At 39.4% G+C, this 144,179-nt stretch overlaps 1 protein-coding gene across 2 annotated transcripts; it reads left to right on the top strand.

Moving 5' to 3' along the window:
- The first annotated feature begins 56,468 nt into the window (after positions 1-56,468).
- RNF180 (ring finger protein 180) lies at positions 56,469-142,862 on the top strand. 2 transcript variants are annotated; one of them, XM_075136180.1, is made up of 6 exons: positions 56,469-56,598; positions 58,868-58,960; positions 62,543-63,493; positions 116,041-116,266; positions 121,523-121,648; positions 139,618-142,862. In XM_075136180.1, exons 1-6 carry the CDS (start codon positions 56,497-56,499, stop codon positions 139,815-139,817), a joined length of 1,698 nt encoding a protein of 565 aa, XP_074992281.1. In that variant the 5' UTR covers positions 56,469-56,496; the 3' UTR covers positions 139,818-142,862. The 2 variants fall into 2 exon arrangements, with proteins under 2 accessions (XP_074992281.1, XP_074992280.1); XM_075136179.1 differs by having other exon boundaries at positions 139,615-142,862.
- The last annotated feature ends 1,317 nt before the right edge of the window (positions 142,863-144,179 follow it).

Genomic DNA, 144,179 nt, shown 5'->3' with positions numbered 1-144,179 from the left:
TTTATCATCTGTTGGAACAGATTCTTTTTTATTTTCCCAGAATATCAAAATCCCCAATTCAAAAACACTTAATAAAAACTAATATTAATGACTAACATTACCAGCAAATAACACATTTGTCTAAATCTAAAAGAAGAGACCCAGTAGTCACTCTAATTCAAATAATAATGCTTCTATTAATGTATTGTTGATACCAGCTGATTGTTCATTTCATAAATGGTAGACAGATAGCAAGGGAAAGAATAGAGTCAGTATTTGCTCTCTAATTCTCTCGTGATTAAAACTATCCTACTTTCTTTAAATAAATAAATAAATAAATATCCATTAGTACATAGGGAGAATGATTCAGTGGCTTGGTGCATATAGCCATAAAGTGGTTTCAGATCCCTATCCCTATGACAAATTAATTGTTTATACAAAGTGGCACAGCTCTAACAAGTTGCTGAATATCTCCACCACGAGATGAAAAGTGCCTTACTTCAGCACAGTCAATAGCCTTACAGCCAGGATGCCTTCTGAGCATGAAAAAGAGCTAAGCTCAAGTCTCTCCCAACAGAGTTTGCAGGACTTCAGTCCACATGTTCAAGACCTTAGGGATGTATCCTAATGATCCAGCTGTCAATTTTGATAAGATGTTTCTCAGTTTCAGGCCTTTCCTAAGGAAAAGTAATTTCATCTAAGTATTACTGTCCTTCCTACAGATATTAGCCCTAAATTTGTACATCTATCCTGGAAGAAAATTATTCTTGGTTTCAATATATTTTCCTCCAATGTCACATTCTTTAGGCTTGGTGTCTGGGAGAGTTTACTGAAGACTAGACTTAGGCTGTCATGGAAATCCAACTCCTTTATATTCTAACCCTAACAAGTTCTAGCCTAACAGCAAAGCAGGTAGAGATGTAACATTTTTCAAGCTGAAAAAAATCAGTAGTTATCACAGATAACTGCTATCCATGGTAGCCATGGAATGACTGTTTTCTCAATAGCCACAGATCGCCCACATGTTCATGGCAGTTTATTTGACTATCAAGCAGAATAACATCTTTCAAGGCCAGACTGTTAGTTGCTGAATTGAGATTGGAGGTCTCTTTTCAGGCTCTGGATTAATCAGTCAATTGCATTTTTGCGCCAGGAGGGAGTTTTCCCAAAAAGCTAGAATAATCCAGGCTAGACAGGTATTTCCTTCCTGGCAGCCTCAGCTTTGGTTGCATATTTGGTAATTCAACATCTCTCTCTGAATTTGTCACAGTAACAGCCTGGTTGCAAAGGCCAAGGACAAGCACTTGTTTCCACGTTCATGATTTTAGACTGGCAAACTAGGAATTGTGTGAAAGACCAGAAGCTTTGGATACCTGCAGGCTGGATCTTCTTCTTCCACAATAGGATTCTTAATTGGACCAAATGGCTAATACTCCCTAAGGTAGGTGTGTGGTCATGACACTTTATCTGTGCACTGGATACTAACTGTACTTGGATGTATATTTTTCAAAAAATTGAGCTGCAGCCCACACTTTGTCCTATAAATTCTCAGTCCCAAAAATTAATTCCTAGGAGCACAGTCTCTGTCAGGCTTTTAGAGGCTTTTAGCCATAAGTAGTCCAACAGTGACTAGTTATTTGCTTCTTTCCCGTGCACCAGATTTACTCCAGTGTAATTCAATGCACTTTCTCATAGATTACTACAAGGTGATGAAAACGAAGCTCACAGCATGCTGCAGAGATCTAAGACATTTCTATACATGATTCAGCTGTTGCAAACCTGCAGCTAAGATAGTGTTTGCATTTGTATTAAGCCCCCACTTTTCCAATTACAAATGGCAGGACAATGATCTGATACTGGAAAAAATCAGAAATAATTCAATTAGAACCACATTGGTTTAAAATTGAAATAAGTAAAAGCAAAATCAGCTGTATGATCATCTGCATACTACTCTGCCATCCATCTAGGATTCTGTCTTAGAGCAGTCATCTCCAAACCTTTTTGATGGCGCACCTCCAGTACATGTATATTTATTCATTTATTTATAAATTATATACATGTACTACTGTACTAACATATTATGCACATTATAAAATGCACATAAAAATAGAAATTAGAAAAGGATAAGATAAAGATGAAATAAAGACATTTTAAAATCTTATTTTATTTTATTTATTAAAGGTACAAAAAATATTTTCTTCCCACACCCCAACAGATTGTTTTGTGCACACACTCCACTTTGAAGACCACTGTCCTAGTTCTGTCATTGCTGTTCCTTTTCCTAAGCAAAGACTGTCCCCGTTCAATTTACTATCAATGACAATGGTTTTTTTCTGCATTGATGGTTTAACTGGCAGGAAGCATTCAACAGCTTAAAATGTACAACAATAATGTAGCAAGCCTGCCAGCTCTGCCGTCATAGTTTCTACAGCTAAGATTAAATGTCTTATTTGTTGCCCAGGACCACAACGTTGAGTTATTTTTTCTGCAAAGACATCATATATCAAACAATTACTAACACACAATTGCATATGAAAATGTAGATGCCACTCTTTTGAGCACTTGACATGAACTATCTCTCTGGAAAAGTCAGAGAAAGGAAACAAAAAAGGACTTAGAAGCATGAAAAGAAAAGAAATCTCATAGATAAGAGTATGAAACTTGTGAATAAAATCCTGGTTCCACCAAAATTCTGAGTCCGGCAAATAGCATCTTATAAACTTCCTATAGAGCTTGCTGGCTCTTAGTTGTCATTCCAGTTCACGTTAGCAATCCTAAAATTAAACCAGATCTCAGCTGCTGCCTGGGCTGCAGTGAGGTATAAAGAATTGCCAGAAATGCTGCCAATGCCCTCATGTGCACCTGAAAACCCTGAAAGGGGTTGAAAGTTATGTGGGAAATTTCACACACTGCTTCAGTTTTAACAGAAGTTATCCAAGCTATGCAGTACCTATGAAATACATTGCAATAGATCTAAACATTAAATTAGCTCAGTTTATATCATATTCTCCAGGAACCTTTTGCTTTTTGGGGGCTTGGGGGGGATTTATTTGGTGATGAAGTAACAAATATATTTGGAAATAATGCATATGGGACCAGGGGAATATAGCTTAGTAAATATTTAAAGAGGAACCTAATGAATTGATTACAGACCTCAGGAAGTCAATTGTGCAAAGACAATAGAAAGAACAAGTACAGTTTTCACATTATAGAAGAAACAACTCATTAGCACTTGAATGAAACAAGTCTGTGTCCTGGCTGACTAGAGCTGCTAAAAGTCATCATTTAGCTGGGAACCTGCCAAATGTTCCTTATGTACACAGGGCGGAAATGTTGAAAAAACTGAATGAACAAATACAAGTTATTATGATTGAATCTCTTATGCAAAGAAGTCTTTGTAGCATAACAGAATGAAGTTGGGAAGAACTTTGTCACCAAATTATTGGTAGCTCAACTTTTAATACCTTGGTCAAGGTTTTATGTTATGTGCTCTAGCTATATATAAATATAGCTAGAGTTGAAAGAAGTAAAATAAAAATTATTGGCTGCAGTGAATATAATCCACCATCAAAGAAAGTGGTAGTTTAGAGAACAATCTTTCCTTTGAAAGGAAAATCATGGAATGACTATCTAGGTTATAGTGGTCATACGATATATATGCAAGTATGGGAGCTTGTGAGGAAAAAGGAAACAAACCATAGCCATTTAGCAATCTCTCCTCCAGAAACTCTTTCTGCTCACACTTAGTACATTTCTCATTCCCGTAGGCACAGAGGTCAAATACTGTAGTCTGGCTATGTGGAGGGACCAGGGGACAGCAAGCTCACATGTATGTGTACTCTCCAGGATCATCTTCCCTCAGCAAGCGAGACTGGTTTTGATAAATGGCCAGAAATTGGACAAAAATATTTCTGATCAATTTTTAGCTACACATATCCACTATTTATCACTCTGAGATATGGCGTCACACTTGATACAAAGCAAAACACGCATTTTTGTAGATGCTGCATATTTGTGGGCTGAGAATTTCATGGACATCAGGGGAAAAAAATTAGGCTAACACTGAGTACATTTGAAAATGGTTCCCTAATGAAAAGAAAGTAGTAACAGAACAAGTAGGCATTTTAGTATATTTAATTACTGCTTCAGTTATCATTTTCTATTAATAATTTAAACAGTTTGAGGAGCATCAGCCATTGACAGCACCCAGTTCTGCAACCACATACAGTAAAGACCAAGGCAGGCAGCTCACACTGTCTGTTCTAGTCAATTAAATGGGAATGTGCTTGGGCACTGAAGTGAAATGCGTGAAAAGGCCCACAGCTATGCTAATAAACTCTCTTAGCATGCAGAAGATGGTAGTTGCATGCAATATGCCTTTTAGTAACGGTCCCAGAGAAGGCACAGGAATTGACTGCAAGTGGCAGATGACCAGAGTTTAAGGCATCAGAGGGAAAGCTCACACAGTACAAGGGGAGATATTATGGTGCATGGGCACATTTGGGCTACGCTTAGCATTTTGGGAAGCTAGTGGTAGATGTAGTCACAGAATTCAGGTGTATTGTCACCCCTATAATTTGTTGTCTGATGCCCCCGCCCCACGTATGTGCAAATCTGAACAGTCACAACCGCACGTTTCAAGAATCTTCTGTGATAAACTGCACAAACTCTAGAAAAGGAAAGACTGCTCCTTTATCTAAACAATACAAATTTCCTATCATTCTAAGTTTTGTTAATCTACTTCACTTCCACACCCAGATTTTCCTCTGTTCATTTAGTTTGACTTTGGCACCGAACGAGGCTGCAGTTACTAGCCTTTGGCATAAGATTGCTGAAATGGGATATTGCTGAAATGGAATATTGCTGAAATTCATAAAATGAGAAAACGTGCAACAGATGGTTATGCAGGATCCTGAGCTAGTGAAAGGGCAGGTTTGGCAGTAGTAAAGAAAGGATTTTTCCACAGATTGGTAAAATGAAGTCCCCAAGGAATTTCAGATCATTTAGCCTGGTCTTCTATATGGCAGAGGCCATTTTATTTCTGCCAATTACCCCTATACTTATCCAAATAATTTATTATCCAATTTTGATCTGAAGGCATTCGGTTATAAAAAAAAAAGGTTTTGATTGTTTGTTTCAGTATTTTACTCCTTCATTGTTAAAGCCCATGCTTAACATCCAGTTTGAATTAGCCTCATTCCAGTTTCCAGTTCTAATTTATAGCAATTACACTTCTTAATAATTTTTTTTCTTCACAGTTAGAGAAGAGAGTTTTTAGTGTAGGATATTTCAAAGAAAAAAAAAAGAAGGGATTGTAGTAACTTTCAGAGTAATCATCTCTCCCAGTTTGGAAAAACTCTTCAAAAGTTTGTCATACATTTTTTCACTGTACTTCTCCATTTAAGAGTCATATTCACCACCAGTTTTGGAGGTATTTCTACATCTTCATAAGTACTCAGCTCCTTCCCCTGATTCATTGCTTGAACACTAACACACTCAACTCATTTTGAAAACAAAAATATTCAAAATCACTTTTTCTTTTCAAGGAAAATTGAGACCTAGTGTATTTTCAACCTTAACAAAGCCTTTTCCAGTCTGTGATGCTATCATCACTTGTAAATGATATTCACACTGGCTGGGTGTGATAAATGCATATTGAATACACAGCACTTCTCCAAATAATTTTTAAAAAATCTGTAATGTTCAGTAATTCAGTTATGCTGAATCCACTGCAAAGCAGAGGCTTTTGGGTCATCTGCAGAGTACTGGCCATTTGAGGCAATTCGAGAACTGGTAGGCTCAGGGCAAAGCCAAGGATTTGGCTGCAGTCAGACTCAGTAGTATGTTACACTGCCCGTTTCTTTTTTCTTTCCATGGTGATTTTAGCTGTCATATAGGGTTTTACCCCCTCTTCCCAGATGAAACCTTTTTGTTTTGTCCAGAAGACCTTTTTAGTTTTATCATGGATGATGTTCTATGGACATTTCCCTATGTTAAAAAGCTAACCTAAGTAACTCCTGTCTGACTACTTATTCCTATCTCATGCTACAAGGCATCATTCCTCAGCTGTTTTTGCACAGCTCAGTGGTGTCCCACTGGAAACTGAATCAATGAATCATTGAATCAGTGAGAAGGCCTGACCTAAAAAAGAATAAACAAACAACAACATTTTGGGGGAAACTTCCTTCCCATGGCCCCCCCCATGCAGCACAGCTCATGCATTCTGGCACTGCCAAAAGTGAGGTGCCAACAAACTACAGTGTAGAAATAAGAACATGCATTCACAAGCAAAGCAGTGGGAAATGTTTTATATCAGCTGGGATATACTTGGGAAAATAACTGCAACTATGCCATCAGTCCGTAGTTCCTTGATACACTGAGTCTGGCTTTAGGGCTCCCAGTACCAGATCAAAATCACTACCATCACATGATACAAAAACACTGATCCAGCACAAATTCATTGCAGCTTGAGATGTTTTCACACATGTTTTGATGGACTGACTTTGTACCATGAGACAAGTATCATCTGACCTCCTGTATCTGGCTTTTGGCATAAAACCAGTCATAAATTTCACAATGTGCTCCAGCTAAAGCAACATAAACACAGCCATAAACTGCATGGTTGATTTGGATCAATTTCTTATAAATGAGTGCTTCAATAATGTGTTAATTTGATATTGATGACTGTGAAACTATGGCCTCGCTCTGGAGTGAGACAGTTTAAAACAACGGCCATTAAAGAGGTGTCAGTGGTACAATTATCTCGCTATTTTTCTAACTCTGATATCTGATGTGAATTTCCAGCAAAAGCTGTAAAAAGCTCCCATTATATGGAGTTTAGGACTGCAGGGTCGTGGTCGAGTCAAATATCACCTCTTCTCCTATATGTATGTGTATACAAACATATACTTCCAATATCCACTCCTTTGTCTCCCCAAGTAAAGATTGGGTGTAATAAACTGGAACCTTTCTTTGAGTTAGGGATTGTGTAAGCAGGACAATGTTCTGCTCCACTCTTTTACCCTCTCTTAGCACCAATTTAAATAACAGATTCTTTGTTTCCTGCGATAAAGAATTCTGTAATCTTTTTCTGATAACTATTGTTCACATTACTCATGAAAGAGGAGTGTCGCGCAGTGGTTGAAGGAAGGTTTCCATCCAAACAGGTTTCCTGGTCTCAAATGACCCTCTTCACAGCCCTCACAGGAAGACCAGACCAAGGATTCTACTAATCTAATGACTTACAATAAAGAAAGTACATAAGGTTCCACCAGTATCTTGTCCCTTCAGCCCAGAAAACAAACGAAAAGAAAAAAAATTGGAAATATTAAACGGATATTCCCATCCCCATTTATCATAAAAAAAATCTCTGGAGTCACACCTCATGAAACACCACTGCAAACTGTACTCCTCCATTTCACAGCACACAGCAGATGGTCAGACCTGCCTGAGTCTCCACTGATGGATTTCGAAAAAACTAATGCAGCTCCACTGGGGGAGCACAAAAGGAGTCAACAGCCTGCAATACCAAACACAGCTGGGGAGAAGTTCACAGTCCATTTCAGGATTCCCTTCCACAGAGAAAAACCACAAAGGAAAAACAGATACCAGGAATATCTTGTTTTGCTGTGAGGAAATTATTCCCCATGTGTATAAACTGGTGTTGCCAATTTAGACAGCCTGATGATGTGTTTATGGATCTTCTCCCTAGCGTTAACAATATAGCCTGTTGTGTACAATATGACATTGGCTGTTCTTTTAAATTTGCTTTTTCACTGTAGTTCTGTCATAATGGACTCTATCAGTTCTGTTCACCTCCCATCATGTTCCATTAGTATCTCCCTTCAGAGTAGCCAATTCTGTGAATTTTCTCCATGTATCTTATATGTGATTATGCTTGATTGCTTGTTCCTAAATGTTCATCACAGTTTATTTCATCTATCTGGCCTGGTTTGTTTCTCTGGGTTAAGTAAAAATAGCTTCTAATTGCACCATTGCTCAATGAATTATGAAAATCTTACTCATGTATTCCTCAGAAAATATGTACACTTCCTCTGTCATTTTTTGGGTTTTGGTGCAGTGAATTTCAGGGTCACTCAATTCTGTGAAGATCAGTGAATGCTTATTAGGATCTTTTCCCCTAGTGTCTATACTCTCCTGCTATGAATTTAAAGAAAAAGCTAACCTTTAAAAATAGAATATATACAAATAAAGGGAATAAGATTTGCATTTGTTTTATGGATGTGATTCACAAAAGGAATGCTCTTTTGAGCTTGGATTCTTTATTATAATAAGAACACTCTGAATTCCAGTCCTCCTGACTTTCCTCCAAAGTATTTAAAACCCGCTGTAGTCCAGTAATGTCTACAGACTTTCTCAATATGTTCTTTATTTCACCATCCAGGCCATTAGTGAAATTCTTGAACAGAAGCATGCCCTAAACAGACTTATGCAGTACTCCTGAAATGACTTCCCAGATTGAGAGCACACTGTTGAGAATCACATTGTGTTTCCCCACGGGATGACTACTTCATTTCATCTGGACCGTTATTTCCTTAGTTTGCAAATGAGAATGTCATGCAGGACAGTGACAAAAGTCTTACTGAAGCCAGTATATCATATAACCTGCTTCTCCCTCATTTACTAGACTGGTTCTCCTACCAGAAGAGGAAATTACATTGGCTTCCATTATTTGACCTTGACAAATCTACATTGGATACTTTAATCGGCATTGTTATCCCACAGATGCTCATAAAATTGATTGTTCTGGCACTTTAACCAATACTGACATTAGGTTGACACACTTATAATTCTCCAAGTCCTTCCCTGCTCCTTTTCAAGGTGTCATATTTGCCTTATCTTTTCCAGATTCAAAGTGATAATCTCTACTCATTCTAAGATTGCTCAGGATTTCTTCAACAAACCAAACTAAGTTTCACCAGCCCTTGCAACCTGTAGTCATACAGCATATACATACACTTTATTTTCCTTTGTGTTATGGTCTGTTTACCCTTGTAAAGAAAAGTTCATTAACCAAGTGGTAATAAATGGCTCTTTGAGATAATGTTTCATCCTTTTCTGCACCCATGATTATTTAACCACGGCTCCCTTTACAGAATAGGCGTACCTGTTCCTTTCTCTTATAGAAGAATGTCTGTTTCTTGATTTTTTTTGTGTCATTTACTCTCAAGTTTAGTCTTTTTAATTTTGTCCTTAGATACCTGTGCTTGCTTGTCCATTAAAGAATAGCAGATGCAGCCATATTTCTCCCTTTTTGTGTTACCCAAACTTTTTCTCCACAGCAAGTCAGTTTGCCATTCTGATTTCAATAAATTTTCTTTCATTAATTACTTTTTCTTGCATATTCCTTGAAATGATCACTGTAAGATCCCACTGACCAGTTCTTTGCATTCATTCAGGTCTCCTTTCAGGAACATAAGAACATCTGAATTCTGTTCTATATTAAAGTACTCCCAATTTCCAAAGTAACAGAGGCTTTTTTACACCTGCCTTTGTACTCTTACTTCTGCATGCATGGTTATGACTACTAAATATGCAAATCTAAACAGTTTCTACTTGCTATTTAGAAATTTCTGTTCCCTAAGGAATTTTCATTTGCTGCAATGGTATTGTTATTCCCATTAGTTCTCTGATACAACATATTAGCAAACATCTCCTACTAGTTTTTTTTTTAATTATCTATTGGTTCCTCTTAGATAAGACTCCAGCCACCAATTCAGAATAGTATCAGATTCATTCAGGATCGTGTGTTGGAAGAAAATAAATTAAGTAAGAGAAGAAATTATATTATCCCTATTGCAAGCAATCACAGCTGATTCCAGACAAAAGGTAATAGATCCGTAGTCTTAGTTTCTTACGCATTATGCTAGAAATTAGGTGAACAATCACATGATTGATAGGTAAGATGCTCTGTTGTGGTGTCTGACATAGGCAATATTTCTCGTGTCCATCTGCTTGCATTTGTGTGAAGTGAGGCTTAATTTGGTAGGCTGAGTGAAAACTGAGCTGATTCATGAGTGATCAGGTGGGTTTGCTTCAGAGGCAGCAATGCTATCAAGGAGGTAGGCAGCACGGTTAGGGCAGTAAGCTTTCTGGTTTTGCTCTGACAACATATATCTCACAATGCTCAACTGTGGTAGCTTGCTCAGGACTACTACACATTTCAGCTATATGGAGCCATTAGATTAGGACTTTGGTTAGCAGTGGATTTGCTGAAAAATCTATCTATCTATATATATGTATATGTATGTATATCTTCTGCAAGACTAGTTTGAACATTAGCAGCACCCAAAATTTACCTCAACTCCAAGATAGGCCAGTTGGTGAAAGCTTAAAACACTACTTACCTCTCTCTAGGGACTTATGGGTTCTGCTAATGCTAAAAGGATGAACACAATTTTTTATACCTTTATGTTTTGTCTTTATGCTATGTAAATCATACATGCCCAGTGTAACAGGGAAGAATGTGCAGACTTGTGCTCAAGTATTACAAAGTTAAACATACAATCTTAACCACCTCATACACATAAGTCTGTACTATTCAGAGCCTGTTTCTCTTCTTGTGGATGATTTCCTCCTTTATTACCTATAAAATTCTCTACTTTACAATAATACATAGCAAATGCTAAAATGCTGCCAAGATAAGATGACAGTATTGTATGTTCCTTTTGCTTTGATGCATACCACATCATGCAGGATAATAGAGAATTACTGTTTTAAGGAACTCCAAAATGTAACAATAAAGAAGAAGATTCTATTTCACCATTTCTTAAATGTGAATAGAAAAATGACACTCAGAGTTTGTAATTTCTGTCTGCCTAAAGGCTGTCAATCACTCCTGCTACGCAACACCTAAAGGCTGTCAGCAACATCTTTTAGAGGCGTCTAATCTTTTAGAAGTCTCACTGCAGTATTTACTGATTATAAAAATAATATACAGATGCATGCCATGCATCACATGGCAGGGAGTGTGTATTCTTTAAAACAGATTTATTCAGCCATTGTGCAATAGTCTCTGCAATGGAAATCATGTTCAGTGACAAATCACTTTCTACTGGAACCATCTGTATCTGCATGAAATCATGAAAATAATGAGTCAAGATTGAAACGTAAGGCAAATAAACCTATTAGATACAATACCAAAGAATTATTTGTCTCATTGTTTCTCCATATTTTTCGACTCAACAGGACACCAGAAAGAATAAGGCAGGTACAGCTTCTCACAACTATAATAGACTTTGTACAGCAAGAGACGCAGTAAACTCACAGCCAGACACACATCGCAAAAACAAAACTCTCTTTCCATTAGTGATCTTCAAGCTTGTTAGAAATCAGTTCCTTTAATAGCGGAGAAGAAACCCCTTACACTGCTCCTCTTTTCTTCTCAGTTGATACGTACCATATGCAGTGTGTTGTCCTCCAAAACAGGGCAGCCATTCTGTTTCTATAGGCAGGATCCCAAAGACGATGCTGATGCCACAGGTAGATTGTAGTTCCTTCGGGAGTGTTGGGCCCAAAGGTTTGGCAGGACTCATTCATTCATTCATTCACAGGTCTCCACTTGTGTTATTAGCATTTTCCCAAGGTCTATTCCCATGTGCCCTAGATAATCCAAATAGCAGCACAGTGAGTTGGCAGTAGCTTTGGCCTGTGGGAGGAATCCTTCCCCTAGTCATTAATATTTGTCAGGTGTAAATTCAGAAGGAGTCTGCTAACGCCAGCATATCTTTACAAGACAGTCTGAGTATGAATCTTACAGGTCATACCCACTCCTGTTGAACAGCTATTTTTTCCTTCCAGTACCCAAGAGCATCCCCCAAGGAGATTTTACGTGGGTTATGTTAACTTCCTTTAGATGCCATCTTGTGTGTCTTCTCCTTAGCATCTGTTCTGAGGAGCAGACACATGTGGCATGGCCCTTTCAGAAAAAATCCTGTCATCACAGGTGCTAATTCCAGGTTTAATCAAGCCAGTTCAAACTAAATTTTTTAATCTGCGGGAAGATGCTTGCCCTCTCTCCCCTTCCCACTCCTGGACCACTATGTTCTTTCAGTCTTCTCCCTGTGTCCTTGATTTTGACATTCACCACAGTTATATAGTCAACTTTATACAATTATAACTCAAGAAATGTAACTCACTTTGAAAGCCCAAACATACTTGTCAGTTTTCTCACTCACAATGACCTACACAAGCATATTTGTGGCATACTCTTCTAGGAACAAAACTTTCGGTATTATTTGTGATCTGAGAAGCAAGTTAATGCCTGCATGCTAATGCATTTCATCTACTCTTCCTGTGAGAACTTCAGAGTCTGTTTTTTCTTCAGTCAAGACACCTCCCTCTCAATGTTTGCCACTGAACTAGATAGATTCTGTAACATCAGCAAATGCTAACAAGTAAATTTTTATGCCACTAGTACATAAGAGAGCAAGGGTCTGGCATGAAGAAGGATGGAGATCTCAGTGAAATATATACAGGAAATATTTTCCCAAAGCCTGAAAGAGCAGACAGAAAACACAGTAAACTGCACTGAAACTTGGACAGTTAAGCATAGGTAAAATTAGAGAACAAAACATAAAAAGGACATTAAAAAAACGAACAGTTGCATTTTCTCTGTACACAGTTCTTAGAAGTGAAAATAATTAACTATTTTCTGCTTAAAATAGGACTTGCCTATAGTCCTAGCAATTAAAATATTGTGTATTTTCACACTTTTATCTGTATCCAAATTTTATTCTCTTCAGATCACAGCTGAGTAAGCTTTCCCATCATTACAGAATTCTCATATGCATTATCAGGAATGTGATTCTGCACATTTTTCTTTTATTTGATTGAAATTCATGGCTAACATATGTTGATGTTTTCTTCACCTCTATTTTATCCAACCTGATCTCTTCTACGCTGTTCACTGGCAGAGAATCATAAAATTACAGAGCAAGATTGGGTTGTCCTTTGAAAACCGAACTTTCTTTTGATTTCCCTCTGCTTTGCTACTACAACTGTTGAAGCTTTTCCCCAGTGTTTCTGTTTTAAACATTTATCACAGTTTTGTTACCTTCAAAATCCAGTCACCTTTAGACAACCACAATTCGATAAATCTAAATCAACTTATTCCCCCAAAGGTATTGGTCCATTTTCTTGCTCATAAAGTCCCATAACAAACATACCGTAGCACAGTTCTATATGAAGAGAGTTTTCTGCATATCTATAACCTGACTATCTAGACAATTATAAAATAAGGGTCCACGATGTCTCAAAAAAATTTATATATTTTCTGTTTTGGCTTAAGGAAAAGAGAAAAAAATCTGGACCTTGGCATTAAGCCTGGTTAAAGTTGCACAGTCTTCTAGATCCAACAAATTCTTATATCTTGTAATAAAAACAGTTTTTCAATATTCAGGCGTCTGTTATGATTCATGATGCCAGGAATTACTTAGAATAGTAAGCTCCCTGGGAAAGTCCTACGGAATGCAAAAGTGAAGAAATCAAGGAACAAATTAGGAAATCAGATTACAGAAATTACTCAAACAAGCTATGATTTGTGCTCAAGAAAGACATCCCTCCAAAAGGATTTTATTCAAATAATTGTACACGCTTGGATGATTATTAAAAACCTCTATGGCCCACTCATTTTTCCATCAAGTTCTGTTAATATTTCCCCCATAAATGTTACTTCTGAAAAAGTGAATAGAATCTGACATTTGGGTAAGTGAACTTGATATAAACTTGATATATTCCCTTTAAAAAAAAAAGAAGTAGGAGGAGTTTAAAAGCACCTGGACAGTTGAATACATCACAAATTCTAGCAGAAAGGTCACTGTGTTCCATAACACCAGGAAATAAAAAAATTCTATTATTGCAAGATTTTATTCTTTTTTTTAAACTCAGGTTTCACATGTACTAGAAAACAGGTTCTCAGTTTGCGACTTGTGAGCAGATTGAGGGATACTGAGAACATCTTTTTCTTAATAGCTAGATGAAGACGTTGAAATTCAGGGGCCAAGTATACTTGAGAGCAAATCACATAATAGTGTGAGAATAACAGCACTAACATATTTTCCTTGGCCAAACTGTCAGAAATTTTATATTTCTATTTTATTCTATTTAAATATTTCCTTTTCACTTTTTCATCCTGAAAAGTCTCACTGACAATCTATTGCTCAAGATACTTAACTGTTTTAAAAGAAAACATATCTACCAAGGGCAGATCTATCTCTCAAAAAAACTGAATCTGGAAAAAGTGTTTTACAGAAGACCTCCAGAGAGATGCTAACTTTTACTGGAAGCACCAAAGCTCTATTTACTAACCGACCAATTTTCCTAGTGGTTACTGCTTATAATGATGTAAAAAACTATTGTAACATGAGGGCAGCACCAGGATGCCATTTTCGATAATTTCACCTCCAAGAGGAGCTGGGAATAAGTCAGGAAAAGCAGACACAGTCTTTCTAGGAGCTTTTGTACTCACTATAGCAGTGATTCCTTTGAGAATCAGCACACGGTGTTTATATTGGACAACTAGATCAACCACATCTGGCAAGGCTGAATCATCTGTGTCATATTCCATAATTTTGTAAAAAAGTAATAGAAACGACACAGACCCAGTGCTGGAAAAACCAGAGAACAGAAAGGGGAAGCTGAAGAGGGAATAGCCAAAGAGAAAATCTCTTCCTTTTATGGACAAATCCACTTTTGTCACATTATATAATGTTCATATGATTGGCAGACTCTGGTGGCATGTCTCATGCTATGACTACCACACACTAAAGCTTTGGGCTGGTCCTACTTGTTGTTAAGCAGGTCCCAAAATGCCAAGAAAGGCTGAAACATCAATGAAACAGCAAATTCAATGTAATTATTTTTAAGTGCTAAACATAGCATTACTGTACAGCTCTTGCATGTAGCATCAAAAAAAAAAAAAAAAGAATATGCTCAATTAATCATAAAAATAACGTAGTCTCTTTTTCTGAGGAGAAATAAAGTCTGGCAAATTTTTTCATAAAAGCTTATAATCAACAACCCACCTCCTGCTCGGATCTTGTTAGTGTAGCGAATGGACAGGGGCTGCCTCTGAGCGTAGGATCTGATGTAATTGCACGAGTTACACCTGCCTAAAGCTGGTTTTAGACTTAGGTAGTGGGGAACAAGCCTCAAACCACTATGGTGAATTAAGTTTTAATTAAGCTGTGCCTGATTAAAGCACAGATTTACCAGGAAGACAAGAAAGGTATAAATTCTCTTTTCTGTAACCACCCAAAGTTGCCTAATACAGTAAAATCTGATCTTGAGGGTAATGCAGTAACTGATACTCGGTAGAATACAAATTCCATCAGCAGCCTTTGAATGAGTGTGTACGTTTGAACAACTTCATTTTCTGTATTTCAGATTTTCCTGCCTATGGAATAAAGGAAATTATTACCTTTCCAACACTGATAGATTTCAATACTTTTTTTTCCCTTCAAATAAATAAAAGTTGCTGTGGAAAAATCATTAATAATTATTATCAAAATCTGATCTCAAATTCATCATGAAATGCAAAGAATTCCTTCTTTTGCCTGTTGTGCTAAAGGTTATGCAGAACTGAACAAACCCTTCAGATATCATGATGTAGAAATTCTAACTGGATTTTTTCTGAAGCTACGTAGAAGGTGTGCTTCAAATGACTATTAGCATTTGTTCACAAGGAAACCTAAAATTCAGAAGAATAAATATTTTTCAGCACTGCTACACTTAAAATTTGTCTCTGTCTATGACAAATGAAGTCTTTAAAAATTGTTATGTGTAGCCAGGTACAGCATTTTCAGTATTTCTTACTGCTTATTCTCATAGCCTGGTTTTCTTTCCTGAGTATCTTTCAATCTCAGCAACTGCAATGCAGTTGTTATCATTCTGTGAAAACTTTGCTATGACTGGATATAATGCAGATGGATTAAGACATTATCATTTTAGATCTACTGAACAATCTTCAAAGTATTATAAGATAAGGTGTAACTAGGATCATTTCTAAAAAATTGTCAGTGGAACCAGATGTCAGTCATTGCTGGCTAAGACTATTGCTGGGTACATTTAGAATGTGGTTTCATATTACTTTAATCCCAGCATAAATGCAGGTTGCTACTGAAGGAGGTGATTTACATCATCCACATAACCCTCATCAGCACATTCACAGCACACATGAACATTTGTTTGGTCACTTGATGAATCAGAACAGGAAACTGATTCAGCTGAAAATTAATCTTTTAAGCTATTTGTTTATTTTGCTGTTTCCAGCTGGATCACTTCCCAGGCCCAGCTCACTCACCTCAACACTAAGATCTGCACAAGAAAGGGACTAGGAACAAGTGGCTGCAGGTAGAGAAAAGGGCATTTAGATCCAATTAAAGGAACCATGAAACAACCACCTCAGAGCACAACAGTCAGTGGCTGCGCTTCTTTATTTGGGTGCTGTCTAACACTTCTGAAATCTGTCACTTTTTAACAGCAAATCAGAATCACAGAATCATAGAATAGTTCGGGTTGGAAAGGACCTTTAAAGGTCATCTAGTCCAACCCACCTGCAATGCGGAGGGACATCTTCAACTAGATCAGGTTGCTCAGAGCCCCATCCAGCCTGACCTTGAATGTTTCCAGGGATGAGGCATCTACCACCTCTCTGGGCAACCTCTGCCAGTGTTTCGCCACTCTCATTGTAAAAAATTTCTTCCTTTATCTTGTCTAAATCCATCTTCTTTTCATTTAAAACCATTCCCCCTTGTCCTATCACAACAGGCCCTGCTAAAAGGTTTGTCCCCATCTTTCTTATAAGCCCCCTTTAAGTATTGAAAGGCTGCAATAAGGTCTCTCCGAAGCCTTCTCTTCTCTAGGCTGAATAACCCCAGCTCTCTCAGCCTTTCTTCATAGGAGAGGCCTATTATATTCTACCATATTCGATTTTGTCAAAAGGAACTCTGGACGAATCCAATTCTTGAGATAAGAGTTTATGCTGACTACCTAATATATTCAAAACATAATATGTCTGTGCTAGATCTTTAAAATGCTATTTTAAAGATATTAATTAATGTGTATAAAAAATCCCAGTTTTACCTGGAGGTAGAGGTACACAGAGAAGAGAACCAATATAAAAATACCCTGTGATCCTATTCTATCAAAGACCGTTACAATAATAAAATAGTTTGCAGGTGTTTCAGATGAATCACACAGAACTTCATTGGTAATCTGTAAGTATCAAGACAAGCTATGATTTATACGGTTTATCAGAGTGCAGCCTATGATATCAGCACAAGGGAATCTTAATTTTATTAACTATGAATGTTAAACATAACCATGTAATCTTTAGGTACCAGATTGCAAAATAACAAGGACAACATTTTTCATTGGAAAATATTTCACTCCTGTGTACTACTGCCAAGTAGCCCAAACAAAATTGCATTTCTAAAGCCAAAGTAAAAATCACATTTACTGGCCTCCTGTTTTCTGAGCCTCTGAAGATGAGCATTTTCAGATTTTCCCCTACTGCTCACCAAACTATAAAAAGGCCCTTATTGCAGAAACACTTAAATTAGTTGAACTCCTGTTTATGTTTATTTTGCCCAGGTAATTTATTGACTCAAGTTAATTCAGTTAAACAATAATTAAAATAGATCAAGCATATTTTGTTAGGCCTTTGAAGTGCTCTATGTAAGCTTCTTCGATTTACTCTACTGCAACATTTTACATATGTGGGCAACTCAAAGGGTTTGTAAAGGCTCCCTCCTGTTCAACACACAAGGACAAAATGGGGGACTTTTGTAACTGGAAGAATCAAGGTTGCTGCAGTTTGAGCTAAGGAATCATGACTCAATGGTTTGAAGGTATAGGCACAAAGAGGAAATGGAAATACATATGCAAGCATATAGACAAGACTATGCAACGTTGTATAAGCAAATTGGCTGGAAAAGTCAATATTTTTATAGGCAAATCGTAGAGGTTATAATTTTCAGGAGACAGCTTTTTGTATGTCATGTCCACTGATACACCCAGCCAGGCAAATCTATCGCTAAATGCTCTCCCATATGTGGAAAATCCCCTGTTCATAGAATTAAGAAATAGTCTCAACTGCAGAACTTTGGATGCTGGCTATCTCTCTTGGGCACCTTTTGCATCATCTTGAAGAGAATTCTGTGAAGACAGAATGATCCATTTCAGTAACAGAGGAAATTCTATCAGAATCTGTTCTAATAAATTTTATTGAGTAGAACAGGTTGATACATCAAAAAGAGGAAAATCGCTCAAAAATATTTGTAAAGAGTGGAAACTTGAATAGATGACATGACAATCCTCTCATATAATTTCATAGTCATTTTAGCGGAAGAGAAAAATTCAGCAATTTTTATTTTGCTCATACATCTTGCCGAAGAGACAAGTGATGTAAATATTCATCATAATTTCCAATATTCAGTAAAGATCCCCACAAAAGCTCTCTTCAACAGTTTTCTTCATGCAGATAGCTCAGTCTCATTGTAGCCTGGCCCCATCTCTGTTGGGAAAAATTCTCTTCTTTTAATTTGGGTATTTCTTTATGGCTGTTAATGAAGTGTGGCTTAAGCACAGGACTGTTAAAATAGCAACCTGTGAGCTTAAAACATGTTACTACTTTTTAAAAGTAAAAAAAATAGATTATTTAAAAATTAACATTATATATTGTCACAAATGAGTGGAATTCCATGTAGAAGCAGGATGATTATGTTCTAACGTGTTCTTTAGTTCAGGTGACATATATGCACTGTAAAACTTTTTTTTCTGTTTCTTAGTCCTGAAATCAGTTTGGTTTTTGTTTTTTGTTTTTGTTTTTTTACAACTATGGGGATTAAAGAAAACATATCCATGCAGCCTAGTATACCCTCTACACAGCACTGACACCACTTTTGGATTTAGAACCAATCCTCAATACCTTAAACAGGGTCCATGCAAGGGCCCTGGTGGAGCATGATACCAACACAACTGAAATCTCCAAAAGCAAAGTCTTCTTTCAAGGCAGCTTTGCAGAAAGATGCTGGAAGAAAACTACTGTAATGGACTACAGACTGAGGTCTTTTACCATTTCATATTGTTTCAATACTGATAAAAGAACATAGCTCCTTCAGTGTCTGATGTGTACAATTCACCAATTTTATTAGTCTGAGATTTAAATTCTGCCCTCATTGTATAGCATCATGTTCACTAAAGTGCAAGAAAATCTGACATAAAGAAAAGGCTAGTAAGTCTTTCCTGTGTCTATCAGAGCAACAGATCTGCTCAGCTATAGAGGAGAAAGAAGGATTTAACTCTTTATCAGTCAAATGTGATCTATGCAGAACTACATCTTTACTGAATACTGGAAGAAAAGAATACACTTTTATTTTCTGATCCCAGTTGTGTCTGCACATAAAGATGGGGGGGGGGAAGTAAAATAAACAGATTTGGTACAGAAATAACTATGGTATTTTTATAGACATTTCCCTGATTAAGAACTCACTGTGATGTTTGAAATAACAATGCATTGAACACAGTGGACGCTGCCAAGAAAAATAATATATTTCACAATTGCTATCAGATTTTTGTATGGCATTGTGAATTTTTGCAAAGCAGACTGAAAAAATATGCAATTATCTGCACACTTGAACTGGCATGCACAGGCTGTCTAAGTCAAAAAAATACTCCAGCCAGTGGAGGTTTTGTCGAATTATGATATCGAGCAGGTCTCTCATAAAACATATTTGAGGACTCCAGAGCATCTTAAATGAGATTTTTGTTTATTTTTATTATTCTGAGTTCAATCACATTGTTGCAAAGAAAATTCTAGAGAAAGAGAAAATAATCACAGATTATTTATTTTTATTGTGAGAAGTGCAAATTTTGTTCTGTAATTTTTTGAAAAGGGAAAGATCGTTTGTAGTAACTCACACTGAAATCAATAGAAAGCAGATTTATCAATGTTGCCAAAAATCCCACAAATAAATGTCTTCTCCAAAAACTTGCATTCCTCTAATTAAAACTGTCATAAGAAAACAATTTTCAGAAAACAGCAAAGATGAAAAATATTTATTTGTATGACATGCCTTCATGATCCTAAGCATGTGATTGCTTACAGTGACAAGGGGACTGTTCAGCCTGGAGAGGAGAAGGCGCGGGGGGGATCTTATCAATGTATATATCTGTAGGGAGGGTGCAAAGAGGACGGAGCCAGGCTCTTTCCAGTGGTGCCCAGTGACAGGGCAAGAGACAATGGGCACAAACAGAAAAACAGGAGGCTCCCTCTGAACACCAGGAAACACTTTTTTACTGTGAGGGTGACTGAGCACTTGCACAGGTTGCCCAGAGAGGTTGTGGAGTCTCCCTCCTTGCAGATACTGAGACCACACCTCGAATACTGTGTACAGTTTTGGGCCCCTCACTCCAACAGAGACATTGAGGTGCTGGAGCACATCCAAAGAAGAGCAACAAAGCCATTTTTGCCAGTTACATCATCTATAGATTGTTCTTCAAATGATTTTTTTCATTCTACAATACTTTTCTATGTCTTTCACAGTTACTTTGTCAGAAATTAGCTACACTGATGGAACATTTGGAAAATATGAACTCTGGTCCTCACAGATAATCTCTTAAATGGAGTAACAAAAAGGGCATTTCAATGACAACACACTAGACTGCAAGCAAACTGGTGAGAAGGGGTTTCTTTTTTACCTGTGACTTCATTAGTACACCTGACCTTCAAAGGAGTTGTTAGATAAGACAGATAGTTCCAAGTCAAGGCTGTAATACAAAATCTGGTTTATTGTTATTCCAAAGATTGTCCTCATAAGAATGTTTTGCCTGTATCTCTGTTGCTCAGCTTGTTTTGTGGCCATAATGCACTGCCTTGATTTAACTGCCCAAAAGATCTGCTCTGGAAATCAGAAATAAAAAAATAAAAAAAATCAGAATTCATGTATAAAGTCACAGCTCAACTCCAACAGAGTCACCAAAATACTGTTGTTAAAAGCCTCCTCTTGTTGCTACTCTGTATGAGAGTGGAATATACAATTACTAAGATTCTGCTAAGCTAGTGTTTCCTCATTTAAAAAACAAGGAGGGATGTTTGCTTTGTTTTTATTAGACTTCATAGACCATATATACAGCCTGACTTCCATGAATGTCAGCAACAAAAAAGCCATAATGATCAAGAGTTCAGTGAAAATCAGCAGTGAGACAAACTTGCTAGCCTTCTTATTATAATTCATAATCCATACAGCCATATACAGAAATTAGCATTTGTGACTACATGCTGCATTCCCTTTCCTCATCCACTGTCTTTTCTGTATGTTCAGACTGAAAGTTCTTAATTTGGGGATTCTCACTTTCTTACTAATGCTTTGAACCTGTGGTGATCAGTCAGCTTCCTGTGCATCTCTCCAGAGTTATACAGCACACTTTACATGAGGAGAAGGAGCAACGGATCTCCCCGTATGCTCCAAATCTCAAAAGTCTTTTCTATCTGTGATGCCAACTGCTTTTGCTCATAGCTTCTATTCAGCCTAGGAATGATGGAAAGATATAACTGAGAAAAGATTGCAAGAGCAATTGAGGAAAAAACAAGGCTGTTTGTTTAACAAAACTGGCTGTACACTTTTCCTGAGGAGTTCATTATATTTTGTGGAATATATGACTTGCAGTCAGAAGAATCACAGCATTTTTGCCTCCCCTTCTGTCAAATCCACAAGCAATTAATTGCATTGCACAGCTGTTTTTAATATCTCATTCCTGTGCAATTTTAGCATGACTTTAGTTACAAGGTGCTTGAAGGAAATATGTGCAGCTTTAAAAATAATAAGCAGCTTAAAAGCTAACACAGACATTGTCAATGGACAGACACTACACTAAAATGCAATGTCCATTCAAGATTTATTTATACCTTATATTAATGACCTTTAGAGGGAAGGAAAAAGAACTTTGAAACTGAAATCTTCAAACAGATAATCCTTGACATTACTGAAGTCTTCAAAACTGTTTTCCAGACAAGAGTAAGAAATGCTGTTCAGAAATACTTCCAGATCTTCGCACATTTGTGGCAATAAACTTGCAGCTGTTGATTCTGTACCTTCATTATTTGGCTCTTTGATTCTTTCAGCTGGAATCTGCAGCACCACAGTCTTAGTATGTGACAAGCAGAATACCGTGTTATCCAGGAAGAAGAATGAGACTGCTCCAGAATGTAGGAAGACATCAGAATAATGGATAAAGGATGCCTTAACAATCAGAAATTATGATACAAAACTCAAGACTTCTGTCAGTGCTTCAGTGCCATTTAGGATTTGAGGCAAAATAGATTTCAATTGGTCTTAAAGAGAGAATTCCATTTCCATCACTAGTGAGGACATGACATGTTTGACTACTTATCTCAGATTTCTATTAGAGAATCTATTTAACTTAGACAGGTGTGATTAACAATTAAATCTCTTGCCTTCTATGTGTTCAAGAGTTTCTTTGATATGTTTGTATTTAAACAAGTAGGAAATTGCCTTTGAGAATATGAGTTAATTATTTTCATTCAGCTACATCACTGTATTAGCAATTGTTTTCAAGCAAAGCTAAATTATCTTCTCAGAGTACCTTAAGTTAGAGTAGTTTGCACTTTTAGCATCTGTACAAGTTGGCCTAAACTGGATGGGTACACACAGAGCAGGCACCTGTCTTAGAATGACATTCAGAAACATAGCTCGTACTCTGCCTGTTTTATGTCTTTGGGATTTCTCTCTTATCTCATAACACCTAACGAAGTTTCCTGCAATACTGTATATTGTCTGCAATTTTTAGTGTGCATTTGCACTTTTAGCTTGTTTTTTATTGCCTAGTTAGAGTGAGAAAATGCTCTCACAGATGCATTTTAAGAAGCAGGATCAATGCTTTCGCACTAGTAAATCCTGTGACTGAGATCTGGCAGCACTTTCTGAGCATTAGCATGCGAAGATTTTGTTACAGTGAGCATCATCACTTCTGGCTGAGATTTGAGGGAAGGAAGTAAGCAGATTCGTCTATCAGCTGGTCTTAGGATGCTCAGCCGGCTGTCAAGGAGCCAAGGTCATTCTGGATGGCTACTCTGAAAGGGGGAATAAGTGAACCTTACAAAGTGAGATTGTTACTAAGCCTTCATTATGCCAGTGAACAAAATGTAGTCTTTCTTGTGTCACTTGATATACCATAAATATAGTTAAGTGTGCCTGCGTACCAGTTGCTGATGCCAACCAGGAAAGAACAGCTCACTTCCACACAATTAAATTATCTTAGCCTCTAAAGCAGCATGGGCACATACAAACTGCCTAGTGGAAATGATCCGTAGCATATCACAAACTGGGCCTGGACATTTTTTGGAACAGCGCAAGCTCGCAGGGGCCAAAATTATACTAGGAACCACAATAAAAATTTCACAACATGTACAATTGAATTTCAGTGCTCAGGAGCATTCCCTTGCACTGTTCAATTTATTAGTAGGTTTCAAAAAGACAACTGATGATAACAGTGAGGTTCTTTTGCCCCTTAGAACTGTTTGAGGTAGTTTGCTGGATTAAGCAATGCTATAATCTAGACAGTGATGCAACTGTCTGTGTACATGAAGTGTAATGGCTACATCTACTTCCTGTAGAATAAGAATCATTAAGACAAGGCATGAGTTAGGTAGTCATCAGACTGAAAGAAAAAAGGAATTGCTCATTGTTTTTTTCTGCAAGAACGTAATATATATAATTTCAGCCCTTGCATGAGCAATTCCCCACCACCTCTGTGCAAAAATAGTAATAGCTACATGGTAAATAGTATCAAGACGTTTTTTTCCAACATTCCTATTCACACCTGTCAAGAGTTCCAGAGAGCCAGCCAGTCCCTGATGGAGCAAAAGTTCTTCAGTTTCCTCAAAATTTGCAGAAGACAGAAGAAGAAAAAAATCCTAATCTGAAGGATCCTGAATTCTCAAAGAAATTCTGACCAAAAGAAAATGGCTGATACTAGAGAAGGCTAACTGACTTACGTATGTCTTTATGATCCATGCCCTTGCTGCTTATCTAAACATTAAAAGCATTTGGGGCATTACTGCTAAAGCTGCATTTTAAAGAAAAGTATCTTAGAGATGAAAAGGATGTACTCAGAATGGATAATTTTTAATCCCATCCACCTTCCAGAGTCTCCTAGTTTCATATGAGCCTGAGAATTCTCAAAGAAGGAAAAAGTAGAACAAATGAGCTTTCTAGCAGAAACCTTCAAGGAAGCAGAAGAACAAATAAAATTCTGTCTTACTTAAGATGCTTTTAGTTTGGAAGTGTACAAGACTTCTCAACCAATGAGAAAACTCTAAGAAAGATAAGCATAAAATGTTATGGAAATCCAGTTCAACCAAACAGATTAATAGTCTATCTGTGCATTTTTAATATCTCTTAAAATTTTACCTAGTACCTAAACCTCCTCTCTTTCTCTTTTCCATTTTGTTTTGGTTTTTTGTTTTCTTACTGAAGGTGAACAAATTTCCCTATGCTTTCTGAGTTTCAAAGATTTCTATCACAACTTGCTTAAATTTTGCGTGCTTAGCAGTTTTGCAGATCAGGCCTTTCAGATTCTACTTCCTCCATCGGCAGCTGTGTCTCTGTGCTTGAAACCTATGTGCGATCCAAATGAGAATGCAGATCAGTGGAACAAGAGTTCAGAGAAAAGAGTTGAAGTGCCTCATTTATGTATGAGGTCTTAACTCTGGAGTCAAATGTAGACATTTGAAATACCAATACTGACAATTATGTTATATTCAGAGGTCAAAAATTAATCTGAAAGGGCATTGCAGGGGGACGACAAAGCATTAGGGCTTGAGGATGTTATGCCTCACTAAGAGCACAATTGCCAGTTCCAGAATTCAAGGCAGGGTAGATGTTACACCATTGTACTTGCTCACCACTGGGGACCCCTGTCCTCCAGTTAATTGATCACAGTTAGCAGAGGGTAGAAACAAAAGAACTAAACTTTGGAGATACTGATTCAGTTTCCTTCTACGAAAACTGAGATTATTCCACGTTTCCAGTAGTCCAGCAAATGCATTGGCGTGGAGCAGGCTTCCATGAAAGGCAAGCAAATCACTGCCACTTCTGAAGGGGTGGAAAATAGCTTCCCTCCAGTCTTGCTCTACTGCATGAAAGTCCAGCTCAAAAGTAAGGACTTGTAACTGAAGTTTTGGAAAGTACAAAGCACTGGATTGACCTTTTTTTGCACCGAGGTAAATCTTACTTATATGTAGAAGGAACTAAGTTATGTTGGTGGATAACACCTGGGCCCCACTGTGCAGACATCCCAGTAGCAAGAAATAGCAATGGCAAGGTGAAGTATTAGCTAAAGAAGTCAGTGGTATGCTTGCATTCTGTTGCCTTTCTAAATTGTAAATGTGGGTTTATAGCTGATTTGCCTTATTAGTAGAAACTTTTGTCCCTTCCTTGCACCACGCTTTGAGAAATCATTAGCTGTTACAATGACTCTTGAATAACACCTTTGTTTGCAGGAGGGGAGATTGTTTTCTAGAACTAACACATTAGACTTCTTCCACACACTGAGGAGGTTCACAAGGTCAAGCATAGGTACGAGGCAAATTTCAGCCCAGCTAATTTTATTACTAGACAGTGGAAAAATCCCTTTCACCGTGGACTAACTATAACTAATCTATCTGTTTTTCATCTAGTAAGCAAAAAGAGAGTCTGTAGATCTCAGAGCAGATGGTAGATTTATGCTACAGTCTGTGTTCTTTTCATGGAATTTATTACCATATGTACTGCTTCTATTTTACCATTCTTCTGTTTTGATTACTGATACAACTCTATTCGAATGCAAGAAGGATTAGGGCTCAATGTAATGAATCCAAGTCACATTCCAAAAGAGCAATAAACAGTGCACTCATTCTTAATGTAAAGATGGTACTAGATCAAAAGTTAAAATCATATGAAAGAAATTATGAAATTGATTTAGTTATCTAGTTTTTTATATACTGTACCCTGGGATTTGAATTCACCAAAGGAAGGGGTTAAAGGCCACCAAAACCTTTAAGAACATTAATGTTAAATTAGCAATAATTAGCATTAGTATTAGCATTTAGCTATACGCTCAAATCCATAAGGCAGCTGGCAACTTCAGGAAGCCTTCTTGGGTGGACTGCTAGACAGGCCTCTCCTCTATATCTCTTCATTCCAAGCTGCAGTACTATTATTCCTATTCTTCTTCCATCCCCTCATCCCCTTCTTGTCTGTCTCTTTCTTCATTTCAGGTAGTTGAATTCAACAAATGGCAGAGGAGCAGCCGAAAGGTAAAAACACTCAGCCAAAGATGAAGTCAAATGTACCTTTATTTCCCTGAAAAAGTAGGGGCCTGTTACTAGATTGCAGAATAAGAAAGAGAATTAGTATATCTCACTAAAAGTCAGAAATATTTTTGCAATAAAAGCAGCCCAGAAGAGATCTGTGATTTCAGTATCAATCCTAGAAGTTCGAGAAGAGGCTTTGTTTGACATCCTATGGCTCAGTGTTCTCCTGCGTACCTTTATAATGAGGAAAAGAATGGCCAGCATATAGCCCTTAAAAACCAGCTATGGTCGTGGTGCTGCCTGCGTTGAGCTATAAAGTGCCCTAGGCTGACCCATAAAAATCATCATCTTTCCTGGTTTTCATTTGGTTTAGTTTGTTTGAGGAAAAGGGGAATCCACCTTTTCAAGGATCTGGTTTGGATTTTTTCCCCCATAATATTCTGGAATGAAAGAAGTTCATTGCATATTATTCATATCTCACCATGGTCTTTTTCTATTCAGGGAAAAATCTGTGACTTCTGGACAGCCTAGGACAGCTAACAATCACAGAGTTGTGTATTTATTTGTCCTATTTGTTTAGCGTGATATAAATACTAAAGTTATGGCAGACATGCTGGAGAGGGCAACCACTCAAATCTGTATATACTTTACACATGAAACCTGGCAGAGCCAATAAGAGTCAGTAAATCCCCACTCAGAGCATCCATTACTGACACACACATTACAGTCTGTATTTAAAATAGAGACACACTAGATACCAAGAGGTGCCAAAAGAAGGATTATTCTTCAAGTTTCTTATATTTTTTGAAGTATTACACCTGAAAGCACTTGCCATGCCTCAGGGTACATTCTGACAAAAATCAGTCAGAAACACAAGGCCTCACCTCAAGGTCAGTTATAAATAAAGGTAACTTTTAAACAAATTACAATAACAGAAATGGAACCACATTTCACAGTGAAAGCCTACTGCAAAGATGCTTGAGAAACCCTCGAGTATACATGCCTGCTCATACTCAGCACCACTCAGCACCAGTACTAGCAATCATCATGCTAACTTTAAAGAAGCTAGCTCGAGAACCTTTGACAGTCTAGCCCCAGTCACATAGCTCAGCAGAAGCTAAATTTAGCCTGGTAAATACCGGTTCTTAACTCAATACTTCTTTGAGTGGACAGCTCTTGATTCTCAGTCCGGGTTTGGTACACCTCTATAGTTTAGAGCAAGTCATAATCTTTAATAGCCTGTAGAAAAGCATCCCGGTATGACCTGGAGAGTATACTAAGTGAAAGATCCTGCCTGATCTATGAGAGGGTACAAATGACTTTCTGAACCAGTTGTGAAAAAGAAAAACCTGAGTGCCAACCCTTACCACATCTTTGCATTGGAATGTAAGATTTTTAATTAACTGATATCTGTGTGTGCAAATGTTTATTAAGCACATATTCATACATTCATTATTTGTCTTAAATATTGGACCTTACTTTCTTAAACATTGCTCCCTTAGTGCTTTTAGAAACTGCACAATTATTGTACTTAAGCAAACACATTGCTGCCACATGACACTCCTACTAACAGTAGGCTCCTAGGCGATAAATAAAATTTGTAAGTTGACGTACAAGTCAACATACAAAACAAGCAGTAACATCCACCTCCATCTTTTTAAGCTACTACAAGTTCTTTTCAAGGTAAATACTACTGTATTATATTGTAGCCGACAGCTAATTATACCAAATATAAAATGGTGACTATAGAAACAATAACAATGAATGCACCAAAGATACTTTAGGTGAACGTCTAGAACAATGCATGCCAGAACAAGGAAGGTTCTTTGGGGAGGAGTAATGGGGAAATAACACCTCTGCTGAAGGAAAATACCTATTTTCGCTAGTAGTAGTTGCTTTTGGGAAGATCTAATTTTAAATATATGTTTCCCCATTTCTTTCAGTAGGTTCCAATCTCTTTTGAAGCCTGCCAAAAGCATCAACCAAATAATAAGTTACTAATTCCCAGAAAAAATCAGAGAAAAAAAAAAAGTGCTAGTCATTTTGACTGTTCTGTTATCGCAAACCTGATGTCTTTTCAAAAACACAAAAAAAGTTGAATATATGCTTTTTAGTCAACTTGCATTAGTGGTCTCTTCCATCATGCATTATTTTCCTTGGAAAAAATATCTTCAGAATACAACTCTGTATTTTGGAGGATATTTTGGAGACAGTTTGATGGTGAGACAATGGTGGGAGTTAAAATACATGATTAAAGTGTCATTGATATATCTCACATTAAAAAAGAGATTTCATCAGACAATCATCTAAAAGTTAATTAACCTTGGGGTGGCACTTGCAGAAGATGCTTTGCGATGCCCAAAAATCAGTGAAAATTTTCATCATTGATGAAAATACCCCTGTGGGTGAAGATGAAGTAAGTAAGTATAGCAACATATTTGAATAAAGTCTCTGTCTCGGTCTTGTTCTCGCAAATACTTCAGGCATTTATCATGATATTGCGATGTTGTCTGCAGTCTGATGATGTCTCTTTTTAAAGAAAGTCAGCCTTCTGAAATACTGTTTGATTTACTTCTGATCCCATCAGTCAGTCTACGATAAGCTATTAACCCTCCCTAGAAACCTGTTCCAAATAGGTTTTTTCTTCCAAATAGAAGAAACTGTCTCAACTTTTAAAAAAATCCTAAAAATTATATTTGCTGGCAAAACACTTCCAAACACTCAGCCTGTCAGAAATACTCTTTCATATATTTAATATCATATTATGTCTTTCAAACCTTGTATCTATATGAACAATTCACAAGCATTAGCTTCCTTAATGCTGTATCAAAATAATCACAGCAGCTAGAGCCAAAAACAGCTAGTGGGTCGCCCACCAATCATCCCCCTGCCAATATTTAAGTTTGCTCTTGTGGTTGTTACATGTTGACCAGACTCAATGATGTCATGTAGAAATCTTGATGTTAATCTTCGTGTTCTTTTGAGGGTGCCAGTGCCCATAGCCTTTGCCATCCCTTAATACTTCAGTTTTAATGTTTTTCACTGCTAACAACTTCAATCTCCTTTATCTTTTGAAATTTTAATTTTCTGTCAGGATCTGAATTACATGTATTCTAGTCAAGAAAAGAAATTAGGATCAAAACATGACCTACTATCACCTCCCTTTTTGTGAAGAATACAAATTTGGCTGATGTTATCAAACTGCTAATCCTGAGCCATATTTTCAGACTGCAACAGACTGTTAAAATAAGAGCCACAGGTGTCCATCACTTGATTTAATGCTTCCGTTTTATTAGATGACAATACCTGTAGGATTTTTCTCATTGATGGTTCCCAGCTTGAGGTGGGATTTTTAGGAGAAGCATTCTGTCTCAATATGGTATCAAGCACAATAGGCCTCCCTCCCTCAGCTGCGGCTACCGTGAAATTACTATAATATTTTGCAGTTAATTATGGTGAGCAAGATATTTGTATATTCTCCCTTTGAATGTTATTACTAGATATCCTTAAAGTAGCTCCTAATGACCAAAGCCATGCCAAGTTCTATTCTGGCAGGTGCTGAACAAATAGTAAGTAATTAAGCAATGTTGATAATTTTCAGATGGATTTGCAGGGCAGTTCCATCTCCTTTGTATTGAATTCTAGAAGTATTTCCATGTATTATATGAGTCATTTATGTCCACAGTTTATAATATGGTTTTGATATATTGAGAAAATGCTATCAAAACGAAGTAACCACCTCTCACAAAGAAAAATATCCTTTCACTACCCATACCAATGACAATAGTCTAGGTAAATATTACTTTGGCATTTGGCATGACCTAAAGATCAACAACAGTAAGCCTCCTTACTTCACCCAAGTTTCAACCAATCTGTACATATTACAGATTGGATTACTTACCCAGAACTCCACTGGGTGTGTTTTACTTTGTGATTTAGTATTGTCTATTGTTAATAAACTTTGTTACAGTATGCTTTCTGAAAACTACACACTATTCTGTAATTTCCTTTTATCTTGTGCTTTGATCTAAAATGGCATCCTAGAACATTGCCAATCCATAAATTAAAATGTTATTTCAATCATTAAGAAGGCAAATTGAATGATACTGTTCCTCATAGTGACTTTTTGTTGAATCCTGACACTTACCTCTCTACAATTAGTTTCACTAATTATTCTTTAGGTCATAATAACCAATCCCATTAATTTTGTTCTAATCTAGAGGCACAAGAGGACTATTGCCCAGCAGCCTTATTTTTAATAGAACTAAAAATTAATTTCAGTAAGTTATGGAAGGAAGGGGGGATACCAAACATAATCGCAAGCTGTTTTGGGTCAGTTTAATTGCTGGGCTCTTATTCAGGTCAGTCCACTTTGCCTGCACCTCATCTCTATTCACGCTTCTCTCTTTCCAGTAAAAACTGAGAGAAACCAATAGCTAAATACTTCAGCACAGTCCACACCTTTCTTAGAGGTCATTACACCTAGAGATCAATGACTGCTTGCAAAATGCTGACGGCTCATGGATAAGTCAACCTGCCTTTCCCATTCATTCCCAGGAATTGTACTTCAAGAAAATCTTTAGAATCATTAAGAACAAACATTCTGCAAAAACATCTAGAGATTTTTACCTTGTTACTTGCTCAGAACATACTGGTCAAAATGAGATTCATAATGTTCCAGGCACTACCAGTGAATGAATTACTCATTACATAGGTCAGCTTTTATGTGTTGTTTGTTTTTATCATTTGTTTACATTATTTCCATAGTTGATGGTGAAATTTTTGTTAACTAATAAGCATTTCAGCAAGATGATGTATCATTTCAGTTTACACTCTAATGAACTGATATGAAAAATTACATGTTCCAGTAATGAAATAAATTTCCCTATTAAAGATTTAATCTCACTTCATCAATACTTGATTTGTAGCAATTGTGAAGATAAGTATCACCACCATTAATTAAAATTATTTCCTCAGTAATGTCTCACACTTCTAGTCAGCTAACCATTATTTCTGTATTCTTACCTCCTAAATTCCTCAAACTTTTTAACAGTTAAATACGAATTGCAGCCATTTCAAGATAGTGCTTTCTGTTTAGGTAGTTTACATATTTTCCTTTAGCTATCTCTTTTTGTTACACATCTCACAAACTTCATGCTTGTGCCTCTGCTGGCACTCTGATGCTCGCTCTTTGGGGCTGGAGTCAGGGCATCCCTAATAGAGGGGTATTGACTGTGGAAATCTCTCCCTCTGCTGGTCATTCGAACCTCTTGCTTTTACAGTTTACAATCTCAACCCAGCATTTACCAGACGGATCTAATCTACGGTTTTATCTTTTCCTATCTGTTTGGTGGCCCACTGTCTGGAAGCACAGTCAGTACTTTTGCTTACATAAATCTTATACGTATTTTTATAGTGAGCAAGAGATACTGTCTGTATGTTTCTGTTGAGGTCAGAAAATTAAGAGAGATTGATTTAATGGAAAGAGGAGATGGTACTTGGTAAACAAATAAAAGAAGAAAAGCAGTGCCAGATAAAGAAATATACTGAACGCAAATAAGAAAAGGGTAGATAAAAAACAGAACACAAGAATATTAGTACCTTGACAACATAAGAGATACAAAAGATTGCAAAGGGGACAAAGAAAATGTTTTAAAACTGTTACCACAGAAAAAATACACAGGCTAAGCAGGTATCAAAAAGTGCATAAAAATGCAGCTAAGAGAAACATAGAAAACACAAAAAAAAAAAAACCACAAAGGCAGATACCTAGAGTTGGATTCTGTGGCTACCCCAAGCATGCGCTTTCTACAAGGCAGTGTGAGAAATGTAGTGTAGGATTGTGACTCTGCAGGACCACCAGTTTAGACCAGGGCAGTACTGCTCCTGATCATTGACAATTCACCCTCTTGGAAGATTATGGATAGCTAAAAATACAATTTTCCTGACATTTCTACTTTATTTTAAAAATGTTACATTAAAAAGATGCCAAAACACACAACTGATTTCTCAGGTTAGAAGATATGTGAACATGGTTACGGGCACAAGTCTGCTAATGACACCTAGTTGTTCCTTCCCTCAGATGCAGAAATAGTATCTTTAGCTCTTTCAGTCAGTGATGTGACACTTTAATGCTGCACCACAGGTGGGTTGCTTCAGGAGATGCCTCAGGATCATTCAGAAGCATCCAGAGCAGGGACAGATGTGCTGCCTACACACAGTGACTAATCAGGAACAGAAAACTGAAGGGCAAGTGTGTGCCTAGGAGGGAGAACTCCAGTCCACAAATCTCTCCAGCTGTTCTCCTGGAGCTCTCCAAGCACTAGCTCAAGTGGGCTTTTACTGCCAACCTGACACAGGCAGTACTCCAGGTGGGCAATGTGCTTCTTTGACCCATCACTTAGCTTCTCCTTGGCACATTGCCTGGCTGTGAGAACAGGCAGAGCACAAAGGACTTTCTGACATTATTTAGATTCTTTTGGCCATCTGTTTACATGCTTTAAAGACGTATTTTTTCCCAATGTTTTAAATGAATTCCTTGTTTCCAATATAATACAAAAACATTGTTATTCTCCTTTTTATAATGCATAATTACACTTTTAAGAATTCATCTTTAAAGGACAGTAAAATGTTACTGTGTGCATTTCTATAGCCCCATTAACTGGACAGAGACTGTTGCAGCAAACTAAATTTGCTTGCAAAGTACTAGCAGCTCTTATCACTTGACCTCACCCTATAATGGGTAAGAAGAATTAAATTTTTTTTACTACTCATTATTAAAATTAAAGAACAGCTTCTTATGATCCTTATTATTTACATTGCATGTTAATTTACGATGATTTTGCTGTGCTGCATTTAGCATCAGGAACCACAGGCTCCCTTGTAAAGTACAACACTGTTAATATAGAGATCAACAAATATTGTTTCTCATATGTCATTAATATTAATAATCTAACCAAATGGAAAAAAAGTGCATCAAAACAAAAACCTGAAACATACACAATCACAGATCTTAGATTCCTGCAGCAGAGAAAAAAGAGGTGCTGTAGCAAGTATTTGGCACATTCTGAAACAGTGGTATCATTGACCAAAGGACAAAGCATTGACTGAAGAGTGCCATTTAATATAAAATTATGATTACATGCCAAGTGTATATTGCATTGCCACTGTTATACAGTAGCATCATTTAAGAATTCCAGTCACAGATCCAGTCTCTGTCATGCTCATCCCTGAAGATACACCAAAAAAAAATCACTGCATCTGCCCTGAGGATTTTCAGTTTGAGTAATGTGAGTGGACCATCTGAGTGGATGTGGGAAGTGGGAGTTGCATGTACTATTATGTTACAAAGAGTGTACAGATAATGTTGATTGTAAAGATTACGTTGTGAAGATTTTGTGTTTTGTGTTATTTTTGCTATGTCTTGACTGACTGGACATCTACTGTGACAAAAGAAATTCTTCTATCATTTTTAGTTTGGTTAAAATAAGACAACTCGACAGCAAATTTATTAAGAGGGAAAAACTATGGGAACAATTGAAAGGAAGAAAAACTGCTTTTAATTAACTGGCTAACTTCCAATGCTTTATATGTGAATGAACAATTCTTCTTTTAAGCTTGATAATTTTAATAAATTAAAATTCTTAATGAAAAAAAGACTCAGTTTCCCACATTTTAATTGTACCTGGTATTTATGAACTCAAATATTTCTGAAGGCATTTAATCTGTCTAAGATCATGGAATCATAGAATCATAGAATGGTTTGGGTTGGAAGGGACCTTTAAAGGTCATCCAGTCCAACCCCCCTGCCATGGGCAGGGACGTCTTCAACTAGATCAGGTTGCTCAGAGCCCCGTCCAACCTGACCTTGAATGTTTCTAGAGATGGGGCATCTACCACCTCTCTGGGCAACCTGTGCCAGTGTTTCACCACCCTCATTGTAAAAAATTACTTCCTTATATCTAGTCTGAATCTCCTCTCTTTTAGTTTAAAACCATTACCCCTTGTCATATCATAACAGGCCCTACCAAAAAGTTTGTCCTCATCTTTCTTATAAGCCCCCTTTAAGTATTGAAAGGCTGCAATAAGGTCTCCGCAAAGCCTTCTCTTCTCCAGGCTGAACAACCCCAACTCTCTCAGCTTTTCCTCGTAGGAGAGGTGTTCCATCCCCCTGATCATTTTTGTGGCCCTCCTCTGGACCCGCTCCAACAGGTCCATGTCTTTCCTGTGCTGAGGGCTCCAGAGCTGGACGCAGTACTCCAGGTGGGGTCTCACCAGAGCGGAGTAGAGGGGCAGAATCACCTCCCTCGACCTGCTGGCCACCCTTCTTTTGATGCAGCCCAGGATACAGTTGGCCTTCTGGGCTGCGAGCACACATTGTCGGCTCATGTCCAGCTTTTCATCCACCTGTACCCCCAAGTCCTTCTCGGCAGGGCTGCTCTCAAGCCCTTCCTCCCCCAGCCTGTATTGATCCCGGGGGTTGCCCTGACCCAGGTGCAGGACCTTGCACTTGCCCTTGTTGAACTTCATGAGGTTCACATGGGCCCACTTCTCGAGCTTGTCCAAGTCCCTCTGGATGGCATCCCATCCCTCAGGTGTGTTGACTGCACCACTCAGCTTGGTGTCATCTGCAAACTTGCTGAGGGTGCACTCGATCCCACTGTCTATGTCATTGATGAAGGTATTCAACAGTACTTGTCCCAATACGGAACCCTGAGGGATACCACTTGTCACTGATCTTCATCCAGACATTGAGCCGTTCACCATTACCCTCAAGCCAATTCCTCATCCACCCAACAGTCCATCCATCAAATCCATATCTCTCCAATTTAGAGAGAAAGATGTTGTGGGGGACCATGTCAAAGGCCTTACAGAAATCCAGATGGATGACGACATCTGTAGCTCTTCCCTTGTCCACTGATGTAGTCACTCCATCATAGAAGACCACTAGGTTGGCCAGGCAGGACTTGCCCTTAGTGTAGCCATACTGGCTGTCTCAAATGGCCTCCCTGTCCTCCATGTGCCTTAGCATAGCTTCTAGGAGGATCTGTTCCATGATCTTCCCACGCACAGAGATGAGGCTGACAGGTCAGTAGTTCCCAGGGTCCTCCTTTCTACCCTTTTTAAAAATGGGTGCAATGTTTCCCCTTTTCCAGTCACTGGGGACTTCACCTGACTGCCATGACTTTTCAAATGTCATGGAGAGTGGCTTGGCAACTACATCAGTCAGTTCCCTCAGGACTCTGGGATGCATCTCGTCAGGTCCCATAGACTCGTGTATGTTCAGGTTCCTCAGGTGGTCATGAACCTTATGTTCTTTTACAGTGGGAGGGAGATTGCTCCCCCAGTCCTGGACTTGAGGTCCATCCACTTGAGAGGTGTGGGAACAGAGGTTGCCAGTGAAGACTGAGGCAAAAGTCTTGTTGAGTACCTTAGCCTTCTCCTTGTCCGTTGTTACCAGATGTGCTAACCCATGTTTCCCTCATGGATTTGTTTTCCCATGGTAGAATTCAGTAAGGTCTTTGGCTGATTATTGTGAAAATATTTTTAAATAATGAGTATGTCTTTGTTATTAAGGCTTGAGAAATACAGTAATTTGTTAGGGAAGCTAGAGTGCCTGGATGTTTGTTTTGTACCAAAGTTCATCTCTCTGTAGCAGTTTCCATATTTCAAAGTTCAAAAAATAGTTCTTTGTCCCCATACAAAACACATACAAAAACATTTTATATGCCAGAATGTGAGAATATGCCTTGCTACTACATACAGAGATTGCAGGAATTGTTCTCTTTTTCCTTTTTCCTTTTTCTTTCCCCTCCTCCTTCTCCCTTTCCTCTGCCCTCTCCTTTTCCTTCTTTCCCTTTCCTTCCTCCTTTCCACTTGTAAAATTTATTTATTCTATGGTAATCACGATAATTACCTCAAGTTTCATACAGAATAGGGAAAGACAGGAAAGGTTTCTTGAAATTCAGTCTGCAATAGGTTTTCTACCTCATATCTTTTAAAGGTTCTGCTGTCAAATATTGATCACCTGATCAGCTCACTGTAAATCCTGACATTTTTTTCATATTTGAAAAGTCTTGTGTTTAAACTGACTGACTGACTACTATCTATTTTGGGCTCATTCAACAGTACCTGTGTCCTGAGAGACTGACAGGAAAGCACATTTATCACAGTGTGGAACATAAATTATGCATATGAGCAGTCAACTCTACTGGGCTAATGAAAACTGTTTAACATCAGGATGCTGAGTACATTTTAAGTCTGGGTTTGGCAACCCAACCAGCAGTTGGGGGAGTGAAGGCAGATGGAAATAAAACTTAACTGCAGAAAACTGTAACCTTACAGAAGAACAGTGTGCTGCATGACCACATTCTTATTATCTTCTATGGAATTATTTTTATCTGCAGATTTTTTCCCCACTATTAACAGCAGTTATTTTTTCAGTGTCTTGTTACTCATTAGAAATTTTGACACTAAGCAAAGTTCATAGCCTCAGCATAATTTAAGTTTCATGATTCAATTCATGGGCCTATTTTTTATTATATACACAAAAGAGGGAAGTTATGTATGATATCAAACTGCATTATAAGTTCTGCATCACCTTTGCAGCTGCTGGAAGTTGTCTCTGGGTATACGAATCCCAAGAAAGAGTTCACATTATTCCCGACTACATCCTGACATACTTGGCCACTTAACAACTTAGGTTTCAAAATAGCAGTTCTTACTGATTTATTGATCTAAAGGTGAATTTTTGACACCTTCTTCCAGAAATGATGTAATAGTCGATAGCTCTGAAGTGGGGAGGACAGTGTCCCTGTGCTCTCACTCCTGACGAGAAGGCAGGCAGGGGAGACATCAGGCCATTGGGGGATGGACAGACCAGACAATAGTACAATTCAACTTCCATTGCTTATGTGAACTGTGCAGTTTTCTGCTGCCAGGTCAGAACAAGCCCCCAAGCATGTAATTTCTGACTGCAGGCATAAGTTTTGAAAACCAAGATGGAAACAGCAGATCTCTCCCCAGAAAAGGCCACACACTTGCAAAGACTGGGGAGATGAGAAGACAGTGCGAACTGATTGCAGTTGCTGTGGGTTCCCATGTGTTCAGAAGCTATTGTCAAGTCCCTGGCTAGCAATGCTCTTTCTTCATGCACTGCAAAGTGTATCCACACCAGGGCTCCACACAGACCTCCCCAAACTGTTTGTAACGCACCCAGATCACACCAGGAAGATGATTCCCGTGAAGAACAGCTTTGCTAAAGCCAGAGCATCCCTGAGGAAGAGTTTGGTTCAAGGCATTCCCACCTTCTGCCAGGGAGATCCAAGCAGAGGGGATTGAGCCTCTGCTCCTCCCAGGACCTGAGCCCCACCCTGTCTCCTGTCCACATGCCCAGGAGCATGCTCCTGCATCCCAACCCTTGAGACTCGTAGCCCCGGAACAGCACTCGGCCATTGCCAGCAGCAGGGCACAGGCTCTGCATGGAGCGCACGAAGCCTACCAGCTGAGGCTGCTCAGGCTTGCTCTGCCAGGATGTGGCTAACCAGCCTGGAGCTGGGCTTTCACCAGGCTGAGCTGCCACAGCACTTTCCCTGCTGAGCAGGCGGCCACGGTGCCTTCATTGCACTCTTGCACACCTCGGTAGGGTACAACCATGGTTTTACACAGACCAGCTCCAAGATGTGTCTCTGCGCAGAAGGAGATATTGGGTACAACTATATCAAGGTCATGGCAAGCAGCGAAGGCTGGCAGGAGAGCAGAGCCTCAAGACGTCAGGGCAGAGAGTGAGGCACAGAGGAGGCCAGGATTGGGCTAGTGAGCGATGGGGCACAGGTTGGACCTGGAGACCTCCCCACCCTGGCAAAGGTGGGCTGTACCCTCTCCCACCAGACGGGCCCCATCAACCTCACGTTGCAGCAGACACAAGGGGGAAGGTGTGCACAGCACCAGGAGGAGGAGTAGAAAGCATCATGGGTGGGGATAGCAATATCAGCTGCACTGTTTGTAATTTCTTAGACTTTTTCTGCAGTTTTCATAGTTTTATTTTCTTCTTTTATAATTAGATTACTAACAAGTGCCTCCAAGTCCCACTGTGGGCCAGCGCATGCCCCAGCTGCTGGCCTGGCCCTGGTTTCACTGGCTTCTGGGGCACCCTAGTGTTGTCAGAGACATGGCCTCTTGTGGGCTGAAGAGGCCTGGGAGCCGCTGGCCTTCCTTTTTGGGGGGCACTGGGGCCACTCAGGTGAGCTGTCCATGCCCTGGCCAGCAGCAGAGGGATCTGCCACCGCCTGCCCCAGCTCCTGGTGTGGCTCCTCCTGCTCCCTGGAGGTGGGGGCAGGAGTCCCCCCCCAGGAGGCGGCAGGACCAGGGGTGGCCACAGGGCTCTCCTCCTTCTCCTCAGCAGCATAGGAGTACAGGAGGTCCAGCTGCTGGAGGATCTCGCTGCACCGGTCTCCAGCGACGTTGATGAGCTGGCACACAAATGTCACCGTCTGCTTTTGCAGGGAGGGCTGCAGCTCCCAGACCAAGGCCTCCTCATCCAGCCCATAGCGGCACAGATTTACTATGACGGTGCCCTGTGCCGCAGCCACCTCCCACCAGTGGGTCCCTTACAGCACCTGGTTCATCCAGGGCAGCCGGGGCTCGAGGATCTCCCAGCAGTCCCAGAAAAGGCTGGAAGCCAGCCACGTAAGTCCTGGGCACTGGTCCCACAGCCCCCTGCTCGTCCTGGTAGCCAGCAACCAATGGAACAACCATCTCCAAAACATCGTCCTCTGACCGCATGGAGTAAATGATGGTGTTGACAGCCTGCCTGCAAAGGGGTCACTCCCATTTCCTCTTTGCCCACCGCACAATGCATCCCAGGCAGAACTGGTGGACACAGAGGGTCACATAAGCAACACCACCTTGAGCATTGCGGCAGATGGGGCAGCTCCACTCTGTCTCCAAGGCCATGTTTGCTTATTGCAGCAGGCTGGGGAGAGCTGAGGACAAGGAGCTGCTCGCCCTCATTGGCGCCACAATGCCAGGTGTCACACGCTGCAAAATGGAGAGAGGCCATGGTCATTCACTGTCCCAGGGAGAGGAGGGGAGGAAGAAATGCCCAGGTGTCTCTGGAAAGACACCCTCCCGCAGCTCAGGAGTTTCCCAGGGACTCCCCACCCAGCAGGGCCAGACTCTGTCTGTGAGGGCCGTGTGCTCACAGTCCATCACTCGGTGATGTCACCATCCACCGCTTGGTGATGTCACAGTGGGCCGTCTGCTCCTTTGGTGCTTGCATGGGTAGCATTCTAACTGGCACTGGCACTCGTGCCTCTGCACATCTGGGGCTACTGCAATACCACTTTCCACTCCCTCCCCTCACTTTGCCATCTTGTCCCCTCCGCTCACCTTGTCTTCTGCTTGCCATCGGTGTTTCATGCCAGTCAGCAAGGCCTCGGCTGTGTCCTCCCAGAGTCCCATCAGGTCGCTCTGGCCATGGCACTCATCTCTGGCAGAGCTGAGTCAGAAGGTTATTTAAAAGGTCTCACTAACCTGAACAGCCCCGCAGCAACTATATCCCACAACATACAAAAGATGGCTTCTTTTTTATCCATTGCCCCTGAAATGTGGGGGTCCTAATATTCTATTGAAGTGTATCTGAGATGCCCAAAAAGTAGCTGTTCTTATGAAAATGAAAGAATTTAAAAGGTTTGTTTCTAGTTGAAGTTTTTTGTTCACACTTGGTGTGTTAAACAAAGACTTGGCAGAAGGAAAGCTTTGGCATGACCAATGAAAAGGCACTAATAGCACCACCAACCCCTTACTCAGCAGGGCACTGGTGAAAACACTAGGAGAAATCCCAGTGTGAGAGAACCACTTTCAAAAGCACTCTTTTTGAGCAGTGCACCTGGCACCTCACTCCCTGTTCAGAACTGCACCTACAGTTGGCTATGCATTTTAATCAGCAAGGATGTTCTAAGTTATACTGACCTAAGCAGATAAAGTTTTCAAAGGGATAAAACTTCATGATAAGTCTCAAGCCAATCCCTTGCAGAAAACCTGATGAAGCATGAAGACACTTTAATTTCTGGTTGTTCTTATGCCTTCAGGCCCTGCCTGGAGCTATACTCTGCAGGAATATGGGACTTTCTCACTGTGATGGGCAAGACAATCACAACCTTTTTTTACACCAACTACAGAAAGGTCGAGAATTCTAAGGTAGCTTAATTACAGTGAGGTATTTCCTCATAATGTGTAAGGGTAAGACCAGTCCTCGTATAGGAAATCTCAAAATAACTATTTCACAATTTTTTCATTTTCAAAAAGTGAAGAATAAAGTGGACTTTCTTGAAGGAATACTCTTTGTATTAAGGAAAACCTAAAATACTAGGTTTATGTCTGGCTTCGCACTACGTACCTAGTGAGATCCTACAGAACTACTGAGAAGTGGCTGTCAGAGAGTGCCGAGTGTTACCGTATTTTTCAATTCATGCATAAGGCTAGCCAACAAACACCATAAGGTATATGGAGGCTGGTGAAAAATGTAATCATTCCCATATTCCTTGAACTTAGGAACTAGCCACTCCTCTATGGCTTGAACATGTTTGATTGTAAGCAGAAGTTGTCTAGAGATAACATAGATGAGGCATGACAGATGAGAAGAATTTTTACTGCCTAAGAAGCCATGTTAGGAAGCTCAAAAGGCACAGTTTGCACAGAAAATGCCCTGGATACGGCAGAAGCACAAATCTCATTTTCAGAGATTTGTAGAGAGCTGTTCACTACAGGAAACTGATACCCAAAAAGGTTTTCTCTGACTTTCTTTTCCTACTTATCATCCTTAAAAACTGAAATACTTGGGAAAATAAGAACAGTTACTTTTGGGGCATCTTAGATACACTTCAATGGAATATCAGACCTCCATTCAGCTGCCAGTAAATAAGCTCCTAGAGCCATCTGAGATGCCTTGAGGTACTGAACCTGGCCTCCATCTGCTGCTCCAGAGGGCCATGTCATATCTGCCAGTATCATAAATACGTGAGCATTTTAAGTAGCACTGAAGACATGTGTGTGGGTATCTCAATCAAGCTTTGTATCAAAATCATAAAAAAGACTCAGAATACCAGCTTTCCATGGCCAAGCAGCTCTTAAAGTGCTTGCAGTTTATAATGTCCACATTATGAACAACAAAATTTTCTAAATATTTAAGCCTAGTGTCTTGCTTAGAAACTGTGGGCACATAGCTTTGTCCTGAATTCTGCTGTGGCTTAAGCCTGAAGCGGGGATTTGACTAAACCATGTCAAAGGCCATAAAAGCAACGGCTCTGTTAGTTTGTAGCATCAGTGCTTCTACATAAAGAGAGTTCAGTGTCATGATTACATGGGTGTATGTTCTTACTCACCAGCTCTGGTGGCATCCTGCTCAGTGCTGGAACAGAGAATCACCCTTTCAGGAATCTCACTCCTCACTGACTCTGTCAGGCACATAGCTGCCCCGAATCACCTCAGCAAAGCAGGCAGTTTCCTTTCAGCCCATCAGTACTTAGTTTTGGCAACCAAAATGGTCACTTTAACAGGTCCCTTTGTTGGGATAAACCAAAGTTTACATTTAAGGATTACAGAAGGGCTTCCATGGCAAAAGTAGTGCAGTAACACTCAATTCATATAGAATGTGGTAACAGATTAATAACTAAAATGAAAACATTGTTTACTGTAGCATCTTACAGTATTACAGAATATTACATATTCTAGATGACTATATGACAAGAAGAGAATTTTGGATCTCTGTGAGATCTGGCAGGAGAATTCATAGCCATCATATTTTAGTGACAGCAAAAATATTATGCATAATGAGGCATGAGTGTAGGAGGTTCTTTTGACTACAACAAAAGAGTATTTGAACACAGTATTGTGTTAGAAAAATAAAGCTTTGAAGTCGTCTCTTTTGCTTTTGTTATGCCACCAGATTGCAAATACCAATCACAACATAGCATTTGTCAGCCCACAATTCTCAACTTAGAAACTGTGAAATATAAATAATTAACATAATTTTCCAAAAAGTAAAGCTAGAAATTACCTCAGAATTACTATGTCCTCAACTGAAATTGATATCTGAATGAAGATATCATCCTCTAAGAGTAAGACAAGTAAGTTTCCCATAACTGAACATTTTAATTACGTAAATTAAACTGGAACATGTACGTAAACAAGCTAACTCCGAAGTAATTTAGAGATTAATTTATTGCCCATTGATTTATTATATACCAAGTTTTTTAGTTGATAAATTCCAGCAATTTAACAGGCTAAAAAGAGTTCAGAATGTCATTAATAGAAAATAAAAAAGAATTTAATACAACTGCAAAATCTGTGTAAATCATTATTTATGCAAAAATTCCTTGTTCACAGTATATGACCACTTAAACAGTTCTTATAACATTAATATTTTGATCTTTTCTCAAAGAGAATGAGATACCTTAACCTAGGGTGTCTTCTAAAATGAAAACCAGATTACACTGTTTTCTTCAGCAGTCAGACAAGTTCCCTCTACTTCCTCTCTATTTAATATTTATAAGACATAAGATTAAATATATCAGGCATACATTTATATAAAAGGAAAACACTGCTTAAAAGCTAAACTGATTTGATGATCCTATACACTAAAAACAATTTTCAGTTTAACGAGATAATTAATTTATTTGTATCTCAGCCTGAGAACAAGCCTGTTAGATGCAGGCATTAGCACTAATGAGTGAAAGAAATTTCACTGCGTTCTACCAATTCCTGCTGAAAAAGTGAAATTGATAATTCTAGAAAGGGAATTAATTTCAGGCTGCACTCATAAACTATATAAGACTGGCATAAAAAAATATTTGCAAAGATTTAATTTAGACAATGGTAAAACTGCAGATGATGCTGGAGTCTTATGAAAGCTAAAACTTCACCAAATAGAAATTATGTGCAGAGCTGTTCAGAATGTTTGAGTGACAACAGCATTGAAAAAAATCCCTTCTGAAGGATATAAAATATATTTTTACACTTCTTAGGAAATTTTGTTTTTCTATACATATTAAGTACTAACAAAGCAGGGCCTCTCATGGGACAGGAAAATCGGGACTAAGCACACAGAGCCACACTCAGTCACAAGGTAGCAAATTACCAAGGATAACCTCCTTTTCCCAGAAAGTGTAAGATTAATAAAAAAAGACCCAGCTGGGATTGTAGTCAGAGACAACTGGAAAGAATCTTCTAGATCTTCAAGTCCCATCACCAACTGTTGTAAGCTTCATATCATACAGCTCTACTTCATCTTCAAGCTAGTTGGTGGTTTTCTCCAATACTTTTCTTAGGAACCTCTTCCAGTAATCTCCCTGGTGGAGCAATTACAACTTTTCAATTTCCACCCTAAATTTCTTAATGGCCAAGTCACACCTACTTTTTTTTACGTACATCTCCTAGGCTATATAAGGCTGTCATAATCTTCTATTTCCTCACTCATGAACTATCAAGAAAAACTTTTATCAGCATTTGTTTTGCTGAACTGAGTAAGCAAAGGTCTTTCTGTCTTCCCATAAGGCAGGCTCTATCCATTTTGATCATCTTAGTATTACTTCTTTGTGCCTCTCTAGCAGCAATTTCTTTCTTGAAAAATGGATCATTACAACTATCTGTATTATTTCAGATAAAGAATTACCAGGGCATTGATATCCCCCTGTACATATTGGAAATACACCCACAGTCCAGGTCATGGTTTGCCTTTTCAGAGCTATATGACACTGCCAATGCATAGACATCCTGTGACCAATTAGCATACTCCAATACTTCTCGTCTTTATTGCTTCCATTTGATGAGTTCTCAGCTGACAGCAGAAATTCTCGTCAGCAGTCTCCAAGTGCACAACCTTGCACATTATTCAGCTGAATCGCATTTGTTTTCCACTTCTTTAACAGCCAAGGTTGTAAAGTTATTTCTTGATATTCTTTACAAGTTCTAATCCAACTTCGATTTAAACAGTTTTTATTCCTGCTCTACATTCTAAGTATTAACTTTATTTGCTTATCAATATTTTTTAATTCCTTTCTGTTCTTTTCTATTCCTTGTAGGTGTTCACGTATTTCTAAAATCCTTCTTTAAGTAACTATCCATTTAGGTCTGGCATTATTTCTGAAAGTCTTTTTCTTGCTTGAATATAAATTCTTGGACTTTTAAATAAATTTAACGTCAATTTCAGATATCCTCTCCATTCAAATTCCTGAGCAGTTCAGACTGTCTGAGTTATCACTGCAGTTTCTTTAGCTTATCTAAGCTTGCTCTTCAAGTCAAGCACTTTACTTGAAGACATACTTTTGTTTGTCTTTCCATTTAATCTAAACTGAACCAACCTAATCAAAAGCCCTGATCAAAATTTACAATGACTGGCTTAACTGTAATGTCCTTATTATTTACCCAAACTAAATATAAAATAGTACAAAACCCTCTTCAAAGGCTTGTTAATATATTTTTACATGTCTGCTTAGTGTAAAACACTTAAGTTAGTCCTTGAAGATCCCTGAAATTCCCTTTCCCGTGTGAGTTCTACAATTCTTTGGGCACAGGCATGTAATCTTCCACCCCTTACAATCCCATAGATCATAAATTATTTGAAGCTTTGCCACCATGGACAAAAGAAAATGTGCTTTTATCTTTGGCTGGGTAACTAGTATGTTCTCCCAAGTTATGGGAAATGTGGGATAAATAAGCAAGTTGTAGAGAGAAGTGACCTTAGGTCTCTTTTCTGTATGAGTACTTTCACTTCTAGGAACTAGTTCCCAACAGATGATAAACAGAACACATCTAATAAACTTCACTGACCTGACTCATTTTCACATCCCACCTTCAAGAGAGGGAGAAGTGGCTCAGATTCACAAATCCCCTCAGTGTGGATTAAGGCGAAACGATCACTCAAGGTCTATGCACAAACATCAACTTTAATGGAACAAATATTCTGCAAACGTTATTCCTCTCCTCTAGACAGGGAGAAAAGGAGAGGGAAGGAGGGAGGGAGGGGAGGAGAGAGAGAGAAAAGTACTCCCGCAATTTCCTCCCTTGCATCTGCTGGGCTACCAAGATCTCTACGTGCCCTATTTCAGCGAGATGTAAAATTAAATACTCTGGAGGGACACATGAAGGGGAAGCCAATAGAACACTGCAGTCCGGCCATTTCATACATATTTACCTGTGAATATAATTTTCCATTAGAACACGCCCATACCACTGCTTGTGGGGCTGAATACCTTGCGGTAGAGCAAGTAGCTGATTTCCCTTTCTCCCCTCATGGGAGATAGAAATGCACTGTTATAGTTCCCTAGTCGGATACACAAGCTTTCACTCCGTTGTCGGAAACCATATATTGGATAACCCCAACAAGTACACACATCCCAGATGAGTGCTCTCAATTCTGAAATATACCAAGTTTCAAGTAGGTCACTTGCTCCCATAGAGCAGTTTATAATTTGGGTACAATTAAATAATGGGGATTTGGTCTCATTTTTAATCTTTGCCTTATCCAGATCATCAGGGTCCCCCGTTTTCAGATTTAAGCAGTTCCTCCAAGACCAGGCCCAATGGTGATTACTATGATTTCGTGCAGTTGAATTACCTTCCTAGTTCAGAATGCCGATACACCATTTTGGTCCCACCGTACATCATATTCATATTCAAAATAACTACTTTCAAGGGGGGCATCCCCCCACTTCACATGAGTACAAGAGACGTTCTTACTATAAATGCTGTTTACAATTTGGACACAAGTTTGGTTCCACAAATTTTCCCAACCAAAATTGTTCGGGAGTTGACACTTGGTTCCTGAGCTATCAGCTAATGTGTTGTTTTCACCAATATCTCCTTCCAATAATTTTGTAAGATTTAGAAATTTAAATCCCTCTGCTGCCAAACCAGGGAGGGCAACACATATCCTCTGGTCCATTTGGTTCCAAATATGCATAAAACTTTGTATCAACTCCCAGGCTAAATTAGGAGATTCACGCCATGACCCCATTATCCCAACAGTGATGGAGAAGAAATATGTTTTCCAACCCATCTTTCCTTAGTACAATTCAAAAATATTCCTACCAAGATCAAACAGACAATACAAATAACAATCTACTCTGCGATTGTGAACATAGGTCCCACGGTGGTTTGTCCACAACCTGCAATACACATACATATAAAGCAGAAGGTGGTTAAAAAGATGGAACAATCCACCGAGCATGGATTTAATGGTCCTTTCTGTGGGCATCTGTAGCCACCCAGGCATATGCATTGATGGGTGTCTTCAGGGTCAGGGGCACCTTTCCCACGGTAGGTAAGTCCACTAAAACGGACTGTCCCGTTAATGGAGCAGAGTCGCAAGGTCCTTAGCCTCCTTTTCTTTTTCCACGCCTGAATGAGCTTTTCTAAGGTCACAGTAGGCATACCACCCATTAAATCCCAGGGAATCCCCTTTTCGATTCCCTCAGCCCACAATAGGTTTCTCTTTGCCTCCTCACAGCAGGGAGGTTGATTTTCCCGCTGCTCCACTCTGCACAGCGGCTTTTGATTTAGTAGCTCCCCCCTTGATCCCCATTCTCCTACCATAATTTATTAATTCTTGGGCTACTTCTCCCCAAGTCATGGCGTTCCCTCTGCGTCGGACCCCCATACCCGGAGCTATCGCATCTCGCAAACAATCTTGCAATTGTATGGCATACAATTTCAATGAATCAGGTAAACCTCTGATTAAGGGGGGGTCATTCTATCTGGGTTGGCATTTAACAACATCGGAGAGGCTTGTTGGGGAACTAGGCACCAATCTTGCATTAATTGTAGACATGCAGCCTTTTGGATGTTCTCTGTTAAGTAGTTTATGGTAGGTGTCTCAATGCATGTCACGTCTCCTCTTTTCAGGGCGTCCAAACCTCCTGCCCAATAAGCAGTCCGCTGGGTCAGCGACCGTGGTACTCTCTGCTCATCAGTAGTGAGGAAAACCCCAGGGCCCCAGTATCCTAATGCCTCCTCTTCTGACAACAAAATTCAATCCCCTCCCATCAATGACAATCTCCAAACATACTCCGTCTCAGCCTGAATCTTTGCCATCTCGTGGGCTTGAGTAGTGAATGGTCCAGGTGGTAACCTGTGGGTTCCCTCTACCCTGCCTGTCATCAGTAGTTTCAGTTTTGATAAGCGGTCTCATGGCAGCCTCTACTTTCTCTGGGTAAAATATTTCTTGGATGGTTTCTAACTCGCGAGTCGGGTTTTGTGACTGCCTTTCTGGTAGTTGGGCTAGGCTCAAGAATCCCAGCTCTGTGTCTGGCGTCGAGTCCAACTCAGGACCAGTTGACCATAAATCTGGGTGTTTTCCCTCGAGTTCAGACTGCAAAATCTTTTCCGTATCTAATGCATCGGACAGAGCCACACAGAGTTGCTGAGTGTGATTACGTTCAGCGATTAGTTGGTTCTGCAGGGTTTCTGTTTGTTCTTGCAAGGTTTTAACCATTTCGTCATTAGTTTGCTTCATCAGGTGTTCCTCTTTCTGCTCCTCGTCACCACTTTTGTTCCTTCATAAGTGTTGTAATTCTATCTGCTACAGCTTTCGGGTCGTGCCAATTACCATGGGCCCATGCCACTCCTGGTGGGGAAGGGCACGCCTTATGTTCCTTCAACTTTTCAATAACAGGGGAGCAGTCAAGCACCGGCATATCCCAGGCAGCCATGGCTTGCCATTGCTCAAACCTCTCCCAGCTTATCGCTGAGAGGTCACTTCCCGACTCTCCCCACCCGCACTCACCCGGTAGTGGAGAATCAGTATCCCTTGGATCTTCCAGCCCTGAGGGATTCCTGTCCATGACGCCAGTTTGGATGTCACATCCCACCTTCAAGAGGGGGAGAAGTGACTCAGATTCACAAATTCTCTCAATGTGGATTAAGGCGAAACGATCACTCAAGGTCTATGCACAAACATCAACTTTAATGGAACAAATATTCTGCAAATGTTATTTCTCTAGCAACTATATCTACCTAAGCTATGCGGCTTTATGACGAACAAAGGAGGGCTTTAAGAGAAGCTTTAAGAGAAGGGCGGGGGGGGCAGGGAGAGTGACGGGGAGAGAGAGGAGGAGATCACCAATCCTGGATCCAGCGTCAGACCTGCCAACATGGGGTTCGGTAGAGAGAGCACCCCAGAGGCTCATTCGTGCCCCTATTTCTTGCCCAGTTCCTGGGCTTCTGGAACCTTCTCTCACTCCAATTTCAGGAGTGCTTGAGACACCAGTCAATCAAGGGGTGTGACACCAGGCCCCTCCCTGTGATTTCTGGAACCTTCTCTCAGGGCTCTGCTTCCAGGAAGGGTTGTTTAAGCTTATAGTGCAGTTACTTGGGCCTCGTCCCTTACACTCATTTGCAGAACGTGTCTTCTTTATGGCGTTTTCTTTATCATACCTCAAGATAGCAGGATTCTTTGATCACCAGGATTCTGAAGTACAGAGAAGATCCCTGCGTTTAACACAGTTCTGGATTCCATTCCAGGGAACAAGCGACCACAGGCTAAGAAGATGGTGTTAAGAATTACTTTATTAGATCTAGTCCTAAGTGGCTTAAAAAATGTTTTCCCTAGCTCTAATACAGCCTATGACCATACACAGCAATTTTAGACTGATCTGATTGTTTTTCAAAAAGAAGCAAAAGAAAAGCAAATGACTCATTAACTGATGGATATTCTGTATAGGCTTTAGATTTCTTATAGGAGTATGACGAACTTTACAAATCAGATTTGGACCCTTAACTGCAAATATAAACCATTATCTTCAAGGGAAAGGGGAAGAAATGTCATTTTCTTACAATTTACTTTGTAATAGTGTCCTGGTTTCGGCTGGGATGGAGTTAATTTCTTCCTAGTAGCTGGTATAGTGCTGTGTTTTGGATTTAGGATGAGAATAATGTTGATAACACACTGATGTTTTAGTTGTTGCTAGGCAGTGCTTACAAAGTCAAGGACTTTTCAGCTTCCCGTGCTCTGCCAGGTGCCCAAGAAGCTGGGAGGGGACACAGCTAGGACAGCTGACCCAAACTAGCCAAAGGGGTATTCCATACCATAAGACGTCATACTGAACAAAAAAACTGGGGGAAGTTGGCCGGGGAGGCGTGGCTGCTGTTTGAGAACTGGCTGGGCATTGGTCAGTGGGTGGTGAACAATTGCATTGTGCTTCACTTGTTTTGTACATTCTTTTATCATTAGTTTCCCTTCCTTTTCTGTCATATTAAATTGTCTTTAGCTCAAGCCATGAATTTTACCTTTTTTGCGATTCTCTCCCCCACCCCACTGTGGGGGAGTGAGCGAATGGCTGTGTGGTGTTTAGCTGCCTGCCGGGTTAAACCACAACAAATAGGAAAAGCTCTTCAATGATAAGTTAAATTGAAAACCGTTTTTGAAAGGACAATAAATGATGCTGCTCTCTGCTCTCTGTTGCCCACAGTCTTCAAAGCAGTATGCCTGCCTTCTCTCCCATGCAGCCCTGCATGATATGCAGCAATTCCCTACAGAGGTTCACAAGTTTACTCCATCCCTCCCCTTCCCCACCCCTCCCACCCCCCTCCCATATTTCATTTAAAGCTTCCTCTTTGCTCTTGCTGCCTATTAAAATAGTCAGGGGCTACTGATGACACCCTGCCCAGTGTGCGATGGCTTGCTGGCGCCTGTCGGTCCCTCTGACGTCCCCGGCCCCGCTCTTTGACTGTAAGCTCTCTGGGTCTGGGCTTGTTCCTTGGGCCCGGATGAATGTATTTTTTTGTCCCAATGTCTATTGAAAAGTTTTCATTCAGTTCTCCGTAATTCAGTCCCGCGCCTCTTCACCCTTGTCACAGCTTGCGGCCGGGGCTGACCCCACCCCGGCTCCATCTCTGCCAGTCAGGAGGCGAGAGGACGTGCCACCCTCAGGCCTCGCCAGGGCGCAGACTGGCGCGGCCGCTGCCCTCTTCCCCGGCGACAGCAGGGCTGGCCCCGCAGCCGGCGATGGGCCTGGACTCCCGCGGGGACGAGGGACGCAGCAGCCGCCTGAGAGGACTGGCCTGCCCCAGGGTGACTTCCACGGCCGGCCGGGCCGGGCAGGCGCCGCGCTAGCGGAGCGCTTTCCGCCGCCGTTTGTCTCCCGTCTCTTCCCGTTCGTAGGAGCAGCTGCTGCTGCGCAACCCCTTCCCCGCCCGCCGCTCGCCCCAGCGGCGTCGCGTCCTCCCCTCAGCCTCGCACGGCGCGGCCCGGTAAGCTGAGCGGGGCCGGGGGGCGCGGAGGGAGGCGCCGCCGCCGCCCGTTGGGCCGAACCGGGCCGTGGGCGGGGGGGCCGCCGGGCAGCGGGGCGTTGGGGGCGCGGGGTGAGCGCTGAGGTGCGGACACCTGCCTGGAGCTTGGGGGGCGGCGGGGCTGCCCGTCCCAGGGCGAACCCAGCGCCTGCCTGAGGGGGCGCCGAAGCGAGGCGGCGACAGCCCCGACTTCTCCTCAGAGTTAACTTAGAGGTGCCGCCGCCGCCGGCTGTCAGCACCCGAAACGCCCCACCGGCGTGCGCGGCAGCGCGGGGCTGCCAGCCCAGCCCTCCCTGCGCCGCTCTGGGGGCGGCTGCCAGGCCCGCTGCGGTCCCCTTCCGCTCAGCCGAAGGCGCGGCCAGGAGGCAGTCGGTGCTCGGCCGCCGAGCGGGCTTGCACCGGCGCCGGAGGTGTCCAGACACCGGCGGGGGCGGCCGGGGACAGCTGTTGCGGCTGTGCTGCCTGCTGACTTGCGGTCAGGAGCTCGTGTTGCGCTGGGACGTGGACACCGTATTCCTGCTTGTTTAGTCCTTTATTTTGTGCAAAAGCTGATGTTCGTACATGCAAGAGCATGAAACAGGCGGTACTGGTCTGCGGGATCTTATGCAAGAAAGAGATTACGCGCAGTCCGTGGTTTTCCATTGACCTGTTAGGTCTGTTCCCTGTCAAAGCGATTTAAACACTCCACGTTCTCTTGCTGGTATCTATCTGGTAGACCTGTTGACTTCAGCAGCATGCAGTAGGATTTTTTAGCAAGTAAAGTAATACGTTACAAGTAACATTCTTTTCCATTTTTATGTTAACTGCCTTTTAATTACGTGGGCTACTCTTGCTACAAGAGAAAGAGTATCACATGCTGGCCACCCTCTCTCATCGGCTGGTGGTCCGTGATATGGAAGCTGATCACACAACAATAGCTGAACTGGTAGAACAGTTCATAATCAAGCAGGAGCTGGCACAGGCGCAGATGGCACACCTCTTGATGCATCTTGCTGCTTTGCTTCTCTGGCAGCACGGAGGCAGTTCTTTAAACTTTCTTTTCTGTCTTCCCATCTAAGTGCTACTTTATTGAGAAACACTGGTTAAGTATGCTTTTAAAAGTGTCTCTTTAAGCAGAAATACCTTGGAAATCAGAAGCTAGCAGCAAGTTTTTATAAGTACCTGAATGCCTTCCATGATTATTTCTTTGTCCAGTGAAGTATCAGTTCCTCCCTTTCTGGGAGCAGGAACTTCTGGTATGGACACTTGTTGGCTAGGACAGCTCATCTAGCTTCTCTCTGTCATCCTCCTTCAAAGCTGCCACTCATCTAATATTTTTTCAAGACTCCTGGTAACTAATGCTCAAGTTTCTGTGCCCTAATTTCTCGCTGCAACCTAATTATTGTTGTAATCTTCAAAGCTGCAGTGTTCTGAAGGGATCGCAGGTGACTTTTGAACAAAAAAGCATTGAGAACTACGTGTCCTGCTGTACTCATTTTCTTATTTTTATGCATTTGGGGATGAGGGGAAAGCTAATTGAAAATAAATTCTAGACCAGGTTTTCAGCAGAAATTTAGATTTTTGTCTTTAGTTCTTCACTTTGAGAATTTCAGAATTTTTTCTTGGGGTTTTACTTCATGTTTTCTAGCAATGTTTTTGAAGAAGAAATGGCCAAAGCTTAATACATTATACAATTCAGATTGTGTAAGAAACTTCGATATAAATGTCAACAGGGACTTCCTACTAGTGAGAGGATGCCAGAAGGGAAAGTGTCCCATTCAAGGAGTGATGAATAAACAGGAAGCAGATCAGCTCTGTACAGTTTCTCTGGCTGCTATGTCTGCTGCTTGATCCTTTACTTATTTTTTGTTGTTTTCTTTGTGAATAGTTCTACTAGCTTTCTGTGGTGTTGCTCATAGGTTTTCCAGACAGAGTGGGAGGAGAGGAAAAATACGATTGCTGTTTCCTCTTCTCCTAACATATTGATGAGCATGTATGAATCCAAAAATCTTAGGGATCTCATGCTGAAATTACTTAAAAATTGTTTGCTGCCGGGGAGTTGTTATTTAATCTTCCAGTGTTTCCTGCCCTTACAAATGTAAGAAACAACATTTTCAAATGGATTTAGTGAATTTTGTGTTAGTTTCCACCCTCGTAGGGCATTCTCCGTTCTTTTTTTACCTTGAAAATTTATATAATCTGTCTAGTCTACTCAGTTCTAGTAAAACTTCATTTTGAGTTCTGTACCCAGATTTGAACACTGCTGTGCAAGAATAGCTGACCCATTTGGAAGAGTTCACAAAATAGCAGCAACAGTTGGAGATCAAGAAAGCATGATCTGTGAGAAAAGACAGAAAGAACTGGATTTATTTAGCCCAAAGACAAGTTTGAAGGGGAGCTTTGTATAATAAATGTTTAAAGTTGTAAAATGTTCCTGCACAGAAGAAGAGGGGCCATTTTGTTCTCTGTATTCACAGCGAATAAGGGAAATTGCAGGAAAATTCAAGTTAGATGTTAGGGGAAAAGTTAAAATAATAGAAGATCAGGTAATTAAATAGTTTGGGAAGGCTGTGAAATCTCTGTCAAAGGACTGTAAGAGAAGGTTAGGCAAATGGTTTTCAAGAAAGGGAACTGAGACTGTGACTTGGGAAGGAAGTCTTAGGACCCTCTGCTCCTGGCTTTTGTGGGACTGATCATAGAAAAACATTAGAAGGATGTAAAACAAGAGCCATGGAGGAGCATAGGCTTTTTAACACTCAGATATATCTACATGATATTTTGGAGGCAAACATGAGCTCACACAAAGCAACTGATCTGAAAGCAGTACAGCCACAACAAACATGGCCCAGTGCCAAGCTGAAAAGGCCCAGTGCCAAGCTGAGAGTGACACTATCTAATTTCTGAGTGCCAAACAGGAATCTTCTAGCTTTATGTTGGCATTTTTTGCTGAAAGACAAAGCAAGGTGAAAACAAGATGCCTTTTAATAGTTTTAGATGCAAAACAAGACAAATAAAAACTTAGGAAAATATATCCAGAATGGTTAAACTGCGTTTAGCTGTAAAAACACTTCAAAATCCTGTGTTTGTATGCTTTTATTTGAGTTCTGCTTGAAGTTATGTGCAAATCAAAATAAAAATGAATACTTATGTGACAAATTAGAAACATGTCATTTGCTGTTTTCTGGCATGATACATGTAGAAACCTCTCCAATGTGTTAGTGTGCATTTGTAGCGTTTCTTCTGTCCTCTGTAAGAACTACAAAAGGCACATACATGCGGAATCTTAATAGACTGACAGGAATTTTCCTTTTTAAGTTCTGCTAGGCCAGAACAACACTTCAGCCTACTGTAATATAGTCTTAAAAAGTATTTGCACTTTGAGGTGTTTTTTTGCAGCTAGTTTACTATCAGCATTCTTGGTTACACAAAATACAACCTGTGTTGTGGAGATCATTACACATATGTTATACACTAATTCTCTTATGAAAGTGTATTTTTAAATGAAAGGTATATGCAGAAGTAAGAAGAAACTTTTAAAGTGTGTAAATCAAAAAAAAGAGCTTTTATTTTGCAGTAAAACGGTGCTTGCTTGCTAGATACTGTTCAGGTGAGGGGGATGTTTACATCACTTAAAATGCCAGTGATCCTTAGACAGCATTTGTTTGCATGACTTGAACCTTGTCTTTTAAATATAGCAAGTGCATTTATCCATCAGTCCTTTATCTGTTGGTTCAGAAGTCTATCACCAATTGTTTTATACCCCGCTCCAGTAAGCATCATCAGCCTCAAATGAAGCAGCTGTTCAACAGATAGCAAAACAGCTTTTTCTATAACAATTAGCATAAGGGGAACAGAATGCATACAGAGACTTAAACATATACCATTTGAATACACAGATACAGCATATAAGGTATGCAAGATGTATATCACTAGCTGTAGTATGGTTCAAGAATGTATTTTAGTAGATGAGTATATGGCTGTACCTGCAAAGCATGTCTGAGCTAGCCTTATGCAAAAAGTGTTTCAGTCCTTCCTGGTTGGTCTTAGATTTGAGGTTCTCACTGAGCTGTTGTAAGATTAAATTCATTCTAGAAATGTGTTATGAAATTGTGAAGAATAAATTAATTAGAATAGCTTTAAGGTGTTTGAGTGATACAAACAAATTCGTAACTGGTAATCTTTCTTTCAATACCCTGTGACAGTCTAATGCTGCATTTATCACAGCGAAGTGATATACGCTGCTTGTAAAAATCTTTCAGAGCTTGAATTTTTTTTAAGAAAGAAAAAGTCATTCATAGAGAGATCCAGCATTTTTATACATTCCACTTTTGAAATATGTCTGGTACAGAAAGTAGCAGCACTGACATTGCAAAGTTAATAAAAACTTGAGAGAGATTCTGCTTAAAGTCAAGGCATTTAAATCATCACATTTTTGTCATGAACAAGACAGGTTTCCAGTGTAAATTCTGCCTTTTCTGTAAGTGTCTCTTCCATGATCTTTTGCTTGGTCATCTTAACTTACGTTAAAATACATTAATGGAATCTTAACAAAAAAACATTTTAATTTATTGTGGTATTGCAAGAAAAGATTTAATGTTTGCCTTAATTTAACTTTCTAAGTTTAGTGTGGGTCTGGTTGTTAAAAGCTGCATCTACACTTGAGCTAGGAGTCTAATGTGGGCCCACGTTGTTTCTGTTCTTCCTTGTCAAACTGTATTTCAGACTCTTTACATATATAGAAAAAGTGGGAAATCTGCTGAAAGAAGACCTCAGATATAAATGAAAAATAATGAATAACCTCTGTATGTGTGTTTCATAGTCTTTGATTAATTCAGAAAACAAGGCAGAAAAGAGAAAGGTAGAAATGGGGAAAATGAGGAAAATGCAAAAGTCTGTATGGTTCAATAAGGCAAACTGCTCTTCAGACAGCTTATACTGAGGAGCTCAGAGTTTCTTTAGTTAGTGAAGACTAAATAAAATTAAATTGTTGAAATAATTGCAAGATCAGATGCTTGGACTGTGGAAGAACACAGATTCTTTTAATACTGGTTTTAAGTTTTATGCGCCAGCTTCCCTATCAGTAAGCGCTGTGCGCTTTAGCACTGTAAGTAGGCATAACCCTAGCATAGTGCTCTAGTTGAGTGTGTAGATGTAGAAGATTTTCTTTTTTTTTTCATGTAACTAGCGCAAGGGGGTAAAAACAGAAGCAGGTAGAAAGAAGAGTTGAAGGACCTTTGGAGAAAGCATGGCGAAAAGGGAAGGCTTTGGAAACAGATTAGAGAAGACCAGAGAGACATCAGAACACAGCAAGGCACGAAGAGAGAAAAATATTTGTCTTGTCCTTCTGGTTGTCTTAATTTAGATCTCTCTTTTACAAGGAGGTCAGTTCAGGTCTGTGAAAAGCTCTGTGGCACCAGTAGTATTGATCCTCCTACACAAAATAATTTAAGGGAGCAAGCTCCAGGGGCACATTAAGATAAGGGCAAGTCTTTGTCTTCTGTGGTTTTATGTCAGTATTAATTTTTGTAATGTGGCATCACATATATGTGTGTGTGTGCATTTAATGTGTAAGATAGCAATGACTTATTTCTATGGACATATTCTGGGAAAACTGGAATTCTCTTGTGTAAACATTGAGGAAGTTGGTTTATTTTTTTAATTTGTTGCTTGCTAGTTCTGTATGCAACCTGGAAATAAAAACAACTGTTTTGCTTTGCTATTTAAAATGTCTAGGTGGTATGCTATACAAAATCAGAGAATGTTTGTAAATAAAATATTAGTCTCCTCTGTAGTGAAGAGACTACTGACAGGCTTCTGGGTCGCAAGAGGAAAGCATGCGTGATTTCAACAGGTGACTGAATTGTATGTTTTGTGGTCTTTACAGATAGACATACAGAGTTGAAAAATCACAAGTTGAAATGAGTGATCAAGAGGCTGATGTTCTACGTTGCTGGAGATGCAGAAAATACATAGCAAATTCTGTTTGCCTTGCAAAATGTCATGGAAAAGAACCATCCAAAGTAAGTATAGCATGTGGAGGGAATTTGTAACTTTTTCCAGTGCCATTGGTTTTAATTAAAGGAGAAGTATTAGACTTGCCCTCACTTAGTAATTAACCTCCTGTGGAGATAAGTATTAAAATATGGACAATTCCATAGAGAGCAATGTAAGCAGGAATTTTAGTGAAGCTGAATAGGCAGTGGTGACCTTCATGTTCTGTGATATGAAGGCTGGTATTCATGATACTAGCTTGTGTATAGTGTTACCATTTTTTGTATAAAAATGTTTTTGACAGTTTTAATGCAGTCATTTTTTGTTTCAATATCTCTTAAGAGAGAACTCTTTGTTTCTAAGGTGTGTTTTAAATACTGATACTAATTTCCACTGCAATAGTTAACTGTGTGTCAAATATTCCTACATCAGAAACTTTTGCTGTTCATTTTGAAAAAGTGGGGGGTAGTCTGTACACAAAAATAGTTCAGAAGATTAGCCTGCCCTGAGCCAGGGGGGATGCCCTGCCAGGCTAAAATACCACTTAGTAATTCACATCATCTTTGTTAAAATAAACAGAAAAATAATCATACAGAATAAAACAATGACAGAGTATTTCCTGCTGCTTTATAATGGCAGTTAGTAATCATAAAGAGCTAGAGTCTTTCCAAATATGCCAAGAAAACTGCATTTACATCCTATGATCTTGAATCAAAGTGAAAAAGCAAGTAGAAGGGAAGGTGTTGATCTTTTTTATTAACGCACTAGAAATGCAACAACATTCTTTTTGGCACAGGAGAAGGGTATAACCAATAGAGGGAGAAACAAAGTTATTATTTTTTAAGATCCTGATATAATCATTATTATTAATAAACCCCATTTTAATCACGCCACTTACAGAGTTGGAGGTTCTGGAATATTTTTCGTGCTTTATACTTGAGGAGTTTTTATTTTGTGCGTGGTTTCAAGCGTTTTTTTGGGGGAGCGTGGGGAAATTTCAATTCCTTTAATGGAAAAAATGTAGTGAAAAGAAGGAGGTATCTTCGTCCGTGCCCCATGGCGGAGCTTTTAATTGCTAGTGGAGATCTACCATCATTGTGCACAAGACTGAAGTAGCTCCTTCTGTGATTATGTAGATAGCAGATAAAAAAAGGTAATTTAACGCTACTTCCCAAGACATTGGGAAGCAAAGATTGCACTACGATGAGAAGAGTAATGTTTTCAGTACGTCAGCTTTCCCTGATGAATTTTAGACCTTCAGTCAAAGACATAGCTGAAATATGCGTAAAAGAGAGAAATCTTAGAACAAATCTTAAAACCAAATGTTGAAGTTACAAATGCAGTATAAACAGTTTAAATCAGAATTATGTCCAAGTTGAAGTACAGGTACTCTCCACAGATAGGAGGAAGATGATAGCATAGACATGGTAAACGGATCTATCTGTCTGCTGTCAATACTTGGAGAATTTCTAAAAGCTTCTGTCTTCTGTGTATAGCCCCACTTTCAATTTTCAGTGTAATGAAACTTTTATTCCCGTGAATTGCATAACATAGGAGGCAGTGATTTTCCATATTCATAAACTTTAACAACTGATTTTAAGACTTTAACACTCACCAGAGTTTCATTGTATTTTTAGCCATATTTATAACTTTACTGACATTCTAAACCATATTAAAAGATCAAATTACACTTGTATGACTTCTGTGCTAAAAAGTAGTTAGGTAATTGTTTTTATTTTAGTATCAGCTAGTGAAATGCCACTGGGTTTTAGATTTTGGTTTCTCTTCAGTTGGTCACATCATTGCAGTAAAAACTCAAAAGTTGCTGAGCGTCCCTCGTTTCTCTGCTAGTTATTCTAACAAGCATTAGAAAATTAATGTAAAACTATTTGTGGCATAGTTGTACAGTACTGACCACAATCTTCATATAAACTAGAACTTAAATCTTCCTGTCTTTATTGGAAAATTGTGCCAGCTGATAGCGCTTCTGAAATCAATTTCCCAATATACTTTGAAGATCAGCAATTGCATACTTTCTGTTCTTGTAAACAAGACAAACCACCTTCAAACGCCTCCATCTCCACAGTAGAGTCTATCCAATGTCCTTAGATTCAGAAATAGAGAATTATTGACAGCATCTACCCAATTTTTGGCTTAAAGAATGCACCAACATCTTTGAGTTTTATCATTTGTTAATAAAATATTTACTGAATTTGGGAAGCTGACTTCTGGCTATATTCAAACAAAAAAAGCTTACATGAATGTTGAATATCAATACAATAATTCTTTTTTTAACAGACATCACAACCTTCCGCTGCTCAGGTGTCTTGCAACGTATGGCATGTGAACTTAGAAGCCATTCCAGAGTGGGTGAAATGTGTCATTGAAAAGGTAGATCTTTTTTTGCTTGCATCTTTATAATTCAAAATGTGAAATAAGTAAGGGGAACAAATTCCAAGGGCACTTTTCTGCCAAGGTCCACATATATTACAGAGACCACCTAACTGAGGGAATTTTTCTCAGTAACTTCTATGATTACAATTTACAGAGGCTTTTTTCCCTCTTAAATGTTTTTACTATGTATGCACAAAACCTACAAGTGATAAATTCTGTTCCTACTCATTTATAGATGAATGTATTTATGTTTGTCCAAATAACTGTCATGGGCACCTCTGCATATTTTGTCAATGCTTAAAATTATGCTAATTATCTAGGCTTTGGGGTTTGGTTTGTCTTGATCATCGTATCTTGCAGTACTAACACATATGTTGACAGTGACAGTAAGAAGCATGTTTCTCCATAAAACTGGACTGGAGGTTTGTTAAGAGATCAGTTGTTGGAATATGATGTGATGTCTTTTATATTTAATGTGCTATTATGTCATATGAATAGAGAGTAGTCACCTTCCTGCAAATTCAAAGGTCTGATGACAAGCCAGTGTCACTGCTTTTGAGTTTTAACTGCCCATTTGAAATTACAAACCATCTCATAACTTCCCTGTTGTACTGATTGCTTCAGCTGAGTATTTTCTTTAAGGTCTAGAAGTTAATGTTGTTGCGTAAATACAATAAGCAGAAACAGTGCTTTCCTTTTGCCCGACAGTTTTTCTTTGATGAGTCTTTGATTTTGAGAGGGAAATGATATCTGCACTCTTTTCTGCTTAGACTTCAGTGTCTAAGTTTTACTATATTGCAAGTAACTTCTGATCTAAGCAAATCCACCCTGAAAATGATACACAAAGAAAAAAATTGTTATGACTGTAAAACTAAGCATTCAAAAATTAAGAAAATTTGTTTCATCTTCCTTCATTGTTTTGCTCTATGTTTTATTTTGTTAAACATTAATTAAACTCTTTTTAAAATTAATGATCTCTTATACTTCAGTAGTGCATGACAGAATAATGTATCTGTTTCAGAAACATTAATCTTGGGGGAGGGGGTGAAAATTAGGGGTGATGAGGTATTTCCCCACTTTACAGAATCGTCTAATCCTGAATGCCTGATCATAAGGATGCGGTTTTTTAAAGTACTTAATTGGATTCAATATTGATACTAATATCATTCTTTTCACCTTTAGCTGTAAATGGCCAGCCTTCTACATTTGAAAGCCTAGAGGGTCAAGTTGGAGACCTGGGAAATACAAAACCCATAGACTGCTCAGAAAAGGCTTAACATATTTGCTCAAGATTGCAGAGGAGCGATGTTCCTCTGGTGGCAGAGGCAGAGAATGCAGTTCTCTATGAATACCTGCGATATCTTGGTGTTCATTTTGTCCTTTAATATCCTGGGAACTCTTGCCTCATTCATTTCTGGAAAGATCCTGTGGGTTTATGGATAAATGTGTGGGTTTTTAAAATAATTTTGACTTACCTCCAGATCCTCCTGGGTTCTGAATAATTTTGTGATCATGTGTTATTTTCTCCTGTATGACTCCTGAGTCAAAGGCTAAATCATTTCACATAAGCACAAAGTCTATTTGCAGGCTGTAAAAACCCACTGCTTCCCAGCCAGTTCTTTTTTGCCATCTGTCCCTGTTCTTAACCAATCTCATTGGGTTTCATGCACGCATTAGTGTATAGATAATCTTCAATAATTACTAATATCTAGCTAGTGCTGTTAGTAACCTTTATTGACCTGCATTTTCTTTTCCCCATCACTCATCACTTGTTTTAGCTTCTTTGGCTAACCCTTCCCAGTTTTCCCTCTTTTTGCAGTCCATCATTAAATCTGTGTACCCTCAACTCGTTTTCAGGTCTTGCTGATTTTTCCCCTACCACTTCCTTTACTAGTAGGCTGTTACTTCTATTACTGAGTCAATGCTTCCACAGTCCGTTGCCAAACTCATGCTAAATCAGTTCCAGAACCCCTTGTACTGCACCTCATCTCCCAGTCTCTGTGCACGTAAGACATAGAGATGTCCTTTTTCTTTCCTACCGTCTTTTGCATTCCCATTTTTGCCAGGCTTCTACCCATCTCTAACTTTCATGAATTACTCCTCCTCTCCATTTGGAGATCCAGGTTACTATTCCGTAGTGCCTGAGTGCCAGAAAGACTCACTAAAGGCACTAGAAAGTGCGTTTGCCTGAATTTTAGTGCCTAGCCCACGGCATCTGGGAAATGGAGTGTGGGAGATAGTAAAACTCTGAACCAGCTTAATTCTTCTTTGGGAATGGCATATGCACACGTTGGTCAACCTTACAAACTGAGAGAGGCTGTGCATGTTCAGGGAATTTTCAGGGATTTGAAAGCCTTTGGGCATATGTAAACTGAGATTTTTTTTTTCTCTAAGTTAAAAACATGTCCAGATTTAAAAAGATTCTCGCAGGTGCAATGAAAAGCACATTTTTGATACTTTGTGAAATTTTGAGGTTTTAACCCACAAGGCAGGAGTAAGTTTCTCAAAGAAGTGTTTCCAGAACTACTTCTATCATGGCATGTGAAAAATAACCTTTTTTCTGCACAAATTTTTTTCCTGAAACTTTTTTCCTGAAACAAAATTGGTTTTATTGAAACTTTCTGAAGCCTTCAATCAGACAAGTATCAGTCATGGAATCATCTTCCCAAACTACCTTGAAAGACATTTGCAACTGAAAGCAATGCTTTAACTAGAAATGTTGGGCAGCTTCTGTATTCACGGCTCAACTCCACTTTAGGCACACTAGTGAGTAGTGTGTGACTGGAGTTCATAATGTTGTTTCTCATCTGGGCTTTAATCCTACGAACACTTGCATAACTTTAATCCTTAAAAATGTTTCTGCTGACAGATTAATATATTTACTGAAAATACTGACAGTTGTGCAAATATGTAGGAGTTTATAGATCTTTGGTATGTATTTTCTTTTGAAAAAGTGCCTTTAGGATTGAAATGAAATTCACAGAATTACAAGTAATGAAAAAAACTGTCTCCTTATAGAGAGAGTATTAAGGATTTGTCATGTTATCTGCACACAGATTATGTTGTAATACTACATACACCAAAATACAAGTACCATTTCAAGATTTCGTGGGGTAAGCAAAGTAAAAAGCTGTACACTTTTTGTAAGAAATCTGGTTCCACTGTACTTAGTATGCAAGAAATGTATCAGCACTCAGAAGACTCAGCTGAGAAATTGTGCTTGCCAATTCCAGACTGGCAATGGTAAATTGATTTCATTGCTTTAAAGGATCTAATGTTGTCATTATATTGCAGCATTATTCTATCTATGGACAAATGTTAAACATATCTCAAAGCCCCTACATTTTGAAATGTGTGTTCTAGATTTCTCAGAATTAGTTATCACTGGAGCAAGCTGAGTTTTGACCAGAACATTATTTATGGTTGCATTTTCTTTCTGCTGTGAGGTCTTTTTTATTGTGTTTGAAAAACAAAAAGTAAACTCTTTTATTAAAGGAGAAAAGTAACTCTAGTAATGATTTCTTAATTATTTATTTACAGTGAATGTGTTGGGTGTTTTTTTTCTGTTCTTGTCAATAGGCACAGTGGACAATTGGAAAACTGCACTGTCCATTCTGTGAGACCTGCTTAGGGGGCTTTAACTTTGTTTGCAACACAAAATGTTCCTGTGGACAGTTAGTAAATATACATTTCTGCAAAAGTCGGACTGACTATCAGCCAGCTTTCTCTGTTAAATTGGCAAAATCATCAGGAAAACACTTACCTCTCCTCAAAATTCAGTCTGGTTTTAGCAAGGATACCTGCCATGAAGTGGTAACTGCAACTTTGGAAATAAAAAATCAAGGGCTTTCATACAGGGCTAGAAATAATAATGGTACTGGAAGATTAACAGAAGCACTTTGTCTGGAAGTAAGAGCTCCCAGATTTGAGATGAAAAGTAAAAAACTTCCCTTAAAGGTATTAAATCAAAAAAGGAATCTTTCTGCTTCCTATCCTATGAATGATACATGCACTGTAAAACCTTTTCACAGAAGATCGCGTAGTTTGGATTTAAATATCAGAGAGAGACTTGTTTTGTCACCTGCGTTACATGAAACTTGCAGTATGGGAACAATTTACCATGGCCAAAATGAAAATCCACCTGTTTACACACAAAGTGGCTTGCAATTAGAGTCCGATCGGAAAGATGGTAGTTCTTTTCAGGACCTATATAGTTCCAGTGCTGACAAACTACAAAAAAGGTTTCGAATTACTTCCCTTACCACATTACTACATAGAGAAACAGAAAGTGAGTGTGATTTTGAAGATACTGGACAATCTTCTGGGAGTGCCGTTGCTGATGGATCACCTTTTGTGATGAACCTTTCTTCACCTACAAGTGCTGTAGAAGAGGAACGATACATCACACCTGTTGGTCTTGTGCAGTCTACGAGTATTTCCTTCAACCAAAAGCTGAATAAGAGAGAAAGAAACAAGCTGAAAAGCTTGAGGAGAAAACAAAGAAGGCAAGAACGATGGCTACAGAAGCAAGTAGGTGTTTAAAATTAATTATGCTATTTCTTTTGTAAAGTTTTGTTTGCTTTTATAAATCATTGTGACTTGTTTTGATGCTGTCTCTTAATACTGGTTTAGCATGGTACTGGCTAGAGTGTCAGGTATTCTGCAAACAAGGATTAATGACCTCTTCCTACATAGAGTTTTTCTAATTCAACCCAATCAGTTTTTTTCTGTGTAAAATCAAACCTTGGTGGGTATATATAACTAGTTTCTGTTGGCCTTCTTATTGTTTTGTGATATAATAATAAATCTGAAGTGGGAAAAAATACAGTAAAATTTAATCAGTGTGATTAAAGGAAAACTAAACGTTCAAATCTTCTACATGAGAAACCCTAGCATTTCAGGATTTCCCAACTTCTAAGTAATGGCGTTTTGAGTTAACTTTACAGTGAAGAAAAATTTATGTTTTAAAAGATGTTTGCATTTATTATTTGTTGTAACACAGATATTTTTTCTTTGAGTAAAGAATTGATTGTTGTTATTTAAAATAATTAGTCTTTAGTAGATAAATATTTTGTCTAGAAATCTAACAGAAATGTTACGTATTCTTATCAATTATACAACAATGGTTTCCTTCTTCAAACCATCTAAAGCAGAACAGAATTAAAGACCATAGATGGTCATGCAATTTTTGATGGGGGGGCAGGAGAAAGGCCAGGAATGTGTCTTAAAATGAATAACACAGTTTTTGTTTGCTCTGAAATTCAGTAGAAACGCTAATGATATGTATGCTTTCAAAAGAAAATTCCTCATCATAAAATTCCTGCTATAAAATACTGTGTGCCAGCAAGAGCAAACATACTAACTCTCATCATAGTATCTAACTATAGAAAGTATATAACTCTCATCTTGAGTATCTACTCAAAAAATCATTCCCACTTTGGGTAGATGTGTCATTGTGATAATCTTAGGATATTCCACAGATGAAGTGTAGTGACATGTAAAGCTCATGTAAACCTTATTTTACAGGTGGTTTTTTTAATGTGATTGCTTTACATTTTATAGTAGTCAAGTCTAATTTAATATTTATGCCTTATTTGAATGGACTATGCTTAGGTTAGATATTAAATTGTTTTCATTGGTTTGCATTTAATGCAATAATATATATAGGACCAATAGTTCATGTATGGATCGTTTGTTCGTCCTTTATACCTAAATGATTTTCACCCTTAATATTCTGCTGTCTCTATACAGTTCCACTCCACTTAGGCACCAAGTGCCTTCAAGCTCTTTCCTAAATACAGTCGACAGACCCTTTAGAATATAGTACAGATTTGAAGCAGAGCAGTGAATTGAGGATCGAGAGAGAAATACATAGAGGCTGTCTCTCTCAATTAAATGTAAGAACCAGCTTGAAAATGCGATGAGTCTGGGACATATTATGAGACCTTTCAGTATGGCATACATATCTTCTTTTGACCATGGGAAGGTTTTTTGTTTTGTTTAAAGAAAGATTTAAATTGCCATTGTGATATTTTGAGAACTTGTTCTTATTTTGTAAAATGCTTCTCTGAAAATGAGAGTAAAGAACCTTTCAAGATCTGGATGTCTTAATATTGAATACTTGTTTTCTAATAAGTCTAAAGATTCTTAGGTGTCAGAGTCCCTAAAATCGCTTTAAAAATTCTAGGCCTCATTGTTTCTGTTAAATGAAATGATGATGCAAAAACAGTGTATATGAGCATTTGCACAGTTGTGTCATCTGCAGTCTCTCCAGCCACTTTAATCTGTTAGATGTTACTTTCAAGAATAAAATGTTATACAAATTTTCCAGATTTGTGATAGCGAAGGAAGAAAAATACCTTTTCATGATCTTAGCAGATCTTTTTCATGTTAAACCATGCTTAACTAATTCCTACATTATTTTTAAGTTTCATATAGCAAATTATATACTGTTGTTAAGGCTGGTGTGTCTAATCAGTAAGCATACGGTTTACAAAGTACAAAAAGTTAAAAAATAAGTATGTAAAATAAATAATCTGGTTTCGAATAGTAGTTTTGAGGGGAAGATATTTTGTTTTTGCATTGATTTCTTTAACCTTGGTGCGAGTCTGGGATCATGGCATGGAATATTTAAACGGGCCTACTTCGCAGACTCTGTGTCAAGCAGCAAATGAGGCTAGTGCAGCTGTGTTTCCCGTCGCTGTAGTATCTTCCCAGGAAAATGTGGATCTAGAAAATCTCATCCTCTGTACAGTTTGACATGTTGCAAAAGGGAATGTTCCTCTGCCACACACTCTTTTTCGTGGCTGCTCCCCTCTTATGTGGCAGTCTAGGTATCCTCCCTTTTCTTGCAAGTTCTACTTGCTGTCCTTTTTCTTCAGCGTTCTGACACTCCTCCTTGTAAAAACGTGCATTTTGTTACAGTGGTACTTGCAATAGGAAGCTGATCTGTGGTACTTTGTAACCGTAATTTCCAGCGTCCTTACCATGTATGCTTAAGTAATCAGATAGTAAAACTTCACAAAGAGAAAAAAGCATAAACCTCTGAGTGAATGGAGTGAAAGAGTTTTGATAAATGACAATGGGAAGTATTTCATTTCAGTGCTCTTCTAAGAAGTACTTCAGTGCAGGGTGTGAGGTGAATCTCTTCTATGCTCTCTTTGTTAAAGATACTGTGCGTCTCATTTTTATCTTTAATTAAAGCTTTTCTGGAGAGGAGTCCAAGAGAACAGACCTGGTCAGACTTTGGAATTTCTTTGTAAATGCATAGGCTGCTTCTCTAAGTTTATTTTGTAATGCGATAACTTTATCTGTCAAACGTTTTTTCAGCCTTGCAGTAAGCCAAAACGTTGTGTGGTGGCAGAATGCACTCCATTATTAAGTTGAGCTGTATACACCTTGGATTGTAAATAGGAGAGATTCCGTGAGCTCCTGACCTGCCCTGGCCCACGGAGGCCTGCACTGATGCAGGCTGTCTGGTGTAGGTGCGGGACTGAGCTAGCCTGCTAACAGCAGAGGGACCCAAGCTTCCCCTGTCTGCTCTACAAGGGAAAGCTCTTAATGCCTGTGCGGGGGATACTTGCATTCTGTGTGTGTGTGTGTGCGCACGTTTGTGTTCATGGGGGACTTTTAGGTTTCTCGTATATTGTTAGAGTATGATAATAACTACTTAAGTCTAGGAATTGCCAATATTAATAATGGTTCTTGTTATTGTTGCTATAACTAAGAAGATGAAGTATTTCTGTTACAAATTCCCTTTTGTGTTTGTAATAATTTTCTGAAAGATCTCAGACAGAAATACCATTTGTGGCTCCTCAGGTTTTATTTCATTTCTCTTCACAATCATTTTACATAGAGGAAGACTCTGTAGCCAGCTTCATTTCTGCGGTATCCTCTTGGAAATGATCCTGATCCATCGGAAAAAGTATTATTGGCTTTTTTGCTTCATTCTATAACTTGACACATCACCAGTTCTTTTGTAGCTTTTTTAAAAAATGAAAGTTTTGTCTTATAAAGGTGACTAGTGGTCAGTTTCCATGAAATGAGTTTGCTTTCATGCTCCCAGTTTATCCTGAATTCAGGATAAAAGACAGAATAATACTACCATTGAGACTGTTACACACACTCACTTGTTCCTCCCCGGTTCCTGCAGTTTTGCCCATGGCGCTGCGCCTCGGGGTCTGCGGGCTGGCAGCAGACCTTGGGGTCTGGTGGTGGGAGGTGTTACTGTGGCTTGCCAGCATCTGGAGTCCTTCGCTGGGAGCAATACGATGTTCATGTTGATGGTTTCTTTTTTTTTACTCCAGAATTTGCTTGAGGTCATTTTTGTGTGTTTGGTAACACACTTTTATACCTTTGCTCTTTGTTCACTACTCTGCAGCTTCATGCTACATCCAAATTACCTTATGTGGTGCCTTTTATGTATGTAAGATACAGTTTCTTTGTTCTCTTTGTTACCCTTAAAACCAATTCTGCCCAGGCCCACGTCTGCATTTCTTTTAACAGATCCCTGGGAAGTTGCTCATAGCTGTTGTGGTCTCCAGTGCCAACGCAGCGCCCCATCTCATGTGATCCCATGCCTGTACTCCTTCGTGTTGCATCCTGGGTCTCCATTTCTCAAGGCCTCTGCTATCTTCAGCAGGCCTGTATTTCTTTACACTACATCATTATATTAGAGTTATAAATATCTCATTCTACATGGAATAATCACTGTCAGTGGTTGTACCATACAAAGATAACAAAAGTGAAACAAATTAGCCGCAGACATCTGGTCAGTTAGAGAAATTGTTGTCACAGGTAAACCAAGTAAAACCAAGCAGCAGGCAGGGCAAGGGCAGTTCAGCTACAGCCTCAGCCCTGAGGCCTTGCAAGTTCAGTACTTGCACAAAGCTTGTGGCTGTTCAGCAGCGGCAATACTGCATTACGGGGCTGCATGGTTAGAAGTAAGAAGCAGTATCTTTTTTAACTAGCTGATACAAGGAGGGGAAAAATTTCGGGCATGAGGAGCTTCTGAGCTAAAGCTTGTCTATCTTTGTTTTTGCTTTGGTTGTAACTATTGTTACTACATGGTGACTGTTGTAATTAGGAGATTAATTCTGTCACTGATTATAAACTGGATTAACAAGAAGGTATTAAGAATGATGGATTCATACCCAAATGCATGACTTACCTTTGTTAAATTGCCATTGTGGTTTCTGTGGGAAATAGCATGCAAAACTGGTTTCTGAGGTGTATCTGGAGCTCCTGTTGCAAACATTTAAACCTCAACATTTTAGAGTTTAATTACTTTTAAATTACTTTAATTACTGATTACTTTTAGCTGAAATCTTTTCATGCTGTTATCTGTGATTACAGCTTTTGAAGGCGTTGTCTGATCTGATCTCTTCTACTGTTTGATATGTCTTTTACACAATTTGGTGTTAATAATAACCAGTGGGATAAACAGCCTTGCAAATTTGCCAGGGCTTTGTCAGGAAGAAACTCTGCTTGCCTTCTGCCATGGATTGTATTGTAAACTACTTAACGCTTCACTCATATGTTGGAAAGGAGGGAAAATTACTCAGGGAGCTACTGGATAAATACAATGTATCAGGATTGTCTCCGTGTATCTGTATATACTCTTAACATTTTTTAAGATCATCTTGAAGCTAGAATATATAGACTAGAATATAGTGTGGCTACACTGTCATAATATAGCTTTACTGAAGGCCAAAATAGCTGGCTGTACTGTGAATATATTCCTTCATTTAAGTGAAATAGATATGAATAAGCTGTTTGTCTATAAGACACTTTCAGAATGTACAGATACTATAGAATAATCTCAGCATAGCAGAAGTCCATGAGCTGTTGTGCATTAAATGCCCAACTTGCAAAACGGGATCATCTGCTCTTTCATGTATCAGGCCATCTTTGGTGGTTAGTATGCGAAGAAGAGGCAGTGGTTTTCACTGACCTTCTTGTGCTGTTCCAACATCCTTGTTAATGTGTAGTTTTTCTGAAGAGAGACACACAGTCTCCAAATGCAGCCACCTCTACCTGAAATAGTAATGTTGTACTGGTAGCACTACAACGCTAAGGATCAACAGCTGGGGTAATGTGCCATACCACGGATAAGATCCTGATCCATCCTCACAGACATTGTATCTTGCTGGACAAAAGCAACACAGGAAAGAAACTTAGCCCAGTGAAGTGAGTTACGTATTTTATTGTTGACTGTCTGCCAAAAAAAGTGGGGTTTTTTAATAAATAACATACGGATCATTGCTGCTGTTCCAAGGTTATATTGATTGCTATTCCAAGAAAATATTGATGAACAGCCTAGAACTATAGAAATACTGTATGCCTTTTTCTTGTATAAAGTGTAAGTATTAGAAACTATTATTTTAGTTTTTCTAGAAGCCCACAGACAACTTAGATCATAACAATTTATGAGACTTACTGTCCCTCAGCTAAGAAAGACAATAACCCGTTCACGGAGGTGGGTTGCAATGGTGTGCATTTAGGTACATCCCATAATTTCAGCATGGATTCTTATTACACAGATAGAGTGAAGAGCAGACTAAATTGCAGTTATATAAGATGACTCGTGGCAGATAAAAATCCAGGTTCAACAACGGTATGAAGAAGAATACAGGAGTACTTTCATATTTATGAGATTTACTGTGTATTACCAGAAGGACCGCATCAAATACACAGTAAGGAGAGAGTTTAAGATGAGACTTTACATAAGAAAAGAATGTATTGTTATAAATTCTATAGAATTTTGTGCCCCAGGCCTGTAGTCCTTCACTTCTACAAATTGTTACTGACTCAGTGACTAAGAATTTGAGTAAGTTTTATATTTCTAATTGGTTTTCATGGTACTAAACTCTCTGAATATGTATAAACTGAGGTAAATTAAATGCTACTTGCATGGAGGTTTAAGTAGAGTGCAGACCTTGGTTCTTCAAATTCAAAAATAAATTTTTTTTCAGGAAAAAAGAAATTCCTAGGATCTGGGAGAATTAAAGCTCCCCACCTTTTTTTTAAAGAAGTATTTCTTCGTGCTTTGTAGTGGTCAATGTAGCTATGAATGTTTCTCATCCATGACCCCCCTTTAAATTTTATGGTATCCAACTTCGAAGCATTTTTTTTCGTCATGTCTGCATTTGGGAGAAAATAATGCTATCTGAAAAGAATTTTTTTTTTCTTTACATTTCTTCAGCCATTTTAGGTAAAACTATAGGCATTCACTGAGAAGTAGAAGTCACTGTACGCATCAAAAAGATTTCACACAAACAGAATAGAACAGAGTAGGTTTCATACAAATTTACTATTTCTGAAGTTGATAAGCAATCAGTGTTACTAGTAGGAAATGGAAAAATTAAAGTAGCAAATTAGTGAAATGAATTATTATATATAGTACTGCAAAATACTGAAGACGTTGTATGGTAGCTACAATTCAGAATTAAATATAAGGAAAGATAGCATCTGCTGTTACAGTTGAAGAAGTTGGCAGTCTTTTGGCCATATGAACATCTTTTTCACATGCAAAGTACAGCTTATACCAATAAGTTAAATAAAACAAAAGTTTCCTGTGTTATGATCTAACACCTTTATGGCTGTAAAGCTGTGAAAACATGTATTTTTTAAGGCTAGCTATTGCCAATATTTTATTTAGTACAGTGCTTTTTCTGATATTATGTGCTTCCCTAATACTTTATATTAACACCTAAATTAAAATGATTACACATCAGAAGGGGAAGGTTTCCTTTGTAGATCACTTAGCTAAAAACATGCATCACGTTTAAGACAATTTAGAATTATGGGGGATGGAATGTGTGTGGTTTTTTCCTTTTTTAATTTTCTTTCAAGAGTATATCTGCTTTTTGTGAAGATGCTAGAAATCTGTCGGTTCCCATTATTAGTAATTTGCAATCAAGTTTCTAATAAAAATTATTTCACCTTTCATATGAGCATCAGAAGATTTGATGTGTTGTTTCTAAAGACTGGAGATCGGAGTATGAACAAGAAAACGTTTGGACATAGTGAACATAAAGAAAAGAAACATTCTGATTCAGTAATGATCTCGCATTTTTTAAAATGCCATCAGTTAGAAAGAAACATATTAATCTTCATTAACTAAGACTTCCTCCCCATAGTCTTTATGAAAGAAATCCAACAGTTTGACAAAAGGTTAATCAAATCTTAATCTTTTGTAGCTCAAAAAGTTGAAAAATTTTAAGTAATCTTATTTCCATATTTTGTGTATCTTATTTTCTTCTATGTACAGAGTGAGGAGAGCTTGCAGTACTTCTACGAATCAATTTTGTATGATTAGTAAAAGTATGTAGAATCAAATAAATATTTGACGTTATGAACACTTACTCAAAGAAATAAGTCATTTGATGCTTCTCCTAACTTCTAATGGCTTTATCTATTTCATTTATATTTTGTTCAATAGCTTTTAAAAGCCATTTTCAGTTTTGATTGTGATTTAGACTTTTTGCTAAAGTGCACTGCCAATACAGATTCTGAAGCAAATTGCAAGTAATTAGCTAAATGTGATCGTAGCTAAGGGAGACTGAGAGGAAGCAACTGGTGAAGAAAGGTGATTCTCTAATTCTTCCATAAACGCAAAAATTTTCATTCATGGTTTGGTGAAAGCTGTATAGAAAATGAAGAAATGTCTAGCAAAAAAATAGGGGTAAGAAAAAAATTTTTTAAAAGTAAAATGAGAAGATCCAAATAGATCTAATTTAGAATATCTCAGCTTCCATTTGCAGATGAAACTTAGCATGTCTCGGGAAGAGGAGAGCTAGAATTACCATGCAACTCTGAAATGCACTTTACCGGAAAAACAGAACTCCAACTGTGTGCTTACTCCACTATTATTCTTGTGATACTAGTTTTCATGCAAAGCAATCCACGGATTAAGAAAATAAGTCATAGAAAGCTATTTAATTCATAAGAAACAGAGCAAAGAACATTCATTAAAACATGAAAAAGGGCTTGACTGCAGACATCGTGAGGGAAGAAAAAACATTAAGTAGTGAAAGAAACCATACAATGTGGAGTGTTACATTCCGTGGGCGTCCTGAATTGGAAAGAGTAGATGATTTTGGAGCATTCTGACTGTTTTCCAATTGGATATAGCAGAAGGTTTGTTGTTAGGAAAAAAAAAGCGTGTATGATTAGAACAAAACATTACACCTGAGATTCTGGAGAAATGTAACAACTGGGTGCCAGTCATTCATATGGAAACAAACATACATTCTTCCTTTTTGTGTGTTTCCTCAATATTTTTTACCCTCTTTGTTCATTTCAGCCACAATTTATGGTGTGGTAGGTTTTATCTTCAGATAACTGCTCATATTTAGGAAATTTTAGGAAGGTAGGTAAACATGGGAGACTCTTAAGTGCTCTACTGTGGGAAGTGCTATACATGAACTTTGCAAAAGGAAAAAATACCAGTCATAAACCGAAAAGCTGTAGTAACCAAGCCCCATGGTAGCAGTCCTGCCAGCACTGGCACATCCAGAAGCAGCATGTCCTAGATAGGACCTGCTGTTCTTCAGTAAGATTAATTTGCTTATAGTCCTCAACTCTGATGCATACCAAATATACTTAACTTATCATACCTGTTAAGATCACAGAGACTTAGTCTTGCACCTTACAGAAGCAGATACTATTAGGTATATTCTTCCCTATTAGCAGCAGTTTTGTCAGATTTTCTATGGTTTAGAGAACTACTTGTTTGTTTTATTGACAACATTGGAAAAGTAGGATTCTACAATAGCAAAAAGAAAAATGCAGTGTTGCATATGTACAATTTGTATGGTTTTTATTATTTGCGTGTCTTCCAGATGTTAAGTGGGTTCGGTGCTCAATCTCACTTGCTACAAAACAAGCAAGGTTGTATGAAACGGTATGTAAAGAGACTGCTTGAAGATTAGATACAGGCAGACCTGGTAGTTTCTCTTGGCTGTATAATGAAACAGCTTGTACTGTTATGTAGTACTCCCCTTGAGGTGGGTCCAAAATCCAGACTGAAATGAGAATGTTAATTATGGTACAGTAAAGAGGAATACTGATTTTGGTGTACTAGCAAACTGAATTTTGGTTTAATACATTAGAAAAAATGCTGAACAGCAACAGATCTCTTCTGGGTGATTAAATCTCTTCTACAGGGAACTACTAAACTGAAAAGCAGAACACCGTTTTTGTAGTTGCTGTGGCAATATGTTGTTGTTTCCCTTGTAGCACAGCACAATAAACCAATCTGGTTTCTAAAAGGAAGCTGGTTTAGGACAATATAAATAATGCATTAGAATTACTACTAGATTAATCTTTCTGGATTGAAATCTGTTAATCTATGGAATATATCCGTATTTAGAATGGTATTAACTACTCTGTGGATCTCTGGTTTTGAATTTCTTTTGTTCTAAAAGTATCCCAATTCCCTTTAGCTTAAGTATAAACGTAGCATTGACTAGTGCACTGAAACTATTTTTATACAAATATGTGAGCAGTACTGAGTTTTAGAGACATGTGCTGAAAAGTACACTATGTGACTCACCGCAGTGGGGACAGAATGTGATGAGGATCTCCTGGGATTAACTTGATCCACTACTAGTAAAATATAATCTCACTTCTTAATGGAGAGCTGCAGCACGAGGTGGTTGCTCAGCTAGAGTGCTGAGATGGGCTCCCAGTTGTTCTCTGCATGTTCTCTACATGTAACTTCTGTAAAACTTGTCTTGGGCAATAGCAGTGCAAGATCTTGCTGATCTCTAGCAGCATGTTATATGAATTTTCTGTTTCACTTTATCTATACCACTGTTTCATCACCTTCAGCTACAAAGATATGTTCTTCTCTTGCTTCTAACAGAGATTTTGTTCAGCATTTTGAATCTCAACAAATCCAGTGATCTGGTTAGATGAGATTCAGAATATCTCTTTATCTGTCCTAAGTTTCACTACTTCACCTTCTCCCTGTGCTCTTGGCAGCAGTTTGTCTCTTTTCGCCCTTCCATGTGCTACACGTGGTACCATATCAAAAGGCTTTGGACAACTGCAGTTGCTTTTTTGAAGTCTCATGTGCGTTTTCTCATCATCTTATCTTCAATTTCTTATTTGCGCTTTAAGACAATTTTTTTTCCTACTTGCCTTCCATCAGTCTCCTCTCATTATTCACATATGGGTGTGCATGTTTTGTGGGAACAGACTGAACAGACTCATTTTATCATCATTTATTGCAGGTAGGTTTCAATTGTTCAAGTAATTCTTCAGGAAAAGCAGGCAGAGTGTGTGATTTTGAGCACAGTGGAAGGAAACAATTCTTACACCTTAAAATGGATACTGTAAAAAATGTTTGTCAGTATTTTCCTAGCTATATAGATGATGTATGGAATGAAACCTTTGCAGCAAGTCTCCTCAACTAGTAAACTGTGGCCCAGATGTAGCCCGCATGTCACCTTCTGCCCTCCTTTGTATCCCAGATACTAGTTTGTAAAGGGTCCTTTGTGTGTGGAGGGGGAAGAGACCTGGCACAGACAGAGCTACCTGGAAGTTCGCTGACAAACTGTGAATCTTCAGTCAAAGAGTGAGGCCGCTTAGCCCAAGAAAGTAGAGGAAATACAGGGTTTTTTGTTCATCTGTCTCTTGTCATGCTCCTGCTGTGTTGGATAGGACTGCAGCTGGAGGTGGAAGAAGAAGAACAAAAAGTAGTGGAGCTGGAGTGCAAATGCATGTACCTTCCCTGCTTCTACTGTGTTTTGGATTTAGTATGAGAAGAATGTTGATAACACACTGATGTTTTCAGTTGTTGCTAAGTATCTTGTCAAGGACAACTACCCTCCAGGAAGCTACCAAGCTAAACTGGGAGGAGGGAACACAGCCAGGACAGCTAGCCCACCAACAGGGTATTCCATATGACGTCATGATCAGTATATGAATGGTAGGCGTGATCCAGGAAGTACCGATCACTACTTGGTCAGTGCAGGTGGTGAGCAATTGCATTGTGCATCACTCATTTTGTATATTTTATTATTATTATTATTTTCTCTTTTCTGTCCTATTAAACTATCTTTATCGCAACCCACGAGTTTTTTCTCACTCTCACCCTTCTGGTTCTCTCCCTGCCCCGCTGAGGCGGGGGGGAGTGAGCGAGCAGCTGCATGGTATTTGGCTGCCTGCCAGGTTAAACCACAACAGTTCCTTTTTGGCACCCAGCGTGGGGCTCGAAGGGTTGAGATAATGATAGATCTGACCAAAGCGTGTTAAGGAAAAATTGTTATAAGCATTCATTATATTGATTGGTCACAATGTTGATTTATTGGCAGTCAAAGTTGTGGGGCTGGCTCTCAATGTTGCAATATGTAATACCTTGCTTGCAGTATATGTTCCCGGTATCGCTATTCAGAACTGGGCCAAGTTTATAATTTTGCTGCTGTTTTATGATGTGATAAAATCATTGGTTGTAAGTCTAATCTGGTATCTGTACTCAGCACTGCTGTCACCTCTGTACCTCGGGAACCACCTCTTAGAAACTATTAGTAATTACTCTTTTTTCTCTTTGGAAAATGAATCTAAGGGGGAGACAGGATGGGACACTTTCTCCGACTTGTTCATCTTCCCTTCCATATCTTCAGAAAGTCCTTTTTCTTCTATCCTCTTCATGAATACGTCCACAATATTCCCTGAGAATTTTGAATATCCTTGGAATGTTCAAACATGCATGATCATATTGCTATGTCTCCTGAATGTGGTTCATGTCTTGTTTAGGGTAAAACAACTATTTAGGAATACACTCCAGAGATCAACCCCAGCAACAGACACGGTGGCTACTCGAACCCCAATGACAGGCACTGCAGCTACTTCAACCCCCACGACAACCACTGTGGCTACTCAAACCCCCAAGACAACCACTGTGGCTACTCAGACCCCGGCAACAGTCACCGCAGTTACTCCAACCCCTGCAACAGGCACTGTGGCTACTCAAACCCCAGCAACAGACACCGCGGGTACTCCAACCCCTGCAACAGGCACTGCAGCCACTCAAACCCCGGCAACAGTCACTACAGTTATTCCAGCCCCCGCGACAGGCACTGCAGCTACCCAAACCCCAGCAACAGGTACTACAGCTGAACCAGAGGACCAACCCTTGCTGGTATCCGTCACCCCTGTACAGAAGAGGAAATCTTGGAAGCGGAGATCAGGTCGTTTAGAAAGGGATGATGGAAGACCAGGGCCATCACGAGGAGAGGAGGAGGAAGAGGAAGAACTCATAAACGAGACAGAAACCACCCGATCCCTATCCCTGAGTGAGCTGCGAGATATGCGGAAAGATTTCAGCCGTCATCCAGGCGAGCATATTGTTACCTGGCTGCTCCGATGCTGGGATAATGGGGCCAATAGCCTGGAATTAGAGGGGAAGGAAGCCAAACAGCTGGGATCCCTTGCTAGGAAAGGAGGCATTGACAAAGCAATTGGAAAAGGGACACAGGTCCTCAGGCTCTGGAGGCGACTCCTGTCAGGCGTGAAGGAAAGGTATCCCTTCAAGGAGGATGTTATATATCGCCTAGGCAAATGGACCGCTATGGAGAGAGGTATCCTGAGAGAATTAGGCATGCTAGAGGAGGTTTATAGTGACCTGAACAACAACCAAACGCCCAAGGATCCAGATGACGTCCAATGCACGCGGCCCATGTGGTGGAAGTTGGTACGGAGCGCACCAGCGTCGTATGCCAGCTTGTTGGCAGTAGTGTCCTGGGCAGAGGAAGAAGCACCAACGCTGGATGACGTGGTTAGCAGACTCCAGGAATATGAAGAAACTGTCTCCTCCTCCCTTGTCTCGGCTGTGGAGAAGCTGTCCCGGAAGGTCCAGCAACTCGAAGAGGGTGTGTCCTATTCCCCACCTGTACGGACCAGTATCTCAGCCATTAGGAGTCAGCGTTCTTCTGCTCAAGAGAGAGGATATAGAAGGTACACACCACGGGGCACCCTGTGGTTTTCCCTGCGCGACCACGGAGAGGACATGAGGCAGTGGGATGGAAAACCTATTTTGACCCTAGAGGCACGTGTACGTGACTTGCAAGGAAAAACAATCACACAAGGGGGTTCTCTCAGGAAAAATGCTGCTCCAGTTTTCAGGAAGAACCTGTCTCACGATGGTCCAGTTTCCAGTGAACAGTTCCCCAGACAGAGTAGAAGGGCTGATCTTACTTTGGATTGTAACGAAGAAATTCTTGACTCATGTTTGCAAGAAGTGAGAAACAGGTACTATGACCAGAACTAGAGGGGCCCTGCCTCTGGCCAGGTGGAGGAAAGGGACAACCGGGTTTACTGGACTGTGTGGATTCGATGGCCTGGCACATCAGACCCACAGAGTATAAGGCTCTCGTAGACACCGGTGCACAGTGTACCCTGATGCCATCAAACTATAAAGGGGCAGAAGCCATTTGTATTTCTGCAGTGACAAGGGGATGCCAAGAGCTAACTGTATTGGAGGCCAAAGTGAGCCTAACTGGGAATGAGTGGCAGAAGCACCCCATTGTGACTGGCCCAGAGGCTCCGTGCATCCTTTGCATAGGCTACCTCAGGAGAGGGTATTTCAAGGACCCAAAAGGGTACCCGTGGGCTTTTGGTATAGCTGCCCTGGAGATGGAGGAAATTAAACAGCTGTCCACCTTGCCCGGCCTGTCGGAGGACTCTTCTGTTGTGGGGTTGCTGAGGGTTGAAGAACAGCAGGTACCAATCGCTACCACAACAGTGCACCCGCGACAATATCGCACCAACCGAGATTCCCTGATTCCCATCCATGAGCTGATTCGTCGACTGGAGAGCCAAGGAGTGATCAGCAAGACTCGCTCACCCTTCAACAGTCCTGTATGGCCAGTGCGAAAGTCTAATGGAGAGTGGAGACTAACAGTAGACTACCGTGGCCTGAACGAAGTCACACCACCACTGAGTCTTGCCGTGCCGGACATGCTAGAGCTTCAATACGAACTGGAGTCAAAGGTAGCCAAGGGATACGCCACCATTGATATCGCTAATGCCGCCTTCTCAATCCCTTTGGCGGCAGAGTGCAGGCCACAGTTTGCTTTCACTTGCAGGGGCATCCTGGAACCAACTGCCCCAGGGGTGGAAACACAGCCCTACCATTTGCCATGGACTGATCCACACCGCACTGGAACAGGGTGAGGCTCCAGAACACCTGCAATACATTGATGTCATCATCGTATGGGGCAGCACAGCAGAGGAAGTTTTTGAGAAAGGGGAGAGAATAGTCCAAATCCTTCTGAAGGCTGGCTTTGCCATAAAACGAAGTAAGGTCAAGGGACCTGCACAGGAGATCCAGTTTTTAGGAATAAAATGGCAAGATGGACGTCGTCAGATCCCAGCAGATGTGATCAACAAAATAACAGCCATGTCCCCACCAGCTAGCAAAAAGGAAACACAAGCTTTCTTAGGCGTTGTGGGTTTTTGGAGAATGCATATTCCAAATTACAGTCAGATCGTAAGCCCTTTCTATCACGTGACCAGGAAGAAGAATGACTTCAAATGGGGCCCTGAGCAACGACAAGCCTTTGAACAAATTAAACAGGAGATAGTTCATGCAGTAGCCCTTGGGCTAGTCCGGGCAGGACAAGATGTGAAGAATGTGCTCTACACCACAGCCGGAGAGAATGGCCCTACCTGGAGCCTCTGGCAGAAAGCACCAGGGGAGACTCGAGGTCGACCCTTACGGTTCTGGGGTCGGGGATAGAGAGGATCCGAGGCCCGCTACACTCCAACTGAGAAGGAGATATTGGCAGCATATGAAGGGGTTCGAGCTGCTTCGGAAGTGGTTGGTACCGAAGCACAGCTCCTCCTGGCACCCCGACTGCCGGTGCTGGGCTGGATGTTCAAAGGGAGGGTCCCCTCTACACATCATGCAACCGATGCTACGTGGAGTAAGTGGGTCGCACTGATCACACAATGGGCCCGAATAGGAAACCCCAGTCGCCCAGGAATCTTGGAGGTGATCACGAGCTGGCCAGAAGGCAAAGATTTTGGAATATCCCCAGAGGAGGAGGTGACGCGTGCTGAAGAAGCCCCACTGTATAATAAACTACCAGAAAATGAGAAGCAATATGCCCTGTTCACTGATGGGTCCTGTCACCTTGTGGGGAAGCATCGGAGGTGGAAAGCTGCTGTATGGAGTTCTATATGCCAAGTTGCAGAAACTGCTGAAGGACAAGGTGAGTTGAGCCAGTTTGCAGAGGTGAAAGCCATCCAGCTGGCATCTTTCATTCACTTGGCTCTATGTTTCTACTTTTAAGAAAGCGGTAACTTAAGACATATTAGTAAAAAGGAAATTGCGGCCATTTCCATGGTTTATCCAAGAACATCCTCTATATTTTCCTGTGATCTTATGAATTTCTCTAAGGAAACTCCCCTAGTTTTGTGTGGAGCAATAATGTTGAACGTTTTTGTGTTTATGAAATATTTGTGTTTAGTGTCAGATTTATTCAGAAACACCCAGTGCTTTGTCAAAGTTCTGTTTCAACAAAAATTTGTGCTGAAGTGCAAACTTCTTATCAATGCCAATAGCTCACCTTTCCTGATTCAGAGCCTGTTGGTGCAAGATGCATCTTCTATGGGACATTCTTGTGGAAGCTCACTAGGAGTTCAAGGTACCTGCTACTTTAGAGAATTGTGTTTTGTTTTTGCCAAGCATGAGCAGCAAAGAAGATGTATGACTCACCATGTCAATGATATGCTATTGCAACATAGTTTTATGAACTGCTTTCTGGGCAATTTGCACAGTTCTTTGTTCAAAATACCAACATAGTTGGAACCACGTGGCAGTGCCGAAATACACCAGTATCTAATTATCTTTTTAGTTTAAATGATAGTGTGAGTAGGCAATGTAGGCAGTGGTTTCATGTTACAGTGGGTGAAAAAGAATCCCCATACAATTCTGGCGACAACTGTCTACTTCTCTCGTCTTAATCTGAGTCCACAGTGTGCCAATTCAGAGACCAAAAAAAGGCAAAAACTAAATAGTTCTCTATTGATTTTTCTGCCACATCAGCTCAGCTGGGTTCAGTAGGTTGCTGCAGCCAGCATAAGAGTATAGTTGGAACTGTGTGGTTGGAGGCAAAGAAATGTTAGCTGATAGATCAGCCGGGCTATAACATGAAGGCATGGTTTTATACTTACTATTTTTGCTAACTATTCATTTGTTTCATATTCTAACAATCCTGCTAGAAAATGTGCTGATGTTAGAATTTTGGTCGTTTGCAGTCATACTGTTTCCTATCAGCAAATCATCTTCACTTGTTGGATGTTTCTTATGATGGCTATAACAATGTAATTATTCTCAGTAGGAATGTATGAGACATTATCCAGAACTGATTTGCTGCGAATGGAATTAAATTGAGGGCTAGTGCATAATCACAGTGTGTTGATACCCTGACTCTGTAATGTGAATATAAAAACTGATCCATCTTTTATCTTCATAAATTTTTAAGATGAACTTTTGTATTTCATTTTTGGAGCTTTTGTTGCCTTACATATTTAATGTATTTAATCCATACTTAAATCATGAATTATTCTAACCTAGCATGTCTACTGATACATTGCTTTACAGTATAGTCAGGGAGTTTGTATTTTGGCTTATAGCATTTTTATATTGCTATAGAAATTACTGGGTTTAGGGTTTTTTTTGAGAAGGACTACTTTTTCAGCAGCAGAATCTGAAACATTATTCAAAAAATTAAGAACTCTGAAAGTAAATGTTCTCCTATGTCATATATAAAATCTTAAAATATTTGGGAGGGCTAGGATGGGGAGAACGAGTACCATGGAAAGAAGCATGTATTGATTCTTATTTAATTAAGATCAGCTTCAGTAACTATGCAGTACTATTCATGTGCGGGAATTTTTAAGAGATATTAATACAAATATTTATTTGTTTAATTCTGAATAGGCAAATCTGAGACCTCAGTTCCAGCTCTCTCTTCCAATTCTGTAATGAAAAGTAATTGACAGCAATCATTTTACAGAGCACCTCTGAGGCACTAAGAACAGCCTGCTCATCTAGTTATGTACAACCATCTTTCCACAAAGCACTGGGGATATTCCTGGGTTAAAAAATGGGCATGATAACAAATAGCAGAAGTACAATGCAAACTACGTATCTGGTGGTTCCAGTGTTTCCTAAGAAACTAAGATATCTAATTCTGTGGAGTACATTTTAATTTCCACCCAGTAATGCTAGAACAATGAATAGGACATCCTTCCTAGTAATTGTGCCTGGGTGACCTGCATGCTGATAACATTGGATAACCAAAGTCTGAAGATGTACGCTGAGGTCAACCTTAGTCCTCAGTTGATTCTAGGAAAGACAGATTTTCACTCTCATGTTTGGCTCCTTACTTTTGTGCTAGATGTAGCCTGAGTGGACATGGCAGTACATTATAAACATAGTTACAATTAACTAGTCTCTACAAGTATTTTCAAACTAATCTGAAATTACAGAAGTTATTATATTTTTATCATTTGATAGCAGAAAAAATGTACAGCCATGTTTTAGAGAACTTCAGTCAGTGGCATTTTAATTTTATCTCTGTAGAAAATTTTTAATGCCATGTCAGAATTTCTGAAAATGAAAAATGCGCTCTGAAAAAGATAATGTGTTCTGGGAATACTAGCATAGCTTTAGCTATTGCACTGCCTCATTAATAACAATTATATTACATAGAAGCATGGTGTACTCTTGTATTCTATCAAGCAATGAGAGTGTTTTTCCTGCTGTTGTTTTCTTCTTAGGAATAAACAATTTCCAAAACATGGTCCATTGCAGTAAGGGCATTGATGAATTAGCAAAAGGTATACAGCAAACTTATTTCGATGCTGCAGAGTTGCCATAGAATATTGCTCTAACAATAATGCCAAACTATAATGATGCCAAATATGCGGATACCAACAACTACACGATTGAAAGTAAAAGGTTTGCCAGTATATTAAAGCTAATTCTTGTGCTTGATTAATTCTCTCCATAAGGAGGACTTGATTTAGCTTAGCTTCATCATACTGCATCAGACATTCCTTCTGAAGCCTATAAATTTATTTCATATTCTTTTTCTGATAGTGTTGTTTTAGAAAAGACTGCTCTATATCTAAACAATAGCCATCATCACAGATGATTTGTAGCCCACAAATTGTATTACTTCTTGAGGTACATAAGCTTGCTTATGCTAGTCACAAGTTGGAAGAAAGGACATCGCATTCTGGAAGGACAGAAATTAAGTTAAAGGTAGAAATGTGCAGTCACACTAAATGCACAGTGATGGTGCCTAAAAGCATAAGAAATGCAAGAGCTCCCCATAAAAACTGCTATACCGTTTGTTTTTACATATTGCTAAATTCCTACTAAACCATTTGGTTTGTAAGCAACATTTTGTTTAGTGTGTAGCTTTTTTGTAGAAGTGATTTGCAGCATTTTCAATGAAGGCTTTAGGAGGCAGAGTATCCTAGCATCTTTATTTGTTTCAGAGAACTTCAGAAGTGTTAGATGCTTTTCAGTGTAGGTAGACTGAATAATACCTGCCTCAAGGGCATGCAGTTTACTTTCAGTAATGATTCAGTGGAAAAGAACAGCCAACTATAAGGATGAGGATCAGCTGAAGAAAAGAATAAAAATTGGAGAAATAAAATTAAATGCTCAACAACGCCTTGCATATGAAGAAGCACATGACCAACTGAATTTAGTTAACAAAATCAAAAATAAATAGTGTATTCTTTACTCACTGTGGCTGAAATAGGTGCTATGGAGACTAATGGTTAGACAGTTCAGGGAGGTTACAGCGGGAGAAAAAGTTTTTAGAGACTTGTGGGAGAAAAAATGACATGCTATGGTGAGGCTAGAAACACTGACAGACCAGGGGCTGTGAGATAAGATAGATTAGGTATGTTAATCCAAATTTCAATTTGATCTGATGCAAAACTAAGCATGTCATGTTTTCCAGGCAGAGGTTTTTCTTTGAGAATACTGAGCATAGCATAGGTACTTCATCTGGAGCACTAGGAATCCTGGGATATTCCAACGGATGGAAATGATGAAAAACCCAAGTAAAATGGTTCTCCAACCATGCTGAAAAGACACTTTGATTGTTGCACGTATAATCACTCTGGATCTGGCCTGGCCAGTGCTGAACTTGTGTCCAATAAACCTGTCTCGGGGAGCAAGCAGAATTCTGCAGATGTTCTGGAGTTCCTTTGCTCTCCTCTCCAGCATCACAGGACAAGTAGCATGAATGCACTTAGGGCTACATACAAGTTGATTCCATGGTTTGCACCCTCACGACAGAGCATGATGCAGAACCATCTGAGAGCTTCTGTGTGAATCAGCCTGAATCTAGGCAGGATCACTCAGGTGTCTTCACCGTGCATTCCCATTTCTGGGTTCATCATGCGGAAGTATTTGAGCTAACATTGCACAGAAGTGTCTCTGATGTGCTACATTTATTTCTTCACACCATATGAAATGGCTAGACTGCTCATTTATCTAACTAGCACTGAAAGCTTAAGATCAGCTTTCATGTGATTCTGGATCTGTCCTATAAGACCGGTTAGATATCAATGACTGTGCAAAGAGCCAGTTTTCTTTGCATTGATGACAGTTAATCGCAACCCGAACAAATGTCCCAGAAACAGATAGTTGTCCGTACAGAATGCAGGATTAGTCCATATCAGAATGGCAGCAGACACTGGCTAGTGATTTTTCACAAGATATTTCCAGTGTTACAGTGTTAACAAAAGGTTAAATTTCAAGAAGCAATGGTATCTTTGCTTTGCAAGGCATTTGGGTTGTTCTTGTTTTCTTACATGACCATCTTACCCAATTGCAAGAATTTTCTTTTATATATATGTATGTATATATGTAAGTGTATGGTGCAAACCACAAATCATCTCTGATTTGAAAGATCATAATCTTACGAAGTATTTTTCTCAGTTGGGTTAAAAGCTGCTGCATTGATTGTGGTATTATGGAGCAGTCTGAATTATTAATTTAGTTTCAATTGGCAGGTAAAATAGTTTTTAATTGATTATGTTATAAAAGATGATACATGCTTTCACAGAGCTGTTATCTGCATTTTAAAGATATTAATGAATATTTAATGTTGAGTATGCATAAATTAGTGTGCTCAAAAACAAAGCATAATCTGAAACTAAAAATACATACTTGACAAAAGGACAGTTCTGTGAAAACAGTATTTTTTAAAAATCAGAAGTACTTAAGAGGCTCTAGTTCAGGTAATAGATTTCAAGTTTTAAGAGATGAGTTGTTTGCTGGTTAACTGTTGCAAATTGCTTTGGAATAAGTAGTTTTGTTTGAAGCTTTATTGGCTTTTAATTGGCAAAAAACCTTTGTCAAGGTGGGTAAAAGGGATTCACACTTTACAGTAGCTGTCTAGAAACACAGTTTCTATTGGTAACATACAATTGTCTTGCCTTGTACTGAAAACTGAGGTTGAAACAGATATGCTCAAACCTGGGAGAGTGGGGGTAATTATTGTGTTCTCTAAAGACTTTTCCTGGATTTTTGACAAGAATATCTTGATACCTTGTAAAAATTGTTCCAATTTTTAACTGAAATAAGTTAGGTTATAGTTGTTTTAAGAATAATGTTAGCCTTTGGATTCTGAAAAGAATTCCAGCTCTATTACAAGGAACTATATTAGATTGCCATATGGCAATTATAATGTATACAGCTACACATATTGTGAGATCAATAGCTGAGGGTTTTTTCCATTATAAAGTTCAGGTTCTTGACCTGTAATCTCATTTGATACAAGTGAAGAGCTAAATGGTGGTATCTGTTCTGCAAATAAGTGTAAGGAGAAAAATGAGACACCGGCATCTGTTTCAAGTTAGTGTGTGTACCTTTTAAACTTCTGGAAGATTGTCCTTTTGAAATACAGACCTAGAAAAGTGTATGATTCAGATCGTCAGATTCTGTGCTTTTTTTGTAAACACAGAAAATTAAATGTTCTTCTTGTGAAAAATAAAAGTCATATTTGTCCTGGTTTTGGCTCAGTCGGTAGAGCATGAGACTTAGGCATGACGTAAATGGTATAGAATAAGGGGTGGATACTATCCTGGTTTCAGATGGGATAGAGTTAAATTTCTTCCTAGTGCTGTGTTTCGGATTTAGTAGGAGAAGAATGTTGATAACACACTGATGTTTTCAGTTGTTGCTAAGTACCCTGCTAGTCAAGGACATTCAGTTCAAGAAAAACAAAACAAAACAAAACAAGCATTGGGAGGGAGCACAGCCAGGACAGCTAGTATTCCATACCATGTGACGTCATGCTCAGTATATGAATGGTAGGCATGTTCCAGAAAGTACCAATCGCTACTTGGTTATCGGTCAGTGCGGGTGGTGAGCAATTGCATTGTGCATCACTCATTTTGTATATTCTATCATTATTATTATTATTTTCCCTTTTCTGTTCTATTAAACTGTCTTTATCTCAACCCACGAGTTTTTCTCACTCTCACCTTCCAAGTCTCTCTCTGTCCCACCGGGGAGGGGGAGTGAGTGAGCGGCTGCGTGGTATTTGGCTGCCTGCCAGATTAAACCACGACAATATTCTAAAGAAACTTTTTGTCAAAGACAATGTATGAGGTCCTTCTTTTCAAAGTATCATTTCTACCATGGCAGAGGTAGGAAAGATTTATTTTTTATACCATTGGATTTGACTTTTTGTTTGTACCATGCTTAGGCACTTAGAAAGTCACAAAGCACTGGAAATCTGCCACACCTAGAGATGAGGTAGGCAGAATGTTTTGGCCTTAATTTCTCAGATACTGGGTTGATGGGTCATCTTTGCACTCTCAGGAGTAACCTAATGACTAGATTTGGTGCCAGGAAGAAATTTTTCACACCAGTTCACAGGTTGAACTGGTGAAAGCAGATATATAGTACAGACCTCTGGACAAGTTCATAGTTTCCTTCCCAATACTGTCTTACTAGGAGTAAGATCTAACTGGTTTTTATTACATTTTAGTCTTGGTTTGGGGTTCTTACAAGATCTTCTTAAAAATAAAAAAATATTTTTATAATATTTAATACGAAGTGGTCTCTTCTGGCATTTAAAAAATAGCTGTTGAAACTCAGAGTTTACATACAGTAATGTAAGGAGCAGTGTGAATGCACTGTGACTGCAGGCTGAAGAACTATTAAAAACTTGTGTACATCATTTACTTTAGTACACAGAGTAAAATTTATAATGCTTTCTTATATTCTTTAATCGTGTAATTATCCTCCATAGTTATGCAGCAGGTGACTTGGTTTTTGTTTTTGTTTTTTTTCTTCTTTTTTAAAGAAAATTATTTTGTGATCTGTATGCCTCTTTACTCCTGACAAGATACAGTCTTTGGAAGAATAATTAAACACTAATTTAGTAATATCTGCTCAGTACCTTCAGGGCTGTGGTGGGCTGACCCCAGCCAGCAGCCAAACACCCACCGAGCCTCTCGCTCACTCTTCTCTCTCTCAGGGTTTGGAGGAGATAGAAGGAAGACAAGAAGACTTATGGATTGAGATAGTGACAGTTTAATAGGGAAAGTAAAAGCTGTGTGCGCAAGCAAAGCAAAAAGAGGAATTATTCACTCCTTCCTATCAGCAGGCAGATGTCCAGTCGCTTCCTGGGAAGCAGGGCCTCAGCACACGTAGTGTTTGCTTGCACAGAGAAATGTCATAACCACAGACGTCCCACCTTCCTTCTCATCTCCCTGAGGATTTATTGCTGAGTGTGACATCCTGTGGTATGGGTCAGTTGTCTTGGCTATCTCCACTCCCAACCTCAATCCCACCCCCAGCCTACTTGCAGTGGCGGGGAGAAGGAAGCAGTGACACTGTGCAAGCACTGTTCAGCAATAGCCAAAACACTGCTGTGTAATCACTGCTGTTTTCGCCACAAATACAAAGTACAGCCACATACGGACTGCTATGAAGAAATTTTCTTGTTCCTCTCTCTCACTGGTAGTTGGTTTTTGACACACCTTCGTGCTTTTCTCTGCATTTTCTTCCCAGCAGCATCTCCAGTTCCCAGCTGAGTCTGTTTCATTGCCATTTCATACCCTGTGTATTCACTAAATGATCTGTGGTTAAGTGACTGAAGTTGACAGTGATGGACTTCAGAGCTAAGACTGCATTCAGGCTTAAGAAGGGCAGAGTTCGCATCACTGAGTTTTTCTTTCAGGTTGTCTCCACCAGTTAAATTTTATTACTTTTGAAGGTTTATCTGCAGAATGAGGGCTAAGAATTTCTTTTTAGTAACAAAATGTTGGATGCTAGAGGATTTGAATTTGTCATGTGCATTCTTAAGTATTTGTGCTGGTCGTACCCTTCACAAAGGCTTTATGTTGCATCTTCTGCTTGAGGGCTTTAGCCCTCAAGTACATCCTTTAAGACCCAAAATAAAGTCCTAGCTTCCCATTGAATGCACGGTGAAAGCCATAAAATGAAAAGTATGTAGGCTAACATGTTTTATTCTTTTTAAGATAGGCAGGTTTTTGAACAATATAAAAGTAAGCTTTGTTGCTCCAAACACGCCCTGCTTTTGCCTGAAGAACTGACATAAATAATATATCTAAAAGTGATCACAGTTTATCAGCTACAAACTTACATTAAGGAGGCAACTAACTCAGCACAATCAAACTAAATGGCAGTGGTTCACTTTGTGTGCTTCACCGTATTGGGTCTTGTGTCTTTACCTGTTATATTCCCTCATTAGAAAAGACTTTTTCTGTTCTGCTAGACGAAGACATAGGATGCTGCCCACATTAAGGAAATTAAAATTAGTAGCTAACATCAGAATGTTTCCAAGACCTATCTTGAGAGTCCTGAATTATGCGGGATGCTTTTGTCTGCATGAAGAAGTCTAGTACGATTATTCTGACAGTTTCTCCTTTTTTTCCCCCACTGTTTTACTAGATGCAAAGTAGGAAGTAGTGTCCTTTCTTACTGTCAGTATAGATAATTAAAAGTAAAACCATCTTTAACTAACATGTTAATAGCAGTGGGCAGTATTAGAAATCTATTGAATTTTTTAAAAAGGGGTTATATATTCTAATATCAAGCTAGAATACAGTGCTTTGCCACGAAAATAATTTGTAGTTCATTTTGCATCATTTAGAGCAATGAGTCTGAAATAACCCTTTCTGATGTTCCTTTTTTCCTTGTGTATATTTTGAACTGTTCTTCACATGAAAACATTGTAAGCTGTGTGTTCCAGTTTTGTTCATATTTCTACAATTTTCCAAACTCTTTTATACCTTCTTAGTGTCAGCCTTGCAAAGACTTTCAGGCTGTCAGCAGTGAAATTTTTGAGATGCTTTGTCTGCTGATGATGAATTGTTTTGTGTGTTGGCTGCCATAGTCAGATCTAAGTATTCATTTTGTCATATATCTAAGTTGGGTCAAATGCGTGAAGTATATAGGGCAGTGTATTCACTTCTGTAAATCCAAGTATCTTGAGACTTTTAATGACTGTATACGATGGTTTTGCTGCATTTAAGCAGTTAAGCTTTTTAAATAAGGTGTACCAGTGCTAAGATAAATTCAAAAGCTTGAGATCCATTTTAGATAGGAGAAGATAATCATGTTTCAGGGGTGTTTTTTTGGACTACTTTTTGAAAAATTTTAACCCTTAAACAAGAATCTTGCCTGCATCTAAGGATCACAAGTAATATTTTATGGTAATGTTGCTTCTGTTGAAAGATAAATAACTGCTAAGACTTACTCTGTGCCTCCATTTATATCATAAAATTAATAGCTACAACCTGTACATTTATAAATATAATTTTTTTGTGTAGTAGTTCTAAATGAATGCATGTTATACTGCTGTAATAAACTTCTACTAACCTGCTTAGTCTTCTTATCTAATGCTGCAGAACAAAATCCTAGACCTGTCCAGGTGACTTTAATGGGACATCAGTTTCACCCTATTGTTTACCAAAATGCCAAAAGTACTGTGGCTTTACAGTGCGTTGTTACTATTACAGAAGATTTTGTGCATTGTATTAATTTATACTTGCTGTTTGGTGGAGTTAAATTGCTTTGTTTCCTGTAGTCTCATCCTATATTGTTGTCGTGGTTTAACCTGGCAGGCAGCCAAACCCCACGCAGCCACTCGCTCACTCTCCCTCCCCGTGGGACAGAGACTCGGAAGGGTGAGAGTGAGAAAAACTCGTGGGCTGAGATAAAGACAGTTTAACAGAACAGAAAAGAGAAAATAATAATTATAATGATAGAATATACAAAATGAGTGATGCACAATGCAATTGCTCACCACCCGCACTGACTGATAAGCAAGTAGCGATCGCTACTTCCTGGATCACGCCTACCATTCATATACTGAGCATGGCGTCACATGGTATGGAATACCCCTTTGGCCAGCTGGGCTGGCTGTCCTGATTATGTTCCCTCCCATCTTGTGTACCTAGCTCAGTCAGTAGGCACGGGAGCTGTCCTTGGATTAGGAGAGTACGAGTATTTAGCAACAACTGAAAACATCAGTGTGTTATCAACATTCTTCTCCTACTAAATCCGAAACACAGCACTAGGAAGAAATTTAACTCTATCCCAGCCGAAACCAGGACAATTGTATTTCAGTTTTTCAATAACAGAAATTAATTCTGTCTTATTAACTTCTTTTTTTCATATCCTCTTGGGTCTTGAAGGATAGGGCCCAGCAAGCTTTTGGAATTAGTGAGGAATCCCACTGGACCTTGTCTCTGCTTCTTAGCTATGAAAATGTTCATATGTAACATGGCTATGAAGTGGATTCTTCCTAGAAGAGGTTGTCCTAACATCTCAGTATGATTTTTTTGATTGACCCTAAAAAGTGCTGTTTTACTGAAGCAGTATATTCCCAGTAAATTCAGTAGCAAAAAAAAACGTGTGAAGCTTATTCCATTATTCCAAGTATGTTTTTTTTCTTAACTTAGTCTTTATTTGGCTGCTGGTTCTGTTTGACTGGTGAATTCTCCAGATACTGCCTAATTGGTTAATTGAATATCAAAATTATTTGCTTTGATTATCTGTCTCTATGTGCTCTGTGTTGCAGCCAGAAGTATAAGCATTGTTTTCAAATTCTATTTATTATTATTTTGTATCAGCTGTATTTTCCTGGAGTACTAAAATTATGTTTGAGCATTTCCTTCTTACTCTTTTTTTAGCAGTTTCAGATATCCAGACACTAGAGCTGTGCTTGACAATTTGTTGCTTTTTTTATTCTTAATAAGAAAATTATGTTTCCTGTATATTCTAGTTGACAGTAATTTTCTGTAACTCTTAGGGAGGTCAGTAAGTGAAATGGGATCCCCTGAACACCCTTGTAAAGGACCTTCGAGAAGAATGACCTAACCGATCTGAATGATAGCCTCAGCAAAAGCTGGTGAAGATTTCTATGGTAATTTAATTAGCTATAGGAGTATCACATTTTAGGACTGAATTTGTCCATTGAGATTTTTCTGACATTTTTATAGGTGATCTTTTATTACTCACTGTCATTTACCAAAGTATTTTTGTTCTTTTTGTAAGGAAGCTTTATCATTTTAATTATTTGTGCATGTAAGCAAAATGGAAAGGAAGAAAGTTAGTTGGAGCTCTATTTGGAGACGAACATAGATGAAATGTATTAGCCACATAAAATTACCAAGAAATTGGAATTCTTCAATTATAACAGAATGTGTTGGAGTAGCTTCAGTTTCTCGAGACGATGTGATTAAAATACTGTAATAAGTTTCTGTTACATTGTAATCACAAGGTTTAAAACATATTTTCTTCTTACAAAGACATTTTATCAAAAGAATAATTTGTAGGTGAAAACAGAACGCAAAGAGTGTTTCTGTACAGATCCCTTCATTAATTAAATATATTGCTGTTTTATATTTCGCTAATAATGGAAAGATAAATACCAGGTTACTGTGTGGTGTGAATGTAAATGTTACAAGAAAGAAACAAAATACACCTGAATGAAAGAACATACGTGGTAGGAGAATCATAACTTACTGCTAGGCAGATGTTGTGGTTTAACCCCACATTTTCCACCCCTTATTCCATACCATTTATGTCACGCTCAGGTCCCACACTATCCAATTGTTGTGGTTTAACCCAGCAGGCGGCCAAACACCGCACAGCCGCTCGCTCACTCCACCCCGCGCCCAGTGAGATGGGGGAGAGAATCGGGAAGAAAAAAGTAAAATTCATGGATTGAGATAAAGACAGTTTAATAGAACAGAAAAGGAAGGGGAAATACTAATAATCCTAATAATAATAATAATAATGATAATAACAACAACAACAACAACAATAATAATGGTAGAATATACAAAATGACTGATGCTCAATGCAATTGCTCACCACCCGCTGACCAATGCTGAGCCTGTACCCCTCCCTCACCAACCCCCAGTTTATGTACTAAGCATGACGTCATATGGTATGGAATACCCCATTGGTCAGTTGGGTTAGCTGTCCTGACTATGCTCCCTCCCAGCTTCTTCTGCACCTGGCAGAGCATGGGAAGCTGAAAAGTCCTTGAGTAGTGTAAACATTACTTAGCAACAACTAAAACATCAGTGTGTTATCAACATTCTTCTCATACTAAATCCGAAACACAGCACTATACCAGCTACTAGGACAAAAATTAACTCTATCCCAGCTGAAACCAGGACACTAATACATCCGCATTAATCACCATCCCCCTGCCCATCCTCTGATATAATACACAGATATCATTCCCTTAGTCTGTGGTCCACCACTGTGAAATGTCTGTAAAATGTCCATAAATGTCCACAAAATGTTCACTGAGTTCACTTAGTCCATGTCTTTGGGCTCCATCTGTTATGGTGGTCACTCAGGACAGGAGAGGTGATGTGTTATGTGGAGTTACTGGGCACCAACGCTGGCTCAGGTCGGGTCACTGCTGCACTTGCGCTGCTTCTTGTAAGGCTTGTCCTCCATTGGTTTAGGTGGTTCCTGCTATAGTCATTCCTATAACATGCAACTCAATTTAAAGGTATTTCCATTACAATCATCTCCACCCCTGGTCCCTTTGGACCAGACTATAGGGTTTAACATTGCAATGAACTCCTCCCCTTGTCCCTGCTCTGGCTTGGACTTATCCACAGACTGCTGTCTCTTCGGGTTGTACCTGATCCAAATGGAGCCTTATCTATGAGCCACAGTCTCTCCACCCGCTGTGGCATAGACTTATCTACAGCCACAGTCACGTTGAGGTGCACTTGTTCCAGCATGGTCTTCTCCATGGGCCACAATGCCTTCAGAGATAGACCTGCTCCAGTGTGGCCTTACCCACAGCCACAGTCCGTTCAGAAGTGAACCTGCTCCAAAATGGCCTTACCCATGGCTGCAGTCCCTCCAGGGGTGTACCTGCTCTGTTGTAGGCTTATCCGTGGCCAGCATGACCTCATGCACAGCCACTGCTGCTTCAAGGTGTGCCTGCTGCAGCATGGACTTATCCACAGCCACAGATACTGCGAGGTGTACCTTCTCCAGCATGAACTTATCCTTGGGCCACAATCCTTTCAGAGGTATACCTGCTGCGGCACAGACATAATCACAGCCACAGATGCTTTGAGATGTACTTGCTCTGGTGTGGACTTTTTCATGGCCACAGATGCTTCGGAGTATCCTGCTTCCTTCGACTCAAGTTCGCACTGGAGTTCCAGCCTGTCCAGCACAGCAGCACAGAGAGAGCAGCGATGCCCTGGCCATCTGCCAGCCCAGGCACATCCCCACTGCTGTTATCAGAATGTTCCTGGCACAGCACGGTAAGGTGATCAGCAGTGCAGCAGTCCAGCAAGCAGTGAAAGCACAAAGCAGCCACTAACGAGCACAAGACTCTAATATACAGTGAGGCAAGCAAGCCCCATGGCAAGCACAGGAGCCTGCCGATTAATAGCTAAACAGCAGTAACAGCTATAAATTCGATCTAGCACATTGCAATCAAATCTGTTGTTATCTCGAACCCTTCAAGCCCCACGCTGGGCACCAAAAGGGACCGTCGTGGTTTAACCCCAGCCAGCAACTAAGCCCCACACGGCCCCTCACTCACTCCCGCCAGTGTGTTGGGGGAGAGAATTGGAAGGGTAAAGTGAGAAAACTCATGAGTTGAGATAAAGACAGTTTAATAGGGAAAGCAAAACCTGCGCACGCAAGCAAAGCAAAACAAGGAATTCATTCTCTACTTCCCATCGGCAGGCAGGTGTTCAGCCACCTCCAGGAAAGCAGGGCTCCATCACGCGTAACGGTTACTTGGAAAGACAAATGCCATCACTCCAAACGTCCCCCCCTTCCTTCTTCTTCCCCAGCTTTATATACTGAGCATGACGTCATATGGTATGGAATATCCCTTTGGTCAGTTGGGGTCAGCTGTCCCAGCTGTGTCCCTTGCCAACTTCTTGTGCACCCCCAGCCTGCTCGCTGGTAAGGTGGGGTGAGGAGCAGAAAAGGCCTTGACTCTGTGTAAGCAGAGTTACTGCTCAGCAGTAACGAAAATATCTCTGCATTATCAACACTGTTTTCAGCACAAATCCAAAACACAGCTCCATATTAGCTACTATGAAGAAAATTAACCCTATCCCAGCCAAAACCAGCACAGTATATTTTCTAGAAGATAGAGAAGCATTTGTTTCCACTGTCCTACACAGCTAATCAGAATGTGGATTAATTTCATTAGAGCAAGAAGACCAATTCAGCTCCACCGTCCCACCAAAAAAGTAATCTTTTTTTGTTGAGCATTGCAACAGCGGTGCTCCATGGTGGCCCATCCCCTGAATTGTCTTTGCATATCACATCCCCTCTGAAGAGAGAGGCATGGGAGCCTGTCTAGAGGCAGGTCCCTAGTCCCATACCCTCTGAGTCACAGAAGACAAATTTTTTCAGTTGACATCAGCTTGTATCAATGGATCTCATCAAGACTGAAACTGTAATGTTACAAACAATGGATCACAGTTTAGTAATTGTCAGTGAGGCTTCCTATCGTGGTTTAATCTGGCAGGCAGCCAAATACCACGCAGCCGCTCACTCACTCCCCCCGCCCCCGCAGTGGGACGGGGAGAGAATCGGAAGCGTAAGAGTGAGAAAAACTCGTGGGTTGAGATAAAGACAGTTTAATAGAACAGAAAAGGGAAAATAATGATAATAAATAATGATAGAATATACAAAATGGGTGATGCACAATGCAGTTGCTCACCACCCGCGCTGACTGATAACCAAATAGCGATCGGTACTTCCTGGGTCACGCCTACCGTTCATATACTGAGCATGGCGTCACATGGTATGGAATACCCCATTGGCCAGCTGGGCTGGCTGTCCTGATTATGTTCCCTCCCATCTTGTGTACCTAGCTCAGTCAGTAGGCACGGGAGCTGTCCTTGGACTAGGAGGGCACTTAGCAACAACTGAAAACATCAGTGTGTTATCAACATTCTCCTCATACTGAATCCAAAACACAGCACTAGGAAGAAATTTAACCCTATCTCAGCCGAAACCGGGACAGTATCCACCCCTTATTCCATACCATTTACGTTATGCTTAGGTCTCACATTTTTCAATACATTTCAATTAATCACCACTATCTTTTTTATATTATACATATATAATACATATACATACATATATACATATAATACATATACATACATATATATACATAAATATATACAAATGTCCATTAAGTTCATTTAGTCCACAACTTTGGGCTCCATCTGTCATAACAGTCTTTAAGGGCCAGAAAGATGGTGTGTGGTGTTGGGCTGTTGCATCCTGAAGCTAGTTCTCATTTCGGTACTGCTGCACTCGTTCAGTTCTATCATCACTTTGCTCGGTTTCATCAGAGTTAGTTCACTCTTCGTTAATCTGGGTGATTTTCACTGCTTTACCATTGATAGCAACCATAGAAATAATGATATACAATATCATATAACAATTAACATCATAAAATTCAGTTCATTGGCTATTTTCACCCAAAATCAAATCCCCTTGAGGTACACACCGGACTTGCCCATTCTTTCGCATCACCCACCAAGTGCACCCAGGTCCTTGAGCAAAAGCAATCCCACGGATGGGTTTTCCCTTGCCAGAGGCAGGAGTAACCCAGACTGTCTTCCCCAGCATATTTCTTATGGTCATGACAGGGACTTCATCTCCATCTACAGTACGTAAGGGTTTGGATTGGGCAGGGCCAGCTCGAGTGACAGATCCCCTAGTGTTGACTAACCAGGTGGCTTTTGCTAAATGTGTGTCCCAATGCTTGAATGTCCCACCACCCATTGCCCTCAGTGTTGTCTTTAGCAGCCCGTTGTATCGTTCGATTTTCCCGGAGGCTGGTGCATGGTAGGGATGTGACATACCCACTCAATGCCGTGCTCTTTGGCCCAGGTGTCTATGAGGGCGTTTCGGAAATGAGTCCCGTTGTCTGACTCAATTCTTTCTGGGGTGCCATGTCGCCATAGGACTTGCTTTTTAAGGCCCAGAATGGTGTTCCAGGCAGTGGCATGGGGCACAGGGTATGTTTCTAGCCAGCCGGTGGTTGCTTCCACCATGGTGAGCACATAGCGCTTACCGTGTCGGGTTTGTGGGAGTGTGATATAATCAATCTGCCAGGCCTCCCCATATTTGTATTTCAACCATCGTCCTCCATACCAAAGAGGCTTTACTCGCTTGGCTTGTTTGATTGCAGCGCATGTTTCACATTCATGGATAACCTGTGCAATAGCATCCGTGGTTAAGTCCACCCCTCGATCACGAGCCCATCTATATGTTGCATCTCTTCCCTGATGGCCTGAGGTGTCATGGGCCCACCGAGCTATAAATAATTCACCCTTATGTTGCCCAGTCCAGATCCACCTGAGCCACTTCAATCTTGGCAGCCTGATCCACCTGCTGGTTGTTTTGATGTTCTTCAGTGGCCCAACTCTTGGGTACGTGAGCATCTACGTGACGTACTTTTACAACCAGGTTCTCTGCTCGGGCAGCAATATCTTGCCACAACGTGGCAGCCCAGATGGGTTTACCTCTGCGCTGCCAGTTGTTCTGCTTCCACTGCTGCAGCCACTCCCACAGGGCATTTGCCACCATCCATGTGTCAGTATAGAGATAAAGTACTGGCCATTTTTCTTGTTCAGCAATGTCCAAGGCCAGCTGGATGGCTTTCACCTCTGCAAACTGGCTCGATTCACCACCTTCTTCAGCAGTTTCTGCAACTTGGCATATAGAACTCCATACAGCAGCTTTCCACCTCCGATGCTTTCCCACAAGGCAACAGGACCCATCAGTGAACAGGGCATATTGCTTCTCATTTTCTGGTAGTTTATTCTACAGTGGGGCTTCTTCAGCACGCGTCACCTCCTCCTCTGGGGATATTCCAAAATCTTTGCCTTCTGGCCAGCTCGTGATCACTTCCAAGATTCCAGGGTGACTGGGGTTTCCTATTTGGGCCCGTTGTGTGATCAGTGCGACCCACTTACTCCACGTAGCATCGGTTGCGTGATGTGTAGAGGGGACGCTCCCTTTGAACATCCAGCCCAGCACCGGCAGTCGGGGTGCCAGGAGGACCTGTGCTTCAGTACCAACCACTTCCGAAGCAGCTTGAACCCCTTCATATGCTGCCAATATCTCCTTCTCAGTTGGAGTGTAGCGGGCCTCCGATCCTCTGTATCCCCGACTCCAGAACCCTAAGGGTCGACCTCAAGTCTCCCCTGGTGCTTTCTGCCAGAGGCTCCAGGTAGGGCCATTCTCCCCGGCTGCGGTGTAGAGCACATTCCTTACATCTTGTCCTGCCCGGACTGGCCCAAGGGCTACTGCATGAACTATCTCCTGTTTAATTTGTTCAAAGGCTTGCTGCTACTCAGGGCCCCATTTGAAATCGTTCTTCTTCCGAGTCACTTGATAGAGGGGGCTTACAATCAGGCTGTTGTCTGGAATATGCATTCTCCAAAAGCCCACAACACCTAAGAAAGCTTGTGTTTCCCTTTTGCTAATTGGTGGGGACATGGCTGTTATTTTGTTGATCACATCCATTGGGATCTGATGACGTCCATCTTGCCGTTTTATTCCTAAAAACTGGATCTCCTGTGCAGGTCCCTTGACCTTACTTCGTTTTATGGCAAAGCTGGCCTTCAGAACGATTTGAATTATTCTCTCCCCTTTCTCAAAAACTTCTTCTGCTGTGTTGCCCCATACAATGATGTCATCAATGTATTGCAGGTGTTCTGGAGCCTCACCCTGTTCCAGTGCGGTGTGGATCAGTCCATGGCAAATGGTAGGGCTGTGTTTCCACCCTTGGGGCAGTCGGTTCCAGGTGTACTGGACGCCTCTCCAAGTGAAAGCAAACTGTGGCCTGCACTCTGCCACCAAAGGGATGGAGAAGAAGGCATTAGCAATGTCAATTGTGGCGTACCACTTGGCTGCCTTTGACTCCAGTTCGTATTGGAGTTCCAGCATGTCCGGCACGGCAGCACTCAGTGGCGGCGTGACTTCGTTCAGGCCACGATAGTCTACTGTTAGTCTCCACTCTCCATTGGACTTTCGCACTGGCCATACGGGACTGTTAAAGGGTGAGCGAGTCTTGCTGATCACTCCTTGGCTCTCCAGTCGACGAATCAGCTCATGGATAGGGATCAGGGAATCTCGGTTGGTCCGATATTGTCGCGGGTGCACTGTTGTGGTAGCGATTGGTACCTGTTGTTCTTCAACCCTCAACAACCCCACAACAGAAAAGTCCTCTGAGAGACTGGGCAAGGTGGACAGCTGTTTAATTTCCTCTGTCTCCAAGGCAGCTATACCAAAAGCCCACGGGTACCCTTTTGGGTCCTTGAAATACCCTCTCCTGAGGTAGCCTATGCAAAGGATGCACAGAGCCTCTGGGCCAGTCACAATGGGGTGCTTCTGCCACTCATTCCCAGTTAGGCTCACTTTGGCCTCCAATACAGTTAGCTCTTGGCATCCCCTTGTCACTGCAGAAATACAAATGGCTTCTGCCCCTTTATAGTTTGATGGCATCAGGGTACACTGTGCACCGGTGTCTACGAGAGCCTTATACTCTGTGGGTCTGATGTGCCAGGCCATCGAATCCACACAGTCCAATAAACCCGGTTGTCCCTTTCCTCCACCTGGCCAGAGGCAGGGCCCCTCTAGTTCTGGTCATAGTATCTGCTTCTCACTTCTTGCAAACGTGAGTCAAGAATTCCTTCATTACAATCCAAAGTAAGATCAGCCCTTCTACTCTGTCTGGGGAACTGTTCACTGGAAACTGGACCATCGTGAGACAGGTTTTTCCTGAAAACTGGAGCAGCATTTTTCCTGAGAGAACCCCCTTGTGTGATTGTTTTTCCTTGCAAGTCACGTACACGTGCCTCTAGGGTCAAAATAGGTTTTCCATCCCACTGCCTCATGTCCTCTCCGTGGTCACGCAGGGAAAACCACAGGTTGCCCCGTGGTGTGTACCTTCTATATCCTCTCTCTTGAGCAGAAGAACGCTGACTCCTAATGGCTGAGATACTGGTCCGTACAGGTGGGGAATAGGACACACCCTCTTCGAGTTGCTGGACCTTCCGGGACAGCTTCTCCACAGCCGAGACAAGGGAGGAGGAGATAGTTTCTTCGAAATCCCGAAGTCTGCTAACTAAGACACCCACTGTTGGTGCTTCTTCCTCTGCCCAGCACAGTACTGCCAACTAACTGGCATACGATGCTGGTGCGCTCTGTACCAACTTCCGCCACATGGGTCGCGTGCACTGGACGTCATCTGGATCTTTGGGCGTTTGGTTGTTGTCCAGGTCACTATAAACCACCTCCAGCACGCCTAGTTCTCTCAGGTACTGGATACCTCTCTCCATAGTGGTCCATTTGCCTAGGCGATATATAACATCCTCCTTGAAGGGATACCTTTCCTTCACGCCTGACAGCAGTCGCCTCCAGAGCCTGAGGGCCTGTGTCCCTTTTCCAATTGCTTTGTCAATGCCCCCTTCCCTAGCAAGGGATCCCAGCTGTTTGGCTTCCTTCCCCTCTAATTCCAGGCTACTGGCCCCTTTGTCCCAGCATCGGAGCAGCCAGGTAACAATATGCTCGCCTGGATGACGGCTGAAATCTTTCCGCATATCTCGCAGCTCACTCAGGGATAGGGATCGGGTGGTTTCCGTCTCATTTATGAGTTCTTCCTCTTCCTCCTCCTCTCCTCATGATGGCCCTGGTCTTCCATCATCCCTTTCTAAACGACCTGATCTCCGCTTCCAAGATTTCCTCTTCTGTACAGGGGCAATGGATACCAGCAAGGATTGGTCCTCTGGTTCAGCCGTAGTGCCTGTTGCTGGGGTTTGGGTAGCTGCAGTGCTTGTCATGGGGGTTGGAGTAACTGTAGTGCCTGTTGCCGGGGTTTGAGTGGCTGCAGTGCCTGTTGCAGGGGTTGATCTCCCACTGCCCACCGCCCCTGAGACTCGCTGCTCCGCCCGCCCCGACGAGGCAACGCCGTTTGCCCTCCCTCTTTTCTTGTTCCTGAGGGTTGATCTCTGGACAGTATTCCTGAATAGTTGTTTAACCCTAAACAAGGCCTGAACAACATTCAGGATACATAGCAATATGAACACGCTTGTTTGAACATCCCAAGGATATTCAAAATTCTCAGGGAATATTGTAGACATCTTCGTGAAGAGGATAGAAGAAAAAGGAGTTTCTGACAATATGGAAGGGAAGACGAACAAGTGGGAGAAAGTGTCCCATCCTGTCTCCCCCTGAAATTCATTCTCCGAGGAGAAAAAAGTGCAATTACTAATAATTTCTAAGAGGTGGTTCCCGATGTACAGAAATGACGGCAGTATCGAGTATAGATACCAGGTTAGACTTACGACCAATTATCTTATCACCTCATAAAACAGCAGCAAAATTATAATCTTGGCCCAGTTCCGACTGATGATAAACAGCACAAAAGGGAACACATACTGCAAGCAAGGTATTACATGACCCAACTTTGAAAGCCAGCCCCACAACTTTGACAGCCAATACATCAACATTGTGACCAATCAATATAACGAATGCTTATAACAATTTTTCCTTAACACACTTTGGTCAGATCTATCGTTATCTCAACCCTTTGAGCCCCACGTTGGGCGCCAAAAGGCACTGTTGTGGTTTAACCTGGCAGGCAGCCAAATACCACGCAGCCGCTCACTCACTCCCCCTGCCCCCGCAGTGGGACGGGGAGAGAATCGGAAGCGTAAGAGTGAGAAAAACTCGTGGGTTGAGATAAAGACAGTTTAATAGAACAGAAAAGGGAAAATAATGATAATAAATAATGATAGAATATACAAAATGAGTGATGCACAATGCAATTGCTCACCACCCGCGCTGACTGATAAGCAAGTAGCGATCGGGTACTTCCTGGATCACGCCTACCGTTCATATACTGAGCATGACGTCACATGGTATGGAATACCCCATTAGCCAGCTGGGCTGGCTGTCCTGATTATGTTCCCTCCCATCTTGTGTACCTAGCTCAGTCAGTAGGCACGGGAGCTGTCCTTGGACTAGGAGGGCACTTAGCAACAACTAAAACATCAGTGTGTTATCAACATTCTCCTCATACTAAATCCAAAACACAGCACTAGGAAGAAATTTAACCCTATCCTAGCTGAAACCGGGACACTTCCTCTGGAAGATTGTTGTCCAAGATGTTCTAAGCAAGGAGAAGTCTAATTCTACCTCCTAAATATTGCCTGTGTCAGAGTACCCTGAAATGCTGAGTAGAAAACAGGTTCTGTTATTTTCTTATCCAGCTCATTCTTTGCAAAACTTTTTCTGCCACTTCTATGTCATCTACAGGGCTATATTCCTGTTACACAAAGACAAGAGAAATTTTGAATTAAATTCCTGTGCAAATGTTGTCAAGTGCTTTTTTCCCTTGCTAATAAAATTTCATCAGCAATGCAAATAGAAAAGAAAATCTTAGAGCATTGCTGTTCTTCTGATTTTTTTTGTCCAAAAGTCTAGTCTCATAGCAACGTGTTGTTTAAACAGAAACTTACGGCATCATAATTAGCAGAGTAGCATGCGTATCATGAATAAAACTGCTTATAACAACTTTATGCCACTTAAAGAGGTGTCACATATCATGCCTACCCCACTGCTAACAGGTGAAGAGATTTCTGTACAAGAGAAGGGGACAGCTGGCAGGGCTTGTCAAAACATCTTACCATCAGTCTGCTGCTTAAAATTCAGAAAGCTTCAATTTGTGGACTGTCTAGACCCTTTGTAAGGTTTATGTTTTAAACAAGTTATTGCAAAGGAAATGGTGTTTGAGAAGTAATGGTCAAGGGTAAATGGTCTGGGCTTTCTTTTATCCATATGCTCTCTCTCACACAGTTACCAATTATTTTGAGGTTGCTTTCTTTTTGCTACTAATCCTATTTATAGTCAGTTATAGATGTTAGCACAGTAATTCTTAAATCTTTCTGTTGGGGAGCATGTTGCACCAACATTAATAGTTGCATCCTACTTTTTTAATCCAGGCAGAGAAATGTGAAATAGCAGATGTTCAGCTCGATTTTTCTATTTCAGCATCCTGTCATTCCAAAGAAAAGCCTTAAACTCTCTGATTTTTTTTTGGGGGGGTGGATTTTCATATTTGGTTTCTGAGAAGGTTTGTGAGAGACTTCACTACAAGGAAAATCCGTAGTATTAAACTATAGCAGGGAGAAAAGATTGAAATAGTCAGAGGTCGTTATTCAGACCCGTCAAGGCTTTTGTAGGAAGGCTCACGAGAAATGTTGCCACCCTAAAATTTAAAATGGCCTTTCCATCTTCATAAATAATTTCTGGGGAAAATTAAGTAGGATGCAATATGCTGCTTATAAAACACAGAAAATTCACGTCTTGCATAAAATAAAGTCTGAATGTTGTAATACCTGTTCAAGGAATGTAGTTTGCTCTGTATGAAAGGAAATATTTATGGAAGTGTATACGAAATTACTAATTATTACAGAAACGTGCATGCGTGCATACAAGATTTTTTCACTTATACTGAGGAATAAAAAATAAGCAATAATTTCTGCTCTGTTTATCAGAAAATATTTGGATAACAGCAGCTTAAATCAAGGATCTGGAAAGAAGATCTATTTAGGTATCAGTATACTGACAGCTGACCCCTTTGAAGCCATCCATGTTCAGCACTTTCAGACTGAGGCATCTAATGGTTAAATTTGAGGAAAATAAGCTTTTGCACAGTTTGGATGACTTTGGATATAACTGAATAAAACACCAAGGAAAGAATGTAGTGCTTATTGCTGACACATGCCATCACAGAACCATAACTTATGATAAAATTTCTGATAAATTTTCTGATAAAATATCATAAAGAATAAGAGTTGAGGAGAGTTTGGTTAACCAAATTGAGCATCTAGATATTATTTGTCAGAAAAGCAATATAAGGAACAATTGGATTGCATTTTGTTACTGCAGATCCACCTTTGTTTTAAACAGTGTGGGATCAAATTTCAGTGTCACTCTCCAAAGGTTGCATGAAAAGAAGAAACAAAAGGGACTTTTTTTTTCTATTGCTACATGAAGACATCTCAAACACCTTTGTATTTTGGTGTTTTATTGTTTTAATTTTGCATTACAATGTCTACTACAGATGGATTACAAACTGCAAGTTTTACTGAGTCAGAGTAACTATGTGATCAAAATGGAGAAAAAGATCTTGCTTCTTGTTGTTGTTGATAACTCCTGGAGTCTTAACCTTAAATCACTTTTTCTTTTCATAGTGTCATTTGCAACTTAGAGAAGATCTCCAGAAAAGCAATACAAGTTCTGTAGGAAATCAAACAGATTTGGACTTCTTGCAAATTTGTAGTAATGGAAAATCTACCATCATTTTCCTGATTTTTTGAAGTAAAAAGATGTATTTCAGTGATTCGTTTGTTTGCATTTTAAAGCAAAACTGTATATGATTTTTTCAAGTCATCCCAGAACTGCATAAGAAGTGAATTCAAAGATTCAATTCTGATAAGTTAGGATTATTCAGTGGTGATCTTACTACGTATAAAAATCTAAGCAACAGTGATGAAATCTGATTACCTTTCCCGTAAGTTTCTCAGATATATTCTTCTTTGAAACCCTTTACTTGTCGTTATTTTCCTTCAGTGTAAGTGAATGGTGTACTTTAAACACTCTTTAGAGATGGAGTCTATTTATGTAATCAATAATTAAATTGAGTTTAAGAAATTCGGCCAAGACGCTTTAAATAGGTGGCCTGATTGTTCTGAGCAAGATGATCACCCAGTTGCTCCATCCAGGTAAGGAAACTTTTGAGAACTGGGACAAGCATTTAATTGTCTAAATATAGTTTTAGGCTCCTAATTTTAGGGTGACTTATTTTCAAGCAATTCATCTCACTAGGTGAATCCTTCTTTTACTGTAATATGTCACAAATTATGCCTCAATTGTGGAAACAGAGGGTACTTGCAGATTCGTAAATCTAGGGTCTCCTGTTTGTATCTTCATTTTGGGGTGAGAGGTAGGCATGTCCCAGCCCAATGAAAAGGACACTGTGGGCACCCAGCCCAGACAGAAGGATGTCACATTCGACAGGTGCCCAGCTGAAGGGTCAGGGTTGGGCATACCGTAATGTGCATCCTGGTGAGTACAGATAGAAGCACAGTTAATTTATCTGGGTTAAATACCTCTTTTGGGTCATAGTTGTGATCGTTCTTACATAAATTCTCTTCTATCTGATGAATAAAAGGCAAGAACTTTCTCACTTCTGCCCCGGCCTGTCTTGGACATCTGTTATTATTGTATTAATAAAATTTGAGTGATCATGTAGCCACCACAATTAATGACTGAAAGGAAGGTCATGCTTATGTAATACTACTAAGGAATTTTTGTAAAATTTATTTAAAGAAATTTTTGAAAAAGCCTGTGATAAGAGTTAAGTTCAGCAAACCCATCTTTCTGTCCAAAACCATATCTAGCAGCCAGAAACTGTGTGACTCTCATTGTGTTGATCTTTTGATAACTGTTAGCAGCCAAATCTATGCAGTTGCTGCAGACTGTACGAGCAGAGAGAACTGTAACTTGGAGCTGGCAAATCCCAGGAACAATGAGGCTTTGGTAGGAAACTTGAAAGCTGTAGATTGATGTTATTTATAAAGCCATGTTCCAGAAGTGTTATGTAAACCGTTTGTAAATGCCATTGAGAACAGGAGTGGACCTTCATCTCTGACCAGCACTCTTCCCATGTCGTCTACTCCACTTTCTGCTGTATAGTGCTGGGGAAGAGACCTATTTTAATGATAAGAGTAGGTGTTCTGCACAAAAGGGCCTTTTGTATGCTATTTGTTAACTCAGATTGTGTCATGCATCACTGTAATTTGCTTTAGATTTATGCTGAATAACAAGAAGAATTTCAGATGTGTTGTTTGATATACTATGACTATATTTATGCAAATCTGCCAAAATATTGCAGCACTGTTCCAGACATTCTTTTACAGATATTTTGTTATGAGTGTTTTCCCTAATAGAGTAATAGTATATACATACACACAAAGCCTGGAAGTAGAATGGAAAAAAAAATGCATACAATTGTCTGTTACTTCAGTGCTGCAAATCTCTTTGTTAAAATTAAAAGATATGCTATTTTTACAGGTATAACATTAATATTTCAACAGAAATATCTTATTGATTCTCTAGCTCTTTATGTATGTGAATTGACAGGACCCTGTCTTTTTACCATGTACCAGAACAACTACTGGGTTGTCCTAGAGAGCAGTTGTACTCTGGTTGTACTAGAGAGGAGGAGTCTTCAGATGTAGATAGCAACTGCTTTGATCTAACTAACAAAAGGCAATCTTTGTGCTTGCAGCTTGTTTACTTCTTCAGGACTATAATTTAACCTTCCACTCCAAATACGTCTGTAAACCTCAGCAGTATGTTTAGCACACGTGTTACTGCCAGTTCTACATCGTTTCAGTTTCCAAAATGCAAAAGAGATCTGTAATAGCAAAAGAAGGAACAATACTCTCCTTTTTTTCCCTACAACTTCTGTAAGAAAAAGAAGTTGTAAAAAAAGAAAATGCTTCCTCCTCGTGGAATTCACACCAGAAGGGCCAACACAACCTTTTATCTGTTATTTAGGCATTGCATCAAGGCTCTAGGAGATTTATAGAAGTTTCTGCAGGCCTGTGCAATGAATTTTCCTCCTCTATGTTTGAAATTCTGGCTACAATAAAGATGAAAGATTATTAATATTTGCTTTATTGTTAGGTATAGTGACACTAATAGCTGTGCCTGGGTGCCTGATGCTCTAGTCTGCATATTTATTTTTGATGTGAAACTTCATTTGCCAACTTAGCTATAATGCTCACATCATTCTCTTAAATGCCTGAATAAATAATGTGTATGTTTATTAAATGCAAAATCAAAATAAAAATTAAGATAGGCTTGTAACATGGCACTTATTTCTTATATACTAGTTTAGGGGTGGGTATAAATATTAAAGCATTAAGATGATTGTGGTTCAAGTACTTTGAGTAATATTTATTCCAGTGGCTTGTGTCTGAATTCATCTTGATAATTAAATTATTTTAATAGGAATAATACTTTATGATAAGTCAATGAAGCAGTTGCCATGATCTTCAAGAGATCTTCATTAAAGCTGTATTTACAGATGTTTCTTAAACAATAAATATGATTCTCCTAAGAGAAATTTCCAAGAAGGTAATAATATCTACAGCTGCCGATTTAGATGTATATTCCAAAAGCTTACAGGCTCAATTACTCCATAGAAGGAACTGCAGAGATTAACCAAATTGCATAACAAAAAATGCTTAAATGATTTCAAATCCACCATAACAGGAAAATGAAATATATTATATAAGATACTTGGAAGGATGCATTATACCCACGTAAAACATCTAGCACAAGTTCTGATATTCAACATGATATTCAGTTCTGCGTGGCCTGTTTCAACCTGATAAAAACAGTACGAATCAATAATACAATAAAATAGTAATTATTCTAGTTCTGTGAAGTGTGTACAGGAATAAAAAGAAAAGATATTACATAATTTTCTTCTCCTTTATCTGTTTTTCTGAGTTTTGTTTTTCACTTCTTCCACAAAGTAAGCCTTTATCTCCTGACACAAATAAGATTAAAGATCTGCTGAAGTAAAAATATTTCAGTGAGACAAATTGGTTAACTTGCCATGTATCAAGGCATTTTATAAATTTATTTTTCTTCAGGTACTCTAGTTATGTCCTCAAATTGTCCTTTTACTTAAAAGAAATCATATTAACAATGCATTTAACTAATATTAAATAATGTCATTAACAGACTACTGAGGTTTTACAATTCTCAATGAAGTTACAGAAGTAACTTCTAACTGGAAGTTTAAAAAATGCTCTAAATAATGTTCTTTAATTAATTTGGTAGTTAATGAAGTGTGTAAAAAGGACATGGTTCCTTGAACAATCAGATTAAATAAATACCTATAAAACTTTAAATTCATTCCGAGTACGTCATGGTTTTTATTGTTTCTTTGTCTCTGAAAGTCAGATATTGTCAGATTGCCTTGACATTTTTTGAATATAACTTCTTCTCCAGAGAAGAAATGCAGGCTGAACCTACTTAGACTTCAGTGAAGTGTCCATGTACAAGGATGGGCTTTATGTTCCGTAGAGTGCGGAATTAATCCAGCCATTTCAGTGCTAGTACTGTCTCTTAGTTAACTTCTGTTCTGCCGCTGGACTGTTATAGTTATAAACTGATAAATAGCCTCCTGGAGGCTTTCCACTCAGTGTCTTATACCAACTCCATTAACTTACAGGCCATGAGATTAGCTATTTTGGAAAAAATAGTCCGCATTTTAGCCTTTAAGTGGTAGAGAGTTTATCACATTAATAATCCATTAAATTGTTATTGTTCTCACTTCAAATTTGTGGCTTATTTTCAGTTTGAAGTGTTAATTGCATCTGTAAGATGTGGCATCTTATTATTCCTTTTTATGTCAGATTTTAAAAAATCAAGTTGATTGAATTCCTTTGCCTTCTGTTGTAGGATGTATTTTAGGCTTTTATATGTTTTTGTTGTGCCCTCTCTGGGCTCTCTCTTTTCAATGTCAATTTTAAATTGTAGATGTTCAAACTTGGGTATGTTATTCTAGAAGAGATTTCAGTAACAACCTGTACAGAACATCAGGAGAGCCTTTAAAAGCAGTCTATGTAGGCAGCAAGAGAAGAAACTCCTTTTGGACAAGCACAAGCTATATTCTTCCAATGGTTTTCTATATCCACATTTACCCTGTGGTTATGAAGGTGTCCTGGCATTCAATACTTGAAGAATTTTTTGGCTTACAAGGCTCCATAGATTTGGCGTGTTTTTCATTTCCCTATATCTTCCATTGGTGAGGCTTCTGCTGTGCTGATGGTGTGAGTGGCCTCATCAAAGGAGCAACATCACATGGGTTAAATGAAATGCATAATTCCTTGACTCTGGACACTTGACTTCTTGCTTAGTAGTGATAAGGAATAGTTTCCAGTACAGCTGCTCCAGACGGTGTTTGTAAGCACAGAAGCAAGGCGCTGTGTCCATGCATATCAGTTGCTCAGCTCCTAGTTCCCAATTATCCCAAGTGTTTCCATCTGGGACCAAAACAGATGTTTTGGTCTGTCTCCTTTCCTATCTCCTTCTTTATGCCTCAACAATCTCTTCAAGCTAACTTTTCCAGGCCAGCACATTAGAAGACTTATTTATATTTCAGGGTGCGTAACACATCGTCTTTTAACTCTTGAGAAGAGTAGCGAACTTGGAGCAGTTCTCAAAGATTTGTTGACTGTGTGCAGCCTTGTCAGCACCTTTGATCCTTCCTCCGAACTGTGTCTTACTTCACCTGAACAAAAGAAAACAGTACTAGTGCCAGCTCACACATTTGCTCTTTTTAAGCATCTCATCTTCAGGCTATTGGCTCACTGGTTTAATCTCTAGTATCTTTTCTGTACACTATCCAATTTTTCCGCATGTATTTTAATTTGTGGCTAACAGTCTTGGACCTTCTAATGACTCAGCAGTGATTTGTGCATAGGCAGTCACCTAGTCAAGTCCAAACAGTACTGTGCAGAACTTCATGAGTTTATCATAGCTGAGTAGGTTGGTGATAGTACAAAGTCACAGTAGGCAAGTACAAGAAGTTTTAATGCACACTAGAGAAAATAAATTCAGCTAACCAGACAAGTAGTGATGAGTTGCACTCGTGAAGTGCTCAGATACTAAAATAATAGACTGGATAATTATCTTAGGCAGGAGTATGATAAACTCATAGAGTTATTGACCTGATTCTGTTTGTAGCATGTGTAATGTTTGGATACAGTAAACATTAAGAACCCAATACTTAATTTATGGCTTATGCATAATAATTCAGTAAGCTTTAACAGACAAGAAATTTAACTTGCCTGTGTTGTTCACTATGAGATCATTTAGGATTAAGAAAAGATGGTAGTAATACTATTGTAGCCATCATTACCTAAAGATAGAAACAACTCAAGATTGATAGAGAGAAGTTAGTATATATATGTATATTTGATTAAACAAGTCATTAGGCAAACTTCCAGAGTGTGGAAAAAACAAAGTTTGGAGGGTCAAAAAGTCTTTTTAGGTCTGAAAAGCAGTAGCCCTCATGAATAAACATAACCTCAGAACAACCTTTGACAACTCAAATAGAGAGGGAAAGGGAATTAAAGTGTTAAGGAGCGTATCTTCTTTGAGAAGCAGGAAGATAGGTAATTTATTTTCTTTGGAACATGGAAGGTGCTAACTAGAGGTAGAGTGCAAATATCTGTTCAGAATGTTCTGATCTTCACTTTCATTGTTTATTCTATTCATTTATTGTTGTCTCTTTAGATCCCCATATACAAAAAGTATACGTGTCCTATCAGTAGTTGCTTTAGAAGCCTTGGTCTGCAGAGTACTTAATCACTCAAGATGAACAACTCCACTGCCTAAAGCTATTTCTAAATGATATAGAATAAAAAGAAATAAAATACACTGTTAGCTTCAAACAAAAGTTCTTTAGAAGGAGAATGAAGAAAATGTCCTTCAGTTGTTTCCCCTTGAGCAATTTATCCAATCCAAATGCAACAGAGAGGGTCTGAACGGAGGACATGGCAGTAGGTAGCTCCAGAGAGCTACTTAAGCTGCTTTGCTCTGCTTTGAAGTTTTTGTCTTGCTTTTGGATTTTTCTGAAATGTTGTATAAATAACATAAATTTAGAGTGCAGGGAGTTCAGACTGAATTATTGATTTGTACAGATATTTAAGCCATTGGCATTGGCACCTCTGCCCTATTATGATTTATATGTTTCAAGCTTAGGTTTGCCAGACACCTGAAAAGATGCCTTTTTGCATTCATCATACCAGTCAACTAAAACAGAGTGCTCAAAGGCATACAAACCCCAGTGGACCTTATGACCTGATTTGGAAGAACTTCTGCTAGTTTAGCTAGTAAAGATTTTTGGTAGGGTTTTTCTTACATTTTAAAATTGGACTTGAATTTGTTTTCTGAATTTGCTTTTGAAATTCCATAAAAAGTCACCAATTTAGTCTGCAGAAATTACGCTAGATAAATTCTGTTCAAAGGAACAAAGCACCTGCAGACTTTCTGATAGCGATGGCACTCACTTCAGTCTCTCTACTCAACCTAGCTCTCAATTTTTATGAAATTTTCATGAAGCCAATATACCTGACGTCACAACCCTTATGTCAGTTTTGGTTACAATTGACTAACGGGTTCAAAAGCTGTTGTAGGATGACCTGACAGATGGATAGATATGGTACTCCCATAAGCTGCATTTCTGTTGGAAATCAGGCTAAACCCACTGATTTTTTTCCAGCAGCAAAGATTTATTTCTTTTTGATCCATTTTTGTACAAAACAGGATCTATATTCATTTTTTTAAACTTTTTCAGACCTAGGGTGCATGATTCTGATTAGATAGTATAACTGAAGGCTTAAAGTCTTATTTTAGAGCTGCAAATCATTGTGGATTTATTTATGTACAGCTTACAAATAGTGTGGAACAGATTACCGAGAATCATAGAATCATAGAATCATACAGGTTGGAAAAGACCTCTAAGATCATCGTGTCCAACCGTCAACCCAACACACCATGTCTACTAAACCATGTCCCTAAGGGCCTCATCTACACGTGTTTTAAATACTTCCAGGGATGGTGACTCCACCACTTCCCTGGGCAGCCTGTTCCAAGGCCTGACCACTCTTTCAGTAAAGAAATTTCTCCTAATGTCCAATCTAAACCTCTCTTGGCGCAACTTGAGGCCATCTCCTCTTGTCCTATCGCTAGTTACTTGGGAGAAGAGACCAACACCCACCTCGCTACAACCTCCTTTCAGGTAGTTGTAGAGCGCGATGAGGTCTCCCCTCAGCCTCCTCTTCTCCAGGCTAAACAACCCCAGTTGTTTAGCGCCTCATAAGACTTGTGCTCCAGGCCCTTCACCAGCTTCGTTGCCCTGCTCTGGACACGCTCCAGCACCTCCATGTCCTTCTTGTAGTGAGGGGCCCAAAACTGAACACAGGATTCGAGGTGCGGCCTCACCAGTGCCGAGTACAGGGGCACGATCACCTCCCTGCTCCTGCTGGCCACGCTATTTCTGATACAGCCCAGGATGCCGTTGGCCCTCTTGGCCACCTGAGCACACTGCCGGCTCATGTTCAGCCAGCTGTCAATCAGCACCACCAGGTCCTTTTCCTCTGGGCAGCTTTCCAGCCACTCTTCCCCAAGCCTGTAGCGTTGCCTGGGGTTGTTGTGGCCCAAGTGCAGGACCCGGCACTTGGCCTTGTTGAACCTCATACAGTTGGCCTCAGCCCATCGATCCAGCCTGTCCAGGTCCCTCTGCAGAGCCTTCCTACCCTCCAGCAGATCAACACTCCCGCCCAGCTTGGTGTCGTCTGCAAACTTACTGAGGGAGCACTCGATCCCCTCATCCAGATCACTGATAAAGATATTGAACAGGACCGGCCCCAGTACTGAGCCCTGGGGAACACCGCTCGTGACCGGCCGCCAACTGGATTTAACTCCGTTGACCACAACTCTCTGGGCTCGGCCGTCCAGCCAGTTTTTTACCCAGCGAAGAGTGTACCTCGAAGAGAGGCAGCTTCCAAGAGAACAAAGGAGAATATGCATACTGTGCTCTTTTAAAATGTGAGGTATGCAAATGTGCAGTAAATCAGGTCTTCCTCCTGGTTTGTTAGGGTGAAGATGAACCTTCCACACCACTGTTTCTCCTTTTGAGGTAATGTTTGAGGTACTGTTTATGTAAGAGAACAGTGAAGGAGTTGCCTCCGCAAAGAGACTGCAGTTTTATCCACCTTTATATTAAGCATACAAGGACAGAAAGAAATTTTTTCCCCTCCTCACCAGTCTGTGTAACATCTAACAGAATATGTATTCTGATCACCACATATGTCAGTATTTTTTAGTAAGGAATTACTGAAAAAGATTATTATTGTCCAGTGGAGCATGTAGTAACTGTTATGTTACAAGTGCAGGCTGGAATGGGATCTCCACAGTTTGGGGGCAAGGATGTATAACCTTCCTCATTTGAAGAGAACTTTTGGATTTATTTGGTGGGCCACACACTAATAATGCATCTGTTTTGTTTCGCCAGTCTCCATTCCATAGGGCTCTCCATCACTTACACAATTTTCTGCGCCGTCTTGTGCTTCTTAATGCCCAACCATTTCACAGTGCACATTACTACTCAGGCCAGCATTTCACACTGCTGGGTGTTTCTCTAGTCCTTCGTACTGCACAGCACTGTGCTGCTTAGCACATCCCATCCCAGACCATACAGATTATTTCTCATTCTTAGTACTACAACACTGCAAAGCACTCCCCCTGAAAATGACATGTCCATGCTGAATGCCTTATCCCTGACTCTGCTTTCACACTAATTTCATTTAGGTGGGGAAGAAGAGTCCATGGCATTCTTCTATTTTAACTCATGGTTAGTAAAAGAACGTAACCCTATGAGGCGTTTAGATTCTTTTCTGCTGTCATTTCAGGGCAATTTATTGGTACAGTTATTATGCACTAATAGTAAATCAAGTACTAATTAACTCAGAGTTGTGTTTGCATTGACAAAGCATACACAGGTATCTTTAGGCTTTCATTCTTCTGTTTAAAAAGTGAAATATATGGAAAACTTTCTCTAATGTTTACTTAACTTCAAGGCCTTTAAAAAATTCCACCTTTGATCATTAGCTGGGTTAATATTTCTATGAAGTACAGTTTTATGTCTTTTTTCCAAGTTTTATTTCAGGCAGTTATCTTTGCAAGATAATCATGTGAAGTATAGAACTGATTTTTTTTCAGGTCATCATTTCCTTTAACTGTGGACATTTTTGATCTTACAAAGCATTCTAAATTGGTCTGTTTAAAATGAAGGATTTTGCAAAGTTTTTTTCATAGTTTGGCATCTTGGGGCGAATGTTATATGTGCTTTATCTAGTTTTATCACTGTTCTGATCATGCTCCCAGATTTTGCTCTGAACCTCCTTCTACTGGTTGCATACATATAGAATCTTTTCTTGTTAGTGTCTACGTCCACTAGTTCTAGGTCTTTCACATGATTACAGGTAAATCTTACATTAAATATCATGTTATTCATTGGTGCATGTGTTCTCTCTGAATGTGGGACTGAGTCAAATACTTTCATGTAGTCCAGCCAAACTGTTAGACTCTTTGTTAGTTAACATTCTTTATAGACTTTTCAAGCAGAAGTTGATCCTCTGTTCCTCTCTTTTTTTTTTTTGTAACATCCTTCTGCCGTCCAACCAGTGAAATATCAGGGGTTACCATCAGGTAATACAGTCAGTATTGGCAGTTCCCCAGTGATTTGGGAAGATGGAAACTTTGAAGGCTCTTGCCTTTCTTTCATTTCTTAGGAGTAATAGTTTTGCTTTCAAGGTTTTTCTGTTCGTATTTGGCAATCTTTTACTCCCATCACTGTCGTTGATATCTACATGGCCTTTCTCAATTTTGTCTGCACTATAATTCTTCAAGAGCAACATTCTGGTTTATGCTTGTAAAGCTCTCAAACACCAAAGCTCTGGCCCTAGTTGGAACATATAGGTACTGCTTAATTGCAACCGAAAAATAATACCTGTTTAAATTATTGTGCATTAGCTTCTTGCATAAGGAAGTTGCTCTGATTTTAGCTGTGTAGTACTAAATGATGCCGTGTGCCTAGATAGGTCTTTTGAGAAGAGGCACAAAGCTGTAGGAAAGACAGCTCTTCCCCTGATGCGCTAAGCAGATTACTCTTAACTACAGTCTAGTTTGCACATTAGAATAATTTTGATCTTCTTTCTAATTGCAGTTGGCTCGGAGATTCTCCTGTCTGTGCATCTTACTATGATTACAAACCTATCTCAGAACCAACCATTACCCTTGAGTCCTCAGCCATTTTGCCTCTAGCTCCCTCATTTACGTAATTGGCTCATGCAAGATGTTTAACTTGCAGCCAGTGAGACAGGCAGCTCCTCTATACACATTGTGTGTTTCCTTTCCCATCAGTGCTTATCAAAACCAGACAGCAAAAGCTCACTTCCCCCCACTCCATCTTTCGGTTTTGTGCTAGCTTTTAATTATGATTTTGTCCTTACATAGAATCATACAATCATTTAGGTTGGAAAAGACCTTTAAGATCATCGAGTCCAGCCGTTACCCTAACACTGCCAAGTCCACATGGCTGGGTTGGAGGGGGTTGTTATTGTCACAATTAGCGTTTCCTAATTTCTGCTGAAGTCATCTCTGTCATGTATTACGCTCAGACTACTTTCCTCACTTTCTGTGCCAAATTATTTTCCACTTTTTGTCAAAGAAATGGTATTATGAGGCTTCCTTCATTCTAAAATTACCTAGCTGTAATCAACTCTCAATTACCTTTTGCCATTCTCTTCTGGTGCGGGTTGTCTGTGCTGTAAGTGTAGAGACAGTCTGAGTTAAACAGTGTTGTTGATTAGTTGTAGTACAGTGCTGCTCTAACACTCTTTCCTACAGCATGGAGCTAGAAGTAATAGACCCAGTTGTGACTGTCTGGGACTAGCTTCTATAGATGCTAGAGAAGCTGGCTGCTTGTCAGTTCAGCCTAGTTGCCTCTGCAGTAAATTTCAGTACACACTGAAGTTTTCTGGGCCCATCTCAAGTCTGGCATGGAGAAGATCAAGCTGGAGTAGTAAGTGCTGAGGTCAGTCCTATAAGAGCCACACAGTTATTGATGCTTAGGGTTGCACAAGAGCTTACGTTTGTACGCAGTGCTAAACCCAAACTGTCTCCATGCGTTTGTGTCACAGCAGGCCAGAATTTATAAGCCCTCTTGGCACCTGCTATTCTGGAAAGTGCGATGTGAAGGCTGAGCCGGACTGGCAGGACGAGTGCTTATCCAGAACTGATAAATTCTGGGTAAATACTTCTCTGTATTTTTAAATGCATTCCACAGTACCCATACTGTTAGGGCTTATTCATTATTTGCAGTATTCAGTATCCCAGGTAGAAGAGGGCTGACTGTAATGAGAGACAACAGAAATCCAAACCAGTAAGCCCTACACATAATCATCTCTGAAACAGATCTAGAGACTCCCATCTCTACAGTAGGCACAAAATAACAATTGTCATTAATATTTGGTACACCAATATCAGCCAGTGGTTGTCTGCCATGGCCTATGAGTGTCAAAAGTGGCCTGTGTAATATACAGCTAGTAGGTATGCAAATTAGGTGCAAATCAAGCAGCTGCTCTAGCACAGAGTAGTATTTATTGGGTAGAAGTGCGTCAACAGGTGCTTAATGTCAATTATAGGTGTCTGGAAGGACTTGTAGGATTGGCATTGCAGGACTAGCAAAGAAGTAGGTACAGAGCAGTTGTTGAGCGAGGGGCATGAGAGTATTAAAAATGGATACTGGAGCTTGCAAGAAGACACTAATACTACAAGGCAGCTTAGAATTAAGACACTTAAACTGAGATCATTAGGCAAGGATTGGGAGTTCAGAACAAGGGGCATGAGAGAAGAGTTTTGACACTCAGCAGTGTCTGACACTGTCCTCTATCTTTCCTGGTGGGTTTCTTGGATATTGGGCTATGTTGTGTTCTGTTAACTGTGAAACAGAGAGGATGTTTAGAGGAGCTAGAGCAAAGTTGATGTCTCTTGTGTGGCTCTCATAGAGATGAAAAAAAAACTTTTTTTTTTTTAAGCCAAAAACCCTGGATGCCATTAGTATAAGATCTTCAGATCACATGGAAAGGTTTAGTCACCTTACAAGAGCAAAGCAGGAACCTGGCAATATACAAAACTTGTTACACTCATATGGCATGTACACCATTTGGGAAGTCCAAATATGTCTCCCTACAAATATACCAATGCGAGGAAATTCGGAGCATATGTGCTGGCAAAAACAAGCAGTTACCGAATATGTTAGGGGTTCCTAGACTTCCTACTCTAAGGTTTAAATTCCACATTGTAGTAATAAAGTTGTGGCTTGTTTCAAACTGTGAGTCATTATTCTGCTGAAACATGCCCTTCACAAATTTTCTTTCTAAGGCAGAACAATCTACAGGTTATTTTTAGAGATTTTTGTTTTCTTTTGCCTTTCTTTGCAAAGTAACCAGGTATTTTGGTAATAAAGTTACAAATAAATTGTTAAAATTCATTTTAAAAGAAGAAATCTGATCGTAGTATAGTTTTACTCGGCCTTTTTGGTTATTTCCTTCTTTTACTGTCTCATACGATTTTTGTTTTCCTTTCCCACAGGGTGCTTGTTGTGTCGTTCCTGTCTTATCAGTATGTTTCATCATCTCATTAAAAGTAACCTGTATTAAAAATAAAGAATATCACCAGTGTGTACCAACTTCTTAAGCGTGATTTAAAGTCACCTTCTTGCCGATTGGTTTATCCAAAGTAATTATGAGCTGAGCTGTGAAAAGATGTTTTCTTTTTCTTTTTGTTCTTGCAGACTGCAAGTGATAACCTGCATACAGATGATGAGCATGAACTTAGAGGAGATAAAGAAAGCTATCTCTGTGCAGTGTGCCTGGATGTTTATTTCAATCCTTACATGTGCTATCCATGCCACCACATCTTTTGTGAACCTTGCTTAAGGATGCTTGCCAAAGACAATCCAGCCAGCACTCCATGTCCACTGTGTCGCGCTACAATTGCCAGAGTCTTTTTCCAAACAGGTATAAAAATGAAAGTTTTTACAATACAGAAAAATATTTGTAGCTTTTCTTCCTGTATTTCTGGCCTGAATAAATATGTAGTTAAAAGTATAGTAAAACCCTGCTAACCAAATATAGTCATAAAAAGAAGAAAGAAAATAACAACATGCAATGGGCCACATCCAAAATGCATGCAGAGCAAAATTTGGTGATGTTAATCCACTGTGAGGTTTTCTTTCATTTAACGCTTCCTAGGACTATTCCACGCAGGCTTTCTTCCGTGGCAAGAAACTATTCTGGATGCATATTTTAAAATTTTTTTATTTTGAAGTGAGGTTCTGATATTTTGCATTTTTTTGGCTTCCGCTTGCTAAATAATCACAAACTCCAAACATAATAAATATTTTCTCAAAATATCCTACCAGAAAAGCATTTTTTAAATTATTAACTTAATGACACACAAAAAAAAATGCTCTTTTCTTGGCTTTAATTTAACTACAAGTGAAAATAAAGGGTGGCAGAACTACAGAATCCTCCTAACTAGTCTTGTTTTTAAATTCTCCATTTCTGGCCTCTTATACGCTCATCTCTAGTGTTCCTGACTTTCAGCAGTAGGAAAACATGGTGGGTAAGGGATATTTGATGTCAGAACGGGTACAGGAATAGAAGGGCGTAAGTAGTGCTGTAGATTGGATACCTGGAACAGCATGAGTCAGTCTCTTATGCCTGGCGCTTAAAAAGGTAAATTCAAGCACCGTAGATAAAATTGCACGATGATATCTGGAGGTAGGCCCTTTACAGCGTTTAAAACTATGCACAGACAGGTCACAAAGTAATGGAAATGACTCAGCCATGCAGGAGTGTTTGTTTATTTTTGCATGCTGCAGAGATCTTGCAGTGATCCTCTTTAAACTGGGAGAGTGCTGTAATGATGACAGGTTGGGGATGCAGATTAAAGTATGATTTGACATTGATTAGCAGAGCTGCCCAGCTCCTATTTCTGGTTGTGCACAGACTTCCTCTGCACAGGCACAACTTTGTATAATTTGACGGCAGACCAGTTCAAGGAACTGACTGGGCTAAGTAAGAACTCTTTTGGGTGGAAAGGAGTCATTTTTCAGACAAACTAATTGCCCCAAGATGGTTCAGTGATAAGCTGCTGGTGGCCAGGGATAGGGACTGACTATGTCAGCACAGCAGCAGAGAAAACGGATGGAAAGCTGCAGCCTGAGCACTCTCAGCACCCTGCCTGGCTGGTGTATAGAGGTTTCAAGGTGTTCTCATTTCATTTGCTAAATGTTTGATTCTCCTTTGGATTTGATGTACAGATGAAGTGTGTTTCACCAGTAGAGAATTACTTTTAGTTGGTTTAGGGCTATTTAGATTTTTAAAAAGCTATTTAACAAATTTGCTGCAGTAAAATACTAGTGGGAGAGCAAAAGAGAGACTATAGGTGCTTGCTAAAATGTATTTGCAAAACTTTTCAACACATTTAAAGCACTGTCATTTAAGTGAAACATTACCGTGATTATTTGTGGCCTTTGAGTACTTAATATACAATGTGTAAAAATACCTGGTGGGAGGGAATGAAGAAGAGGGAGCCGGACTCTTCTCAGTGGTGCCCACTGACAGGACAAGAGGCAGTGGGCACAAATTGAAACACATGAAATTCCACCTGAACACAAGAAAACACTTTCTTCCTGTGAGGGTGGTCAAACAGGTTGCCCAGAGAGGCTGTGGAGTCTCCATCTCTGGAGGTACTCAAAACCCAACCAGACATGCTCCTGGGCTACCTGCTGCAGCTAACGCTGCTTGAGCAGGGTGGGTTGGACTAGTTGATCTCAAGACATCCCTTCCAACCTAGCCCATTCCGTGAAAATATTAAAAAGATATGTAATTTTTTTGAGGAAAAGGATTTGTGTGACAGTGTCATAAATATGTAAATAGTCTACTATATAGAGAGCCATAACAGTATGAGATGTGTTTAGTATTAACAACTTCAGATGAGAGAAATCCATATGGCCTTACAGCATTTATTTGTATATTGCTATTCAGTATATAGCAATATATGCTTGACTTAGCAATATATTTGAAAATAGATACACTACATTTATATTAAGAAAAATATTTTGTAACTTCCCACTGCATAAATACTGATGATGATATCATATCCTTAGAGAAATCAGTAAAGTCAACACATTAAGGAAGATGGATGGTGCCAGACCAATATAAAGAGTGGTAAATATTTTTTTTTCTCAGGAGATTTATTAAGCCTTTTAAAAGTTGTGCTAAAATCAGTGCTGCTGTAGGTTTGTGCAGCTAGCAAAGCAAAGTTGCTAGCATTCTTTACATACTTCTCTAATGCTACAGATGGGATGTCTTATTTCCCTCACTAATTTATTCAGGATACTTTCTGCAGCTTTCCTTTTGTATAACTGCATTTTAGTTTACAAGGATATCTCAAAAATAAAACATTTAAGGATATATTCAGAAGTTCACTTTTTAGCGCAGTTTTGCAATTAAACATAAATGCAACAGAAGGATGCATGTAACGTCAAAAAAAATGAAGACTAACAGGTCAATTATCCACCAATTATGAAGAAAAAGAGTGTTTAGACCAGCGCTACAAAGCCAGATGTGACCCACAAGGATACTTCCTCTGGCCTGTTGCCTTGATCAAGTGAGCCTTTTCCACTGGTTCCCTTGAGAGTGAGTTCCAGTCCAGATAGGTTGCTCTGATGGTATCCGCCCTGCATTCCCATCTGTCTTAAAGGCTTTCTCCCATCAGGATAAAGTCACATCTGGTCAGATGATAGGGTGCCCAGGATAAGACGACAGCTTTTGATCCGATTGCAGTAACCCACTTCAAATAACTCTGTCTTTTAAGTGCCTCTCCTGTCAGGGGGAAGAATGAGCAAGGAATTGGCTTCTACACTTCCGTTCATATAAAGTTTCATTTATGTTAAGTGTTTCCAAGAAGGGCCAGATCTGGCACTCATGTACAGTAAATCCACAACTTTGGAGAAACGCAGATTCAGCGTAGCGGTTGTGCACGGGAGGTCCAGGTATGTGGCAGGGAGAGGGTCACATACCTACAGACAGATGGGTGGCCTGGCCAGCCGAAAAGGATCTTTCATTAAAAGCCTAACCAAGCAACCTTTTAAAAGCTGGTAAGTGTTGTCACCACTGCCTTTCCTGAAAAACAGGAATTAGATGCCTCACCAGAGGTTTCAGTGTTTAAATTTGGACAATAAAGTTGAAAGAACTGAGTCAATTTTTATGGTCTGTAGAAGGAAACTAAAATATTCTCTGTTGATTGCTGTGAGAGGCAAGCAGAGTCTCATCAGAGGCTATTCCTCTGAATCTGAATAGTACTTAATCCAAATATGGTCAGTAGCATATAAAGCTCTTACATAAAAATTAAAAACCGCCAGTGAAAAATACACAGCTTGTTCCTTTTACATTTAGGAAAGAAAATGGCCTCTTCCCCTCCACTGACAGAGGTTTATGGGTGCAGTAGCACTGTTCTCACATAACGAGATGGAAGGATTTGGAGATTTCTGTACTCTGCATGTGTTGTGTAGCTTCATTCCATCTGCGTTCCAACACAGTGAAATGCAGGGTAATTTTTAGAATAAGACCAGCATATTTTTTTTGCTTCAAATCATCTAATGCCTTCCTCTTACATAGAAAAAGCTACGGCAACCAAAGGACATTTGGAATTTTTTCTTCTTTTTGGAACCTGCTCACAAAAAGCTTAGCTTTCTCAAATTTGCCAAAGAAGAAGATTTGATCCTTTCATAAAATATTGATTATTGAAAAAGTATGTACAATTGCAATGACCCAAGTAAAGTAATAATACATAAGTCTTTTCAAAGATCTGTGATGGGCCTTTTCTTTCTTTTAAGGTACAGAAGGAATTATGGTAGCGGGTGCTATTATTAGTATTTATCTGGAGCCATGGTGGTTTGAAGGGCCAAAATGGGGTGTTTTGAAGTTTTCCCTGTTAACTACTATCTTGGCAACTCTGTCTGTTAACAGCAGATCCCTTCTTTTCTGTGGTAGGAAAATGTGGCTATTTTTAAATTGTTTTCCATTGTTGTATTGCTATGGATGGGTTAGTTTTGACAGTTTTGAGTTGCAGTCCATGTAGATATTTCCCCAAATGATATCCTGAGAAGTTGATGATTTTTTGAGATTAATAAGTTATGTCAACCTTGGAATGTGTCATTAATCATTCTGCAAATGTGTTCTTAATTCCTGTTAATCCACAACATTTAAAAAATCTCAAAAAAAAATTTCAAACTCTTCCCCTCTCCTTGCATTACTGAGTGCTACTGTTACTGAGTGATGGTGTTAAACAAAAAACAATATGAACTGAGAATTAATACCACAGTCAGTTTGATGTCCTTTTGCCCTGGTTCCAGCTGGAACAGAGTTAACTTTCTTCCCAATAGCTGGGGGGGATGCTGTGTTTTGGGTTTGGTAGGAGAGGAACGTTGATGGCCCATTGATGCTTTGGTTGGTGCTGGGTGGTTCTTGCACCGGGGGCTTTTCAGCCTCCCATGCCCTGCCAAGTGCAGGGGAAGCTGTCGGGGGGGAGCATAGCCGGGGTGGTTGACCCAGCTGGCCAATGGGGTATTCTGTACCATGTGACGTAATGCTCAGTATAAAAATGGGGCAGGGGAGGCCTCTTGCATTTCGGGACACATGGCCAGCAGGCAATGGGCAGTTGCATTGTGCATCACTTGCTTTGTATATTTTATTATTGCTGCTGTTATCATTGTTATTATTACTGTTCTACTTTGTTTTATTTCCACTATTAAACTGTTTTTATCTCAACCCGTGAGTTTTCCTACTTGTGCCCTCCCGATTCTCTCCCCCATCCTAGCGGAGGCGGGGATGAGTGAGCAGCTGCGTGGTGTTTAGTTGCTGGCTGGGGTTAAACCACGACACCTTTTCATTCATAGAGGTCATCATAGTTTTGTAAGTTAAATAGCCTGATTTGTTAGGTACTTCATTTTGCTAGAATTTGACATCATCTTTCCTAAATGCTTTTTTTCAGAGGAACAAAATCAAAACAGCATGTTTAAGACATTCTTGCTATATCTGGTAGTGCTTGGGTTTATGTGATTTTAAAACAATTTAAGAGATGTTATAATCAGAAAAAGGATTACACAGTAGATAAGGCATTTTTATTTTGTAGTATAAACATATGCAAATTATTGCTCTATTTACAGCATTGATGTATACATTCTTTTCTATTAACTATTGTAGAACTGAACAACTCTACCAAATCTTTTTTCCCTACGGAATATTTGAAGTTAAAAGAAAATTTTCAAAAATCAAATTCTGCAAAATGGCCTCTACCAAGCTGCAAGAAAGCCTTCAGAGTTTTTGAAGGTAAGTTTTTAAATTTTTCCCTAAACTTCACTCAGTCTTCAGTATAATATTTGAAAATAAGTCTCTAGCTAATACATGCCATAGGAAATCAGAGATGGATGATTATTAAGGTAGAGCCGAGTTAAATTCTCCTGGGTGACTCATACACAGTGCTCTGAATCTAATGATAAACAGCAAATTGTAAAAAGACAATTTGTGTGTGTACCGTTTTATTTATTCTTAGACCTTTAATTTTGTGCACATTATCAGGATAATTGCATTTAGTTTCCTGTTTGGAAAAATTTGTGTCTGCATAGTGGAATACATTACTCTGGGAAAAAAGTTACTAGTTCTGAGTGTGGTTAATAAAGACCTCTCCAAAAAAAAATCAGAATCAGTCTTTTATGAAAGAAGTCATGTAAAAAATTCGGAATAATATCATATATATTATTTTGTATTACTAGTTTTATACATATGAAATGGAGTAAGGGCTGTGGGTGTTTTAGCTTTGTTTTCTGCTTGGTATATGATGAAAGCTTAGTCCTCTTGTTGCTCTTCAACACTTAAACATTTTTTCATAGTTATTAACTGGCTGTTAACTGAAAAACATTTAAGTTAGATCACTGAAATGTGGGCTTCACTATTTACCCATGCTTCCCTGTTTTCAGTCTAATGGCCTTTCTTCAACAGGCCTCATCTATGTTTACTTACATAGTTAGTTTCTGTAGTGCTGAGTCTTGCTAGCAGATATATTTTTCCTGTTTGTAAGAAGAATATAGATTGCTTCTAAAAGTATGTGGAAAAAATAAAACAGGACATGCTTTTTATATTGCCTTTGTGAGTCTACCCAGGCCTTTCTGCAGGTCAAATTTGATAAATTCTGGTCCTCCACTTATAAAACTTCGTCACAGAAGGTCATGATTTCATACTGAAAATAACAAGAAATGCTCCTAGCTATCAAAAATGAGCAGACTTGAGAAGTTTCAGGACTGGTAGATCATCTTTGGTATTACTCAGCGGGGAAGCTCTTGGCAGGGAAAACAAAGATGAGTATTTCTTTTCTCTAACAGCAGTTAATGTAGTGTGGATGTTGATGCTGAGCTTACTGATTTATTGTAATACATTACTTTATGTTCATATATGTTCCATAGCGTCATATGAATTACGTCTTTCATAAATATGAAAAGCTACCATGCTGAGTTTTGTACAAAACATAAACAATTAAAAATAATGGAAAATCTGGAGAGGTCACACAGCTTCAGTATTGTACTACCTGAAAATTGGGCATGTTGTTCCACAAAGGTAATTCAGACTGCTGGATTTACGTGTCTCCAAAGGATAGTGGGATAGAAATCCCACACCGAATGGGAACATGAGTAGATCAAGTTAATAGGAAACCCAAACCACATAGCTGTCTGAAACTTTGTTTTTGCCTTCTTAAATACCAGTGTCGCTGCCATGTCTCTCTATTCTGACCCTTTATTTGAATAAAAGCTACTGCAGGGTTTGTGTCAGTTCAAAACACCAGCGTACAGTATTTTCTTCCTGGAGTGCTTTTTTGGGCTTACATCTAAATTGTGCTTGGCAGCATCTAAAGTTCCATATTTGGCTTTCTTAACTTTGCTTGTGTTCCCTGCCTCAGGAGGCTCCCAGGGGCTTTACAGGTGTAGAAGACTGAGCATACTGGCAGCAAATGACTTCTGGCACCGTAATAGATGCCCTCGCAAATGAAAACCCTAATATCACTGAGAGGGGTAGGGGGAAAGAGGCTACTTAGACTAATTTTTGTTTGATTAGGAAGATAACAAGCTAATAAGATGTTAGAGTTGCAGAAGGCAAAATATAAAGAATGGGAAGAAGAACAGAGTAGGTACATGACTAGAGCGGCTGGAATGAAAAGGGATGTGATTGCAGTGCTTAGAAAGCAATGAAAACATGCAGTTTTGAATGTGAGAATAACTGCCTCTTTATAAGACTATACTGCATTGTTAAAGAAGAAATTCTGTGGCCCTGTTAGAAATGCATATGCTCTTTTGTCTCGTTCATATCCAGCAGGTTCAGTGATCACTGAGAATCTAGCAGCTCTTTTCAGACTTCGTATGATTCCAGTTTTCCATGTGACAAAACCTTTTCCACAATATTATTTTAATACTCCAGACATAAAAATGATAATCTTTGAATAATAAACCACTCATTAGAGATGATAGACCTGATAAAATCAGACCTCTGAATTAGATCGGGGTGCAAGGAGAGAAAGATGGCTGTTGAGAAGCCTAGATTATATAGAAGATTTATCAGTTTGAACTAATTTAGACTTTCTGAACATTGCAGGACTGCTAGATAAAATCAAGTGTATTTTCTTTTTCCTTACTTTTTTTCCTGAACTGATTCACCAAGCCAAACAAATTTTGTAGTCAATATGTGAGTCTCTTTTCATATAAGAATTTCATGAGGAATGTAGAATTATCTTCTAACTAAAAAAACCTCAAACATCTGTAGCTTTGTATAAAGTAAGAAACCTCAGCACTGTAGCACTTTTGTGCTTTCAAGCTGATAAAAATTGCTCCAAAGTAGTTTGTCCTTATACTGCACTGTATTTTTTTCCAATTAAAATCATTAACAGAATTCCCATTCGTCTCATAAACATTACATATGGTATTGCTCTGTATATGTTATGCTCTATTTGGTCAAGGATAGGTTAATGATAAAATGAAATGCTATTCAAGAATGAAAGCCAATCATTCAGATTTTTAATATAAGTGAGAGTTAACATGCTAATTTTAAATATTCCTCTAAAATGTCTTCTATATGAAATAAACAAAGATATTACATTAGTTATTGTTTTGAGTATTGTAACTTTTTAAAAATGTAATTGCACAATAGAAGTAACATCTCAAATATGGTTTCCTTAAATAGATTTAAAAGTAAATAAATAGTGTAGTTTGAATAGGATAGTCAAATAGCAAATATGCTCAATTGGATCCTGTTATTATATATTTATAGTTTAATAACATCATAAAGGTAGCCTTTGCATGCCATTAAATTGGAGTTGCATTCTATAAACACTGTACAGTCACAGAAAGTTCACAAACTAAGGGTAAGTCCCAAAATTAATTTGATACCAGAAATGTTGACCAAAAGAAGTAATAAAGATCATTTAAACTGGAAATACGATACTTAATTTGACAGTGACTTTGGTGTAGTCAAGTGCAGGAATTAAAAAAACAGACTGAGACAGTTAGCGCACTGGGCCTAAAACGGTTATTTCAAAAGCTTCTGCATAAATCTGAGATAGAAATACATTGAGGAGACCAGAGATGCAGGACAGAGTAGTCAAGATAGTGACAGTAACGTTGTAAAAGGGTGCTGGCTGGCTGCACATAGAGAAAGATTGTAGATATGCCTGAAGATAAGTACATAGCTGGCTGTTCAGAATGAGAGAAGGGGATTATGAAACCTCTGAGTTACAGCCTAGTGACTATTTCAAGATATAATTATTCCTAGGCTAATAGGTATTTCCCTCCAACTGTTTTTATGCTAATGTTTGTATTTAAAATATGATTATTAAATTGAAAGTGGGGCAGCCTATTTAGAAATAAAGTAATTCTTTTTATCTGTTTTTTTTTAAATGCTTATTCTAGAAAACATTCCCCCAACGTTACATACAATGAAATCTGTGCTAGTTCTTTACTGATCTCATCTGTTTAGTGGCTTAATAAAAAGCTGTTGATTTCTGCATCAGTCAAGGATTGCAAGATACAGTGTTTTCAATGCCTGCTAATACAAGTGGAAATTCGCATCACCTCAGGAGGTCACATCTGCCATGTCCTTTTATGTAACCATTCTCTAGAGAAAAGGGCATGTAATTTCCTACATATTTAAAAAAAAAAAATGTTGTGAAAGCTTTTAATAATACCTGTTGATACATTTTTGTATTTCTCTGTCTTTAAAATTGGGGTACGACACTTTAAAATCTACATTCTTGATTCAAGATTCTTGTTATCGTGATTTCAGTTAGATAGGCAATAAAGGAAAGATGTTAATAGCTGTGAAAATTTACAGCTATAAAATTACTGCAACTAGGTTTTAAGTTCATGCTTCTCAGTTTAAAAAAAAGAAAAAAGTGATACTGGTTTTCAAGTTTCTGATGCTGTGATCTATTGAGAAGAGAAGCAAGATAGATGTTACTGAAAATAGAAGGTGCAGCATTGATTTAGCTATAGAGAGTAATACTGGAGGAGAAGTTGTTTCTCTGAATAATTCTTATATTGAGCTGGTTTTCCCAAGTCCTACTATTCCATCATTCCTTATTGCACTTTTTTCTTTCAGTTAATTTCCTTACTTCCTCATTTATTTGTTTTAAGTTGTTTGTTCCTTTGTCATACTACTCAAGACTGCAGTTGTGGGACCATGCAATGCTTCTTCACCAGAAGGCTTTCCTTTTTTAGCCAGGATCCATCAGATTCTTCAGTATAGCTTGTGGAATCACAAAAAGCTAATTTGCAGACAAGCATTTCTCGCAAGATGCATTTACAGTCTACAGTCTTCACAGTAAGTGAATTTTCTGCCTCCAGGACACTTTACTGGGAAGTGTTTTCTTTGAGCATCTGTTATGCCTACAGTACACTAAGACAGAAAACACAGAATCCAAGCACTGCTGGTTGAGTGTGTCTTAGGTCAGCTGCACTGATGGCAACTTTGTCATTTTGCTGATTTGTCAGCTCTTGGATCCTAACGCTTGCACCCATTTTCCTTGCCCACAAGTCCTTTCAGCTCCAACAGTGCACTCGTAAGAAACACAAGACTGATTTCTTGATTCCGAGGTCCCACTTGGGTCCCACGGTGCAGCTGTGCTCCGACTAGCCTTCAAGCCTTCACTTCTGCACCTCACCACGCAGAAGAGAATCTGAAAGAAAAATAAAATAAAATGGAAGGAGAACTTTAAGGTACAAAGGTCAGTGCCACAGAGATGTCTTAAGCTTCAGCCCTGTTAGCACTGCCACTTTCTGTCCCTGCTGTTTTGCCAACAGCATTAGTACAAAGCACTGTGTAAGTATCAATAGCCTCGTTTATCTTTTAAGCTGTTTCGCAGGTGTTCTCTAAAGACTTCTTCAGAGCCACAGCCCCATTGGAAAAGATATTTCATGGCCTTTTCCCAGACCTGAAGACTGCATCCAGAGCTAGCCTGTATAGGAGAGTGATGTACCTGTCAGAAATTGTGGCTGCTCAGTCGTTTCTATTGGTTCATCAGTGCATTGAAGGGAATCAAATTCTAGCTAATCTGTATGTGTCATCAGGATTGCGTGTCTCCATTTAACCGTGATATTACAAGACTGCTGTACCAGGAATATTGATAGCTATAATTATGCAACACCAAGGATTGTGATAGAATGGCCATGGCATAATCCAAAAATCATACTGTAGCCTTTCCTCGTATATTTCTTGACACGTCCCGGAATGGATGTTAGATTGGCATCTTTAGTTATGCTTAGGGAACCAGGTGTTCATACTGGCTGGTAAGACAAACTAAGAACATTTTAGACCTCTTACTCAGCCATGGTTCCACAGCTGTACCGGAGGGACCCAAATGAACTTGTAGGGGAGTTAGAGGTATCATGCCTTTCAGTCTCCAGCTTACAAATTCCAAAAATCTTTTAAGAAGATTCTTTTCTGAAGATGCTTGAAAAAACATAGCTGTGTTCAGCATAAGAGGGAAAGCCCTCTCATCCATTAATAGCTGGTTAAAAGATACCAAACAAAGGATGGAAATAAATGATTCATTTTTCTCACTGGAGGGACATTAGCAGTCTGGTCCTAGATGGGTATATGGTACACTTTGTACTATCCAGCATATTTGTTACTAGAAACGGAGGTGATAACATTTGCTTACAGTACTGAAATATTCGGAATAATAAAAATGAAAGCCAAGTGCAAGCAGTGGCAGCAGACTGTCACGGTACTGAGTGATCTTCAGCAATGTTAACATTGTTTTCTTTTCATCACAAAAGGGGGTAGTAAAAATGGAAGGATACAGAAAAGTTTTAAGTTACTTCCTGATGAGGAATATGTAAATAGACTGGAATGCTTCAGCCAAAACAAGAGATTACTAAAGCGGGAGGACAACAGAGGTAATTAAAATCATGAGAGGCATGGCAGAAGTGAATGGGCTGCTGTTATTCACTGTCTCATAATAAAAGAAGTAGAGGACATTAAATAAAATTATCATTACCCCAGAGCATGGGTTCAATAATGGCAGATTCTTGGAAGAAAAATGGAGTAAAGTGTATTAAACTCAAAGATGCCACATTTGCCTGCAGAGATCCTTGAACTGCAAGTCCCTGGGAGCTGAGAGAGAATACCAGGAAAGTATTGCAATATGCTTGCCCTGATCTTATGTTCTTTCCTGGCCCTTCACCAATTCCTCATTGTTTGAACTTGTCAAAGAAAGAATGATAGGGTAAGAAGACTTTTAGTCTACTCTTAGTATGCCTGTCCTTATGAGATATCCTGTGATTTGATGACAATGGTGTCTTCCGTTATAATCTTAACTTAGGCATCGTAAGAGGATTTTATGTGTTTATCAAATAAGATTACATAAATATTTATTATTTGCCCTCTAAAGGCAATTGAGAACAATATATGACCCTAGTTAAACCACCCTAGGTAAACTTTGAATTACTAGCTTTTTGAAGTGGTAGTTTTTCATCACAGAATCTGTTTAGAGCATAAAATATCTCTTGGTCTTAATTTTTTATGTTTTTTGTAAGATTGTGCTGAGACTGGTTCAGGTTATGTTGGGTCTCTGTGAACAAGTGGAAGCAAAGATGCCTTCTGTCTTTATCACTGGCAGGAATTAGCAAATATCTTTCTATGCATTTTAGTGGAAGTGGGGAATGATCCTTGCCAGCTATGCCGGATAGAATGGCAGAAAGATAGATCATGGCCACTGAGCAATGATCAGAAAAATTAGTTATATTCCTAATTAGCTGTGAACTAATTATGTTTAGTAAAGGTTATGCCAGACATGCTTCCCCAGCACACTCCCTCGATCCACTTAGCACTGACATGCACTGCATAGGAGAGCAGTTTGTACTGAAGTAGCCCCTAAACAGTCTCAACTCTGCTGGTGTAAACACATCTTACCTTGAAAATTAAGTTTGCCTGGTGTTCAGTCCTTTGATTCGATGCCTCACTGAAATCCCAATTACTATAAGAATAACGAAGAATTTTTGGCTGAGGATAGATTGTAGAGATATCAGTTGGCTTCATCACTATCAATGAGTTAATGGAGAAGAAAGTAGGACGAACACATACGTTGCTTCTGCTACCTAACATGCCCGTGATTTCTGTTTCATACGTCTGTACCACAGATAGATCCACACCATTCCAAAATTCGGACATGAACACGAGTTCAGTTTGATCCTAGAGCACTTACTGGGTAGAAAACTGCTAAGATTTGTGGAGGAATATGGTACTTGCGTAGCATGATTATAAAAAGTGAGGCAACATTTTTAGTGCAAGGCAGAGTTTTGGAGACCCCTAAAAATGAAAACAAAAGCTGAAATTTGAATTTGATGAAGGACAAAAGAGGAAGCATGAAAGCACTCAAGATGACATGTGAGAATAATAAGCAAGAAAAGGTGATAGTATTTTTATTAGATAAGAGCCAGATTAAGCATACCTTCTCAAAGAAGCAAGAGAAGAGCAAACAGCAGAGTAAAGTCAGGATACTTCTGGTGAATATCTTAGCTGAGTAGATGAAGATGGATGTTTGAAATGGTTTCAGAAAAAGTCAGAGATAACCACCATTACCATTAAATGATGGATTAAAGGAAGGATTTTTTAACAGTTCATAAACATATTTTTTAATTTTAAATCGCTTCTTTCTTGACAAACTTTTAAGTAACTTTTCTTCATGAAAATTTGTTTTTAATTTTCTGTGGAACATATATGAAGGCTTTTCAGATAGCTCTTTTTGTAAAACCTTGGTCAGCTTCCTAAAAACTGGTTAAGTACTGTCAGTATCAGAAAACTTTCAGTTCAGAAAAACTGCCAGCTTTCTCAAGATAAGCTGGTCTTGTGCTTTGTATTTTTCATTCTCTGGAGGAATTAGTATTTCTTTTGTTTGCTCAGATGGGAAGTAGGAATTCTTGGAGTTGACATTAGCTAAAGCTGAATACGAATTTGTTCGAAGACAATGGCATGGCTCCAAGGTCATTCACCAGTTTCTCTGGAGGAATTAAGGCCGCCATGTTGCCAGACAGCTAGATTTGCAAATAAACTAAATGCTTTGTGTAGATACACACAGCCTTATCTTACAGAAGGGTGTGGTGAGGCCCTGGCATGCCTATCTTATCTATTCTCTCTAACCTTTGCTGTCAGACTGATCCTGTCTTAAGACGGGTAGAGCCAATTCATGAATTTATTTTTAAGAAAGTATTTGCATTACCGTTCTCTTACAGTGTTCCACTAAAAGAGGCTTAAAACATTAAAGCCTTGAGCACTGCAAGGCTTGTGGACAGCAGTCTATAACAAAACTCTGCAAAGTTTTTGTTAAATTATCTTTAGTATTAAATCAATGTTATTTTTTTAACAAACTATAGCAATCATGCAAGTCAAGAAATAAGTATCTAAAGAAAATTGAGCAGTATGCCAAGTAGCATTCACACTAGAGACAAGCATCGGTATGAGATCCTTTTTAATGCTATTTTATATTTATTCAGTCATCTTGAGCTATTACATTAACCCTACCTATAAATATCAGTACTTTTTGCCTCTACATATTTTCTACGGTAGAAGTCCAAACAAATGGAGCCTGAAGGGATGTAAGTAGTTAGGGAGGAGTTGTAGGGAAGAATGAAACTAGAGGGAGGTGATGCCGTTACAGCAGTATGGTACAAAAGGATAAAGGCTCTTATGATGATAAATTAGCAAGAGTTGCTGACAGCTGAAATATGGTATTTGATCAGCTGGGGAGATGACAAATGTAAAGAAAACATAAACTTGCAACATGACTTTTAGAAATGTTCAGTGAAAAAAGTAGGAACAACAGAAAAGGGTGTTGATGATGAATAGAGTACGAGACCATGATGAGTAAGAGATTTAGTGAGGAGGCAGTGGAAGAGAAATGGAAAATAGATTAAAAAAAAATAAGAAAATTCATGAAGTCAGAATATTCTGAATACTTTTTAAAATTAATTTTTCATATAGATTATTGGTGCACATACCACAGAAGGTTAAATACTTCAGGTTGCTGTTTGAGATTCCATGGTTTTTGTTGTCTGCACTGTCATGGCAAGGAGGGAAGTTGTCCACAAGTTAAATTCACTGTTAAGATACAGTTTATCTCATGCAAATGTGAACAAAAGTGATTACAAATCCCCATCTTAAAGACAAATGTATGAAAATTACCATAACTATAATATGTATGTCATCAATATACGTGTAGAAAATCTACCTTTAAAATTAAAGGAAGACACTTTATGGTCTAGAATGTGTGAAAACTGTGCATTTAGATCCATGACATGATCTCACAGGGAGACCATGCAGCTTCATTTCTTAGTATCAGTCATCAAGACTATACGGATTGCAGTCAGAACAGGTATGGTGAAGGGGAGGGCAGTTAAAGAAGCCCGTGTTTCATTTATTCACAGAACTAATTTCCACCCTCAAAAACAAGGACATGCATTTCAATTACTGTATATTTTTATTTCATCTGTATATTATTTTTATTTCATCACCCTTAACTGAATCTTGAAATAATGTGGTTTTAAAGTAGGAAAGTAGGTTTTGCTATAAATCATTTTAAAAAACTGTTATATGATGTCCTGCCTGTTTGGTACTTAGTGTGTTATGGTTTAGGGGAAGAAAGAAAAAGCAAACAAATAATTCATTTGGTTACTTAAAAAAAAATCTGCTTGCAGACTGGCTATCAAAATTCCTTCATGGCTTCCACTATCAAATAACTTTTACATTGTGAAATGTGAGATTAATTACTCCTGTTTTAGTATGCATCCCAGGACTTAAACTAGCCAATTAGCTTGTATTCGTGAATATTGATAATTATAGAATAATCACAGATGTTTGGACAGAGTATGTTTTCTAAGCTCATCCTGCCCTCCCACAGTTCTCTTGCTTCTTGGTTTATTTACTTCCAGGGAAATAAACAGCCCAAGATAGAAAACATGAGTTGTTCTAGTTTTGCTTTGAATTTATGAGAGGGACTGGGCACAGTAGTCGTTGAATTTTTCTCATAAAGTTGGAAAATAGATTTCATATTTAATAAATTAGTGAAAATGTCAGTTATGCAAAAAACTCAATATGAAATGTGTATGCATGGATTTAATGTGGCTTTATGGACTTTGTCATTAATTTTTAAAGCTTTCTGTTGTTTTTTTTTTCTAATAACCTGATTCTTTGATAAGATATACTAGCTAGCTTTATGGTTTGTGTTTTAATCGGTAAAAGCTGAATTATTAGTCTATAAAATAGCAAGAGGTAACTGCCTTCGCACATTTTTTTTTGGTTATTTACTTAATATTCAGAATGTCATTGTTAATTTATGGCAGAGGCACTATATTTATGTCTTAGAATTCAAACTAATGTTAGGAACATGCAAAAAACTTCAGTTATAAATAATCCTCACTGAAATCCAGTGAGCTGTATTTGAATGGGAAAAAATCTCATCTTCATCTCCTATCCAGAGTAAAACTGTCAGATCTCTTTGTCAAGTGTAAATATTTGTAATTTTCCTTGAATGAAATTTACAGTATTTCACAGAGGAAAAAACTTCAAATGAGGAGTTGCCTCCTCTCTATCCTGAAGGCCTGAGAGCTGTTAATTGCAGTGATTAACAATAAATGGTCCAAAGAAATGCTGAATTCAAGTACAGCTTTTATGTATTGATGTGTAGTATATAACCTTAAATCCTGGGCTTATTTTGGTTACATATCTCTGTAGAAAAAGTCAGAGAACAGCTACCAAAAAAAGAAACAGATGATCATATTTATAATCTTGAAAATAATATGGAAAGTTAGAGCAGTGTGAAATAAATATTTGTAAGAACTGTAACTGCTACAAGAACTTCTAAGAATTATTGGGGGGGTGTCTTCTTTTAATTACTAAGTACTTTCTGTTTCATTTGTGTGTATTCTCTTCCCAGATCCATGTAGGATTTATAAAGTTTCAAGAGAGTAGAGATGATTCTTAGATATAAGTGCCAATAGTTATGCTGTTACTGATCAGCAAGCAGCATTATTTGTCTGGTGGTTGATTCTGTAAGACTGCAGTTTTTACAAGCTTTTTGCTTCGATAGGTGAAATGTATGTCAGTTAGTGACATTACCACATTTTGGGATTTCTGCATAGTTTTGTCTGTAGCATGATGTTCTTTTTCTTATGTCAAATGCCTTATGAAAGTCACAAAACAAAAAGCTAGTTCTAACAGTGGAGAACAGTGGTTCCTAACTGCTCTGCCTTATAAAAAAGAGTGCCCCTTATGCAACCAAATCTTGTGTCCCATGTGAGAGGCTTCAGGACATGGCTTTTTCAGATTTTCACAGTAATCAGTTGCTTTTCTAGACCCCTTTGCAGACAATATTCTTTGACATCTGTAAAAGCAGTTACTGTGTATTCCCTGCTAAATTGCCTGCACGCTGCTGATTTGTTCATGTACAGAAGGACTCTGTATCGTATGCACAGTGAGTTCAATAAATTGCGTTTTATGCAAGTGCAAATAACTGCTTACACACAATTTACATCTCTGGGACTGTCGTAGATTTCAACATTTAAACAAAAAGCCCTGCAAAAGTCCTATAGCTAGTAAGACAGACATCATAGTGAATATAAATATGGTTTCCATTAAGGATTATGTCCAGCTTAAGTACATTTTACATCCAGGTTTTCTAAAGACCAACTGCTACCAGGAAGTAGGACATGGATTTTGGAGATGGAAAAGGAATGGAGAGATGTTTAGGCCATCATGTAGGTTTAGTCACACATGGATATGAGGTGCTGGCAGCCAGTGAGAGTCCACGGGTGAAATCAAAAGGGCAAGAGCAGAGAAATATTCAAAGAGAGCAGAGAGAAAGTGAGAGGAAGGTAGCAGTAAGATAGCGAGGGAGGTTTGGGAAGATGATTGGACTTTGCAGTGAGAAAGGCCTTGAAAGGTGATGGTAAAAGTTTTAGCATAGGAAAGCTGGAGGTTCTGGTGTGCATCCTGGGGCAAGAGGAGTTTGGAATTTGAGGGCTCTCTCTAGAAAAAAATGAGGTTTTGACTTCTGAGAGAGTAAGTGTGTGGAGCTGAAATACCTGAGGCAGGAGCGTAGGGAGGTTCAAGCTTTTCATGCAGGAGCAGGAGAAAAGCTAAAACTCTGGGTCTGAGAAGGATGGTGATTGGGTTGAGTGGCCTTCGTTTGGGGAAGGAACTGGATGCTTTGGGGACTTGAGTTTGGTGCAGGGCTTGAGACTGAGTTAGAGCTTGGGACATGGGATCAGGAGTCAATGGGACGCTTGCAGGCATTCACACAGGATAAGTGCCATCCTTTCATAAATCTCTCTAGCAATATATGCTTGTTTCTTTGTTGGAAATACAGATCTCATAGCTCATTTTAACTACCAAATCTTGCAGTTTAGCTATTATATTAGCATAACCAGAATATGATGCTGCATGATGTGATTTGGAAGAAGGCTGGTGTTTATGCAAGAAGTTCGGGACCATACCTCGTTTGTGAAAGCAGTATAGAAACACTATACCCTTGAAAAAAGTACAGAATGCTGGGAAATTTTAGCCCATTCCTCCACACTGTCATCAGGTCTGCAGAGGACAACAAATTGGAGGACAGGTCAACAAGGCCAAGTGCAGGGTCCTGCACCTCGGTTGGGGCAACCCCGGTATCAATACAGGCTGAGGGACAAAGGGATTGAGAGCAGCCCTGCCAAGAAGGACTTGGGGGTACTGGTGGATGAAAAGCTGGACATGAGCCAACAATGTGCGCTCGCAGCCCAGAAGGCCAACCGTATCCTGGGCTGCATCAAAAGAAGCGTGGCCAGCAGGTTGAGGGAGGTGACTCTGCCCCTCTACTCTGCTCTGGTGAGACCCCACCTGGAGTACTGCATCCAGCTCTGGAGCCCTCAGCACAGGAAAGACATGGACCTGTTGGAGCGGGTCCAGAGGAGGGCCACAAAAATGATCAGGGGGATGGAACGCCTCTCCTATGAAGAAAGGCTGAGAGAGTTGGGGTTGTTCAGCCTGGAGAAGAGAAGGCTTCGTGGAGATCTTATTGCGACCTATCAGTACTTAAAGGGGGCTTGTAAAAAAGATGGCGGCAGACTTTTTAGCAGGGCCTGTTGCAACAGGACGAGGGGTTTTAAACTAAAAGAGGGTAGATTTAGACTAGATATAAGGAAGAAATTTTTTACGATGAGGGTGGTGAAACACTGGCACAGGTTGCCCAGAGAGGTGGTAGATGCCCCATCCCTGGAAACATTCAAGGTCAGGTTGGACGGGGCTCTGAGCAACCTGATCTAGTGGAAGGTGTCCCTGCTTATTGCAGGGTGCTTGGACTAGATGACCTGTAAAGGTCCCTTTCAACCCAAACTATTCTATGATTCTATGGTCCTAGGTGATAGACTCAGCAGCAGGGCTGCCATTCAGAGAGACCTAGACAGACTGAAGAAATGTGCTGAAAGGAACCTTGTGAAATTCAACAAGGACAAATGCTGAGTCCTGCACCTGGGAAGGAAGAGCCCCTGGCAATGAGACAGGTTGGGCACTGACGGCCTGGGGAGCAGCTCTCTGGAAAGGACCTGGGTGTCCTGATGGAGACCAAGCTGCGCATGAGCTGGCAGTGTGCCCTGGCAGCGAAGGCGGCCAACAGCATCCTGGCTTTATGAACAGGAGCACGATGTATGAACAGCAGAAGATAAGGGAAGCTTTTCTCCCTTGCTACTCAGCAGACCACATCTAAAATACTGCAATTTTGCACCCTCCCAAGACTAGAAAGATGGCAGTAAATTGGAGCACGTTTGGTGGAGGGACATCAGGATGCTCAGGGGCCTGGAGCACCTGACCTGTGAGGAGAGGCTGAGGGAACCGGCTTGTTCCGTCTGGAGAAGGGTAGGCTTCGGGGAGGATCTCCAGTCAGCCTTACCATACCTAAAAGGAGACCACCAAGAGGACAGACCAGCTGTTCACAGTGGTGCGTGGCAGGAGGATGAGCTATAACGCATGTGAGAGGTTCAGACTGCAAGTAAGAAAAACACTTTCACTGTGAGGACAGTCAAGTGGTGGAGCAGTTGCCCACAGAGGCTATGCAATTTCCATAATACATAATATTCACTATGATGAGCTGTAAATTAGCTATTGCCACTTAAGAAAAGAGGTCTGGGTAATACTATGATTATTTTTCTGAAAACATTCAATGCACAGCCATAGTCAAAAGGTAAGCAGGAATTATTAGCATCATAACAAAATGGAAAACGTTATGTCATTGTCTAGGTTTGTGGTGATCCCACATCTCCAATTTTGCATATAATTTTAGGTTACATCATCTCAAAAAAGGATAAAGCAGGGTGAAGTGTAATGCGGAAAGGATGATCTGAAGTATGGAAGCTTTTCCACACAAAGGAAATTCACAAGTTTGTTGTTTGGAAAGGATATTACAGAAGATACAAGAGGTCTGTGAAATGATGAATGGCATAAAGATGTTCTAGGAAAGATTGTTCACTGTCTTTCAGAGGCATTCTTGCATTAGCAATTATATCAGCCATAGTAGATAGGGCAAAACAATTGGTGCTGGGGGCCCGATGTCCACATTTGCATTTTAGGGAACAGGGGCAACTTACTTCCAATCCCAAGGGCTGAATGCCTATTAGTGGTTGAAGCATATTACTGGAACACATCAGAGCTCTTGGAGCTCATGTTCTGGTTTAGTTTCACCTGAGAGGAAATTAATTTATTGGCTCTAAGACTACGCCACCAAGGGACAGAAAGCGCAGTAAGTGGAGGCAATACGAGATCTGGTTCAAAAGTATGCACAGACACAGATAAGGAAAGAAAATGCCATTTTAACATATTGTTCTGAGCACAGCTTCCAAAATACTGGGGTCCTAAGCTGCTGGTTGCTGCAAGGGCACATATGGGAAGGTGTCAGTCTGTACTTGCCTTTTTTCTTAAGCTCTTTCAGTAGCCTTATCTATCTGCTGCAGCTCATAATCAGAAAGAAGACACTGCGTCAAAATGACCTCGGTACATCTGATTACCTAAGAACACTTGTTCTTAGGTAATTTAATTTTACATGAGCACTTATAATGTAAATGGCTATTATAGCTTGCATATTATTCATTTGGACACATTTTTAGAGTAAAATTTTCCATCTCATATCTTATATTCTTTAGTCATAGCAAAATGAGTTCAGTCAAATTATAAAATTGGGAGAATTTTTTAAATTGTTTGTAGTCTTATTTTGAGTATTGCTAGTACCTCAATAGGAGGTTGCAAAAACTTTGGCAGGCACACATGCAACAGATGTGCCTATTGATGCTCTGGTGAAAATCCTTTTTGATTTGCACGCTTTGGTGGGTATAAAAGTGTGATTTGCACACATTGTTTTTGTAATCTAGTAACAGGTTTCCACTAACAGTCTGCCAGACTCTGCTGGCACTGTGCATGCATATTCATGTGATTTGAGTGGAAGTTCTTGTTCAGAGTGTAGCAACACAGGCATGCACAAAAAAGTTAAGTAAAATAGATGTTTTAACAAATACATGCCCATGCAGAAATTATTTAGGGACTGTATTCATCAAATAAGATGATGAATTTGCTCTTTTTTAAAAAGGAGCAAATACATTAGAAGTGATTTGAAGCTCCCTCAGCTTTTCTGTTTCATAACTCAAACTCCTACTCCATGTTGCTGTATAGTTTTTGAGGAACTCTACAGATCTCAGTTTTTATCTGCAGATGGCTAGAGTCAGATGCAGAGACACGGCTTATTTCCACTCTAGCTGGAAAGACAGACATCTGAAGGTATTTTTCATGTCAGAATTTATTAAAGACAGTAGTCACAGTATGGATCATAGAGTCTGCAGTAACTTTTGTGCGTGATCGTACAGGGTTTCTAAATCTGATCCTTGGCTTCAGTACTGTACGCAAGTTTATTTGGTAATATACTTCAGGGAAAAGAAACAGTTCTTGTTCTTTGTTAGCCTCTGTTGAGTCCTAGAATTCGGTTTACATAATAGTTGTACTATTGACATTTTCAGCTGAAGCTTAATCAATTTACAGATGGTAAAAAAGAGACTATTTCAGCAACGGAATGGAAATCTATTCCACATAACTGCCTGTCAACTTTCAATAGCTTTACTCACACTCAGGGAAGCCACAGGGATTACACATGGTGTGTAGTAAGCAGTTCCTGATTGTATACATGGAGTCTCAGGGTGGCTAGGAAGTGCGTCCCCTTCAGTGTGCACCACTGCACACCAATGTGCCTCAGCATGCCTTCCTCAGTTTTAGTCTACTATCATGCTGCCTGCTAGTGCAGCTTAATTAAGCCTCCTTGAAGTTCCTCAGTCTTCTGTTTTTGACTAATATAAATAATTGTGTATAATTGATGTTCATGTGCCAGTGATTTTCATTTTAACATTCTCAGACCTTATTAAAGATAATTCAGAAATATATTTTTTAAAAGTGTCCTAATACAGAACTTTGCTGGAATTTCAATATTTTTCCTTTTCAGTTTTACTGTTTCTTTTTATTTTTTTTTGTGAATTAATATTTTGCCCACAACTTTTATAGCACAATTGTTTCCATGCCTTCCAAAGAAAAGTGTTTTGTCTCTTTGGTATCCTTTTTAAAATAGTTCTTTTGACTCCAAATTATATAGGTAAACTGGTCCTCCTTTATTCGCTTAATGACTGCTTTATTTAGAAATTTGACTGGACTACTGAGAGACAGAAATTCTTCCTGCGGAGAATCACTCATGGTTAGACACCATGATAACATTGCATTTCTTTTTTTTTTTTTTTTAATGACAGTTTGGATCAGTTTGTCATGTACAAATACTGTTTCTAGATCTGTATACATCAGTATCTCTCTAACATTATTTACCTCATTTTAGAGACTATACATGAAATCTTGATGCTAGTCAAGAGAGTTTTATGATGGTTTTCAGTGACTCGAAGTGGGCTAAGATTTGCCCCACAGCTAAATATGCTATACTGACTCTAGAAAAAAAAAGCTAAAAATTCCAGGGATTTACTTTTAAAAGTTTTAGATTATAATACCACAAAATTTTATGCAACTGCATGAGCTAAACATCTGCTTAAAGATGCTGAAGATCTGTTTAAAGTATGATATGGAGCTCCTTGTTCTTTATGTTATGCTTTAAACTATGTTAATCTAAAATTACATTAATTTAAAACAGTATCTTTGATTACTGAAAATAACATTAGTAGTTCAGTAACAAAATTCTGAAAAATGTTAGTCGTCTTTAAATATCTTTCTGCCAAGACGTAATTTACTTCAAAAATGCTCATTTAAAAACTTACCTCAATTTCAAACCTGTATTTTTCTTTTCTAACACTTTTTAAACACTATTGTCAAATAGGAACCTCAATTTATGTTGTTATATTCTACTTTTTAAATTTAATTTGCAAACGGCATTAGATTTTATCACTAATGCTATATGTGATAATATACAGACAGCATTACTTTACTAGAGTAGAGAGCGCCAAATCCAAACAAACAAATACATTATTTTCCAGACATGGAAGACAGAGTTACTTCTTAAATCTTTCAAACTCAAGTCCACAGAGAGCTTCTTGTGCAACAAAGTGAGGAAACCTAGCAGTGAGGAAACCTAGCAGTGAGGTGTGAGATTTCCTGCTTTCATTTGTCCTGTAAATAACTGGGGAAAGGAGGGTTAACTTTTTTTTTTACTCAATCTGGTAGCTTTTATACAGATTTTTATCTCCTAGTCTATTTTTCAGCAGGTTTTCAAAGACGCTCAGATACTGTAACAAGGAGGCATTTCCCACATGCTGCTCACAGGATGGACTACATGGACTTTGAGGATGATAGCCGTGGGTGGCGGTTTGATATGGACATGGTGATAATCTACATTTATTCAGTCAACTGGGTAATAGGATTTATTGTGTTCTGTTTTCTTTGTTACTTCTTTTTCCCTTTTTAGTCTGTAGTAATCACAGTTAAGGAAAACAGCAGTCATGTGAACCACAATAATGTGAATAGAAAAAACTTGAAGAAGGCAAAATGTTTGTTTGATATTGCATTTTTATCATTCAGAATTGTAATAGACTGCATCAGGCATGCTGTGAGGCTATTTGATACTTCTGCTATGTGTGACAAAGTACTTGAGTTTGGTTCCAAATATAATGTGAAATCCAGATCATACGTCATTCAGTGGGAGTTTTGCCTTGATTTTGGTGGGAACAGCATTTACCCCTAGTGAATAAAATAATTACTCTGTAGAAATATAGAATACTGCTTCTTAGGGGAGTTCTGTGTACTCCAGAATATGATCCATAGAGTCATTTTGGGGTTTGACTCTGTGTTGACCCACTTTGCTCACTCATTGGTGCTTCAATTCCTCATACATAAAAGCAATAAAAATGCTTCCCATTTATAGTCAGTTGTTTTTGGGAACAGGAGATTATAAGCACTGCAGTGCTGCACCGTGCATTTATATAGACATTCGTCAGAGCTATTTCAATAGAATAAACCAAATCCTGGAAAATTTTGACAATTGATAGACCTGTTAGCATTCTACTGTGGAGATGTGCTGTACACAGTGTCTGAAATTTCGAGCTTATTAACCAGAAGGAGAAATGATACTGCACAGTGTGCTGACAGTTCATCTTTTCAGCAAATGGCAATCAGAAGGCATCAACTAACCCCAAGTTCTGCACGTTAAAGGCACCATTTTTGTGCAGATTCCCACTGTACCTTTTTTTACCCATCCAGATGAGTGTGTTTGAATCCACCAAGACAACTAATGGGGGGCAAGCAGCAGTCCTGCTGGCTATGATGCCGAGACACTAACCCTGGTAAATATTGGAGAAAGAAGCATTCTCCAGTGTAAGAGATCAGTATCATTATTAAATTGCTGTAACAATTTGAGGATACTCAAGTGTGGGCTCACCAGGACTATGTGTCTCCAGGGAGATCACGTAAAAGGACACAGTATGTATTTGCACCTTTCATGTGAAACAATTCTAAAGCACTTTATAGTTATTCTATACATAGATTGCTAAGTTACAGTACCAAACTGCAGCCAGTTCAGCAATCATTCCATACTTGCTGCTTTACACAGGATTTTCAAATGAAAGTGAAAAAGTATCTATTAAATTATAAAAAGGATATTGAAACTATTGCAGAAATCAGGTGCTGAAGAATGGTACAAAATAGTTGAAGAGCTTACTTTTCGGGAAGGCACAAGGAAGATTTTATTTCTAAGGGCATGACCCTGCAAAGTACACTGTGGTTTCATGCAGAAGAGCATGTGATTGTGTGTATGTAGTCCCTCTGGTATCAGGATTTGTGTGGGAGACCTGTGGTTTTTCAGTGGGTGGTGTACTCCCCTGTTCTAGCAGAGAACAAGGAGAAATGTGTTGTGGAAGGAGCCATCTGCCAAATGTGATGGAATGGAGTGAATTCAGGGGTTTCATTAAGCGAGTGCTTATGCTGCTTTACTGGAGCAGGGTCAGCATGGTCAGTCTCTGATCGGCTATAAAGTGATCAGGACCAGAAACTTTCACTTAATCTGAAAAACAGACGTAAATCAACTACTAATATTTAGTTTTCTTACAGGCTGCATAAAATAATCTCTTTGAGAATATATGTGTAGGATTAAAAATTACAAGTCTAACTACACTGATTGGACTAAATAACTCTTGCCATCGTTTTTTAATATATGCAAAGTTAAGGAGATATAATGATTGAAATTCACCATCACCACGTAGTCATGGTTGTGACAGAAATGCATCTTCTGTAATTACAGTATATCTAGTTACTTTGTCTCTACCTAAAGGTGATTGGCTCTATTACTGGTGGCATTAAGCGTAATGTTTTAAAAGCTTTAAGGTTGTAGGAAAGCACTTTTGGTGAATTTGCCTCTTTATGTTGATACAGACAAGTCTTTTAAAAGCTAGGTTTCTTAGGTCGTAGACTCATGTTTTGCTGCATGCAGATACATGCATGCTACATGCTCAAATATTATCAATAATTTTAAACATTTTTCTTATCTATGCCAGGACTGGGATTCTAACTGCAATTTTTGTTTGTCTCTCTAATCTTATGAATTTACTGCTCCTATCTCAGCAAAGAGAGGGACTGATTCACCTGTTAAGCTAAAATTGCTTTTACCTTTTGATCTCAGAAAATACTAAAATAAAAAGATGACAGGAAAAATGACTTTAACTTAGCTGACATAGTCTGAAATTCCAGTAATAATGTAATTTAAAATTATTTAACCAGGATATCTGATAAAACAATATCCTTAAGTAAATATTCCAAAATATATTGAGACAATACAGGTACTAACTAATTATGTAAGAAAGAGTTACTTACTTTTAATAGCATGTTACCATGGTTTTATTCTGAAAAAGGCAACAAAAGAGAGTAAAAAATCCAGTGTAATATTGGCCTCTTTTGTACATTTACAGCAAGAATTGATGACTGAGGGTGGCTGCATTTTCCTAATTTAGTAGGAGTGACAATTTTGTATGGCATTTCTAACTGTGTAACTCTACCTTTCTTTGAGGCCTAAACAATAAACTGTTTCTTGGGCTATATTGTTTTACTGGTTGTTATTAATTCCAGGGGACAATTGGTTTTAAAAGATTACAAATGTGCATAATGAAGACTGTTGCAATGAGACATCCTCCATAGGAAAACACCTAAAAGGCATAGAGTGGAGGAACTTTTTTTTGTCCTTTATTGCTTTTTTGAGATACATACTTTTGTAAAAATAAAATACCAATTCGAAAACTCAAATTTGGTTTTCCTTGAAGTCTGCCTGTAAAATGCTATTGATATCTGGGAGCAAGAGCAGGTCCTTTGTAAGCAATTTTCAGATTAAATTGATCTTGCTCTGCAAGCTTGTCTTTCTTACCTACAATAGTATTAAAATGTTTGCAATAAAATTTGAGTTGTTTGTAATATTTTGCAGTCATTTCACTAGATTTTGCTTGGTGGAATTAAATTTTAATATTTTTTTCAATCAATGTCTTCTTTGTTATCCTGTCTATTCTATTTCTGCTTGGGGTGCAGCTAGGGTTTGTTGAATTTTTTACTACTGTGATTAAGTCTTCTCATACTAGCAGCCCTTTATTTGTTTCAGTACTTTCCACGAAACGGTCAGCTTTTGTCAGAAATCATCTTGGGGCAACGTGTGGATCTTAACACATTCTGATAATGGAGAAACTCAGTGCTGGTGCTAATCGGTAATCAACCAATTAACTGTTGAAGCCAGCAGAAATCCAGGACAAGACTAAGTTTGGTTTTGACAGGCAAAGGGACTTTGTGCACACGCGGAAGCGTATGAGTTTCTTGCCTAGCAGTGGGTGTGTTTGTAGCTCTCCTACCTGCCAAAGGTCCAGTCATCTTGCTTCCCTCACAAAATCTTAAAAAAATTCCCAAGCAATAGCTGCACAGGGAGTACCGCTGTGAAGCACAACAGATTCTTTCACAGCTGTGTACCTGCCTGCAGTTGAGCTCAGATCTAAGTTAAGCCTTTACCAGTACACTGCACACACACCTGAAATATTTACCGTATGTCAACAACAGCATTACCACAGTTACTGATATTGAGATGGAAAAGGATGATGAAGAAGCAGAGTTTAGGTTTATTTTGTCATTTTTAGAGAAAAGTAGTGCTGATAACATGAACCTCTGGCAGCAAGAGTAGCTATTGTAGCTATTATGTGACAAGTAACTGTCTTGATGGTATGCAGTGTTGCTTTTGTGGATGTGTTTTCAGCATCTTTTGTCCCTGGCAATCCCGACCACTTCATAACCGTGGATGCTCAGTCCCCTCTCGGGAATTCCAGGTCTGTACAAGGGGAGTCACAGGTGGACGGAAAAGATGGAGGTAGGACATCGAGAGCATTCTGCTGGTGTTTAGCCCCAAACCCAGGCAGATGCTTCAGAGAAAGGAGGCAAGTTATGCTGTGGATTGCTCTGGGCTAGATGTGGAGCAAGACAACAAGCTCTCCTTAGAGATATCCTTTATTTAGCAGAAAGTGCTAATACAGACAGTAATAGCAGACAGTGAGGTGGATTTAAAACTGGCTGAGCAGCCAAGCTCAGAGGGTTTTGATCGGTGGCACAAAGTCTACCTGGAGGCAAGTAACTAGTGGTGTACCCCAGGGGTGAAAACTGGGTCCTGTCCTGTTCATCGTCTTCATTAATGATCTAGATGATGGGGCAGAGCATACCCTCAGCAAGTTGCAGAGGACAAAACTGGGAGGACTAGAGGGTTGTGCTGCTGTCCGATGGGATCTCAACAGGCTGGAGAAATGGACTGAAAGGAACC

The sequence above is a fragment of the Calonectris borealis genome, chromosome Z, assembly GCF_964195595.1.
Source record: "Calonectris borealis chromosome Z, bCalBor7.hap1.2, whole genome shotgun sequence".
NCBI classification, from domain to species: Eukaryota; Metazoa; Chordata; class Aves; order Procellariiformes; family Procellariidae; genus Calonectris; species Calonectris borealis.
Note: the sequence above shows the minus strand (reverse complement) of the source record. Positions and strands in the feature narration are given on the sequence as shown.

Coding starts and splice junctions, on each gene's coding strand:
- RNF180 (XM_075136179.1), top strand. CDS start 56,497: ATGAGTGATCAAGAGGCTGATGTTCTACGTTGCTGGAGATGCAGAAAA. Junction 56,599..58,867: donor ATGGAAAAGAACCATCCAAA/GTAAGTATAGCA, acceptor TTTTTTTAACAG/ACATCACAACCTTCCGCTGC. Junction 116,267..121,522: donor CAGAGTCTTTTTCCAAACAG/GTATAAAAATGA, acceptor TAACTATTGTAG/AACTGAACAACTCTACCAAA.